Here is a 140177-nt window from a genome sequence, read left to right as displayed (position 1 = left end):
TATTTGCCAAGATGAACCAGACAGAATTGTGTCTTCGGGTACAGATGGAGCTAAATTGTGAGTAGTAATCTGGTATACAAAACGGGGCTGGGGGGATACCTGGGTGGCTCAGTCAGTTAAGCAGCTGCCTTCGGCTCAGGTCATGATCCCAGGGTCCTGGAATCGAGTCCCACATTGGGCTCCTTGCTCAGCAGGGAGCCTGCTTCTCTTTCTGCCTGCCACTCCCCTTGCTTGTATTCTCTCTCACTCTCTCTCTAGCAAATAAATAAATAAAATCTTTAAAAATTTTTTATTATGTTTATTTAGACACTGTAGAGTACATCATTAGTTTTTTATATAGTTCAATGATTTATTAGTTACATATAACACCCAGTGCTCATCACAACACATGCCCTCCTTAATACCCATCACTCTCTTACCCCCTCCCCCCATTCCCCTCCCCTCTGAAACCCTCAGTTTGTTTCCCAGAGTCTCTCACGGTTTGTCTCCCTCTCTGATTTCTTCCCATCCCTTTCCCTCCCTTCCCTATGATCCTCTGCACTATTCTTTATGTTGCACACCTGAGTGAAACCATATGATAATTGTCTTTCTCAGCTTGACTTACTTCACTCAGTGTAATCCCCTCCAGTCCCGTCCATGTTGATGCAAATGATGGGTATTCTTCCTTTCTGGTGGCTGAATAATATTCCATTTTATATATGCACCACATCTTCTTTATCCATTTGTCTGTTGAAAGGCATCTCTGTTCCTTCTACATTTGGCTATTATGGCCATGGCTGCCATGGCCACAATAAACAAAATCTTTTTTAAAAATGGGAAAGGGTTTGAGTATTAAAGAACTAAATACTTTACTGAGTACCCATACTGGCCACCTGAACAAGAAGGCAAATAGTGGAGTATGATGATGACTGACCCCCAAACCCAAAGACCATCACATTAGCATAGTTTTAAAAAACTTAACCAGATACTGCTTATCTGGTATGTGTATATACTCTATCTTCATTATTGATGGATTCCATGTTTGTGAATTTGCCTATTCACTGAAATTTATTTTAACTCCAAAATCAGTCATTGTGGCACTTTTATAGTCATTTATGGACATGTAGGTTGGAGAAAAATTGGACACTGATGGTCCCAGCTGCAGCTGAATAAAGCAGTGCTCTGCCTTCTGACCTGTGCCCTCATCCTGTAAATAAGTGTCCTTTCCACAGTCTATTTGGTGTCACTTATTTATGTTTCTGTGTATCTCATTGGTGTTTAACCTGTCCCCCAAGTGTGGCGGTGAAGGGATGTTCATGAATCAATAATACATATTGAATAAGATTTCTTTGAACAAAAACACACGTAGACCATGGTTATCCATTGAAGAGCCGAAATGTTGTAAGCAGAGGCTACAGGAATCTAACCCTGTATTCATGGGGGTGCAGTATTGGTTATTTGAATATTCACAGTAATTTTATAGAACTTAAATAGCCCAAGTAAGAGGAGTTAGTGACTATGTATGTGTGTACACACATGATTATTTTTATATACATCTAAATATGTACATACACAGACACATGCACACATATATGAGCACACTCATAGATTTTAAAGTGTGCATGTATGTCATACACACATATGCATGTATGTTTGTGTATATCATTCCCTCTGTGTTTGGATGACCTATCGGTTTATGTTATTGAATACTTCTTCAGTACATCCTAAAACAGCACCATTTTCTTACTTCCTAGCATCATGGTGGAGCCTAGGCCATTTTCTTCACCCTGGACTAAGGTGGTGAGAGAATGGGACTCTGGGATCCTAACCTGAAAGGGCCTGTTGCTTCCATGTGGCTTTCCCTATCTTGTCAGTCATTCCAGTGTGACAGTCTCCTTTCTTGTCTATTCCAGACATTCTACCCAACCTGGAGCTCGAGGACTTGAACCCAAGAGAAATGCCATTGAATTTGGAGGAAGGAGAATCTGGTATGTGCTGGCATTTTGACAAAGCCTGGAGGAAAATGGGCTTTGGGTTGGGGTAAGAAGCTCAGTTCCTGGGGAGAGACTGATAGTAAATTAGTATGTCAGTGTCTGTTCAATGAATCAGAATTTTAAGAAAAAAAAGAGTAGTTACAGACACACTTAACTCAGAAGTCCAGCCACTAGCCCAGCGGGAGGCATCGAACAATGTCAAGAGACATCACTTCTGTCTTTCTCCTGGCTCCCTCTTTTTCCGTGGGACTCAGCCTTGAGTGGTCCCTCCTATCACAGTGGCCATCTTGGCCACAGCTACCTCACCCATACATTGTGCCTGCTTACCACCATTGGCAGAAAGAGGAATATTTTCTCATTTCTCCAAGCACTCATCGCTGAACTGATTCAGCTGAATGAACTGAGGTCATGAGCTCAACAATGAATGAAATGATGAAGCGCCCTGGTTGGTTAAGACTGGCCCACATACTTCAGAGAGAGCTTGGTGGTAGAGCCACCCACAGCCCAACAGAACAGACCAAGAGTGTCAAGGGGTGGTTTTCCAAAGAACCACTGGAGTGCTATTGCCAGATGGGAACAGTTGGTAGGCAAAAAAACAAAAAAAACAAAAACAAACAAAAACAAACACAATAATAATAAATAAATAAAATAAATAAATTTTAAAAATACAGCAAATACCTTAAACCCTCCTCTTCTCCACTCCACCATCCTGAAGCATCAAAAGTTGGATTCTAGAAAGAATTATGTTCATGTGAATCAAGTTTGCACTTCCCAGTCAGGTTGTATGAACAGATGAGGTCAAAAGGAACTGAGGGCCCCAGGGCAACACTCTAATCTGTTAGGAAAGCACACGGAAAGTTGGGTATGGGATCCCCAGTCTAGCCATTCAACAAACACTAGAGGGCTGATGGTTCTGACACCACAGTCTGAGCCAGAGTTGTGAAGTCTACTTATTTTGGAGATGGCAGGCTTGAGGCTTAGAGCTTCTGTGATTTGCTTACCCTCATAAACCCAATAAGTAAGTAGACCTTGAACTTGCAGTAAGCTTCCTCCTATCTGTCAGCTGGAGGTGGAGGGAAGGAAGTCAGAGTCAGACATCATGTATAATTTGTAAAGTTTCCTGTTAATAGGAGGGGAGAGAGAATCACAGGTTGAGATAAAGGCTGTGACAGATCCTATTAACTCCCTACCCCACATCTCATGTGTTGACAGAATCCAATTTATTTAGGGATAAAGTGGACCCATCCCTAAGGGAAATACTTTTTCTCCAGGTTTCCTTAAAGTTGGGGTTATCCATCTGATGGCTCTAGGCCATGCGATACAAGTAGAAGCCTCCTGAGTGTTTCCGTTTGTACCGATGGAAGTATACATGAGCTGCGAACATGTCCCTTCTCCCCACGATTTCTGCTTTGAGTGCAAATATAACTCACGACATAATGATGACATAATTACAATAGCAATCCCCTCATCATGAGGCAAGAGGTGCAGAGGTCGTACTTACAGAAATGTGGTGTTACTTGGCCCTGAAGCTACAGAACCACCCTGCCCATTTCAACAGCTTTACACACAGATCCCCCTATTTCTTAAGGAAAAAGCAGTCCTTCTCCGTTTAAGCCACTACGAGTTGACTTTTCTGATTACTCATGGCTTCTTTATTGGTGCAGGGCTGTCAGGAAAAGAGCATGGTGTGTGCAGGTGTGTTATGGGGCTTGATGTAGATGTCAAGGTTAGCTTTCTTCTCGTTCAATTGGTTCTCGTACACAACTCTGACCCTGTACTCTGTCTCTCTCCCACCCTGCTAATCTAGATAAAATACAGGAGTACAAAGTGCACGTGACGAATGAGTATTCCATGATGCAGACGATGACCACCTGGTCTGGGAGCCATGCAGACTTCTTCTACCAAGACATAGAGAGACACGAGAGGTTCTTACCATGCCTTTTTCTTCCCAAAAGACCTCAAGCCAAACAGCCCAAGACTGTGGTCCTACAGGGAGTCGCCGGGGTTGGAAAAACAAGTTTGGCCAAAAAGGTGATGCTGGAGTGGGCAGAAAACAAGTTCTACCGCCACAAGTTCCGGTGTGCTTTCTACTTCCATTGCCAGGAAATGGCTCAGGTGGACGAGCAGAGCTTCGCAGAGCTGATTGCCCATAAGTGGCCTGGGTCACGGTCTCTCATGTCCAAGATTATGTCCAAACCAGACCAACTTCTGCTCCTCTTTGATGGCTTTGAGGAAGTGTCACTGACCCTCACGGATAGACCAGCTGACCTGAGTGATGACTGGATCCAGAAATTGCCCGGGCCTGTCCTCCTGGCTAGTCTGCTGAGCAAAAGAATGCTTCCTGAAGCCACCTTACTGATCACCTTCAGGTTCACATCTTGGAGGAAGCTCAAGCCCTTCCTGAAACACCCCTCTTTCATAACACTCATGGGGTTTAGTATGGCAGAGAGAGCCAAGTACTTCAGGACATATTTTGGAAACAAGAGGGATGCTGATGAAGCCTTGAGGTTTGTCACGGGAAACACAGTTCTCTTCTCCATGTGTCAGGTCCCTGCAGTTTGCTGGATGGTGTGTTCCTGTCTGAGACAGCAGATGCAGAGAGGAGCAGACCTTGCACAGGCATATCCAAATGCCACAGCTGTTTTTGTCCAGTATCTGTCTGGCTTCTTTGCCACCAAGCCTGGAAGCCCTCCCAGAAACACTCATCAGACACGACTGGCAGGTCTGTGTTATTTGGCCGCAGAGGGCATGTGGAACATGAGATGGGTGTTTGACACGAAAGACCTTGAGCAGGCCAAGCTGGATGAGACCGCTGTTGCTACTTTTCTCCGTATGAATATTTTTCAAAGGGTGGCAGGTGATGGAGACCGCTATGCATTTGCCATTCTAAGCTTCCAGGAGTTTTTTGCTGCCTTCTTGTACGTTCTGTGCTTCCCCCAACGACTCAGAAATTTCCGGGTGTTGGACCGTGTTCAGATCATACGCCTGATAGCATATCCCGGAAGAAAGAAAAACTACCTTGCTCAGATGGGGCTCTTCTTATTTGGCCTTTTAAATGAAAAGTGCGCTTCAGCTGCAGAGAAGTCATTTGGATGCAAGCTGTCCCTGGGCAACAAGAAGAAGTTGCTGAAAGTGGCAGCCCTGTTGCATGAATGTAGCCCACCCACACTGCACCACGGTGTCCCGCAGCTGTTCTACTGTCTGCATGAGATCCAGGAGGAGGCATTTGTGCGTCAGACCCTAAGCGATTGTCAGAATGCTACTTTGATCATCAGCAAGAAGAAAGACATGCAAGTGTCTGCCTTTTGTCTTAAGTACTGTCAACGTCTGCGGGCTCTAGAACTGACTATGACCCTGACTATCCCCCACGTGGGCACACTCAGCCTGGATCCCCTCCATTCTGCTGAGTGAGTGCTCTCATCTCTCCTTTGGCAGCTTGTGTTTCCCAGGGATCTTGCCTACCATTCCCCAGGCATTCAGGGCGACCAGCTGTCCTGAGGTCGTTCCTCACACACGGTGCTGCTAGGATGCAGATTTCCGTGCTAAAACTGGGAGAATCCTGGAAGCAAGATGATTTGTTCACTTTCCTTATCTCTATCCTGCCTGCCCTCCCCTCCCTTATATGTGGGGACCTTATTACACCTGTCATCCCCACTTCTGCATATCACCACCTTGCCAGTCCCTAGGGAAGTGCTGTCCAATGGGACTTTCTATCACGGTGGAAATCCACGAGCTATGTGACACCAGGAACAGTTGGACTACGGCTCTTGGGACTGAGGCAGTGCATTTCAAATCTTATTTAACTTCAATTAATTTAAATTTGAGCAGTCGCATGTAGCTAGTGGCTGCTGTATCAGGCAGTGCAGCTCCAAGGGAGATTTCCTTTCAATGCAAAAACATCACTTCCATTTTTAGATGGTGAAAAAAGAACTGAAAACCACTTGTCCTCATCAGGGGACTGTCACATCTCCCTTCTTATTTTCCTACCAAACACCTTGAAAACACCATTTCTAGTCACTGTTTCTTCCCTACTCCCCGCTGTGATTTGGAGTGGGTGTCCTGGCTTCCTGGGCAAGAGTTTGAGTTCTCCATTTCCTCCCAGAACTAACTGTGCGTCTTTGGACAAGTTCACTTAACTTTTCTGGGTCGCTGTTTCTTCATGAGTAAATGATTTTTTTTAAATGGTGCAAGGTGAAAAAATAATGAATACTGTTTTTCTGAAAATAAATTAATTAATTTTAAAAAAGGTAAAAAAAAATGGTACAAGGTTTTTTGAAGGTTAAGTGCATGCATGATATGCATGATACACCAAGCCTGTCCCAGCCTTTAGCTCCTACCAATAAAAACAAGATACAATTACTAATGTGATTTTTATTCCCACCATTCCACTGAAACTCTCACAGAAGATCTATATTTAAACAAGTATAGTGAATTTATTTTTTCTTAAAAAGCGACAGTTTGTACTGACCACTCATTTTTTCGTACAGTTCTCATACTGGTTCATATTTTTTTTAGCCATTGCTCTATACCAGACACAGTGCCAGGTATTTTTACTTTATGTGAATTATTCCTTTAAACGTTGCCAATGGGCACCATGAAGTAATGGAGGTCAGGTAGATTTGTAACTTGTCCAAGGTCACACAGCCATTCCCCAGGAAACTGAAATAAACTGAAATTGGACCTCTGATGGCTATGATGTAAAGCCAGAAAACTAGACTTAGGCTGGGGATTTGAGTCACAGGAGGGAGCACAATCCTTTTTGCTGCAAAATTAGAGTGCTTCTCTCATTCCCTAGTTGCTCTATGTAAAGAAGCCGTAGTCTCTTCCAGACACGTGGTTTTTTCCATGAAAGCCAGCATAACGTAAGTGTGTTGATGGGTTGTTGTCAGATTCTTTTTAAATATCCTCTAATAGTCTGATACATGGCTAGATAAATCACATGGACCTCTTCTGAAGTTAGGGGACATCTAGGTTCTGCTCTCTTCGTTGTCACGTCAAACGGTGCCCCATCTTCATCAGGTACATGTGAGTGCCCGGTAAGCAGAGGTAAGCAAATTAAGCCTGGTTGTTTTTATAAATAAATCTTAATTGGATGTCAGCCATGCTTGCCTATGACAGCTGTTCCAACTGCCACCACATGGCTATGCCAGAGTTGAGAGGCTTCCACAAATCGCTTGGGCTATGAAAGCCTAATATATTTGCTGGCACTTACAGAAGAAGTTTTCCGACCCCTGTGCTAGGGTATATATATTTTTAAAGATTTTATTTATTTATTTGACAGAGATCACAAGTAGGCAGAGAGGCAGGCAGAGAGAGAGAAAGGGAAGCAGGCTCTCCACCAAGCAGAGAACCCAATGTGGGGCTCAATCCCAGGACCCTGGGATCATGACCCGAGTCGAAGGCAGAGGCTTTAACCCACTGAGCCACTCAGGTGCCCCATAGGGTATATTTTTAGAAAAGGAATTGCCCAATCACAGATTGTACACATCACATCACATTAACTTTCTATCACAGATAGCCCCCAGTGGCTCTCCAGGGAGCCTTAGGGTCTCTTGCATGGGATGATCACATGGGAAAGACTACTCTGTGTCTTCTCACCACATCCATGAGCAGCTCCACAGCTCCCTGTTGCACATGGTTGGTCTTCCCAACAAAGACCTCCAAAGTCTAACCATAATGTCTTGAGATATGTCTGAATAATTTTAAAACCTAACATTGGCGGAACTCTTAAAAGGTGAGAAATTGGGGCACCTGGGTGGCTCAGTGGGTTAAGCCTCTGCCTTCGGCTCAGGTAATGTCCCAGGGTCCTGGGATTGAGCCCCACATTGGGCTCTCTGCTCAGCGGGGAGCCTGCTTCCTCCTCTGTCTCTCCTGCTTCTCTGCCTACTTGTGATCTCTCTGTCAAATAAATCTTTTTTTAAAAAAGGTGAGAAATTTCCTTCATGTTGGTCATCTGTTGATAACTTTTGGGACAGTTCTTGAAGAGGGTTTGTATACTTACCCCAGCTTTTTGGAGCTGTGATTGACATATAGCCTTGTGTACGTTTATGCATACAACATAGTGATTTTCTATATGTACACATCGCAAAAGGATTACCACAATAAGGTTACTTAATATATCCATCTCCTCACCTACTTACAATGTGTGTGTGTGTCTGATGAGAACTTTTATTCTCAAATGACTTTCAAATACACAATATGGTATCGTTCCTGATAGTCCCAGCTGATAGTCACCCCCTAGAATATATTCATCTTATAACCTATCTTATAACTGATATACCTTTGACCACCTGTATCCACTTCCTCACCCTCATACATGGAGTTCGTATTTTTTTAATATCAATTTTATTGATTTTACTTAAAAATTATCTTTCCATAATTATAAAAATTGTTAAAGTATGTGCAAAATACTTTGTATTGCTTTTATGTGTTTGCATTTAAAATGGGTGGGAAAGGCACATGGTTTTATTTTATGGGATTTCGTTCTGAACGAAGATGACATGCTAGTGTAAAAAGTTTTCTGAAATTTTCTTTTTTCATCTAATACATCTTAGAACTATTTTAATGTGTGTGTATACCTTCTTCAGTGAGGTGTCCTACAGTCTTCTGGGTGCACTGGAGACTATTAAAGCAGTTCCCCCCTCATTTGCAACTATCTAATACAAACAGCATGAAAGAAAAATCCTCACAGAGTCTCTTGGCCAGTCTCTCTGAAAAGACTGCACAGGGGAAAATGAAGGGGAAAATTAGCAGGTTCTTCCAGAGTCCAGCTACATCTCATATTGGTCTAGCCGTGGATTTTCCTTTCCTGCACTCACCATGCCAAAAGAAATTAATTTTTCCCTTATTCTGTTCCTACATAGACTTTTTTCTTTTTTAATAATTTTATAAGCAAAGAGTAAGACTATAAGATAAAGCTATAATTCAATCTCTGCCCCCATAGAAATCCTAAGTGATTAAAACAACTCTCTTTCTTCCTAAGTCATGGGGAAATCTAGATATTCTTATTTAAGACCACAAGTCTTCCTGGAATAAAATGAGAACTCTTGCAGTGGTATTCCTGGGCATTTTTTTTTTTTTAATGAGAGAGACTTACTGGAATTGGAAAGACTCTGTGATCACAACCAGGGCTGGGAACATCAGCCCTGGGTTTACAAGTAGATTTTCTCAAGTTTCACCTCTCACAATAATTTGTGTTCTCTTTCTTCCCTTGCACATAGACCAGAAAGCAGTGACCAGTGTTTTCTCTGGTGGCAAGAATTCTGCTCCGTGTTTAGGACACATGAGAATTTGGAAGTCCTGACTTTGACCAACACTTCTTTGGAGGCTGAGTCAGTGAAGGTTCTTTCTGCGGCTCTGAGACATCCTGGGTGTAAACTGCAAAAACTCATGTGCGTACAAACAGACCTTGGCTGGAAGGAATTCCACCGAAAGAGTCTGTTCCCCATCTGGTTTTTCTACCCCCTCTCTGCTCACCTAGACTTGCAGAAAGCATCCGTGTGTACTGTTTTCCCCTTCCAGTCTTACAGAGGCAGAACAGATGCACAACATTGAGGAAGTGTTCAGCTGTGCATCATAATGTCTTGATGTGCATGTATTGCAGATTGATCACCTTCGTAAGTTAATATTCATCACCTCCTAGAGCGGCCAAAGTTCCTTTTGGTGAGAAGGATCTTCTCTCTTGGCAACTCTCAAATACACCGCCCAGCCATGCTGACGGCAGTCCTCAGGCCCTACAGCACATTCCCAGTGTTTTTGCATCTGGTACCTACGAGCCTGTACCCTTTGACCGCCCTCACCCAATTCCTCAACCTCCTGCCTCTGACACCACCACCACCAACAATAACCCTGATCTCTTTTTCTGAGTTTTGGGTTTGTTTGCTTTTTGAGGTTCCACCCATTAATGAGATCATTTTTCCGAAAAGGACATACAAATGGAGTTGTTTTCCCCATTTCACAGATGAGCAAACTGGGGCACAAGGTGATACTGTTGATACATACCTAAAATATGGATTTTTAATTTTTTTTAATTTAAATTCAATTAACCAACATATAATACATCACTAATTTCTGATGTAACATTCAATGATTTGTTATTTGCATATAATGCCCAGTGCTCATCACATCACGTGCCCTCCTTCATGCCCGTCACCCAATTACCCCAGCCCCGACCCACCTCCCCCAACCTGGAAACAACCCAGTGTGTTTCCCGGAGTCAAGAATCTCATGCACATCTTGACTTGAGTCCATTCTCCTAGCCACTACAACATGCTCTCTCTCACTCTCTGCTTTTTAAGATCCAGAAACCCAATAACTCATCAGAATTCCTTGAAATAGCCCACCAGACATCACGTGGTCCCTAGCCAGTATTTGACCAATTTTGTCTCCTGTTATTATGATGACTATTAATAGCACCCACATACTGAGTGGGCACTGTACACCAAGCCCCGTGCAAAGCCAATTATGGGTATCGTGTACATTAGCTCTCACCTGCATCTTAAGGAGAAGGCATCAAGCACTCTCTAGTGGCCCTGATGCTGAAGCCTGGAAGGTACGTAACCCACATAAGGATCACCCAACCAGGGAGGCCACACTAAGCTGAGGACCCAGTGCAGACCTCACAGGAAAGCCCTCATGTACTCCTAGATGAATTGAATCTAGAACTGATGAGCAAATGGGCAGGTGTTGGTCAAAAGGTACAGAGCTCCAGGTAGAAGTCAAATAAATTCTGGGAATCTGATCATCAGCAATGTGGCAGCAGTCAGCAATATTGTACGGTATCCTGCAAAGGATTCTCATTACAAAAAAAAAAAAAAGAAGAAGAAGAAGAAGAAGAAGAAGAAATGATAATTTTGTGACAGGATGACGGTGTTACCCAATGCCAAGGCAGTCACCATTTTGCAGTATATTAATGGATCCAATCAACATGTCCTGCAGCTTAAGCTTACACATTATTATGTGTCAATCACACCTCAGTAAGGAGATGAAATCTGATTGTAACCAGGCACTGCTTCCCTCTCCAGCTTCAGACGTGTGCATCCCTCCATGCTGAATGAGGACTTAATCCAAGTTTTGACTGAAAACCAGTATCTGAGCTACTTGGAAATACAAGGCACGGAAGTGAGACGTGAGGCCATGGAGTTTCTGTGCACAGCCTTGAAATGTCCGCAGTGCTATCTGCAGTGTCTGAGGTAAGACGAGCCTGGGGTCTGGCGAGACCCTGGTGCCCAGACTGTTCTTTCCGAGGTGGGGTTACATGCGCAGTCTTCCTATCATCCTTCTTTTGATCTCGTTGTTAGTTTTATTTGGCTTTTTTTTCTGAGGTGTACAATGTGATGACTTGATACACACACACATTGTTCTTAGTTCACAGGCTGTACAAAACCAGGTGGCCAGGAGACCTGGCCAACAGCCAAAGTCGGCCAACAGCCAAAGTCAGCCAACTCCCAGCGTGTGTTCCTGAGGTTGTTGCGTTTGTGCAGTGGGGTGCTCCCACTGTGTGTTAACAACTCCATGTCGGTGAATCAGCCACTGTGGGAGCATCACACTAGACATCGGCAAACCCTGCACATCAGGGCTTTTTTCTCCAGAGTCAGTAAACACTTACCAGCATCCTCACCAGACTTTCTGTGTGTTCCATCATCCTAATAAAGCTTGGGCAACCTCTTGTTTCCACCAGCCAACTCTGGTCCTTCACACCTGTCAGAGCTGAGTGGAGATGGAGACTTAGGTGGCTAGACCCGGAGGTGGCTCAGCACAGTAGTCGGGTAAAGGTCGATGTCAGGTGGAAATCTTGCTTAACAAGATGGTAGCTGTGATCTCATGGGACTGAAATCTCAGTTCTTTGTCTTGAAGATTGTTTGACAGAGAAATGTAAAATTTGTCCTGTTTCATAGATAGAGCCCAGTTGTAAGCCTGTGCCTGTTGGTTATGGCCCCAAGTGTCTATTATTTGATACTTTGTGACTAAGATGCTGAATTTGATGCACACTTACCAGCTGGAGGAGATGAGCATCCTTCCTGGAGTTGCTCTTGCATGAAGAACAAAGATGTGGGATAGTAGACGGTATATATGCAGCTATGTGGGTACCATTTTCCCCAGGAGTTCAGGCTTGGCATTTTTATGTGGACTCCATAGGCTGGAAGACTGCTCAGTTACCCCTAAAAGTTGGATTGATCTTGCCAAGGATCTTGGAAGTAACAAATGCTAATGCTAAGAAGTACCTGCCTGAGCAACATCTTCCTGGAAACATCACCAGTGGCCAGGGAAGCAAGGGCAGAAAGGAACTACTGGGACTTCATCAAGATCAAAAGCTTTTGCACAGCACAGGAAGCAGCTGACAAAACCAAAAGGGAACTGACAGAATGGGAGAAGAGATTCGCAAAGAACATATCAGATCAAGGGCTAGTATCCAAAATCTATAAGGAACTTAGCAAACTCAACACCCAAAGAACAAATAATCCAATCAAGAAATGGGCAGAGGACATGAACAGACATTTCTGCAAAGAAGACATCCAGATGGCCAACAGACACATGCAAAAGTGCTCCATGTCACTCAGCATCAGGGAAATACAAATCAAAACCAAAATGAGATCCCACCTCACACCAGTCAGAATGGCTAAAATTAACAAATCAGGAAATGACAGATGCTTGCGAGGATGCGGAGAAAGGAGAATCCTCCTCCACTGTTGGTGGGAATGTAAGCTGGTGCAACTACTCTGGAAAATAGCATGGAGGTTCCTCCAAACGTTGAAAATAGATCTACCCTACGACCCAGCAATTGCACTACTGGGTATTTACCCTAAAGATACAAATGTAGTGATCCCAAGGGGCACATGCACCCCAATGTTCATAACAGCAATGTCCACCATAGCTAAACTATGGAAAGAACCTAGATGTCCATCAACAGATGAATGGATAAAGAAGATGTGGTACACACACACACACAGGAATACTATGCAGCTATCAAAAAGCATGAACTCTTCCCATTAGCAATGACATGGTTGGAACTAGAGTGTATTATGCTGAGTGAAATAAGTCAATCAGAGAAAGAATTTTCATATGATCTCCCTGATATGAGGAATTTGAGAGGCAGGGCAGAGGGGCTCGTGGTGGGTAGGGAAGGAAAAAGTGAAACAAGTTGGGATCGGGAGGGAGACAAACCATAAGAAACTCTTCATCTCACAAAACAAACTGAGGGTTGCTGGGGGGAGGAGGGAGGGAGAGGGTGGTGGTGTTATGGACATTGGGGAGGGTATGTGCTATGATGAGTGCTGTGAAGTGTGTAAACCTGGTGATTCACAGATCTGTACCCCTGGGGCAAATAATACAATATATGTTAATAAAAATAATTTTTAAAAAAAGAAGTATCTGCCTGGAGACATTTGGGACGTATTGCCTGCCAGTGGACCGACTAGAGAGGCTATCGTAACTCTTGTTGTCATGACTGTTGTTCATGAGTTTGGTGAGTTGAGTGCTTCTGGGACAAGAGCATTAGTTGGACTACAGAGCTACAGAGAGCCTGGTTTATCTGTCCTCCCGCTTATGACCTAGAACCTCTCCAGCAGTTTTCCTTCCTCACCATTTGTATTGATTCCGGCCCCACTCTTCACGATAGCCTCTTTCAGCTGGGCCGAGCAGGCCCCTCATGTGTATATTCTTTTTTATTAAGATTTTATTTATTTGTTTGTGAGAAAGAGAGAGGGAGAACACAGAGAGAGAGAGGGAAAAGCAGACTCTCTGTTAAGCAGAGAGCCCGACGTGGGGCTTGATCCCAGGAGCCTGGGATCCTGATCTGAGCTGAAGGCAGATGCCCAACTGACTGAGCCACCCAGGCCCCTCTCACACATGTACACACAGCACCACAGTTCCACATTGCTTTGAATTTCACACAAGTGGCCTCGGCTAGGACATGTTCTTTTTCTGATCCACGGACATTTTTGTGCTCAGCTGCTTCAGAACCCTGTTCCCGTCACAGAGGAATGGTAACAATTGTGTAAATATGCAACAGTGTAGATTTCTGTCCTACCTGCCACTGAGGTTTGGCTGTTTGCACACACGCATGCGTACACACTGTGATGCACACTCCAGCAGTGGGGTCTCCGTGTCCCGGAGAACATCCCTCCTCCATTTCACCAGCTCATGTCTGGCGTCTTTGCACCAGCTTATGGTCGCACCAGCAGCTGAATGCCCTGTCCTGTACCTCTGAGTCCCCATTCAGCCGTCATTTCCCTCTGTATTCCCCCTGCTGGCCTTGCCAGTCGGCTGAGCAGGAGATAGCATCTCATTGTTTTAACCTCTATTTCCTTCATTACTATGAAAATGTTTCCATGACCTCTACAGTGAATGCCTGCCCACCTTTAAAGCAACTTTTTAAAAGCATATACATGTTTGTTTGTTTGTTTGTTTGTTTAGTGAGCATTGATTTTTATTTTTTTTATTTTTTTTTAAGATTTTATTTATTTATTTATTTGACAGAGAGAAATCACAAGTAGACGGAGAGGCAGGCACACAGAGAGAGCAGGAAGCAGGCTCCCTGCTGAGCAGAGAGCCCGATGCGGGACTCGATCCCAGGACCCTGAGATCATGACCTGAGCCGAAGGCAGCGGCTTAACCCACTGAGCCACCCAGGCGCCCCGAGCATTGATTTTTAAAGCTTGCAAAAGTCTGTCTCTCACAGACTCCAGTGTCTGTGAGTCTGAATACTGCCCACCCACAGTACCCATTGCATAGTCTTTAACTGTCAGTGGTCTCCTTCCCATTCTTCCTATCCCTATAACCATTCTCCTGACCCACGTCCCCTCCACTCCCCTAGTCTCACAGGAAGGCTGCTATCCTCTTCTTCAGGACTTGTTAGCCCTAAGAGGGGAGTAACAGAGGTGTGATGAGGCTTTTCACACCGAAAAGGGGAGCCCAGATGGCAGTGTTCATCTCTCAGTGCCGGGCAAAGAAAATCTGGGCGGGCACATGAATTAAAGTGGATTCTGTCTGTGTGTTTCTGTCCCCCAGACTGGAGAACTGTGAGCTCGCACTGCTTACCTGTAAAACTCTTACCTCCTCCCTCAAGAGTAATGAGATGCTGACCCATCTGAGCTTGGCAGAAAATACCCTGAAGGACGAAGGAACGAAAGAGCTTTGCAACGCCCTACAGTGTTCTACGTGTCCTCTACAGAGGCTTGTGTGAGTCCCAGATAGCCTCTTCTTGAGGGTCCCTGCAGTAGAATTGGGTGATTGACGGAACTGGCTGTGTGTGTGCACATAATCTTGATCATGAATTCTTTTTTTTTTTTTTAAGATTTTTTTAAGTTTATTTGACAGAGAGCAAGATCACAAGTAGGCAGAGGGGCAAGCAGAGAGAGAGGGAGAAGCAGGTTCCCTGCCAAGCAAAGAGACTGATGTGGGACTCGAGCCCAGGACCCTGAGATCATGACCTGAGCCGAAGGCAGAGGCTAACCCACTGAGCCACCCAGGCACCCCTCAATCGTGAATTCTTTAAATGATTTCCCTTATGTGTCAGGATATGTGATATTGTGATTTATAACACAAGAAATGTGTATTTGGTCTTTGTCCCTGTTTCTGGCACAAAGCTCCCTAAACTCTTGGAGAGAGTGGTGAGAGCTATGTGGTGAGAGCTATGAAAGTATCTTTTATTATGTTAATGACGTGACTTTGGGAAAGCACCCAAGGATGGGGTGTTGCTGTCCTAAGAACCAGCCTTGTGATTAGAGGGTTAGAACTTTAAGTCCTTCCCCATGACCTCTGGGGAGGGGAGAGGGGCTGGAGATGGAACCAGCCACCCATAGCGGATGATTTAGTTAATCATGCCTGTGTAATGCAGCCACCATGGAAGCCCCAAAGGACGGGGTCTGAGAGCTTCTGGGTGCGATGCTGGGCGAATGGCCCACCTGGAGAGGACCCGGAAGCTCTGTGTCCTCTCCCCATGCCTCCTCCCACGTGTCTCTCCCATCTGCTCTTCCTGAGTTCCATCCTTTTGCAGTAAAATGGTAATGTGACGAGTAAATGGCTTTCCTGGTTCCATGAGCTGCTTCCACAAATTAACCAAATCCAAGAAGGGGTTGTGGAAACCTGACTGGTGACTGGCATCCTGGGATGGGGCTGGAACCTGCAGTGGAAGGAACCGCAGCCTGGGCTTCGGGCCGGTGTCCGGGGGGAGTGAGGTGGGAGAACCTTCCAGTAGGACTAAGCCTTTAGCCTGCGCAATCTGGCGATTTGCGCATAGTGTCAGAATTGAGTTAATTTCTCTGATCCTATGAGTGTCTGGGAACTGTTTCTTAGTGTGGGGAGCCCCCCCCCCATACTCGTTGAAATGGGACTCAGAACATTGATGTCGGGTGCTTTTGTCCATTATTAACAGAAAATAAACTCAGACGGTCTTAAACCATAAAGAAATGTGCTAGCTCGTAAAACCAGAAACGGAGAAAGTGGCACGAAATATCCCTGAGCCCATGACACTTTCAGCTTCCCGGAGAAGAGCTGGGAGCGGTGCGGGGCTTCTGGAAACCGTCCAGCAGCTCTTCACAAGGTTAAACGTAGACCCAACATGGGAGTCAGCGACTCCTCCGCAAGGTGCGGAGCAGAGCAGAGGTGCACAGCAGAAACGGGAACGTACGTTCCCACTGAAATGTGCCCAGATGTTCACAGCGGCATGTTTACGAGAGTCAGAAGGTGGAAACAACCGAAGCGTTGATCAGCTGAGGCGTGATTAGAGTGTGTGCTGCATCCGTGTGATGGAACTGATTCAACGGTAGAGAGGAACAGTGCATTGAAATATGCTACATATGGATGCATCTCAAATATATTACGGTCAGGGCGCCCGGGGAGCTCAGATAATGGTCTCAGGATCCTGGGATTGAGCCCCGCATCAGGCGCTCTGCTCAGCAGGGATCCTGCTTCCTCCTCTACCTACTGCTCCCCCTGCTTGTGTGCTCTCTCTCTTTCTCTAACAAGTAAGTAAAAATCTTTAGGAAAAAATTATGGTAAATGAAATAAGCAATTTTTTTAGATCTCGTTGAGATTTGGATTTCAGTTCGTTTGGATGACTATCCAGAACCAGATAGAGACTGCTGGGGTTGGGGGGTAGGCTGGGGGAAGAAATTAGGAATTGAAAGGGTACAGGGTTTTCCTTCTTGGGGTGATGAAAATGTCCTAAAATTGTGACAAATGTGCACCTCTGTAAATATACTAAAAGATGCTGATTTGTACAATCTAAATAAATGAATGATACTGGTGATATTAGTAATATCTTATTAATGCTGTTATACAAAAAAAAAAAAAAAAAAAAAAAAGAAAGGAGTAAAATCTAAAGGTGTTTTGGTTGGTTTTCTTGACACGTGTTTCTTTGCAGCCTGAGAAACTGTGCCCTGACCTCTGACTGCTGTCCGGACCTGGTCTCCACTCTGGATAAAAACAAAAATTTGAGAAGCTTAGACCTTGGTTTTAATAGCCTGAAGGATGATGGCGTTATCCTGCTCTTTGAGGCCCTCATGAAACCCCAGTCTGGCCTTCAGATTCTGGAGTGAGTTACCCAGTCTCCACTTTTGTGACAATGGTCTGTAAAATTCTCTGAGCAGAATACGGAAAGGGTTTTTGCATTTCTGGATTTTTTCCTCCATTTAGTTGGAGGACTGGGCAGCCTCAGTGCAGGGTTGGGAAAGGGATTCCCCAGACTGGGAACTTCTTCCCCTGGGGAGTTGTTAGAGATGCAAATCATTGCACTGTTATTTTCTCTGTCTGGCTTATTTCATTCAGCTCAATGCCCTCCAGGTGCATCTAATGGGATTTCCTTCTTTCTTAGGGCTGGATAGTATCCCATCGTGTATAAATACCACATTTTCTTTATCCATTCACCTGTTGATGGGCAAGGAGGCCGTCTCTGTGTGGTAGCTACCATGGGTCATGCTGTAGGGAATGAGATGCTGGTGTCTCTTGGAGACCCTGGTTCCAGGTCCTTAGATGGGGACACGGAGGTGGGGTTGCTGGGTCATGTGGAGCTCTGGGGGTGAGCCTGCTGAGCCCTTGACCTTCATGCCCAGGCAGCTCCCATGCATGGTGCACTTAGAGGACCCTTGTTCTAGGAAATGGTCTTCCATTCAGCAGAAATGTCTTTATTGGCTGTGGACCCATGCCTGACATGGCTGGTCTTCTGAAATCGACCTTTGTACTTAGGGATTCTCATATACATATAATTTTTTGTCTTCTTCTCCTAAATGGTCTCGGTGCTCACATGCACACCAGACAGCAATTTGATAAGATTCATCCTATTTTTAATTCGTATCATGGTTACATTAAGTATTTGGAAAAGATTTGGAAACAGCTCTTCTCTGGTGATCAGTGGATGAAACGGTTTTTGCCTCTTTTCTGCCCACATTTGCTGTTCCCTATTAGTGTAATCTGGGTTTGTAGACTAAATCATCACAATCATTGTTTTCTGTTACCTCTCTAGTTTCTTAGGTTCGTCCTGATAATGGATTTCATTTATTTATAATTAGCTAGTCTAAGGATATTCAGTGTTCACTGTAACTCGTGATTTTTTTTTTAAAGATTTTATTTATTTATTTGACAGAGATGACAAGCAGGCAGAGAGACAGGCAGAGAGAGAGGAGGAAGCAGGCTCCCTGCTGAGCAGAGAGCCCGATGCGGGGCTCGATCCCAGGACCCCGGGATCATGACCTGAGCTGAAGGCAGCGGCTTAACCCACTGAGCCACCCAGGCGCCCCGTGATTTTTTTTTTTTAATTTTATGACGCCTAGGTGGCTCAGTCAGTCATGCACCAGACTCTTGATTTTGGCTTAGGTCACGATCTCAGGGTCGTGAGATAGAGCCCCAGGTCGGGCTCTGCTCTCAGTATGATGCCTGCTGGAGATTCTCCTCCCTCTCCTTCTGCCCTTCCTCACACACTCTCTTATTGGCTGTGGACCCATGCCTGACATGGCTGGTCTTCTGAAATCGACCTTTGTACTTAGGGATTCTCATATACATATAATTTAAATTATATTACATATAATAAGAAAAATATTTTTCAAGATTTTTTTTTTAATTTTAAGTAATCTCTACACTCAACTTAGGGCTCAAACTCCCAACCCTGAGATTAAGAGTCCCATGTGCTACCAGCCAAGACGCCAGGCGGCCCAGGTCATGATTCCTTTTCTCCAGAAACTGAATCTTGGGTTTTAGACATTGATTTCTCTCTTAGATTGTGTGAAGTATATTTTCAAGAAGGAAACAAATTTCCAGATGAGCATTTATGTGGTGTCCTCTAAGCCTTTGATCATGTGAGATGACTTTTTTAATCTGTGTTCACTGATGAGCAGTGACTTGGCTGAGTATAAAATTCATGGATCGTCCCCCACCCCAAACTTCTTGATCTAAAAATCCCCTAGATTTCATTCTGTGGGATTCTGGTCTTGTAGAAAAGCCATCTACACTTTCCCCAAGAAGATCCCAGACTTCTGTTGCTTATTCTCCTCATTTAAAAAAAAAAAAAAAAAAAAAAAAAAGGCCCTCACACCCCTGCAGGTCTTACTCATGGTTAGAATTACTTTAGAATGACTCTCCCTCCTCCTTCTGTTGAAGTGATTTGCGTGACTGATCAAGATTAAGGAATGTTTCCCCTGGTGTGCAGAGGGAAAAGCAGGTGCCTCCCTGGGGGTCAGGGTCCAGGCCATTCCTCACTAATGAGAAGCTGGTGCGTGCCCTTTTGGCTTGGGCAGCTGTTTCCAGCTTGTCACTTCTCAGCTAGCAGAGGTTCACAGGGCGGGGGAGGCCACTGGAAAGAAAGCCAAGGATGCACACACAAAAGACGCAGGGACCCCCAGGGTCCCTCTGTCCTGTCTGCTTTACACTGCTTGTCATAGCCTTGCTCCGAGGGAGATTGTACTTTGTGTTCAAAAATGGGACCCGAGATGCCTGGATGGCTCAATGGGTTAAGCGTCTGCCTTCGGCCCAGGTCATGATCCCAGGGTCCCGGGACCGAGTCCCACATAGAGCTCCCTGCTCAGCGGGAAGCTTGCTTCTCCCCCTGCTTGTGTGCTCTCTCTATATATCTAACAAATAAATAAATAAATATAATATTTAAACAGAAACAAAAATGGAACCCCAAGTGCCCCCTTTCTGTACCTTTCGCTCAGCTACACACCACTTTGTCTTTTTTGCCCACTCTGGATTTCTGATAAGCGGTGCTCTCCTGTGGCCTGGCTCCTTTCTGGGCCGGCCTCTCCTGCTGAGCCGTGAGCACAGGGGGACCTGTCCACAGAGGAACCAGAACCCCTTGCACACTAGAATAGTTAAATCAACTATGTTCTTCGAATAGATTTATTTGGTGACCTGCCTCCTCGCCCCACCCCCAATCACATATGCATTCCGGGAAGCCGGGGATGTTTTCTTTACTGTGGCATCAACAACACCCAGGGCAGAGCCTGATACACAGGGACTTCTAAATAAATATTTTTTAAATGGACAAAATTAATGCACGGTGACAATTTTGGAAAGAGGTAATGTGGCTCAACTTCTTGGAGTTGGGGCTTAGAGGGTTGGGATGGGCTGAGCTCTCAGAGGTGGGGCACAGTGACTCGTCTACTGTCTGCTTCCCCCGCTAGGCTGGAGAAGTGTCTGCTCACCGCTGTGTGCTGCCAGGCTATGGCTTCCATGGTCCTGCACAACCAGAGCCTCAGATACCTGGACGTGAGCAAGAATGACATCGGGCTCAGGGGCAGAGAGCTCCTGCGGGAGGCCTTCCAGCAGCGCAAGGGGGAAAAGAAGGTTGTTCTGTAAGTCTCTGCTGGGCTCCCTGTGCAGAAACAGCCACCCAAGCAAAGCTCCTCAGAAAGAGGGAGACTCTGGACCCAAAAGGCTAGTGCAGAAGTTGCTAGTGTCCCTTGTCTCATTTCCTTGGGGTTTAGAGTCTCCTTTAGTGTCTGATCAAACCCCTAGCTCCTGCTTCTGCCTGATGGGAATATTGACCTGGATGCTCCCATTTGATTTTAAATTCTTCCTATCTTTCACTTTCTACCCTAGTCCTAACTGATTAATTACCACTCACCAGCCATAGGGCTCTGAACAGGTTCCTTTACCTTTCTGAGTCTGTTCCCGCATCTGTGAAATGGTCTGGCTGCTTCCTCAGTGGAGATGTGAGGATGGAAAGGAAGTGTGTCCATGAAGCCCTGTGCCTGAAACTGGGACCTTCTCAGTCAGCCGTGGATTCTGGGTGGGTGGAGGTTGTAATGATACCTGGTGTAGTCTTTGTCTGTTGCCCTGTGACAAAATACCTCAAAGTTTAGTCACTTGACACAACACATGATTTTCCTTACAAAATTTCTGAGGGTCGGAAATATGGAAGCAGTTGACTGGCTGGTTCTACCTTTGGTCTTCCCTGACGCCTCAGGTAAGGGCCTGACTGGAGTTTGATGGAGTCTAGTTTCCACGCTGACCCATATAGGGCTGCTCTTGACAGTGAACAAGGGGGGAGAAAGAGAGAGAGAGAGAGAACCCAAGAAAGACCCCGGTCTTTGATTACTTCATGTTGACCACTTCTACCTTATACTGCTGGTCACACAGACCAACCACAGCCCGGTAAGGGAGAAGACTCCACCAGAATGTGAGTAATGGAGCTGGTGGGGGCTGCTCACCACTCAGTAAGAGGCTGAACCTTGGACTCCATCCCTGACTCCCCAAGAGCAGCATGGTTGGTCTCAGTCTGCTGTGGGGGACCAGAGGGGTCTCCGGGGTGGTGACTGTCCTTGGGGTTCTGTGTGCTTCTCTAGGACCACAAAAGAAAACTGAATGTGAGGGAACAAAGCCCCATTCTTACCCTTCACAGGGAGATGAAACAGAATTATGCCCCAGACATGACGACAAGGCTGGAGGGCCCAGTTGTGAAGAACACAGTCCTGAGGATCATACAGGACTGGAGCGCGGACGGCTGGGATGAGGCAAGATGGACAGAGTGATGTGGTGGCTCCCTGGATATTTTCTTCCTTTGGAAATGTTGGCCTTATTCTGTCGGCCATTCTGAATCTGGAATGGCCCAATTGGTTCTAGAAAATGGTGTGAGGCATGACCTCCAAGCATCTCTAAGGGCCTATGTTAGACATGAATTAGTCACTGAATTGGGGGGCCTGCCCACCTCCCCCCTGCCCCTGCTCCCGTTTCTGAATCTGTCATGCTAACATTGTCTCTGGAAAATATCTGACTGGCCTTTAAGGATAATGGAAGAATTTAAATAAAATGTATACATGAATGTAGTTTGAAAAGTTTTCAAGTGTTACTTATTTAACAGTATATGAGACTGTTCAGAAGGAAGAAATCTCAGGGGCATTGGGCTGGTTCAGTGGGTAGAACATGCAACTCTTTATGTTGGGTTATGGGTTCGAGCCCCATGTTGGCTGTAGAGATTACTGAAAATCTTAAAAAAAGAAGAAGAAGAAATAGAATTCCTTGTCTGTAAAAAAGTGTCCAGGGGACATTTCCAAGGAAGATAATACAACAGTGGGATGGAAAAGGGAAATCACCTCATTTTTGGTTGTTTGGTTTTTTTTTTTTTTAAGATTTTATTTGTTTATTTGAGAGAGAGAGGGAACGTGAATAGGAAGGAAAGAATCTGTCAGTGCAGAGCCTGACATGGGGCTCAATCTCACCACCCCGAGATCACAACCTGAGCCAAAACCAACAAAGCCACCCAGGCACCCCTCACTTGGTGCTTATGGAACATTCTTAGGGTATTAAGGAGGGCACGTATTGCATGGAGCAATAAACAATATAAAACAAAACAAAATACAATATAAAATAATATAAAATATAAAATAAAATTTTCTTAAATGAAATAACTTTTTAAAATGGGTTTAGTCCATTAATACACTAGAACAAGTTAAAGGAGACGTTTCTTGGACACCCAGCAGACTGACCAAGAGCCTTGATCTAGAGAGTGGTCTGCTCTCTAGATGGTCTGTCTCGTGGTGGGCAGGATGTCCACTCCGACCCCATGGGAAGGGACTGTACATCACGGCACAGACTGAACTCTCAGGTCCAAACCCTGCTGTTCATGATTGAAGTATTAGGACAGCATTTGGAACTCAAAGATCTAGAAGCAGCCACAGGTACTACCTGTTTTGGTTTCTCTGCTCTCCAGAAGGGTTTCGTTACAAAAGTGAGAGCAGGTGGGATCCTCAGCCCATCCAAACCTCACACCATCCTTAAGGGGTAGAGAAGAACAAAAGTCCCTCAGAGTCAAAGTCTCATTTAATTTGTTCTCTAGAGCCCAGAATTTAATAGCTGGAGCTGATGGTGAGCCACCACCACCAGGATCCACAGCGAATGAGCCCCGGCTGCTCCAAAGGCCTTGTCTGGGGTCGGCAGGCTCAGAGATGGGCAACAAAAAGCCAGAGAATCCACCCACTGACATGTTCCCCGTAAGGCCCAGGAGACACCCCTTTGCAAAAGCATTAGGGGAATGCGCCTTGGGAAGAGCCAGGCTGGAAAGTGTGACAATGTCCCCAGGCTTTGTGGCACAATGTCTTATCTTGGGGGGCTTCAGACCTCCGGACTCAATTGGAACAGGGTGTGGCTCAGGCATTGAGGGTTTTACAAGCTCCCACCAGGTGATTCTAATCTGGGGAAAGTTAGGGAAACTGAAGTGGGCTCTGTCCTTTCCACAGCTGGTAATCATTTTGCAGTAATCAGCCTATCAAATCAACACCTCGCAAAGCTCAAACTTAAACAATGCTGTCATTTATATCTCAATAAAGCTGCGATGGCGAGGACAGGAAAACTCTGGGGAACCATCATTCACGTGGAGACTCACGACACAAAGGGACTGGTATTTCCATTACTCAGGATGGACACTGTAGATGGGGAGAATTCTGGAGAACTTTCTTCTGGCAACTAACAGGTCTGCTTACTGTGAGCTCACAGGGAATCCAAGGAAGAGTTTCACGGAGAGAGTGGATTGAACTGACAACAGCAACGGCATCAGACAGTGGTCAGTAAATACGGGTCGTGTAAGTAAGAACACACAAGCGATTATTGCTATGGGACTGCTCAGTGGAGGCTGCAGACGGCGGGCAGCGTCCTCACCAGTAGCGTGGGTACAGGTGGGAGGGCAGTTCACACAGGTGCCAAAAGCAGTTGCTCCGCATCTGTCCTGGGTCTGGCCATTCCGAGGCCAGGGCAGCCAATGGGAAGCAACAACGTCACTGGCCCAGGATTCCCCAAAGACCCTCACTGTGCGGCTCCCGTGGGCTGGGGAGCAAGCTCTGGTTTGGTAGGTGAGGAGGCAAGGAGGTGAGTCGGTATTTTATCCCATCTGGTTCCTAGTGCATTCCCCTCTCCTTTCTTTCTCTGTTACTGATTCAGGTCTATTCCTTGAGCTCTCCTCTGTGCCCTCAGGCTCTCCGTGTCCACTAGCCAGAGCCCAAGGACCAAAGACACCCTCTGAAAGAATGAAGTGCCCCATTTCCCCCATTTTAATAAAAGAGCATTTTCCACATTCACTTGGGTATGTTCCTCAATCCTTCCCAGCCTCTAGGTCTAAAATAAAGATCTTGACTCCAGGGAACAAACTGAGGGTTGCAGAAAGGGAGGTGCATGGGGGCATGGGGTCACTGGGGGGTGGGCATGGAGGGGGGCACGTGACGAGATGAGCACTGGGCGTTAGATGCAACTGAGAACTACATAAAAAAGGAAAACAAAAAGAAAAAGGACAGAGTCGGGGAGCCCGTGGTTCCAGGTTCAAGGTGAGCTGACGTCTGGACTTGTGGGAGTCTGGGGGTGTCGCTGGGTTAATTATGCTAATTATATGTTAATTATGGCTTACGGTTCTCCTGAGGCTGTTCTTTGTTAGTGAGGAAACTGAGTCACAAATGAGTAGACCAGCTTTGCCTGGGGTAGCAGGGGGTGAATCCATGCTCAGAACAGCATGTGACTGATGTCCCGCTCTGCAACCGTGACTGCTTCTATGGGATTATTCAAGGCCCCCAGGCAGAGAGCTGTTGCTGGTAGAGGCTACAGAGGATAGAGACCAAGGGAGAGCTTTGGTGTCCATGGTCATTCGTGTCCAGGAAATAACCTTAACCACCACTCTTGGTTTACGTTCTTCCAACCTACAGTCCTGCATCTACAGGAGTAACGTAACCTTCTCCTTAGTCCCATTGTGGTTTTACAGGGGACTGCATCCCTCTGCCTCTCCCAGGCCAGTCCTCCCACCTGGGCTCTCCTCTCTACTCCATTGGGTTTGGTTGACAGCTCCCTTGCTGGGATGTATTGGAAGATGGGGAGTACTTATAATCAGGTGTGAGTTAAAATGCTTTTGCCTAAAGCGCTTCATGGAGGCAACCATCTAGCTGAGACATCAAACGAAGTCCTCACCCCTCCCAAAAGAAGCTTTTGGCTTCTTTTTTTCTTTCTTTGGTTTTTCTGTGTTCTCTCTGTTTATTTTTTAAATATTTATTTAGCTATTTATTTATTTAAGATTTTATTTATTTATGTATTTGACAGAGATCACAAACAGGCAGAGAGGCAGGCAGAGAGAGAGGGGGAAGGAGGCTCCGTGCTGCGCAGACAGCCTGATGCGGGGCTCGATCCCAGGACCCTGAGATCATGACCTGAGCCTAAGGCAGAGGCTTAACCCACTGAGCCACCCAGGTGCCCCATACTTCTCATTTCTTTATCCAATTGCTTTGCTGCAGAATATATCAAACGGTAGTGGAGAGAGCAGGGAACGAGAAGCAACGCTCCATTTCCCTCCCTGGGCTCAGCAAACTGCCATCAAATGCAGCCCATCCCGTTTCACCGGAAACTGCTTTCCTGAGTCTCTGTTGTCAACAGCGCTAGCTGAGCTGAGTGGTTGGGACAGAGCACTAACGGCCCACAGAGCCAAAGGGAGCCAGACCTTGGCAGAAAGTCCGACTTCTGCTGCGACTTTTCTTTATTTCTTTTTTTTTTTTTTTTAAAGATTTTTATTTATTTATTTAAGAGAGAATGAGCGAGAGAGAGTATGAGAGAGAAGAAGGTCAGAGGGAGAAGCAGACTCCACAAATTGCTGGGAGCCTGATGCGGGACTCCATCCTGGAACTCTGGGATCATGACCTGAGCTGAAGGCAGTCGCCCAACCAACTGAGCCATCACCAGTGGCTCAGTGTTTGTTTTTGTTGTTTTTTTTTTTTTCTGGAGTTTTTACCAGCAGAAAATTCAGTCTGCTGTAGGATGCCTAGTTCTAGTTTGCAATGCTTGTCTCCATACCCTGTAAGCACTCACCAAGGCCATGTGATCTTGCTGCTTTGTTTTCCTGGAAATGTGGGGCTCAGGCTTTGTTGTGATACCAGCATCCCTCAGTTTCGTCAGGACCGTGCTCCGTTTCTCTGACTGCGTGGCTCTTTGGCTCTACTCTGCCTTAAATAGAATCCGTCTTCCGGTGTGTGTGTGTGTGCCTGGGTGTATTGTTTTTTAAGCCTTTTTCCAAATCTCATTCTCACCCACACCCACCCGCCTTTCTACTAGAGAATGAGAGTCTATTTCCCGAAACAAAAGAGTGCTTTTCTCATGCCGCAAAATATTGCTAAAAATTGATTACAGTGCAAAGAGAGGCTGCAAATACTTCAAATCTGAGGTCGTTTGTGTCTGTGAGGAGCAGCAGAAACACAAATGAGACCGCCTTCCGTAAAAATTGTAGGATGTGGAGCATCTTTTCACAGGTCTGTTGGCCATCCGTGTGTCTTCTTTGGAGAAATGTCTGTTCACATCCTCTGCCCATTTTTAATTGGATTAGTCAGGATTTTTTTGTGTTGAGTTGTATCGGTTCTTTGTAGATTTGGGATACTAACCCTTTATCTGATGTGTCGTTTGCGAATATCTCCTCCCATTCCATAGGTTGTCTTTTAGTTTTGCTGATTGTTTCCTTTACTGGGAAGAAGTCTTTTTGTTTTTAGCCATACTGAAATTAAAAATTTAAAAAACCAGAAAAGCAAAACTCTAGGGGCTTCTTCTAGGTTTGTGGAACAACTGAGATTTCTGTTCCAGACTGGGAGGGGGAGCGATCATTAGCCACTCTTGTAAATGCTTTAGTCATGCAAGTAGCCCCTCTCAGAGGCTGTTACTTTCCAGGGGACATTCTTGATTGTCATGGAAGCAGAAATCGAAGCGGGGCTGTCACTTCATCTGGGAGCCTGTGCTTCTAATCACAGAAGCATACACCCTCTCAACTTGCAATTACCAAAGTGGGCTCTTTTTATTTCCCATCTTTATTGAGGTATGATGTACTAATAAAAATTATATATATAAGGCGTTCAATGTAATGTTTTGATATGGTGTACATTACATAGTAATTACTGCCATCAAGCTAGTTAACCTACCCATTACCTGTATGTGGTTAGAGCCTACTTTAAATCAATAGAGTGACTAATTTTCCATAAATGGTGGTAGCTTTCTTGCCAGTTTCCATGAGTAGGACATATTAGCCAAGAGCATCACTGACAGGTGTTTCGAGGGGGTTTTGATTTTCTATTTTAATTCCAATATAGTTAAAATACGGTGTTACATTAGTTTCAGGTGGGCAGCATAGTGATTCAACACTTCCATACACCGCCCCGTGTTCATCAGCACAAATGCATGCCTTCCTCCGCATCAGTTGTCTCCCCCCACCCCGTTCCCACTCACCTCCCCTCTACTGACCATCACTTTTCTACAGTGAAGAGTCCATTGCATGGTTTGTCTTACTATCTCTCTTTTCATTTTCTCATTTGTTTTATTTCTTAAATACCATGTATAACTGAAATCATGTGGTATTTTTCTCAGTCTGACTTCTTTCACTTTGCATAAAGCCCTATAGGCCTATCCATGTTACTGTGAATTGCAAGATTTTACTCTTTTTTGGCGGAGTGATACTCCATTGTGCATATACCACGTCTTTTTTAGCCATTCTCTATCGATGGACAGTTGGGTTCTCTTCCATAATTTAGCTATTGTAAATAATGTTAGAATAAATGTAGAAGAGCACATGTACTTTCAAGTTAATGTTTTCATATTCTTCAAGTGTTTTTAATCTGACTCTATGCCAGGTGCTGTCTTGGGAATGAGGGATAAAGGCAGCAAAACATCCTGGAATTTATATTCTTATAACAAGATAAATAGATATAATGTCAAGTGATTTAAAGTCTATGAAGAATTGTTACCCATGAATTGGGCTTCTCTGTGTGTTTCACAAAACAAACAGAAAGTGTTGTTTCTAGTGACTTGATGAGGTTGGTTGTATGAACCCGAGGATTTGATCCAAGAGTCTCTTTTGAATCTTATGAATCTTCCACAGGTACCATTTCTCCATATTATTAAGGAATCCACTTTTCCAGCAAAATCTGAGCTCTCAGCCTTGCACGAAGATGAGAGAAGCCAAATTACCCTCCTTTTCCAACTATGCACTGCAATGGTGTTTCATGCAGCTGAGCAAGGAAGAGTTTCAGACGTTTAAGGGACTGCTCATGGAAAAAGCTTCCGAAGTGGCAGTGTGCTCCTTTCCATGGGTTGAGGTGAACAACGCCGACATGGAACATCTAGCCTCCCTCTTGCATGAGCATTATGAAGAATCTCTTCTCTGGAAAATATCCAATCACATCTTTGAAACGATGGGCCTGTCCACACTCTCTGAGAAGGCAAGGCAAGAGATGAAAAGTGAGTATGCCTTGGGGAAAATCTGGGGGTGGGAGAGAAAGGAGGTTACCTCGAGCTCCCATGGGAATGAAGAGGGCATCCTTGGTCACTAATTGGGTCCATCTCCACAGCGTGAGTCTGAACTGTGAGAAGTCCCTCATTAGTTGTCCTGCCTGGCTGGAAATTAGAGGAGTCCCCACCCTATGGAAAAAAGAAGAAACGAGTAGACAGACCCTCTACCCAGACAGAATTTAGTTGAAGTTTGTAGACAGGACTTGGAGTCCTAAGTTCTGAGCTTGAGCTCTGGACCTTCTATGTGTTCTAAGTTTGACTTAGGGCAAATTTCTTTTTATTCTGACCCTTGGACTCCACATCTTGGAACAGTAACTTGGATTCTTACCTGTGCTCTTGCAAAGACTCAATAATGTAATGTATGCAAAGTGGTTAACAAAGCTTCATTCACTTTTTGAGAACACTATGGTGGTTGTACAGTGGGAGTCTCCCATATTTCCTGCCTGAGACTAAAGCCAAGGAACTCATCTAAGGACTGATCTTGTCAGACTGTTGGTGTCGATATCATAGCAACATGCTCTGATCAAATTGTGTGATTGGCTCAGGGTATTTAGGAGAAAGGTAGTGGAAGAAAATAGTCCTCCTTTATCTGGAAGAATTCTTTTCTTCAACCATGGACAGAAAAATTCGAGTCCCGAGGGTGAACAGTCAGATTGACCCTAAAGACTACAGGTATGGCCATCTCTAGGTGTAACTCGGCATCTATAGCTACAAAGGACTTTAAGAGAAGCTATCCCTCCCGAGCTTCCAAAAAGACCCATGTGGAAAACATGTCGATATTATTCACAGGAAATGAAGGTATAAAATTAAAATGATGACTGATATTTACTGAGTCAGTACTCTAGGTGAGGCACTATGTTGAAACCGCCCTGCCATGGAGTCAAACCCACCTGATGAAATGAGTTCCCCATGGCAGAAGCTAAAACACGGGTTCTACCAAGTTCTACATGAGCTCATAGGTGACAAAGATGAGACTCATTATCTAACATGTCTTTAAATCTTCATGGGTTATGAGCCAGAGATTTATAGCTTCCAGTGCTGCAAGGAAGAGGGAAAGATGGGCGATCTTTTTTTAAAAGGTGTAGAGAAAGGAGAGGTTCCTATTCCAGACCAGAGAGAAATGAAGACTAGAATAACTTTACAGAAGAAGTGAAGTTAAAGCTGAAACACATATGAAGAAGAGGAGCTAGCCAAGCTAACTGGGGATGGTAGAGAAAACATGATGAGCAACAGAGATTGCATTATGAAACCTTTAACAAGGAGCTTGGCTAGACCATGGAGAACAGGAGGGAGCAAGGTAAGAGATTAATATGGGGAGGTAGACCACAAGTCCAACAACACAGTATCTTGAGGATAATTTTAACAGCAAAGCATAAGCAATTCATTTTGAAGGGGACAGGGGTAATAAATAATCCCATTGGCATTCCAGCATTGTTGCTGAAGTGTTGTGTGGTCCAGAAAGAGTCATGACTAGATGTGGGGAGACCAGGAGGAGGCCATTCTGGTACCCCATGGGAGAAATAGTGGTGTCTTGGGCCAGAGTGGCAGTGGCTGTTAAAGAAAGTAGAAATGCAATTGGAAGATGTTTCAAAAGCAGACACACTGGTTTTGTAGGACTTAATGGAGACAGAGGATATGCTTTAAGGATGACACCCTTGTTTCTGGCATGAGAAAGTGGGTGGGTGGGGTTCTTTTAAGATTTTTAAAAAATTCCTCTTGAGAAAGAGACAGCACAAGCAGGGGTAAGGGGCGGAGGGAGAGGGAGAAGCAGACTCACTGCTAAGCAGGGAGCCTGACATGGGGCCCAATCCCGGAATCATGACCTGATCCAAAGGCAGATGTTTAACTTACTGAGCCACCCAGGTGTCCTAATGGATGGGCTATTAGCTCATCCCAAGAAACACTGGAACAGATGTTTTAGAGCAAGTAGACTGGAGAAAGAGTGGCCAGTGTTAGCACTCGTAAGTTGGACACCAATATTTGGATAATTCACTACTCTAGTGAGTAGTCCACTAACTAGCTAACGTTCAAAAGAGGAGCTGAGGTAGACTCTTGAAGATAAACTCTTGAGAAATGTAACACTCTGCCTCATGTTGTGCATTACCCAAGGCCAGACAACAAAAGTGGGACTGGAGTTCACAAGTTCAATATCCAAGCACTCTTCATGACCAATCTCTGCTATGTCACTGGGCTGGTGTCACTGGAGGATCTGACTCCATTGTCTCCATTATCAGCTGGTCATGGGACAAACTGAGATCCAGAGGCTTTCTTGGTTCCCCTCAGTAATTTGGGCAGAGGATGCTCTCATCCCTAGTCTGGGTAATTGCTGTGACTTTACTAAGACAGTCGTGTCATCTTCTCTCTGTTGCAGAATATTCACTGGCTGAAATACAAGAAAATTCTACACAAATGAAGAAAGAGGAACCAAGCATGAAAGAAATGCCAGGTCAGTGTGGACATGCTGGGACAATGGGTACATCTAAAGCCACATGGCAGTTAGTTACTGGTACGCCCGGGACTCGAACCATGACTTCTGATGGTCCAGTGTTCTTTCTAGCCTGGCCCTGGGCCCTGAGGATCTAGTAATCATGGTCTGTCTTATTCAAAATCCAAGAGAACTCTGATCTTAAAGTTTTCTTATGACTCTTCGGGTTTCCATCTTCAGTTTTGGCAACTTCATGACCTTGCCAGGACAACATCCACCTGAGGGTCTGTTTTGGATGCTTTGGTGGAGAGCTCCAGATAGCATGAAATCAGACTCAATACAATTCCTGAAATATCTGTGTACTGGTGCCTGCCGGGCACTGCTCTGTGGAATTCTGTTACATCTGTGGACAAAGTACGTGCAAATCTCCTGTATTCATGTACCCCATACCTCAGTGAAGGAAAGGGAGACCAACAAAAGGGATCAAAGCAGTAAAGCCACAACATAGAGGGAAAGATGTAGGCTTTCATAGACAGCAAGCATTCCCCAATATTAACCACACTACCACTGGCACATCACCAGTCTTCCAGCAGTCAACACTGACTGCAAAGTCTAACACTTTGGAAGAATCAGGACCAACTTCCTGTTGATGCAGCTTTGTCCGGGCTGCGGCTAGGAAAACCCCCTTCAAAACCAAAGTCTGAGCAGTTGCTGAGTCAGAGTCTCAGAATCCCAGAGGTTATCAATTGTTCCAACTTTTTAAAAAAGATTTTTATTTATTCAACAGAGAGATAGAGATTACAAGTAGGCAGAGCAGCAGGCAGAGGGAGAGGGAGAAGCAGACTCTCTGCTAAGCAGAGAGCCTGATGCGGGGCTCGATCCCAGGACCTTGGGATCATGACCTGAGCTAAAGGCAGCTGCCTAACCAACTGAGCCACCCAGGTGCCCCTCAATCGTTCCAAATTTAATGTAAATGTCAGCTTAACCAGATGAGCCCTATATATTATCTTCCCATGGATAAAATTATATTATGCATTTATGGATTACTTAAGGATTTAGTGATGATGTGGAATGAAGACACTGTCTGACTAATCTTGGTAGTAGGAACAAAAAAGATGAAGCCTGGGGTCTTACCAGCCACATTAGGAAGCCCCTCTAAATTACTGTTGTCAGTCAGAACTACCACCTGTCAAGCATGGTGTCACGTCCTTTAATCTCACAAATCTCAACAGGATCCTGTGTGGTAGTCACTGTAATTCCAGCTGTCCAGATTCAGAGGCCAGATGGCTTGCCCAAACTCTGCATGTATAGGCAGGCAACTCCACAACAGAGGAACAGTTCTCCTCGCTTTACAGATTAACATACAGAAGCCTGTAAGCCCAGCGAGCTGACGAAGACCTCATAAGTAGGAAGTGACAGAATTCCCATTTACATCCTATGTCTGAGTAGAGACCCCCTTGGTTCCTATCCACCAAGTTTTATCCCTCATGCTAATGATTTGCTTAGAGGTCTCCAATGAGTTAAAAGCAGAAATGAAATCAGAACCTCATAGCTTCGGATTTTGAATCCAGTGCTCCTTTTATGTACAGTTAGTCTGTCTCACTGAGCCAGCGGCTGCCATTTTCAAACTGGTCCTGAGACGTGGGTCTGTGCCCTCTCTGATTCGAATACTTACATAAGAGGGGGGGAATTCATCCTTCCTCTCTTTTTTGCAGAAATTTCACAAGCTATAGAACAAGGTGGTGCCATATCAGCTGAGATCAAAGAACAAGGTAAAGAAAACTGATTGACTTTTTTCTTCCATCCTGGAATGGAGTTTGGGTGGTACTGTCCCTTCACTCAGCTGCACTCATCTCTGTACACTAGTCTCTTCCCCAAGAGCTCCTAGAATCATCACCAAGGACAGAGTCCTGTGTGTTCACTGTGATCATCTAAAGTCACAAAGAGAAATTCCAAAAACCTGTGATCCTGGTGAACTTGAGTGTCAAGCACAAGTTCGGTTGACAGGAGCTAAATATAGAGACAAGAGTAGGCAAGTTCTTTGTTCAAAATTACTTGGCTAGTGGTAATCCTTTTTTTCCCCTCAGCTCCTTCTGCCAACCTTTATTTTGGGAATACCTACCATTTGAAGAGATGTGACAGGAACATAGTAAAACATCTACACATGGCCATGTACAGTTATGTCAATCAAACCAAACACGAAATGAAGATGAGATCCCAGGTGCCGTGATTCTATGAATTTGTAGCTGACCCGTCAAGGAGGTGACAGCAGGCTCTCCTAAGTAATATTACTCGATTCTTTTTTTTTGGAAATTGATGTACCAAAAAGCTCATCCTTTTAAAAAAATTTTTTTAAAGATTTTATTTATTTATTTAAGAGAGAGAGAGAGAGAGATCACAAGTAGGCAGAGAGGCAAGCAGAGAGAGAGGGAGATGAAGGCTTCCCACTGAGCAGAGATCCCGATGTGGGACTCGATCCCAGGACCCTGGGATTATGACCTGAGCCAAAGGCAGAAGCTTAACCCACTGAGCCACCCAGGTGCCCTGCTTCCTGTGGTTTTAATACAGTCCCTGAATACCTGTCCCTGATACGGAATAATGAAGTTTAAGATGTAGAACTTCTCTGTAGAGACTTTATGTAGAGATAGTCATTGCCTTATACACCCGTACAGAGAGAGTCGTGCTGCCTTTTTTTTTTTTTTAGAAGATAATAGTATTACTGGCAAATGTAAAGACCCAGGATTGGAGGGATTTCCCTCGTGTTACTGAGTACCTAGCAGATGGCAGAGACCGTTGAAGAGGCCAGAAGTATGGAGATAAAGTTCTTTCACAGTCTAGGTGCTAGACAACAAGATGCATCAAAGTTGCCATTTAGGGAAAGTGCTGGGATAAAAATAAAACCAGATAATGTGAAGGAATTATGGTTTGTAATGACAGTAGTGGCCACTGGTCATTTTTGCCAAGCCCTGGACTAATAAATTTTTTGAAGGCACATTCTCTCTTAAATATTCACTGCAACACTTTAAGAGGATGTTAATCTCCTCTCAGAGATGGGGAAACTGAGGCTCAGAAACTGACAGCATACAGCAGAATGTAGAATTTCAAACAGGATCTGTCTCCCTTCAAGGGCCATGATTGACCTTTTGTGCAGAGCTGGACCCCCGCCTGGAGGGGTTTCTCCACGGGAGTCCAGAGCTGCTGGAGATGCACACCTGTCTCACAAGCCTCGAACTCAGGCCACGGCGCACACATCCTCCGCTCCCCAAGCCTCTCTGTCCTTCAGAGACCATGTAGGACTGTTGGGCAAAGCTCATTCCTTTAACATATACTTAGTGTCCACAGGGTGCCAGGCATCCTCATGAATAATGAAGATGCAACAGTAAATAATTAAGTCCCTGCACGGGGTCTACTGAGGGGACAAGGACAGGAAGCCAACAAAGACGTGATGTATCAGGTATTAAGTGCTGAAAAGAACAATCAAAGGGGACAGATAGAGCGAGTTTGTAGGATGTTCCTAAGCTTTGTGGAAGTGGTCTTGGAGGGACGGAGCTTGTCCTCAGTAGGAAGGAACACAAGAACCATGTCTCACTTAGGGCCACTGATTCTAGGTCCGGGGTTTGGAGGTTTGTTTTGGTTTTTCTTTTTCCCTAAATTCCAGACTTTCTTCAAATGTTGTTTCCTGTTTTTGTTCTCCCTTCCCCTGTCCAACTTGGGCTGTGGAGATAAGACAAGGGACTACAAGGGCTACGTGATGACAAAATTTGCTGCAAAGTCGGATGAATTCCATGGTTTTGAACACCTTGCCTCTGACTGTCCAGAAATGCAAATGTTGCTGGGAGCTTTCAATCCAGACCAGACGGGCTTCCAGCCCCGCACTGTGGTTTTGCACGGAAAATCAGGAATCGGGAAAACCGCTTTGGCCCAAAGGGTCCTGCAGTGCTGGGCGCAGGGTGAACTCTACCAGGTCAGGTTCTCCTACGTCTTCTTCCTCCGTGCCAGAGACATGCAGTGCATGAGGGAGGGCAGCTTTGCAGAGTTAATTTCTGGAGAGTGGCCAGACTCCCCAGTTCCAATGATGGAGATCATGTCCCAACCAGAAAGGCTCTTGTTTATCGTTGACGGTTTTGATGACCTGCACTTCGCCTTCCAAGATGACGACGCGAGTCTCTGTGAAGACTGGGCAGACAAGCGCCCCCCGTCTGTTCTAATGCATAGTCTGCTGAAGAAAGTGCTGCTCCCGGAGTCCTCGCTGATGATCACCGTCAGAGACACGGGCATAGAGAAGCTCAAATCCATGCTCACGTCGCCCCGTTACCTGCTCGTGGGGGGCATCTCCGTGGAGAAGAGGGTCCAGCTGCTCCTTCGGCACATGAAAAACAAGCATCAGAAAATGCAAGCCTTGCGTGCCGTGGCCAACAGCCGCTCGCTGCTGGACGCGTGCCAAGTCCCCGTCTTGGGGTCACTCATCTGTGAGGCTTTGAACCTGCAGGAGGCGTGTGGAGAATGCCTTTCCCCTCCCTGCCACACTCTCACAGGCTTGTACACCACGTTCGTGTTCCACCAGCTCGGCCCACGAGACGCCTCCTGGCGCCGTCTCAGCCAGGATGAGACTGCCGTCTTGAGGAGCCTGTGCCTCCTGGCTGTGCAAGGCGTGTGGCACAGGAAGTTTGTGTTCTATGCGGATGACCTCCGCGCCCATGGACTGCGGGAGTCTGAGCTCTCTGCTCTGCTTCACACAGACCTCCTCCTCCAGGACGGCCGCCGGGAGAGGTGCTGCTATTCCTTCCTGCACATCAGCCTGCAGGAGTTTTGTGCTGCCCTGCACTATGTTCTAGAAGGACTGGAGACAGGGAGTCATCCCTGCCCTGTGCTCAAGCAGGGGTTGGTGGCGCTCCGACCGGCGGGCTCCGACTCCCACCTGCACCAGATGAAGCGGTTCTTGTTCGGCCTCATGAGCAAAGAGGGGACGGGGGCTCTGGAGGTCCTGCTCGGGTGCTGTGTCCCCCGGGCACTGAAGCGGGGGCTTCTGAGCTGGATCTCTCTGCTGGGGCGACAGCCAGGCACCTGCACCCCGCCGGACTTGCTGGATGCCTTCCACTGCCTTTTTGAGACTCAGGACGAGGAGTTTGTCCGGTTGGCATTGGACAGCTTCCAGGAAGTTTGGCTTCCGATAGGGCACCGGACGGACATGCTGGTGTCCGCCTTCTGTCTGCAGCGGTGCCGGTATTTGCAGAGAATCCACATCGAAGTCCCACAGAGCCTCTCGAAGGATGAGTTCTCCGATGCACAGCCCCTCATTCCCCAAGGGTGAGTCTTTCATTTTATTCTTTTTTTTTTTTTTTTACCATTTAGTCTTTTTTTCTTCCTATCCTCATTGTTTTATTATGCTCAATCAGCCAACGTATAATACATCCTTGGTGTTTGATGTCATGTTCAACAACTCGTTAGTTGAGTAGAATACCCAGTGCCCACCACCACACATGCCCTCTTTTTTTTTTTTTAAGATTTTATTTATTAGGGAGGGCAATAAATTAGGGAAGGGGCAAAGGGAGAGGGAGAAGGAGACTCCCCACAGAGCAGGCTCAGTCCCAGGACCTCAGGATCATGACCTGAGCTGAAGGCAGATGCTTAACCAACTGAGCCGCCCAGGCACAGCCCTTCCTTCCCATCTTCATGGAGGTACAATTGACAAATGAAAATCGTACTTATTTAAGATGTACAATTTGGAAAATCATCACCATGATTAGGCTAATTACCATACCCACCACCTCACATAGTTACTCCTCATAGACCTCTGTCTCGTGTAACCGAAACTCCATAGTCTTCCACCAGTATCGCCCCCCACCCCCAGCCACAGGCAACCACCATCCTCTCTCTGCTTCCGAGAGTTTGGCTATTTTAAATGTTAACATTTGAGACCGGATGCGTCTGTCTGTTACTGGCTTATTTCACTTACCATAACGTACTCTAGGTTCATTCCTTCTCCTGCAATTTCCTTCTTTTTTAAAGCTGAGTACCATTCCCTGGTGTGTGTGTGGTGACATTTTCTTCACTCATCCGTCAGCTGTCAGCGGACATTCGTTTCCAAATCTCGGCTGTCGGGGATGATATACTGCACAGATCCTGATTTCAGTTCTTTCCTACAGATGTGATTCCTAGATCATAGGGTAGCTTTATTTTTGCTTTTTTGAGGCAGTTCCATACTGATTTCCACAGTGGCTGTGCCCTTTTCCATTCAAGGGGGTGCCAGAATCTAAGGGCAAACCCAGTTCAGAGGCTGGCAACTCCATGTTGTCTTCGTGTGTCCACCCCCCCCCCCAGGGTATTAAAATGTTCAAGGGGCAGGGTGGGTGTGAGAGCAGGTGATGAAAACACAAGGCGGCGCCACTAAGTTGACCTGAGCACCTCTGAAGCCATGCACGTCCTGCCGTCATACACTGGTTCTTCTCCTCTGACACCACTGGGGCGGTTGCTCGTGTTAAATCCCATCCTGTGGAAGCCAGTATCTATTTCTTTCTCTGTTGTAGGATGCCAGCCAAGACCCTTGCTGCTGAGTGCTGGGAAAGTCTCTGCATCGTGCTCAGTACCCACCCAAGCCTGCGGGAACTCGACCTGAGCGGCAGCGTCCTGAATGAACAGGCCATGAAGACCCTGTGCATCAAGCTGAGGCAGCCAACATGTAAAATACAGAATCTGATGTAAGGCTGCCTGGCACCCCCCACATGTCCATGTCCCTTGGTGTGGCTATGTCACTGCTCTCTTTTCCACCTACCAGAAAAGATCCATTTAAGAATGTAATCAGAGGAGATAGCTGTTGTGGAAGATACAGGAGCCAAGCTCCCAGAGGCACAAAATGGGGAGAAATTAAAGACCCTGTGAAGGGATTATGAAGGCAGGCTCATTCACTCTGGGTATTGAAGGATGAATAGGAGTTCATTAGTAGGGACAAAGGTATGGGGAGCTCCTTGTAGGCAAATGGCTGGAGCATGAGGCCACTGCAAGACCAAAGTACTTGACTTGAGGGAGGCTTTAAATCAGTTCTTAATGCTTTTATGTTCATTAATAAGGTAACAAATATTTGAACCCCTGGTAAGGTCCTGGGTCTGTGGTAGACCTCAGGGTACTCCCCAGGCTCCCGGAGTAGGAGATGAAGTGCTAGTTCTGCCACAGACAAAGGTTCTGCAGCGTTGCCCCTGGGAACCCCTGCTCTTAGCTCTTGCCAAGCAGTGATGAGCCCAAGTCTGTGTCATCCCTGTATCTGTAACACAGTAACCCATCATGTGTGTATTTGTAACTCAGCAGTAACCCATCACGTGTGGTAACAAGATTTGGATGTTACAGGGGTTTCCAGAAGAAGTCCTCTTCAACTTCCTACCTCCCTTATTAACAACTCATAAAATTCCCATGCAACTATATGTATATATTGGCAAATGACTTTTTTTAATCCAAATGGTGTCACAATATACACGCTCGTCTGATATTTGACCTTTCTCTTCAGCCTGAACTTGACCAAATCTGTTTATAGTTCTACTAGTCTCTCTTCTTTTTTTAAGATTTTATTTTTAAACAATCTCTATACCCAGCACGGGGCTTGAACTCACAACCCCAAGATCAAGATTTGCCTTTTCTTCTGACTGAGCCAACCAGACGCCCCTGGAGCTCCATTCTCAATGGACTGAGTGTATTTCACTCATCAGTGTAACTCTCTCCTTCAGCTCCTTGTTGAGATCTTGGGGTATCAGCATCCCTTGACACTGTTTCCAGAACCTGATGTCTCACACATGCTCATGAATTCATTGCTTTAAATTAAGTAAGCGTGGGTCACCTGGCCAGCTCAGTGGGTAGAGCGTGCAACTCTTGATCTGGGGATTGTGGGCTCGAGCCTCACACTGGGTGTAAGATCACTTACACAATTTTTAAAATCTTTAAGAATACATAAATGCAAATGGTGAGAGGAAAACTGGGACACGGCTGTCACCCGGATCTCGTGCATATTTTCCGCTTTCTCTTGAGTAGATTTAAAGATGCTCAGGTTCTCCTGGGCCTTCGTCATCTCTGGATGGTTCTCATTACCAACCATAACATGAAATACCTGAACTTGGAGAGCACTCACCTGAAGGAGGCTGACCTGATGATGGCGTGCCAAACGCTGAGACACCCGAGCTGCTTGCTGGAGTCGCTGAGGTATGCTCTGGGCGTGGCTGCTGCATTTTCAGTTTTGCCCTTGTTGGCTTTCCTTTCTAAATGTTCGCAGCAAGCTGCAAACCCGTGAGAGAGGAAGAGGGCGCCTGGAGAGGGTGGTGCTGGATGGCGTCCATGGGCGGACCTCACGTGCCCCTCTGTGCACCTATGGGCAAGGTGGTAAACTTCATTATGCATATTTAACTATGATGAAAAGGTAACTTTCAGTTACCTTTTAAGATTTTATTTAGGGCGCCTGGGTGGCTCAGTGGGTTAAGCTGCTGCCTTCGGCTCAGGTCATGATCTCAGGGTCCTGGGATCGAGTCCCGCATCGGGCTCTCTGCTCAGCAGGGAGCCTGCTTCCTCCTCTCTCTCTCTGCCTGCCTCTCTGCCTACTTGTAATCTCTCTCTGTCAAATAAATAAATAAAATCTTTTAAAAAAAAGATTTTATTTATTTCGGGGTGCCTGGGTGGCTCAGTGGGTTAAAGCCTCTGCATTTGGCTCGGGTCGTGATCTCAGGGTCCTGGGATCAAGCCCCACATCAGGCTCTCTGCTCAGCGGGGAACCTGCTTCCCCCTCTCTCTCTCTGCCTACTTGTGATCTCTCTGTGTCAAATAAATAAAGTAAGATTCCAACCTCTTTAGGAAAAAAAAAAGATTTTATTTATTTATTCATGAAAGAGAGAGAGAAGCAGAGGCAGACGGAGAAGCAAGGTCCTGCTGATCGAGGAGCCAGATATGGGACTTGATGCTAGAACCCCAGGATCATGACCTAAGCAGAAGGCATATGCTTAACCATCTGAGCCACCCAGATACTCTCAGTTACCTTTTAAAACAGATTAAAACTCTTCAGAGTACAGGGATAGAGGGAACATTCATCAACTTCATAAAATCCATCTATGAAAGACCCACAGTGAATATCTTCCTCAATGGAAAAAAGCTCACAGCCTTCCCGTTGAGATCAGGAACATGACAAGGATGCCCACTCACCACTGTTGTTCAACATAGTATTAGAAGTCCTAGCGACAGCAATCAGACAACAAAGAGAAATAAAAGATATCCATATTGGCAATGAAGAAGTCAAACTCCTTCTTCGCAGATGACATGATACTTTATATGGAAATCCCAAAAGACTCCACCCCCAAACTACTAGAACTCATACAGCTATTCAGTAACATGGCAGGATACAAAGTCAATGTACAGAAATCAGTGGCTTTCTTATACACTAATGATGAAAATACAGAAAGGGAAATTAGAGAATCGATTCCATTTACTGTAGCACCAAGAACCATAAGATACCTGGGAATAAACCTAACCAAAGAGGTAAAGGATCTATACTTGAGGAACTACAGAACACTCGTGAAAGAAATTGAAGAAGACACAAAAAGAGGGAAAACCATTCCATGCTCATGGATCAGAAGAATAAACATTGTTAAAATGTCTGTACTGCTTAGAGCAATCTACACAATCAAAATTCCACTGGCATTTTTCAAAGAGCTGGAGCAAACAATCCTAAAATTTGTATGGAATCAGAAGAGACCCCAAATCACTAAGGAAATGTTGAAAAAGAAAACCAAAACGGGAAGCATCACATTGCCTGATTTCAAGCTTTACTACAAAGCTGTGATCATCAGTGTTTCGTAAAGATAAGAAATGAGGTGATAGCAACCCTCCTGGCAGTTTCTCTTGGAGTTGTACCTTACGTAACTATGACACAACATCAAACTCAGGACACTGACCATCACATGGAGGTCCTTCTCTACCTGTTGGTCACAGGTGGGGACTTATAAAACCACACCATACCCAAGATCAGGGGTCATCACCCTCTTCCCTCTTCCAGCCACACCATCCCTAATCCCTGAAAATAACTGATGTTTACAATCTCCATAATTTTGGACATTTGGACAATGCTTTCTAAGTAGAATCCTATAGTATGTCACTGCCCCCTGATGGGCTTTTTTCTTTATATATATGTGTGTGTGTATATAGACACACATATATTTTTTTTCTTTATATATATATATATATATATATATATATATATATATATATATAATGTGTGTGTGTGTGTACACACAATATATATTTTTTCTTTATATGTGTGTATATATATACACACACACATATACATACATATATACACACATACACACACACATACACACACAAAAATTTTTTTAGAGCAAGAGCGGGGTTAGGGGAGGGAGAAGGAGAGAATCTTAAGCAGACTCCATGCTTAGTGTGGAGCCTGATGTGGGGCTCAATCTCATGACCCTGAGATCAGGATCTGAGCCAAAACCAAGAGTCAGATGTTTAACTGACCGAGCCGCCCAGGCACCTGCCCCCGAGACCGGCTCTTTTTCAATCAGCTGATGCCCCTCGGCTGCATCTGTCAGTGCATGCTCATTTTCAGGGCTGAGTACCACTCAGTAGGACGGATGCACCGCAGTTAGCACAGCCATTCACCTGTCCGGGGCCATTTTGGTCCTTTTCAGTTCAGAGCTGTTACCACAGATTTGTAGATCCTGGGCATGTTTTGCTGATTAAATTAACTTGGTCTAAAGACACTAGTACTGTATGCTTCTGCCGAGACCAAGAAACACAAGGTCTGTTTTGAGCTTTAATGGACCCAGAGCAACTATGGATGAGCGTCTGGCTTTACCCCATGTGTGTCTGGCTTTGCCCCACGTGTGTCTGCCATCCCAAGCCAGGGTCATCGAGACACCGTTCCAGAGAGGAAGACAAACCATAAACAAGCGCAAACAGTCCTGAGAAAGAAGGAAATCCTGCATTTAGCAACAACACGCAGAAACCTTGAGGACATCATGCAAACTGATAAAAGTCAGAGAAAGACAGACACCCTATGATTTCACGTATGGAATCTTAAATAAGCTGAACGCCTAAAAACAGAGTAAAATAGTGTTTATCAGCCACGGGGGGGGGGGGGGAGGGTAGAAAGTAGAAATATGTTGTTGAAAGATACAAACTTGCAACTAGTAGGTGAACAGGTCCTGGAGACCTAGAGCACAGTTTAACAGACAATGACATTGTATTATCAACATAAAACTTGCTAAGAGACTAGGTCTTAATTATTTCCACCACAAAAAGAATTACGTGGCCTGATGGAGGTACCCACTGTTGATACCACAGCAATCACACTGCAGTATATGAATGTTTCAAATCAACATGCTTATACCTTAAACTTATACAATGTTACATGTAAGATATACTTCAGTTTTTTTTTTAAGTGCAAACATTGTCAATCCTTGCTATGCATGAAGTAATGCTGGAGAGGGGGGTTTTGGGTGAGGTGGGGTGGGCCAGCACAGTTAAGTAAGGTTTGGAGACTGGCTGACTCAGTAGAGGTGACACTGAATGAAAAACCGAACCACATAAAGATGAGGGGTTGGGGATGAGGAGGGGCAGTTCAAACACGAGGAACAGCAGGTGCTTAGACCCTGAACCTAGAGCGAACAGTGTCCAGAAATCAGCAACATGGCCAGAGTAGCTGGCGCACAAGGAAATTTGCTTTGGGGTGAGAAATGAGAATGTTTTTCCCGTTGTTTATATCTGCAGGTTGGATCACTGTGGACTAACTCCCGCCTGTTGCCTGGTGATCTCCCAGATCCTTGTTACATCCATCAGCCTAAAATCTCTCAGCCTGGTAGGAAATAAGTTGGCGACCCAGGGTGTAAAGGCTCTCTGTGAGTCCTTGACAGCCTCGCAGTGTGCTCTGCAGAAGCTGATGTGAGTCGCGTTTCTTTCCGGCAGGGATCCTTTCTCTTAACTGACACGGCCCAGGTGGTGGGGTGGAAGGAGAGGAATTAGTGGGTGCCTAAGCCAAGGGTTACAATGGGAGTTCTGACCCCATGGGAGTGCCCTGATATTGAGGTATTTAAAAATTCAGTAAATAACATCTGTGTTTTTGCTACCAAACTCTGAACAATACAAAAGTCTAGGGCAGAAGCCAAAGGTGTGGAACCAGAGAGAAGAATGTTGGCTGCCAGGGGCTGGCAGTTGAGGGGAGAAACGGGGAGGAGTTGGTTAAAGGGTACAGATGTACTGTTAAAAGACACGTAAGATCTGGGATCTAACATACGGCATTGCACTCATAGTTAGTACTGCTGTGTTACATACTGGAAAGTTTCACCAGCACCAAAATCCCAGTCTTAGCCTGAGGTTGGAGTTGCCATCCATGAGGTCCTAGAACACCAGGCTGTGTGTTCAGTGTTCTCGTCCCATGAATGCCATCCTCACAGCCTGCTGGCTAGGAAGTATTTCCACCCCATTGGCTGATAAGGAAAATAGAATCCAGAAGAAGGGACATCTCTTGTCTAGGGTCACATAGGGAATAAAAAGCAAAACTATAACCCGAGCTCTGGTTTGACACCTAAGGCTAGGAAATCTCCCCTTGACCTACAGTCTGGGCGAAGTTGTTTCCCACACCTCTCCCAAAGCATGTCATGTCAATAACATCCTGCTTTCATGGGGAGTTTGAGTCTAAAGTCCTAGAAAAAATTAAAAACAAAATGATACCAATTACCTTATAAAGTCCTGAGGGGGAAAGGATCACCTTAGAAGCAACATATCTTCTCTCCCTCAGTCTGTAGGGGTTAGACGTTCCCTCTATCCTCTTACGCTCAGTGTCTGAGGCCTGCAAATTAAACTCATGACTGACAAGAGAAAGGGCACACATATTTTATTGGTACTACTTTTTTTTAATGGGCAAGGAGGCGTCACAGAAAAGATGTGAGAACCCCAAAGAAGTGGTTAGACTCAAGCTTCTATGTCATTTTACCAAAGTTACACTAAATTACAGAGAAGTGACTAGACAAAAGGTGTTTGGGGCTTCTAGGGGCTGATAAATTGTGGGTAGGTGACTAGTATATGAGAAGGAACTAATGGTAAGGATTATATGATGACCCTTCTCCATGTCCTGTCCATCTTTGGTGCAAGGGTTATTCTCTTGCTGGTACCAAAGAGGAGGGACACATGTACAAGAGAAACCCACGCCCTGTTTTAGGCAGATGGGGGAGAACACAGAGCCCTTCCTGTGTCTGCTTTTTCTCAGCTGCTCTCAGCTCAAGATCATCCTTATGCCAAAGTGACGTGTTTCAGGCCTACATAGCCTGACCCCCTTCTAATCCAAGCCAGCCAGTAGTTCTTCATCCAAATAAGCCGCTCTCGGTAATATGGAGTAAATGCTTGTTTTCACATGATTTTAAGCACTTTAGATGTGTTAGTTCATTTAACTTTGACACAATCCCATGAGAGAAGTACAACGAACTTCTCGTTTTTAAGTGTTATTGTGTACTGAGCTCTGAGACACAGATGACTGGGAAGGTCACCTTCTAAATAGGGGGTCCCTCTTCTCAGCAACACCTCATGGCACATGTGAAGAGCAAAGACACCTGGAGGGGGAGCAGGCTGACCTCGTCCATGTGTTTCCCGTTGTGGGTGATGGCAGATCTCGTCACCCAGGCCACCCAGAACATCAGGGTTGGGTTTGCAAGTTAAATCCAAGACACAGTGTGACATCATCATATGTCTTTGAGGGCATGGTCAGCCACGGGCTGGCATTTCTGTCCCTTCCTTGGGATGGAGGGAGGGAACCTTCAGAACAGACCTCATGCTCCCCACCCCCCCCACCCCCCCCCCACCCCTGGCTCTCTCCTTGCAGACTGGGGAACTGTGGCCTCACAGCTGCCGACTGCCGGGACCTGGCCTCCGCCCTCATCAGCAACCGGAGTTTGACGCACCTGTGCCTGTCAAGCAACAGCCTGGGGCGCGAAGGCGTGAATCTGTTGTGTTGCGCCATAAAGCTGCCCAGCTGCGGGCTACAGAGGCTGATGTGAGTCCAGCTCGCTTTCCTGGGGGGGACGGCATTGCTTTTTCACAAACAGCATGTCCCCCAGCCAAGCTCAGAGCCATGGGAGCATGGTTACACAGTGAAGGGGACAGATGAGGGCAGCGTCCCGTCCTGCCGATTCCCTCCGTGCATGGAGACGCCCACGTCTGCCTGTTTTCCTGCCATGGGAAGTCCTCGTTTATCCAAATCCAGGCGGTTCTCATTCTTTCCTGCAGTTCAGGTCTACTAAGTCACCAGCGCTCGCAGAGGAGCACAGGGCTAGGTTTCCTGAGAGCCTCCAGTCTCGTTTTCATCAATGAACCGGCGCCTAACCTTGCTTTGTGTGTTTCTGTTTGAAGACCCCTTATTGAATGCGTATCGCTGATTCGTTCTCGTGGCGCTCCGGGCATACAGCGCTGTAACTCCCGGTGGAACAAAGCTCCTCTACGAAGCACGTACTCCGGACACCAGCACAGCTGCGCAGGCGCGCGGGAATGCAGGGCTGGACTTCAGTCCAGCCGGTGAGCGCCACAACTTAAACAACCAAATCACCAACAAAAATCACAAAAACGCAAAAAACGTGGCACTAACTGGATCATGGAAAGGAGATCTGTTGACAACGAATTTGAAACGAGTTCACCCTCCGTGGTGAGCGTGTACATCGGGCGGCTTGAATATTGCTCTGCTGTGCACACACACGTGCGTCCGTGAAGGGCCACGGGGACGGATTCAGGCGGCAGTGAACAAATCTTAGCAAGCACACAAACGTGCAAATGCACATCCCATGAATAATGAGGACTAACACCATTAAGCACAGGAGACCAGCGAACATTCTCAGTTGTTGGTGTTGCGGGGAGGACCAGTGCGGTCCCTGGGTTCACAGAGCTTAGGTTCTGGGAGGGGAAGCTGATAACTGAGATTTTCAGATGATGGTATTGGTGACCCAGGGTCGGCAGCCACAGAGGTGGTGTCCCAGCACTCCAGACAGTACCACACGCACAGCTAGGGGAGGCCGTGTCCTCTAGGTAGTGGACAGCAAGCAGTCTCCTTAAATGCTTTAACAGCTGCCACCCGTGGCCAGGGTCCTCTTCCAGCCCACATCTTTGGTCCGCTGGTGAGAACAAGAGACCAGTGTCACACCTGTTCCACACGTCAGCTTGCCTTGCTGGGATCCCTTCCCTTTTTGCCATTTCACCCCCACTGACCAGTTAGCTCACCAATAACGCTGTAATTTAAAAAATCAACATAGGCTAATGGTCTATCTGTGGCCGTAAATTCTGTTAAAGAATATAACTTGAATGTGCTTGTCTACCTTGTGGGCTCCAAGGTTCCTCGGTGAGTAAGTTATGGAGAGATACTGAGGTTGGTAGACAGAAGAGTGACCCCCTACCCCAAAAAAGTCCATGTCCTGGTCCCTGTAAATATGTAAACTCACGTGGTAAAAGAAATTTTGCAGGTGTGATCAAATTAAGGGCTTTGAGATGAGAAATTATCTTGGATTATCTGAGTAGCCCTAATGTCCTCGAAGGGGTTGTTATGAGGGAAAGGAGAAGTGGAGAGGAGATACAGTAACAGGGGATGCTGACTGAAGACCAGGAACCAAAGATTTGAGCATCCCTATAAAAAGCCAGAAAAGGCAAGAAAACCAATTCTTTGGAGTCTCCAGAAGGAACACAGCCCTACTGATACCTTGATTTTTGCCTCAGTAAAAATCCACTAAACTCTAGAACTACAAGATGGGTGTGTGGTTTTTTTTTAATATTTTATTTATTTATTTGACAGAGATCACAAGTAGGCAGAGAGGCAGGCAGAGAGAGAGGAGGAAGCAGGCTTCCTGCTGAGCAGAGAGCCTGATGTGGGGCTCGATCCCAGGACCCTAGGATCATGACCTGAGCCGAAAGCAGAGGCTTTAACCCACTGAGCCACCCAGGTGCCCCCCAAGATGGATGTGTGTTTTAAGCCACTAAGTTCATGGTAATTCGTTACGGTGGTCATAGGAAAGTGACACGTCAAGTACGAAGGAAAATTAAAAAGAGGATCTTGAACATCTGGTGCGTGCATTTGGCCAGACTTTGCCAAGCACTGGACGGTCATCCTGTCACCCAAGCCGAAACCTCCTTAAGTGTGCTCCCTTACATAATTCCCTCTTAAAGGAGGAGGAAGCTGAGGCCAACAGAAGTGACTTACCCAAGGTGACGCCAAGTCATGGGTATGACCTTCCTCTTTCCCTTGTGTGTGTCCTACAGACTAAATGAGTGCAACCTGGATGTCGCCGGCTGTGGCTTTCTTGCGTTCGCCCTTATGGGCAACAAACGTCTGACACATCTGAGCCTCAGCATGAACCCTGTGGAAGATGATGGGATGAACCTTCTCTGTGAGGTCCTGATGGAACCATCTTGTCACCTCCAGGACCTGGAGTAAGTTTCAATAGTGGTTGGGGGGTCAGCTCTCCCATATTGGGGCCTGGGGTTCCTAGCAAGTCCAGAGACGTGAGTGGGAAGACTGGTACCAAAACTTAGTTCTTGGTAATTGGGTCTACTTGGGTCAACGGATGCTCCTGTTTTCCCAGGTCTGCCACAGTGAGTGTGGGAAGGACATGGGAAGGAGTCCGGACAGGAGCCCCATGATACCATTGTTGGAGCTTACATCACCCTCGATTTCCAAAACCCGCTCACCCCTCACAAGACCTCTGCTTGCCCTAAGTGACTCTTCAGCTGTTCATTCTGTATGTAGGGTAGAGAGGGAGGGCTCGCTCTCAACACCTTCTCCCTCCAGGGCTCAATTTCTTTACCTTTTATTAAAATGTTTCTCTTCAATAAGAGTACTCTGTCCTTAAACAGACTACAGGAAAGTTAAAAGTCCTTGATGAGCGGAAATACATCCCCAGGCTAACAACTGAGCAGTTAATGTTGTTAATACTTCGGCAAATTCCTCCTGGAGGCACAATCATTACAAAGAAAGGATCCCAGCGGTTACCGCTGAGAGGGTTCTTGCCACATGGCAGGCCCAGCGCTTTCAACATTTCACGTGTCTAGACTCACGTAGTCCCCCTACCAGCCATTTCTAGGGGAGACCAGAAGTCCCTTAGGAGCCAAAACCTGGCCTTCTGGTCTCACTTGAGGATCTGCAGACCATAATCCTAAACTAGGTAAGGTATGGAATTCCCCTTAATGATGCATCATAACTTTAAAAATCCCCCAAAGCTGGACACTGGGCTTCTGCCCAATGTTTTAGTCATGCGTGCCTTCTAAATCTTTGTGTCCTTGGTAGTATCGTCTTCTCAGTGACAAAGGTAAAATCAGCGAACCAAAAAGTAGGACCATTTTAATATCTCTCCTTCTCCGATAATAAACAAAAGAAAGAAACCGGATAGAGATCGTAGCCCACAGATCTGAGTGCTCCCCACCCAAGCGTCCATTCCTACGTTTGTGTTCACAAACCCGTCATCTCAAGCTCTACTCTGGCACGGTGTAGACACTAACGCTTAATCACTTGGAGGTGCCGCTTCTTTGGGGTCACAGTTACGTGCTGGGGGTCGTGTCCTCACTATCATCGCCGAACCTCGCTGGCATCTGAGGCTTGGCCACTCCACCTGGTGGGCAGGTGTGAGCCCTGGCAGCTGAGCTCCTGCTCACTCTCAGTGTGGACGCCTCGTGAAGCTGGGCGCTCTCATCCCCAGGGGATGGTTCTATTCTTAGATGAAGACAGGAGACCGAGGAGCTGTTTCCATCATCTACGCAGATGAGTCATCCGCTAGAGGCCTTCTCCGTCCTCATCTTCCCCATTCATCCTGGGAACAGAAGCACAAAACCCCTCTCCTTTCGGACCCCAACCCCATCTAGCATTTCGGTACCTTCTGTCATCTGTCCTGGTTTCTCACCCTCTCAGGGACTCTCCCAGCTTCTCCTCACTTGTGTTTTTCCCTGTCTCTTTCTCTCCATCCACCAGGGAGAATCTGTATCCCACCTGCAGGCGGGAAGCACCCTCTGGCAGGCTCTCTTCTTCTTCCAAAGATCCCTCCAGCCCCATCCCGTGAGCTCCCCGCCCGCCACTACCAGCCCTCCTCACCTGAGCCCCGGACGCTGCCCAGACTGAGCCACTCCCAGGGACGGACAGAAAGGTTCCCGGTGCGGAAGGAGTCGAGGAGAGCTCCGCCGAGGCTTCTGGGCACCACCCCCCTCTAGCACGCTCCTCAAAGGACACGGGTTCTCCTCTTGCAGGATGGTTAAGTGTCACCTCACGGCCACCTGCTGCAAGAAGCTGTCCTGCGTGATCACGAGGAACAAACACTTGAAAAGCCTGGATCTGGCTGTGAACGCCCTGGGAGATGACGGCATCATGGCGCTGTGCGAGGGGCTGAGGCACCGGAGGGCTTCTGTGTGCAGGCTGGGGTGAGTGCGGCCCGAGGTCCCAGGCCCCGGGTGTGAGGGCTGGGGAGGGGAAGGGGGAGCTGAGCACGCTGTTGCTGAACGAGGTGGTGTCCCCACTCTCACGATCCCATCGGAACCACCCGCGTTCTGCAGCTGCTCAAGAAACGAGCTCGACCCCTTTGCATCAACATAAAGCCATTTCCGGGGAAAGCCCTGGACGTTCCACCATGAAACCACTTGATATCTGTCCCCACGCTCCCTTCTTTCTGAAACAATGAGGGAAGGATCCCTACCGCTTTCAGCTTAACCTCACTCCCGTGGGGGATCCGTGCTGTGCCTTGTGCGCTCACGGAATTCCCTCCCCTTGCCTCTTTCCACAGTCTGCCTCGTAGAGACTTCCTGTTTTCACGGAGGTTTTGATAGTATTTTAGAAGCAAAACCAATAATAACAGTAAGCTTTATCCAAACCTACCTCACCATCCAACTATAGGCAGTTAAAACTATGCGAGCACACCCCACAACTTCTTACCCTATCAAGGAACATCCCAAACACACAAAGTCTAGGATGATTGGGACATTAAAAACCTGCTTGCTCACTGCCCAGTTTCAATGGTGGCCAGTGTTTCACTCCACCTGGTAAACCGTATCATAGCTTGTTGTCCCCCTCTGAGTACCTCGACACGCATCTCCAACACAGGAGAACACAGCTGCCATCCAGTTACTACATCTCACGAAGCTGTCCAGCCATTGGCGGCTCCTAGGATAAAATCCTAAATCCTTAATGGGACCTACAATGCCCAGCCTCCTCTCGCACAGGGAACCTCTGGCTCCCCTGTGGTTCACTGTCCGTGGCTCAGATGTGTCCCAGCCTCCCTCCTACAAGGGCCAGCAATTCCCCACCCCTATAACTACTTCTTGCCCCGTTCATCTGGCTTCCTTCTTGTCTCTCCAGTTCTGGGTGAAGTGCAGGTTCTCAGCAAGTCTTTCTCTGTGTTTCTTGTTTTGTTTCCTGGTTGCAAGCTCTCTCGCCTGACATTTTGCATTCTTTACACAACTGTCATTAAGTCACCCAGCGCCTCTTAACAGGAAAACCAGCAGCCGGGGTAGGTAGCATCATTGCCTGGGAATCGTCAGAAATGGAAATGTCCAGGTTCCTCCCCCAGAACTGCGGGACCAGAAACGCCAGGGGTAGAGCCCACCACCACCCCCATCTTAAACATTGTCTTGGAAGTCCAATGGGTTGAAGGGTCAGTCACTGAACTTTGGAGGCATTTCTTGGCATGTTGGCCCTGCAGGTTGGAAGCGTGTGGACTGACTTCTGGTTGCTGCAAGGCCCTCGCCACAGCCATCCTTGGCAGCCAGTGCCTGACCAGCTTGAATCTGATGCGGAACGATCTCAGCCCTGAAGGAATGACAACGCTGTGTCTGGCCCTTGTGCAGCCCACATGCAACCTACAGATAATCGGGTGAGTCCCTGGCAATTATCTTCCAAGACACACACCCCCTTCTGCTGCAGGTATGCTGGTCGGGGGAGGAACCCCTTATCCTGAGGCTCGACAACCAGATCCTTGTTCAACCAGTAAGCACCCACTGTGCTCCAGGCACCGTCCTGGGGATGCAGGGGTAGAGACAGAGGCAAGGTGCCTGATATCACGGGCCTTACTTCTGGAAGGTCTGAGGAAGAACAGAGAGACAACATGCAAATAAGATGTTTATCCTTCAGAAGTAGAATTTCTGTATGACCCAGCAATTCTGAGCGCACCCCCAACAGGACTGAAACCAGGATCTAGAAGAATTACTTGTTCACCCACGTTTACAACAGCATCATTCACAGACGTCCAGAGGTGGAAGGAACCCAGGTGTCTGCTGTCTGGCGAATGGGTGAATGAAGCGTGATCTGTCCACACAGTGGACTGTCTCTCAGCATTAAAACCAAAGGACATCCTGACACCTGTTGTAACAGGGACAAACCTCCCTGTTATTATGCTCAGTGAAGTAATCAGATGCAGGAAGAGGATAGTGCAGGGTCCTACTTGAGTGAGGTCCCCAGAGCAGGCAAAGTCATAGAGACCAATGGTCAGCGGTGGCACCAGGGGCTGGGGAAGGGGGGTAGGGAGTCGGTGTGTGATGGGCACAGAGTGTCAGCTGGGAATATGAAAAGTCATGAGGACAGATGGTGGAGATGGCCACCCAACCACCCACTGAAAAACGGTTAGGACGGACAGCCTGCGGAGGCTGGCTGATCTCTGTTGGTTTCAAGAGCAGACGGTGGTTGGGGTCCTACAGCGGTCAGTGTCAGTGTATGGACGTAACAGGGTGGTTGTAGTGGGGGATGTGAGGGCCAGGACGGACTGGAAGACAGAGCTCTGCAGACTCCGAGACCTCGGTGTGGGCAGGGGAACTCCCAGCGACATCTCAGCAAATAGGATGCAAAGGCAGGAGACTGGGCCGAAAGAGAGCATATTTGTATCAATGACTCACAAAGCAGTGTAGCTTTGGGTAAACTGAGCCCGTGATCATGGGACTCAGCAGTTGAAGAGTCAGACCTGGATTTTACTCAGGGACCATCTGGGAGCCAATTTCCCTGTCTGTAAGACGGAGACGACGCTGTGTACCTACTGAATACCTCCTTCTCCTGCCCACCACACGTGCTTCGCGAGGGCAGGCACTTAGCCTTACTCACCACCCTGCCTCCACACCTTGTCACAAGACCCGGCACAAAGCAGGTTCTCAGGAAGGAGTTCACGGATGGGTGAGTGACCGTGCCTGTCTCTGGGGACCGTGGTGAGAGGCTGATGCTTACAGAAGCTTGGTGCAGCACAAATACATCCCAGCACACCTGCACATGCAGGGATCTATTCTTCTATGGAGCGCCTCAAGAGTATGAGAAGAGGGGTGCCTGGGGGGCTCAGTGGGTTAAAGCCTCTACCTTCTGCTCAGGGTCCTGGGATGGAGCCCCGTATCGGGCTCTCTGCTCGGCCGGGAGCCTGCTTCCTCCTCTCTCCCTGCCTGCCTCTCTGCCTGCTTGTGATCTCTGTCTGTCAAATAAATCTTTAAAAAAACAAACAAACAAAAAAAGAGTACGAGAAGAGTCTTCAAATCCTTGGTGGGGTTTTCAGGACTTTTAAGGAAAGGAGAAGCAGTCAGAAGCAAATCCCCAGAGTAACGTGTCCCCTTTCTGCCTCCCCAGGTTGTGGAAATGGCAATATCCCACTCAAACAAGGAAGCTGCTAGAGGAGGTCCAACGACAAAAGCCACAGATGATAATTGGTGACCGCTGGTATTCTACTGATGAAGATGACCGGTACTGGTGGAAAAACTGAAAACAAGAACTGCCCCCCACCGACACGCACACACGCGCTCTGATGGAGGAACATAAAAGCAGTCTTCTGGGGCAAGCTGTACCCAGGAGCTCCCTCTCAGAAATGGAATACGAGTTCCGGTTCTCACGAAACCCTCACTGGTGACCATTCTCATATGTCCCATGTAATTCACTTATTGCATTTGCCTCCAACATAGGCTGTAATGTTCTGACCCTAGGATCTCAGTGTCTATGACATGTCTGTCCTACCTCAGGCATGTGAAGAAAACCAAATAAAATAAGCACTGGGCGCATTTAGGGAATAAGCACCTCATGACCTTGAGCAGTGGGGATATGATCCAGGGGAAGAGTGGGAGGACTTAGGTCCTAAGAGAGGCCCCCAGATGTGGCTGATACAAACCTGTTGGTGTTAGAAAAAATTAAAGCACAATCTGAAAGGCAAAGGGTGGTGTTAGCATCACTCTCTCGACATAAATGAATGAAATGCTTAGCGTCCTGCAGAACTGGTCTACCATGGTCTCAGAGAAGCACAGGCTGATCTTCCATAGGCTGGGGTTTGGGGGAAGCATGGAGTTCAGGGATGGGTGAGTCTCTGTGGGGAGTTGTGACCTGCAGTTCCTCGGGTAAGACTGCGTGGCATACACAGGTGTGCTCATCAGAGTGAACCCCTCCTGACCGGCTGAGTCCTCAGAAGCTGAGGGGAGTCCTTCGTTGGCCTGTCAAGAATGTTCCCTGGGGCAAGCTGTCTTGGACCCATTTAACGGGTTTACCCCTGGCTGGGTAGCTGCTTGTTACCATGGCTACAGAGCAGTCTCTTCCTAGGAAAGTGGGATATTCTTGTGTTCTCACCAGTGTGTCCTTTCCATCAGTCCTTCCGTTTATGGCTCTGGTCTATGACAATGGTAGCTAACACGGACCTTCCTGTGTGCCAGATTCTACACAATGAACAATCCACACATTAACTTATTGGTCTTAGAATTCATGATTTGTTTCCGCAAACCTGGAAACATTTAAGGCTGTTCCCTGTGGGCTCAGGTTACAAGGGCTCTGCCTGCTGCCTCTCAGCCCTGTGATGCGGCTGATGGAAATTCAGACCAAGCAGAGGAGAAAGGCCAGCCTCGAAGTTTCCTTGGGCTTCTGTTGCTAGTGTTATCTTCCATCTCTGATGTCTCTCCAGGAACAGTGTTTAAATGCGTGTTCTGGAAATATTCACATTACATAATGCTTGTGCCTTGGACCCACGGGGCCTGGTCTGTGTGATGGGAATGGGGGAGTGATGTCACAGTTATGCCTCCTAATTAGAGACGTCCCAGTCTTCAGAGCACCGGCTCTCCCACTCGGGACATGGGACCGGCTGGCCTACAGAGCCGGTGAGGCAGCCCCACTGATGTTGGGGTCAAATGCTAATAAAGCATACTGTTTCAGTCTTTTAAAAAGAAATACCACCTTGGGCGCCTGGGCAGCTCACTGGGTTAAAGCCTCTGCTTTCGGCTCAGTTCATGATCCCAGGGTCCTGGGATCGAGCTCTGCATCAGGCTCTCTGCTCAGCAGGGAGCCTGCTTCCCTTCCTCTCTCTCTGCCTGCCTCTCTGTCTACTTATAATCTCTGTCAAATTAAAGAAAAAAAATACCACCTTACATAGACCTAAAAATACCTATCGCCTGCCTTCTGTGTTTCATGGAGTCTCTTGACCACTGTCTGTTCCTCTCTCCCCTGGACGGTTCTTAGGTCCCACTTCAGAAAATCGCTGCCCGAAAAGGAAGATCCACGAGAGAAGGCAACGAGTTTTTAACTCAGACCTGTGTTGGCATCCTGGCTCTTCTAAATTATTCTGATGACCCGAGACAAATGCCAGTCACAGACTTAGCAGCTGGAAACACCTTACCTCACAGTGTCTGTGGGTCAGGAGTCTGAGCATGGATTAACTGGGTCCTCTGCCTCGGGATCTCACGAAGACATGATGAATGTGCTCGGTGGGGTCATGGTCTCATCAGAGATTCAACCGGGGAGGAGCTCTTCCAAATTCAGGTGGTTCCTGGAGGCATTCACTTCTTAGCAGGCGACCAGACAGAGGCTCTCGGTGTCAGGGGGCATTCCTGGCTACTTGTCACACTGCCCCCTGCTGTGGAAGATCCTTTCTTTGAAGCTAGAGAGTCTCCCTACAAGACAGACTAAAAATTTCCTGTTACCACGCAAGTGAGGTCCCACCAACTTTGCCGTATCCTGTTTGAATGTAAGTCATGAGTCATGCTCCCGCTGCAGGGGAAGAGGCCCCCGCAAGGGCATGAAGGGATGAAGAGATCATGGGGCCACCTTATCATCTTTCCAATTCTATACTCCAGGGGGAAGCCACTCTCAACTCACTTTTGCGGTTAATGTCTTGTTCCCCACCCTTCCCCCGCCCAGCCATCTTCAAGGGTAGAGAAGTTACCTTGTTGGCAAGGCCAAGAAGGAAGACACCAGGCCTATGTGGCATTGCCCCTCTGGGTATTCCTTCCAAGCAGCCTATCCTTCAAACACGTGCATTCTCTCCTCTTCCATGCAGCAAGCGTCCTTGGACTCTGATCGAGGAAAAGTGTTAGGAATCTGCAAATACAGGGGCGCTTGGGTGGTTCAGTCAGTGAAGGGTCTGCCTTGGGCTCAGGTCATGATCTCAGGGTCCTGCGATGGAGCCCCACATGGAGCAGGGAGCCTGTTTCTCCCTCTCCCTCTGCTCCTTTCCCCTGCTCTTGCTCTCTCTCTCTCTCTCTCTCAAATAAAATCTTTTTTAAAATGTGCAAATAGAGGCCATCAGACCAACGGAGAATAGAGGTGACATTTTGATTTATATCTAATTCTTGATTTCTCATTTGATTTCAAGTTCCAAAAGGAGGAGACGAGATGCTGATTCTTCTTAGAAATGCCCAGCGCCTGTGTGATGGTCGCTTGGCCAGGGCTGGCAATCCAGCTGCACATAAGACCAACAAGGTGTCCGCTCTCTGGGAGCTTACTGCACTCCTGTTACATGGGGAGGGGAGGTGGGTGGCAGGTACAGGGGGCAAACGTCCATCGGTACATCATACCATCAGTCCTGTTCGCAGGAGCATGGCGTGATGCTGACCTTGGAGCCTGAGAAGGCTGCATTTCCTCCACCTCATCTGTATTGTTTTAGGTTGGTTTTGGGGTATGATTTACATAGAGCAGCAATCTCCCTCTGGTGAGTGTCGTGCTCTGAGTTTTGAAAAGCAACTGGAGGGCCATCGCCAAAATATACAGAACAGTTCATCCTCCAAAAAACTCCTCGTGCCCACTTGTACCTGGCACTGACTCCCCACAGCCTCCCGGCATTGCAGAACTGAACCTGGGAACAGCCACCCACGGAGTCGTCCCTGAGGGTGGCCTGAAGCATCGATGCAAAGCGTCGACTCGGCCTGGCTTTGGGTGGGACACCCTCCCCGCCAGCCGTTCTGCGGCTCCGCAGTGCCCTCCACCCTCCGCCAATGTCCGCTAGATGGCGGCAGAGCTCCCCCGTCACCACTAGCGAGCCCGGCGGGAGAGACCGCCCACACCGCTAGAGGGCGGCAGAGCTTCCCCCTCACCGCTAGCGAGCTGGCGGGAGGGACCGCCCACACCGCTAGAGGGCGGCAGAGCTTCCCCCTCACCCCTAGTGAGCCGGGGGGTGGGGCCGCCCGCACCACGGTGCGCGGACCTCGGCATCCTCAGCACCGTCCGCCTCGCTGTGGGGGAGGCAGCGTCCCGGGCCCTCAAAGATGCTCAGCCGCGTCCCTGGCTTCTACCCACTCAGCCGCCAGGGCCACCGCCTGCCCCCGCCGCGACCACGAAAATGCCGCAGACACTCCCGACGCCGCTCTACCAGGACCACCGCGCGCGGCAGGGACCGCTCCCGAGGGGCACCCTCAGCGGCTCCCCTGTAGCCCCGCGGCCGGCCACCACGGCACCCCCGGCACAGGCTGTGAGCTTCTGGCTTCCTCTGCAGGCGACGGATGACACCAGGGGCGGGGCCTGCATTATCACATCGGCCAGAACCTCGGAAGCAGCCAATGTACCCCAAGGAGTGGGCGCCTGGGAGGGGGGGGTGAGCGCCTGGTGGGGGTGAGCTCCTCGGGGGTGGGCACCTCGGGGGGTTGAGCGCACAGGAGCACCGCCTTCCGTCCGCACAGCCGAGTGTCCGGGCACCGGTTGGCACAGAGCCGCCAGCAGGGGCAGGGAGGACACGCGGGCACGCCCTGCCTGGTGACGGCAGCAGGCCTGGAAGGTGCGCGCTGTGTGACTCCAACTGTGTGGCGTCTGGAACGTGAAACATGGAGACGTAGATGGTGGTCGGCTGTCGGGGGTGGGGCGGGACGAACAGGTGTGGTCTGGGCAGTGAGGCTACGCGGGGTGATGCCGGAGTGACAGATATGTCACATGTCCCTGCAGACCCGTGGAAGAGGCAACACCAAGAATGACCCGAATGTCACCCACAGGTCTGGACGGAGGTCCTTCCGCGGTAGGAGATGCCGCGCGCCGGCAGGGGGTGCTGAGAGCAGGAGAGGCCGTGAGTGGGTGGGTCCGGCGGGCAGCGGGGCATCTCTGCACCTTCCACAAATGCTGTGACCCAGAACTGCCCCCAAAATGGTCTATTCTTTTAAAGAATAAGAGAATCTGGCTGCAGAGGTCTTAAAGAACAAGGAGGAGGAGGAAGAAAGAAGGAAGGAGGAGGAGGAGGAAGAAGAAGGAAAGAGGAGGAGGAACGAAGAAGGAGGAGGAGGAACGAAGAAGGAGGAGGAGGAAGAAGGAGGAGGAAGAAGAAGGAAGAAGGAAGAAGAAAGAATCTTCCCTAACTGTTATGGACTGAATGTGCCCCCTCCCCCCAGATTCAGACGTTGAAACTCTACTCCCAATGGGATGGTATTAGTAGGTGGAGCCTTTGGGAGGTGATCATGTTTCGTGAGGTTATGATGACATTATTGATACTTTTTATAAAGTAAAATTAATATAGTTTAGGATATTTTGTTACTTGGTTAATTTTTTCATTTAACAATCTTACCAAGTTTTAGAAAAATGGTTGGTTTTGCATTATGTGCATTTTGCCTCAATAAACCAACAACACAAGGTCTAACTCAGACCGATGCATTGAAATGGTGTGACATAGGGGCTCCTGGGTGGCTCAGCCAATTAAGCTTCTGACTCTGGATTTCAACTCAGGTCATGATCTCAGGGTCACCACCACAGGGTCACCATCTCAAGGTCATGTTCACTGGGACGTGAGATGGAGTCCCACATAGGTTTCCACACTCCATGGAAAGTCTGCTTGACATTTTCTTTCTCCCTCTCCCTCTGCCTCCCTAACCCCAACTCACATTCTCTCTTACTCTAAATCTTTTTTTTTATATAATTTTATTTATTTATTTGACTGACAGATCACAAGTAGGCAGAGAGGCAGGCAGACAGAGAGAAGGAAGCAGGCTCCCGCCAAACAGCCTGATGCGGGGCTCGATCTCAGGACCCTGGGATCACGACCTGAGCAGAGGCTTTAACCCAGAGCCACCCAGGCACCCCACCCTAAATCTTTTTTTAACAATTAAAAAATAGGGGCTGCCTGCTCAGTGGGTTAAGCCTTTGCCTTCAGCTCAGGTTGTGATCTCGGGGGTCCTGGGATCAAGTCCCGCATGGGGCTCTCTGCTGGGCGGGGAGCCTGCTTCCTCCTCCCTCTCTCTCTCTCTCTCCCTCTCTGCCTACTTGTGATCTCTCTCTGTCAAATAAATAAAATCTTTAAAAAATTTTAAAAAATAAATGATGTGACATATGATATACTTGACTGCTCTTCATCCTGTAGACTGTTTCTTCATTATTTCACAGACACTACTGTTCCCAAGAATCCAGACAGTGGCAGCAGAGACCAGCATTTTCCTAGAGGACCCTAGGAAGCTGAGGGGAGGTGGGGATGGGAACATCTACCTTGCGGGGCTGCACTTCCGCACAGTAGAAAGCTACAGCTAAATCGTTCTGGGGGTGCCTAGGTGGCTCACTACGTTAAGAATTTATTCCTAGGGGCACCTGCGTGGCTCAGTGTGTTAAAGCCTCTGCCTTCGGCTCAGGTCATGATCCCAGGGTCCTGGGATCGAGCCCCACATCGGGCTCTCTGCTCTGCAGGGAGCCTGCTTCCTCCTCTCTCTCTCTCTCTCTCTCTCTGCCTGCCTCTCTGCCTACTTGTGATCTCTGTCAAATAAATAAATAAAATCTTTTTAAAAATGTGTTTAAAAAAAGAAGAATTCAACCCCTGATCTCAGTTCAGGTCATAATCTCATGGTGGGCTCGACCCCCCAACCCAGGCCAGGGCTCCAGGCTCAGCCAGAGTCTGTTTCAGATTCTCTCTCTCCCTCTGCCCATCCCCCACTGATCCTCCCCCCAACTTGGGTGGAGCTCTACCTAAAATAAATAACTAAAAATAAATAGTTCTGGATGTATTCACAGCAGTGAACGTGATATAGGAAAGACAGGGTTCGAAGCCGACGGCCAAGAAAAAATTCTTGAAACATCTTTGATGGTTTTCTTAAGGTGGTTTTCTTAAACCATGGACACAGAACCTGTGGGCAGAAAGAGCAGCTCTAGGGTCATGAGCAGTGGCCCATTATATACCTGCAAGTTGAAAGGGGGTTAGGACTAGCTTAAGTCTCTAAGGAATTTTGGAAACAAGGTTTCCAGGACCTTGAGGGGGCTAGCAGTTGTTGGGAAAAGGTCATTTTATTACCCTCTTAAAAAACCTGAGTCGTGAGACCCTCCAGATGTGTATCGGTGGGCCATACACTCAGGGGATGATTGCCAACACGTAGCTTGGAAGGTTTAGAGAGACAGGAAATTTCTAAAGGAATTTTTATGTGTCAAAGTAGACTTACAGGACCCTGGGGGCTGGGTTAAGGTTGCCTTTTGTCCTCAGCAAAGTGTTAACCCGGAGCCAGTTTCTAGAGGAATGTCACTCTGCCTATTTCAAGGCCTTGTCCATGAGCAGTAGATAGTAAGGAAAATTTTTTTTCCTTCTGCCTTTGTTTCCCACATCAAATGCAGCTAAGGAGGGGCGCCTGGGTGGCTCAGTCAGTGAAGGGTCTGCCTTCGGCTCAGGTCATAATCCTGGGGTCCTGGGATCAGTGGGGAGCCTACTTCTCCTTCTGCCTCTGCCTGCTGCGCCCCCTGCTTATGCACGCTCTCTCTATCAAATAAAATCTTAAAAACAAAAACAAATGCAGCTGAGGAGAGGGAGGAGCCTTGAGGCCCAGGACAAGGGGCTGGGCTGCAGTTATCTGCCACAGTGGACGGAGTTCCAGGCAGTATTTCCATCCCATGGGAAATGGTAATGAATCTACCAGATATTGGGCCAGTGGCTTCACTTATCAATAGCAAAATCTTGCTGGGCAGCATCCAGCAACTGACACGGGGGTTACCATGTCTCCTGGTAAATTTTAGGATATGTCACCTCCCCTCTTTGAGGCTGCTTCTCTGTGGGATGGAGAAAGGAGCCCCTGCCTCCTAGTGTTACTGCGAACACTGGCCAAGACGTTACCTGTGAAGCGCTGGGCACACCATGGGTGCATGTGAGACCGGATGTCCCAAGGTGAAGGCCAACTCAAAGCCTCCTGGCTCGTGTGCTCCCTTAATGAGGGAGCGGAAGGCCAATGAGGGCCAGGCGCACACTGACATACCACAACCCCCCTGCCCTGGGGTACGTGTGACATTCCTCAGGCACTCCTGCCTGCCCTAAAACTATGGGAAGGGAACACAAACAGACCAGACGGTGAATTGATAGAAATCAGAGTCTCCACCAGTTTACAAATGCCTCAGTGATTTACAAGGAAAAAGCCCTCTTATCACTAGCCTAACTGCCAGAGACCCACAGACTCCATTTCCTGAAGCCCTAGCACCACCCTCCCCTCCTTTGTGATGTGGGAAACAAAGGCAGAAGGGAATTTCCTCATAACCTGCAGCCCGCTGATAAATACTTGAGACTCACAGCAGATGAGCTCCTCCGGGAAACTCCCAGCTGTCTCCTCGCCTTTGAGAGGGAAAAACCACCTTAGTTTGACAATCGCCAGGCCCTGTCTATCTGGTGAGTCTTCTTTAGCATATCTAAGTCCTTTTGGACACCTCCCTTTTTCCTTACCTCCCCCAGCTCCCAAGTATCACCCCCCTCGCAGCTCTTTTCTGCCACCAGTCCTGTCCCCATGCTTTATTTTATTTTTTATTTATTTTATTTTTTTTTTAAAGATTTTATTTATTCATTTGACAGAGAGAGATCACAAGTAGGCATAGAGGCAGGTAGAGAGAGAGAGAGGAGGAAGCAGGCTCCCTGCTGAGCAGAGAGCCCGATGCGGGACTCAATCCCAGGACCCTGAGACCATGACCTGAGCCGAAGGCAGCGGCTTAACCCACTGAGCCACCCAGGCGCCCCAATGTCCCCATGCTTTAAATAAAACCACATTTTTTTTTTTTTTGGCACCAAAGATGTCTCAAGAATTCTTTCTTGGTGGTCTGCTCTGGACCCCAGCAGCACCCCAAATCACATCACCCTCACGGGGAGGGTAGGCAGCTCGAGTCACATCGTATGCTGTTGGGGACACCATCCATCAGTCTAACCTCTGGGAGAGGTCGTATCTGTCAGAACTCAAACACACGTTCCCCTCATGCAGCTCCTGGATGCCAGGAGAGGAGCAGGTGGTTTTGCTGGAGCGTTGTCATCACAGCAGAAGACAAGTCACAGTCTCACTGGGCTACTATGTAATAAAATGTTATGTCCACAACAAAATGTAAAAATACGGAAAGGAATGAGATTATGTGTATGAGCTTCTCTGAAATAATCCTGGTAGGCAGGTAGCTGGTTGTGGAGAGGTGACAGACACACGCATACACAGATCGACAGATACAAAGACACACATGACTGATGATAGAAACACAGACACACAGATCATTAGACAGATACAAGAGTAGATACACAGATACACAGACACCACATACACATACGCACATACACAGGCAAGTACCAGAACAGTACACCTGATGGGCTCCCATCTGATAAATTAGTTTTAAAAACATTTATTCATTGAGTATCTCAAAGAAAAACATAGGAAGAGAAATGAGGAATCTGGGCATTGGTATAAAAGAGACTTGGTAATTTCCCTCCAATTATCTATTCTTTTTAAGATCTTATTTGTGGGTGCCTGGGTGGCTCAGTGGGTTAAGTGTCTGCCTTCAGCTCAGGTCACAATCTCAGGGTCTTGGGGTCGAGCCCCGCACTGGGGTCTCTGCTCAGCAGGAAGTCTGCTTGCGTGCTTCTCCTCCCTGCTTGCGTGCTCTCTTGCTATCTCTCAAATAAATAAAATCTTTAAAAAAAGATCTTATTTGTGATCAAACACATCAGTTCCTGACCCAAATTTCTTAGGCATAGCCCCCCAGGGGCCAGAATGACCTTTTCCATCGAAATACATTTACTGTTATGCTAGCTGGGGACCACACAGATTTCACAGATGTGGCATGAAGTGTACAGCAATAGGAGCATGGGTACTTCACTATTAAGCTCTACCACTTACAAGCTGGGAGGGTCTGGGAGAAATCACCTCCCCTGATGCTCTCCTCATCTGAAACTGGGGAGGACACCTCCTCGTGAGCCAGCTGGGGAGCTCAGGAAGGGTATAGGAGGGTTCCGACACCCTCCACTCGGCAATGGGGCTCTGTCCATGGTGCTGAAGGCTCTGGCTGAGCCGGGCTTGTGGACAGACTGCGTCTATTAAGGCAGAGAGGAGGCAAAATCGATGGGGCCAGAAATAAGACCCTCTGTACCTCTAGCTTCCTTAGAAGGCAAGTGGAAGAGAACAATGAGCGCGTGTGTGACACACAGACATATAAACACACACACACACACACACACACTAGAGACACACAGACGCACAGACACACGTTTGTTCAGTGACAGACATGCAGAGATACAGACACAAGGACACACATGTGCACGTGGGTACACACCCATACACCTACACACAATGCTCCCCCCTCAAAGGATGGGCTGGAGCACACCAGCCCCCAAGATGCTCGGTCAGTGGAAGGTTTTGTGATCAAACATGTTCAGAAAACACTGTATATTAACAATGTGCCCTCCAGCCCCGCCTCTGCCATTAAAGGCTCCTGAAGGGAAACAGACAAAAATTTGTTTCCGGATTCATTCTGTGAACAAAATCTTGACATAGCTCCTCCTGTGTGCCCAGCACTGTGCTATGTTAGAAAATTCAAATATTGGGGCACCTGGGTGGCTCAGTCAGTTGAGCCAACACTTGGTTTTGCTCAGGTCATGATCTCAAGGTCCTGGGATCGAGACCCGTAGGATCTCTGCTCTTTGGAGAGTCTGCTTGACTCCCTCTCCCTCAGCCCCTACCCCATCTCTCTCTCTAAGATAGATAAATCTTAAAAAAAAAAAAAAAAAAAAAAAGGAAAAAACAAAGTTCAAATCCAACATTTTCCTAAATTCCATGAACACAGGATCCTGTCTTCTCCCAGCACCTTGTTAACGTTCCCTGGAACCCACCTTCCCCAGGGCACACTTTGGGAAGGGTGGTGTCCAGCCCTGAGCTAAGCTACTCCAGGACATTCTGCCTCGGCATCCCTTCTGTGTGCCTGCTGGCGGGTAGAAGTCTGCGCCAGACACCCGCCCCTCCCTGGAGCACATGGCCTGGAGTCAGAAGCAAAGGCAAGTTCCTGGTGACCCCCCCAACCACCCTATGAGCAAGTCTCCCCTGCCTCCCAGCACTTACATCCCTCACACACTCCTTAGTTAAGACCCCCGTGGGGCTCACCAAAACCCCACTCTTTTGGTTTGAAGTGGCCAGTCCAGCCCTGGCCTGGGAACTCCAGACCGCAATAACGGCATGTGTCCAGGTCCGGCCTCTGTCTGCACTCTGCCTTGACCTCCCTACGTGGCCGCTTGGGGCATGCGCTGCACTTCCTCTGGGACCCGTAAGTAGAAAACTTCTCTATTTCAGTTCTCATGTGGTCCGTTGTTGAACCACAGGTCACCATCTGTGCTCAACTTAATAACTGCGCATTTAACAGTCCGGTGTGGGCATACATGGGACCCAGGCTCCCAGATGGATCACATTCACAGTGGGAAGTGAGCCAGATGGAGTCACCCCGTGACTGTCTGACTTCACTCTTTGAGACCTCCCCTCCCCAGACGACCACCCACTCCTCCTCCCCACCCCAATCCTTGCCTGCCTGTTGCTCCCCACCCCCGCACACACAATGTGCTCAAGGGCCAGCACATTCAGCGGTGTGTCCCCAGCGCTTGCTTGGCAGGGCCCCAGACAAGTAGGACGCGCTCAGTAAACACGAGTAAGGAAGGAAGCGTCGACACAGTAGGACTGGGAAGTCTGGGGCTTTGGGTTTGGATCTCAGGTCCACTGCCTTACAGACCATGGGGAGGAATGAATGTTAACCCCACGGCCTCTGTGAGGATGAGCTGTGAGGGACAGGAGGTCAGCCTTGCCCCCAAGTGGGCACTAAATACATCATAGCAAGCGTGACTCTTACTACCACCACCACTCCAGGCTCCTGGGATTGGAAAGCAGCCCAAATTCACGTGCCAACTTCGTTGTCTTTGCCCTGGGTGAGCGGCTGCAGAACCTGTACCATGTGGAACGCACTCAAGATGCCCGAGAAGACAGGCCCCAGGCCCCCGCCTGACCGGCAGGGTCCCCTCCACATCCGCGTGTCCACCAACGCTCCAGGAGAGCAGACCCCAACACGAGCACGTATTCCTTCCCAGTGGAGACAGTCTGAGATGATTCTGGGGCAGAAAGCTTCCCCTCTCGGACATCCATCAGACTCACCAGAAAAGCTCAGGAAGCGGGGTCCCAGGCATCGTGGCCACCTCGGCCTCCCCCTGTGGCAATGTTGAGCCAGAGTCGAAACCTCTGACCTCCAGAACCAAGTCTATGAGCCCCAGAGGAAACCGAGACGTGTTGGGTCTGTACACTGTGAAGACCAGGCACGAGAGAGGGCCGTCCCCTGGGTGTGGGGTGTACAAAGGACCATCACGCCCCCCCCCCAACACACACACCCACACCCCCTGCCAACTAGTCTCTGTGCAGCACGAAGACCTGGGGTACCAGAACTCCCAGGAGGAGCCAGAAATCTGGGTGTTTGTATGTGGTATGTTCCAACTTAAAATTCTGGCTCAAGATCAAGGAGACAAAGGGTACTGACAGGGGACCCCAAAACCTTAATTCCCCCTTTAAAGAAATTTCTTGTTGCCAGCTTTGAGGGGAGACGTGACAAACGGTGAGATAGTTGAAGTGTGCACAGCCTCCACCTCTCACGGTTCCCTTCGCTTTGTTCAGGGGGTTGTTTTGTGTTTGGTGAGAACTTAATTCTCTTGAGTGGATGCTGAAGAGAGGACTGGGAACTGGAAGCCCAGTCACACTGCGTTTTGTTTTTTGCTTTTTTTTTTTTTTTTAATTAGCTGCTAACATTTAAAAAACTGAAGGGCTTCCCATTTTTAAAAAAATCCTAAATCTGATCTCTTCTGGAAAATCAGGGGAGGGAACATAGGGCTCGCGCGGGCTGGGGAATCCCTCGTTTCCACCCTGTCCACACCCGGCCCCAGGAATCTAAGCTTGCAGCTCGCAGGGGAACCTTTCAGGAAACCAGGCAGCACCGTGACCTGAAGCAAAGACGTCAAGCACGACAGGCAGGAGAGGCCGGGTCAGCGGCAGGAGAGAAGGGAATGTTTATTCCGTGAGAGGAAAAAGCTGCTGAGGACTGTGGGACCTCCCAGAGCCACAGGAGGCAGAGACATCTGGCAATGTCTGGATTCAACCAGATGCAGGGGCAGGGTGCTGCTGGCATTGGTTGGGTGGGATGCCGCTCAACACCCTATAATCCACGGGATGGACTCCTCCGCCAAGAAAGGGCCCAGCCCCAAATGTTGACAGTGCCGATGGCGAGAGGGCCTCACCGACTCTGTGCAGCCGTCAGCTCTCCACGGGCTTACCTCCATTGGGCTCACGCCTCAGGCGGAATGTGTGCGTGGAACAAAGAAATATGGTGACATAAGTGAGCAACACAGTCTCTTGGGATGGACAAACACAGAACAGGCATCTCGGATGGCAGGGCTAAGAAGGGTGCCGGGAGCACAGCAAACATGCCGAGGGAATAAATTAGGAGCCTGTGTCATCGGGACGTCGTGGGTCAGTAAGGTGTCCCTCCAGAGTCTGGGACTCGTCTTCCTGGAAAGCACCGGGAGGAGGACAGCGGTCATACTGGTGACTAAGGCACGTTTGTCTAAGTGCACGGGCTGCATGAAACAAAGCAAGCAGGGCCTTGGAGAAGAGAGAGTAGCACTCCCAGGCAGAGCCCGCACATGAACCTGGGCTCCCTGCCACCGCACTAAGCTCTCTGGGGAAGGGATGAACTGTCAGTGGGTCAGCCCAAGACACACACAGATTCCCCCAGGGAGCCCTTCCAGTGGGACAGGCAACCTATTTGCAGAGGAACCCGAGGGTCAGAGTTCACTTGTCCAGGGTCACACAGCCTACACGTGGCAGAGTGGAAACTGTGGCACAATTCATCTCATCCTAGGTGTCCGCTCCTGCCAGGCTGCCTGGGTTCGGGAGTAGAAGAGGCAGGCTGAGAGGGTAAGGTCCACCTGCTTCCTTCCACCTGCCGCTCTCGGGCTCCTGCAGCTCCTCACCCTTCCACTCCCGCCCCACCCCTGTCCAAGGTCAGTGCTTCACAGAGGGGGCCCAGGGGCATTAAGCAATGTTTTCTTTGCTTACATGTGCCCTCTCCCACCAACAAGAGCATCACCCCTTCCCCCTTTAAAAGCAATCTGAGATTTCACATGAAACTGAATCACATTAACCAACTTCCCAGCAAGGTAACACCACTTGAGACCATGCTTTTCCGACCTACAATCACAACCAGAGTCCAAAAGTTCCTCCCAGAAGTCAGGCTTCCACCCCCTAGGTGGCCATCCATGACCTTGGTTTTGAATCCCTCATCCTCCAGATGAGGACCCGAGGCCCCAGAGGAGCAGGGAGTGTGAGCTGCTCACGGACAGGGAACCACCAAGTGCCAGATTCCAGGCTCACACCAGAAATCTAACCTCTGCCCTCAACTCCCCAATGCCAGTAAACTCCTCCTCCCCCTAGAGGTAAAAGGAACATGGAGTCGGTCCAACCATGGCCATTCAAGCATGATGAAAAACCCCTGGGCAGGGCCCTTTCTTCCCTAGGACAGCCTGCTGCAGCCTCCCACAAACCCAGGGACATGGGTACCCAGACTCCAGCTGTAGGTCCCAGGAGACTGGAATCAGTATGAGGGCGGGCCCTATCCTGATGAACGACCCCCTGGCAGGTCTCGCCTCACAGGACAGCTGCAAGGGTTCTCTAGGGCTGTGTCCGTCAGGCACCAAGCACAGTGCCTGGCACACAGAAGTACCCCAAACCATCAATATCCGTGTCTTCACCCCCCCCCCCAGCCCCACTCAGACCCCTGTAGGGAGACAACTACCCACCAAAGCCCCTCTTCTGGAGAAGGGAGGGAAATCGGAGGGGGAGATGAACCATGAGAGACTGTGGACTCTGAGAAACAATCTGAGGGTTTTGGAGGGGCAGGGGGTGGGAAGTTGGGTGAGCCTGGTGGTGGGTATTAAGGGGGGCACGGATTGCAGGGAGCACTGGGTGTGGTGTATAAACAATGAATTCTGCAGGCAAATGCTCTACCCCTGAGCTATACTCCCTAAACAATGGATTCTGGTACACTGAAAAGAAATTTAAAAAATTAAGAAACTCAAACAAACAAACTACAACAACAACAAAACAAAGTCCCTCTTCCTCCTCCACAGTATAGCTCTGTCCCTGCATAGTGGCCTGGCCAGGGACGCTTCCAGCCCTCAGAGCAGTGAGTTGTGACACTGTGACTACCCCCCCAATGCACACACACTTTACCAGACGTGGTGAGCAGGGGAAGACCACGTTTTCCAAGCAGCTGGATGCAGGAAGGGGCTTCGGTGCGGGGGTAGGAAGCCACCGTCAGGAACATGGGCACATCTGCCTATAGAGAAAAGCTACCTGCCACAGCCTAACCTCCACTGAGGCCGTGGGGTCCTCCTGTAAGCTGCAGTGGGCAGGCCCAGTTCCTCCCCAGACTGATGAGCTCCCATCTGGAAAGCCCAAGGCCCACTGCAGGTGATGAAGTCGGGTCACTCTTCAGGAGGACAGACCAGTCTGCACCCCAGTCGGTTCCCTGGAGGGAACCAACTCCGCAGCTGCCCAGGCTGCTGCTCTCCACCCGCCCACTGGCGTACAAGGCCTCCATTCCCACTCTTGACCTTCTCCCTCCCAACTCAAGAACCACGCAGAGCAGGGACAATCGGATAGTGCCATTTATTGCCCAGCACCCCTCCTGCCGCCGTGTCCAGACGAGAGAACAGACCGGACCCCAGCTCCGCGGGGACGCGGGGACCAGGGGCTAGTCCCGCTCCAGCACTCCTCCCGGCCCAAACCCGGGGAGGGGAGGAAGGACAAGGGCCAAGAAAAACAACAGGACCCGCAGGGCAGAATCAAAATAACGGCAGGATGCAGTCAGGAGGCGGGTGTGATTAAAAGAAAACTCTAAAGGGAAAAGGACCCTCTTTCCCTTCCCCGCGCGTGGCCCTTCTGACCTGGAAGGCTCCTCACAAGCGCCCGGGGGCAGCCGGGCAAGGGAAAGAGGGGCGGGGCACCGGTCCTCCAGTGGCAGTCTCCGGCGTCCCTCTGTCTCCAGTTCTCACGCACGGTCCCTCCCGGGCTCGCGGAGAACCAGAGGGGCGGGCCAGGCCGGGGCAGGGTGCAGGGCGGGGGCGGGAGGGCCCTAGCACCCCGGGGCGCCCGTGGCTCCACGCGGACCGCAGGGGCGGAGACGGGGAGAGGAGACCCCGCAGCCGGTGGCGCCCCTCTGTCCGCCTCTCTCTGGTCTCCGGGTCCTGTGCCAGCGTCCCCGCCAAGCCCGAGGGGCCCTGCCCCCCCGGGCCTCCGCCCCTACCGGCCCTCCCCGCCACGGCACTCGCTGCAGCGCCCGCCAGCAGCCTCCTCGTCGTCGTCGTCGCCGTCCTCCCCGCCCGCCCGGTAGTAGCTCTGTCCGCAGCGGCTGCAGACCGACGGCGCGCCCACGGCGTGCACCTTCTTGTGTCTGCGCAGCGCTGCGCCCTGCACGAAGCCTTCGCCGCACTCCACGCAGATGTGCGCGGGCTCCTCGCCCCCCGCCGCCCCAAGCCCATCCCCGTGCTGGGCGCGCTGGTGGGCCATAAGCCCCGCCCCGTGCCCGAAGCCCTTCCCGCACTCCACGCACACATACGGCTTGGGGGCCGGGGCGCGCCGCGAGCGGGGCCCCGGCGCTTTGGCCCCCGCGCCCGCCATGGCTGCAGCAGCCGCGGCCCCCTCGCCCGGCGCGCCCACCACGATGATGCCCTCGCCGTCGCCCACCGGGATTGCGATCTCGCCGTCCGCCGCCGCCGCCTCCTCAGGCGCCTTGGCCCGGCGCACGCTGGCCGCCAGCACCTTGGCCGCCACGCCGGGGCCCGACAGCTCCGGGTGCAGCCGTAGGTGGCGCGCCAGGCTCTTGGGCTGGCTGAAGCCGCGGCCGCAGCGCGGGCACACGAAGGGCTTGAGGCCGCTGTGCGAGCGCCGGTGCTTGGCCAGGCTCTTGCTCTGCGTGAAGCTGCGGCCGCAGTCGGGGCAGGCGTAGGGCTTCTCGCCCGTATGGATGCGCTGGTGCTGCATGAGGTTGGAGCTCCAGCTGAAGCGCTTGCCGCACTCGGAGCAGGCGTATGGCTTCTCGCCCGTGTGGATGCGCCGGTGCTGCACCAGGTGCGAGCTCTGCGAGAAGGTCTTGCCGCAGTCGGCGCAGGCGTTGGGCCGCTCACCCGTGTGCGTGCGCTGGTGCCGCGTCAGCTTGGACCAGTGGCTGAAGCTCTTGCCGCACTCGTTACAGATGTAGGGCGCCGGTGGCCGCGGCCGGGGCGGGGGGCCGGCCGGGGGCGCGGACTGGGGCGGGGACAGCTTGGTCGGGGGCCAGCTGGGGACGTCATCGTCATCCATGATGAGGATGTCCACTATAAGGCAAGAGGGTGGGAGGGGAGTCAGAGAAGCCCCGGCTCGACACAGGGCTCGGTGTCGAGCCCGTCGGGGAGCGAAGGTGGAGAGCTAGGGTCAGGAGCGAGGGCCGGGGCTTCTGCCGGCTGTGCCACCTGCCGCGGAGCATGTGCAAAGCCTCGCAGCTCACTCACCTGCACGCCTTCTCGGGGTGCCCTGTGGCACAGGAAGGCAGCTAGGCCGGGTCACCTCGAAACCCACTGCACAAACCTGGCTCTCGGCAGATGCCCCGTCTCTCCACCCCCTCGCCCACCCTATTTTCCTCAGAGCATGGCTCGCTCCCCGGCATTTCACTGCACATTCATGTCTTCCATTATCCACCCTCAAGACTTTTCCTTCCCAGCTGCCTCCCCCACACCGGGAACAAGGCGTGGAACACTGCAGCGACTCCAGAAGTGGCTGGGAAATAAACTGTCCACAGGGATTCAACAAGGATGGAAGCCTAGGCAATGATACCTAAAGCCCAAAGTGCCAGGCAGGGACAAGGAGAGTCCAGGGAGAGCACCACTGGCAGGGGGAGGGTGCCCACACCCTGGCCCAGGAGCAAAGGCAAGCCCGGGAGTGAGGGCATCACACCTGGGCTCCAGGAAGACTATCCTGGTACAGGCGAAGAGGAAGAAGGAACAGGGCTGGTTCATGGGATCACAGGCTAGCACGAGATCCCACCTGCCCTGCCACCTGGGAATGTGGCCCCCACATACCAGAGCCCCTGTCTGACCCATGCAGTCGACAGAGGAGCCTGGGGCCCTGGTCTGGCCGGCTGTGTGGTGAGGACTCAAATCCTGTCCGACGTCTGCACCACACATGGCTTTGAGCAATGTCCCAGGGAAAATGAAAGCCGGATCTCACAGCTCAGAGACTGACCCCCGTGCACCTGCAGCAAGGGCTCTCGCTCCCCAATCCGGCAAGTGGGGCCCAGGCCTCAGCCGGGACTCCTCCACGAGTGCGCCCACAGCTTCCCTTCCAAGCATGCATCAGAAACACTGCTTCCCTGCTCCCTCCCTCCCAGACCCTGGGCTCCTCATGGCAGCCAGTCACACACCAGGCACAGGCTGGGCCCAGAGCAATCACACATGGACCTGGGGTAACACACACACATGCAAAGAGGCGCCACGATGTGCCGAGGTAGGCACTACCTCACCAGCTTCAAAGTGTCTACATCCGGTAAGGGCGGCACCACAGAGCTCAGGTCTTTACAGCACAAAATCGACCTGGAAAGCCTCGCTCCAGTTCCCCCACTTCTGCCCACTGCATGGGGTTCAGGGGGTGCCTCAGACCCCCTCCCTGCTGCCGGAGAGCAGCTGGGCCCGAAGGCAAGACCCTGCCCTTGCTCCAGGGCCATATGACAGTCCCAATGCCTCGTTCCGTGGTGCTCGGCACTAATGGCCGAGAGCTGCTCAGTGGCAGGGGCAGCTGAAGGCTTCCCACACAGGCTCCCCGTCCCCAAGGTCGGCTGCACGTGGCCATGGCAGTGTCCACGCTCGCTTCACCATGGGGTCTAGTTTCCGAGATAATGAACTGGTTCTCTATCATTCTCCAGCCTCCCCTTTCTGAGCATCGGGAAGAACGCTTGCATTTACACGGATTTTGGGGGGGGGGGGTCTCCAAGAAGCACAGCGTCCTTCAGGCAGGATCCTGGTGGGCCCTGGCAGCTTCCCTGTTCCCCAGCCCCGTGGGACACTCCTGGCGCAACCCCATGTCCTGTCTGCACCAGCAATCGCTGTTTCTCCAGGAGGCCCTGTTTCATCTGATGCAAAAGTACTTCCAGACTCACAGCTGGGAGCGGTCACTGCTTTTTTTTTTTTCTTACAGAAAAATTCCGCTGAGTTCATTCACACTGACTTCTTCCCAGACAAATCTGGACCTACAGGTTTTTCTTGAGTCTTTTCGCGGTGATGTCTGCATCCCCCTTCAAAAGGGAGAAGAGAATGCGAACAGCCTGTAATTATTCATTTGCTGACCCCAAGGTAGCGCTGAGATAACCACCTTAATACCACCGATGACAATTTCTTGAAAACAAAAACATAGCTTTGTGTGCGCTACTCCTGACCTAACAAACCTCCCACAGCTCTCCTGAGACCCAACCCCGCTCACTGCCTGCCTCTCTCCAGCCAGCAGCGATTCAGCTTGCCTGCTAAGATCCCTTGGAAGGGCCCAGGACGACTGCAGCTCCTGCTGTGCCCTTCCAACCTGTAGGTCAGTTTTGATGAGACCCCTGGCTCGCCTTTCCTTCTCCTGTGAATCAGAAATGTGGCCCCACTGTCTTCTGGCATAAAGCCCTGCCCCTAAATGCCCCCAAGATTTCCTTCTTTCCTCACCATCCAGTCACTTGGAAAGAACACGGCTTGTTCGTTTTGGTGACGTTCTTGGGATTTGTGATTTGCTCTTTCAAGACCTAACTTTTAAAATTCAGAAAGGTCCATTGGCTTGTTGTGTTCACTGTTTACTCTTTCTTTATTTTGGATTTCTGCAAGGACCTCCCCATCCACACGCTGGGGTTCTGACCTTTTTTTAACTCCATTTTAACCTTTCTTCATTTCTTTTTGATTTTTAAACATCCCTCCTTTTTACCTCCAACTTTTCTCAAGGAGTATGTTCTTTGAATTCCCTCTTGAGTTTTCTCCTTCAGTTTTCTGAAGGAATCAGACGCCTTCTGAAACAACTCTGCTCCTGTTTTCGGCTGAGCCCCACACCCTTGCTTCTGAGCTGTTCCGAGTATGCGCTTCTCCCATGGGCTCTCACCTCTCTGACCCAGCAGTGTGTCTCCAACTGACCCCCTATCTGGGGAGATGTTACCTGCTCCTTTTCTCTTTTATTCTGACAGCTCCGGGGTTGGGAGCACTTGTGTTAAGCTCAGTTTGTTCCTGTTGTTTGTTTCTGTGTGGAAGGGTTACCCGACTCCCAAGCGGTGAGGTTCCCCTACTCTGGGGGGACAAGGTTCCCCAACTCCCAAGGGGCGAGGTTCTCCAAGCTCCCTCCTCTGATGTTCTCACGTCGTAGCTAACAGTATGGGACACTGCTGCAGGTTCCTGGCTCTGCAGTCCCCATTTTCATCTGTACCTCCTCCTTCCTTCCCCCCTTTGGTCAAAGACAGGGTCCCACTTGGTCTTGAGTTCCCTCCCGGAAGGTTTTGCTGAGTGGGTCCTGCTGTGGGCAGAATGTTCTCCCTGACTGGCAGCAGAGCCCACGGGTGGGCCCCAGGTCACGCCAGCCCCAGACCTTCCTGTGGCTCTGCTCCCAGTCTGGACAGAACACGTCCAATCTCAGCTGCTGGCCTCAGGGGGACCACCTCCTAAGCTTTCCAGGGAGTCCCGGACGGAGGGCTACCTGGGGCTCCTCCTTGCTCTCCTTCCCTCCAGCACAGTGCCAACACCAGGCAGGCCTGTGGCCATTGGTCTGTCCCCAACCAACTGTATTTTGGGGTCACAAAGGCACCCACATACCTAAGGTGTGCTGTCATTAGCGTGGCCCAAGGGATCTGGGTTCTGCCACGTGGCTTTTCTGGGGAGGTTTGGGGGGGTTTAAGGGCTGCCATCATCCCGGGCTGGACAGAGCATTCCTGGTGAGCCCTCAGGAATGACTAAGGCATACTGGGACTGTGAGAGCCAGAACTCAAAAGAGGGAGGTCAGAACCCTGTCCCCCGCTACGGGACTGCCAGGACACCAGCTCACTTCTTCCGTGTTGGGGGAAGTTCCTGCCTCAGAATCACAGTGTCATTTCTATTTACGCAGTCATTTTGGACTGCTGCCCATTCCGAATACCTGCAGCCAAACCCCCAGGACAGGCCTGCATGGCTCTCCCACCCCAGCGCCGCACGGCCCCAGGCCTCTGACCACTTGCACCTGGACGGCCACGCCGGGCCGTCAAAGGGGCCCAGGCAGCAGGTGAGGAAGGGCTGCCCTCCCCAGGGGATAGTGCAGCAGATGCCCGCTGTCCGCCCCACCAGCTGCCCCCACCCCAGCTGTCTAGTCCCCCCACCCCCCACTCTGGGCAGGTGGCCCGGCCTCTCCACTCCAGCACTCTGGCTGGCAAAGCCAGCGGCTGGAGAGGAGCACGGGATGGACAGGCCATGCTTCTAAAGCAGCAGCCAACGTGAACAACAGCGTCCACGTCCGCTCAGTCTGCACACCACTCCCCAAAACACCCAAATCCAGGGATGAAAATGAGAAAATTCTTGGGGTTTCACAAATGCCCTGGGCAGGTACATGTTATATGGAAAGGAGACCCCTGGGCTCTTTTCAGTCTCATGTGCACGGAGCAGCGGGAGAGGCACCACCTAGGTGACCGGGTGTCTGCCCCCCGCAGCTGCAGGCTTCCAATGGGGTCACAGCCCAGCAGCAGGGGTCAGCTCGGGGAGGAGCAGGCCAGTGGCGACCCACACAGAACATGGTGGCAGGAGACACGAACACAGCACCGGGCGGCCGACGGGGAGGACTGATCCCAGACTTGCTGCCACCGCACGTGAACACACATGGGGCTAGGCCGAGGGCATGTGCAGAATGACTCAGGCCTTGACGACAGTCGGAAGATAGGCCGTGGGCCCCCCTCTGCCACATGTCTCAAGGTGCCTCCTTGTCACGGGGGGAGTCACCCAAGGCACCTGAGGCGGGAAGACACCAGGTGGAGAGGCTCTGACATGCGGGGACAGAGTGAGCTGGAACGACCTTAAGACAACAGGCCTTCTGGGGCCTGCCAAGCCCACCGCCCCCCCCACCCCCCACCCGGCATCCAAGGGGCCCTGAGGCCAAGCCTTCCCTAGGGAAGGGGCCTCAGGCCCACAACTGCCCCCAGCTACTGAGGGGCCGGCAGCCTGCAGACCGAGACACGCTGGCTTGGGGCTCGGGCCTCCTGAGCTCCCAAGGAATGCCGTTCTCCCTGGGGTGACAATGCTCAGTCCCTCTTTCTCACCGGAAAATCCCAAGCACAAGGCTGAGCTGGGATACGGCAGGCATACCGAACGTGAAGTCACCTCCTCCACCATGTGTCCCCGACGCGGCCAGTCAGGACCCACGCGGGGCTGCTGGGAAGAGAGGCCAGGGAGCCCCTCAGCATCTTCGGCAGGGGCCTCTGGGGACGCCAAGAGCCAGAGCTGAGGGACCGATGCAGGAGTGTGGGGCTGCCCGGCACAGCACACACAAGACCACCCAGAGCCTTCACCCAGCCTGGAACCAGCCTACTGTCCCGGTCCGCTCCGCACCCTTCCGGTTAGAACCGTGACCAGGACGGCTCTCATCTCATCTCGCTGCCGCACTCCATGCCTCAGTCTGCCCCCAGGGCCTTGGCCCCACAGTCCCCCGCAACCCCTGCAGCGGACAGCCCCTTGCTAGGTGAAGCCTCCCTGCCCACAACGAGATGAGCCCTCTGGTGAGGCAGTCTCCAAGGCAGTCCCTTCAGTAACCACCCCCAGCCTGTGGGCCCCACGGGGGAGGGACCTCAGCCTCAGGCACACTGTCCCCAGCCCCTCCCCTGCAAAAGCGAGGACACAGGGCACAGCTTGCCTCCACCCTGTGGACTCCAGGCAAGGTGAGCAACTCAGGGTGTGGGATCACTCCCAGCAAGCCAGGACACTGCGCCACCTCAAGAAGCTCAGGCTGAGGGGGCACCTGGGTGGCTCAGTGGGTTAAGGCCTCTGCCTTCGCCTCAGGTCATGATCCCAGGGTCCTGGGATCGAGCCCTACATTGGGCTCTCTCTGTGGGGAGCCTGCTTCCTCCTCTCTCTGTGTCTGCCTCTCTGCCTACTTGTGATCTTTGTCTGTCAAATAAATAAAATCTTTAAAAAAAAAAAAAGCAGCTCAGGCTGGGGGCTGCAGATAAGGGTAGACGCACAGACTGGTTGGAGGCCACCGCAGGGTGGCAATCCAGGTGCCAGGTGGTGGTGGCAGTGGCAGCTGGGACTGGGAGGGCTCCGTGGCCACATCCAGAATGTATATGTAGTGGATCCTCAATAGGCCAGAAGTCAGATCAGAAGGGCCCAGGGAGCTCCCAGGGTTGGCCAGGCCATGAGGCTGCAACTCGGGGCTCTAACAGCACCTTCCACCTGCCCCCTTCAGACCTGGGCAGGGGAGGAGCCCCCCCCCCCACCTTCTCCCAGCTCTGCCCCACCCTGCAAGTCAGACCCACCGCGGGCGTCAGGCCGGGGTCTCAGGGCAGGAGTCTGGCCCAGTCACCCCACAAGAGGCCCCAGACCCAGGTGGGCAGGACTCCCCAGGGCAGGCCCACAACCATGGGACGCACAGCCACTTAGAAGCATCCAGGCTCAAGGCCCAGGAGCTAAGCACGGGGGTCACGGTGGCTGGCCCTACAGCAGGGCATGCTGGAGCGGGGCGGCCGACAGGTTCCCGTGGGGGAGAACAGGCTTCGGATGGCCGCACGGGGGGGAGCAGAGAACCCACCAGACGTTGTGCAGGTCTCGTAAGGAGCACAAGCTAATCAGAGGATTAAACCTGACTTACTCCAAGGCAGAAGTTTGGAGAAAACTGGGGTTGTGACTCAGACTGGGTGTTTCGCTGGGTGAAGTAAGCACTTTGGAGCTGTGGTTTCATGTTTGCTCTTAAAGAGCTCGCACCTGCTCGAGGACCTATGGGTGCAAAGACAGGATCTGGGATGTTCTTTAAAATCTCCAGGGGGAGAAAAGGGCACAAATGGAGAAATGAGACTGGCCAGGACGTTGGTAACCCTGAAGCTGAGTGCAAACAGAGTCATGTGCGTGAGCTCCAATGCCCCCGTAACACGCGGGCTTTTAAAGTAATTCCGAAAGGGCTAGAAGGCCAAGGACGTATGTCAGGAGGCACAGCGAGGAAGGACAGGCATGGTCCTCCCCACGGAGGGCTGCTGGGTCAAAGTGAGCACGGAGACCCCGACTCTGCTTCCTCCTTGATAGCCAAGGCCACCAGGACCTGCCTACAGGGAGTTTCTCTTTATGCTCCTCTGGGTGATCTTATGATAACCCGTAGGGGGAGGCCCAGAGGCTTTAAAAACCCTACCCCCGACCACGGTCCAGGCCCCGTGGCCCATGTCGCAGATGACTGTGGGATGCTGGCACCAGGGCCGAGACCCAGTGCCCGTTGTGAATGTAAAGTCCTACCAGCACGTGGCCGTGTCCACTCACTTCTGTACTGGCTGCCTTCCCGCTGCAAGGGGCCCGGGCTCTGCAAAGCCAAAAATCTCTCCCCTCTGGCCTCTGTGTAAAAAACACACCTGCTGACGCCACGCCGGCATAACGGCCAGCACGAAAACACACCGACAGCAGCATGAAAGCCAAGCCCATGCTTTATTTCTCGGATGCCCTACAGGAAAACCCCTGGAAATCAGAAAGCAGAGTCTCAGCAAGCAAACCCCAGGCCCCGAGTGCTCAGAGATGAGTTTTATTCAACCCAAATAATGCTTTATTAAACACAACAGGATACCGATATTGAAAAAGTGGAAGATTTCCCCTAAAAACCCAGATACTCAGCTTCTCCCCCCAAACTGGCACACATCACGCCCTCCTCTGTGGTCCTGTCACCCCAGCCCCACAATGCCCACCATCCGTCTATAGCTTCTCGCTTGAGAGACCTGCAGACAACCTAGAAACAGGGCAGAGGGGCCAGGACACCGGGGAGCAAGGAGGCTGGGCCACGAGGGTGGAGAGGACGGGCAGAAGGAGAGAAGCGGTCCCCAAGGGTGCCTGTGACCCTCTGGAGGAAGGAGGCATCACTCCTGAGCCACGGGAGCAGGGGGAGAAGGAAGCCCGGGTCCAGGAGGGGTACTGAGAACTGCCCAAGGCCATCTCACCTGGGTTCTCGTGACTGGCCATCTGCTGGTCCTCGGAATCCAGCGGCCCCGGAGACCAGGCCTCTTCCCGCAGCTCCATGTCTGGGTCCCTGGAAGAATGGGAGGAGACAGAAGGGCAGAGATCAGAGGACGCCAGAGTAGGAAAGCAGGCGCCACATCGGCTCCAATCCGCACTTGAGCTCCAAGCACCCAGCTCGGCCCGGGCAGGCAGACAGCACACGCAGCTGGTACCTGAGGGACAATGGAAAAATGGCCCTCATCTCCCCACTGCGCAGGGGACCAGCCCAAGGCCACGCACCATCGGGGGGAGGAGGAAGCCTGGCACTGCAGCCACCCAGCCAGGCATGTGTCCTGGCTCCACCATCCACAAGCTGGAGCCTGGGGAGACCAGCTCCCTGCCTCAGCCTCCCTCCCCGCCACCGCCCTGCACCAGGACCGCCACCAACATGCCGACACGTCTCACGCACCTGAGGTTGAAACAAGACGGAGCCCGAAATGGCGAGGCCGACATGGGCACCTGACTGCTCTAGGGGTTCATGCGCTCAGGTCTCCCAGAAAGACTGTATGGGGGTCCTGTTGGAAGGCGCGAGCCTCTGGGCATCTACACTCAGAGGGGCGGCCAGACAATGCTGACCTCGGGGGAGGGAGTGGCGGCCTCCGTCTCTGAGGATTTGCCAGATCTGGAGGTTTTGGGAAACGGGATGCCATATCACTGGGTGTCCTGCGCCTTCTCTCACTCAGTGTAACGTTCGCAGGACTTGTCCGAATGTCCTTTTCACGGCTGGACGAGACTCCACCATACGGATGGACCACATTCCATGTTGTCTGTCCACTGGCCGATGCGGACAGCGTCTGGGCTGTTCCACCTCAGGGCTGAGGAGCAAAGCCGCTGGAGACGTCTGAGCGCACGTACCATGTGGACATGTCTTCATCTCTCCACTGCCCACCCCACACAGCAGGCCTTGCCGAGGAGAAATCGCTCCCCTCCTTCTTTACTGTCCTCGAGGGTCAGGTTCTCACCGCTCACCACCACCAGGGGCAATGGCGCCATGTGGCAGGGCCTGATTCCCAGGGCAGACAACCTAGGCCCCTCTGCTGGGCGAGGAGCTGGCCGGCAGCACCCGGAGGCCAGGGCAGGCCCCCAGCTCCAGGTGGTCTCGCCGTCCTGCACTGCAGCAGGCCTGGCATTTAGGGGTACCTGTCCCTTGCTGTGGCGCCACTCCCCGGCAGGAAGCCTGCAGGCAGGCAGGACTTCCGCTCAGAGGTCAAACGGCATCCCACACACCATGGATGGGGACCTGGTCCCCGAAGCTGAGTGCATGCAGCTCAGGGCAAACCCCGCCCCCCACACACAGGGACCTCTCCGCAGGGGTGTGGCTGCACACGAGCACCCGCCAACAGCAACCATCTGCCCCTAGCACACTATACCAGGCCCACTTCTCTTGAATCCCCCACTGACAGGGGGCTCACCACCATACAGGCACCAAAAGGAACCCATTCCACTACCAGCAGGCGCAAGCCTGTCCCCTCAGTAACCTCAGCTGATCTCTGAAAGAAGCTCTGAGAAACCACCTGTCCAGTTCATAGACACTCGCAGGCATCTCCCAGGTCCAGGCCCAGTTCTATGTGGGTTAGATGCCATTACCACACTCGGTCCTACCCGAGCCCTCTGAGAGGGCCACGCTGCCGCCCAGCACGCAGAGGAGGAAGCTGAGCCACAAGTGACCGAGACCTGGAGTCAGAGAGCCTGTGGAGAACCGTGAACCTGGGCTGTCAGGGCCAGGTCCTCACCAGACAAATGCTCACTCACACAGCGGCATCCCACCTGTCTCCCATGAGCCAAACCTGGACTCCGGGGTCCAATTTTCCGGCCACTGGCCCCAGCTCTGTGCCAACCTGCATTGCCGTGCTGTCAATGACTCCCTTCCCCACGTCACAGCAGAGGACGTGAGGTCACAGTGAGGTCATCGCTGAGCAGGGACAGGATGCCAACGGTGCCACTGCAGACTCCTTGGTCCCAACTGCTCTGCCGTCCTAAAACCCAGCCAACCGTCAACAAGGATTGAGAAGAGCACGGGACACAGGCGAAGACAAAGGCAAGCCCATCTCGGGGGCCAGGAGCCACACTGGGGACCCTGAGCAGGGGCTGGCAAGTGGCTGCCTCGGAGGCGCTACTGAAATGTGGACAGAAGGCAGGTGCCTGGCAGGAGGCCAGCAAGGGGTCCCTGGTCAGAACCCTCAGGCAAGGGCAAGGCCTCTTCACCACCGGCCCTGCCACTGACGAAAGGGAGCCACCACGCGGTCAGGCCAGGTCAGGGAGGAAACACACACAGGGGGTGCCCTGCTCAGGTTCTGGCTCCACGCAGCATCACAGCGCCCACCGTGACACGGGACAGCTGCCCGAGGACCACAGGACCCCCTCCCCGCAGGGCCCTCATCAGACGGGATCTTCCCATCGGCCTCATGGGAGAGAAGGCGGGAGCATCAGCAGTTCTGCGGGCGCTGGCGTCTTTCTGCCCCCCTGTCCCCATCACTCCCACCCTGGAGGTGCAGGGTCTCCCCATGGGCCAGGCGTTGCTCCGACACTGGACAACGTCCTGGTGAGCAGGCCACAGCCCCAGCCACATAAGAGGGCCCTGCCAGTGAGGAACAAGGATCTGAACATGAAAGGCGATTTCATCCAGTGAAGTTCCGAGAAGATATGCACTGAGGGGAGGGGCTGGGAGGGGAGGGATGGGCCGCTGCATCAGGAGGTTGGAGGAGGATCTCCCAGGAGGAGGAGCCCCAGGAGCGGCCCTGTAGGAGGAGCAGGGAGGAGGGATGCAGGGACAGCACGTGCAAAAGCCCTGAGGAGAGGATAGAGACACAGGGGTGGGAGGGCTCTCTTGCAGGGCTTCCGAGGCCACACAGAGCACTGAGGAGTGGGTGAAATGTGCGGACCCCTCTGAGGTCGGTGTCATTATGACCCATGCTTCACAGACGAGGACACTGGGGCTCACAGACGTAGGGGCCCGGGTGCTGGAGGTTGCCGGCAGCAACAGCAAACAGCATCTGGATGGCGGCAGCAGCGACAGTGGGCAGCTGGGATGCGCTGGCACAGCGCCGGGCTCGGAGCCACGGGACAGTCGCCACCCAACTGTGGAGCCGCACGTGGGCGCTGGGGGCCCCTGACCAGGCAACCCCCTGCTCCAGAAGCTGATCTAAGGGGAAACCCAGACCTCAGAAAATGCTTCTTGCAGACAAAAAATAGTTCCTCACAGCCAGATTTAGAGCAGGGAAAAACTGGAGAGAACCCGTCAGCGCCACATGGGAGAAAGCCCGAGAAAAATCCCAAAGATGCCACAGTCTCGGGAGCAGTGGCTGCCAGCCGTCTGCTGCCAGCAGCAAGAGTGCTTGTCCCTCTTTGCTTCTCAAGTTCATCTCAACTTTTTAATTCTTTAGAACGAGTGATTACTTCTGTAATAGGGGAAAAGACAAGACAGCTCTTTTCTGGAAGGCCGGGGGGCTGTGCATCGCGACAGGAAAAATCACTGGGTATGGAGGGGGCAACGCGGGGATGCCACTGCCCGGCCGTCAGGTCACACAGGGTGACCGTGACAGTGAGGCCGCACAAACCCCTGCACACGGCCCCTGGGTGTGCAGGTTGGGGCAGCGGTCTGACAGCTCCTTCCGCAATAAACAGACCTACTTTGGGAGCCGGCGACTCCACTCCCAGGTGCACACCTGAGACGTAAACCCCGTGTCTGGCCGCCCACATTCCAGGCAGTGCTATTCCCATGCAAACACCATGGGGGTGGGGGAAGCCAGTCTCCAAGGGCCACGGAGAGAGGATTCCACAGCCATCCAGGACAGACCCAGGGGCAGCTGGGTGCTGGGGGTGGGAGTGGGGCGGGACCCTCTGTAATGGGTCAGCTGTTTCAGTCAGAGCAATGAGAATAACCCAGGAGCCAGATGGTGGTGACAGTTGCACAATACCGTGAATGCATCAGAAACCACTAACTTGTACGCATGAAAAGGGAGGACTGCACAACATGCAAATTAGATCTCAATTAAAAAGTAAACAGACTTTAGGTTCCTGGGTGGCTCAGGCAGTTAAGCATCTGCCTTCAACTCAGGTCATGATCCCAGGGTCTTGGGATCGAGTCCCGCATCAGGCTCCCTGCTTGGCGGGGAGCCTGCTTCTCCTTCTGCTTCTCTCTCTCTCAGGAATAAATAAATAAAAATCGTTAGGAAAAAAAAGTAAACAGACTTTAAAAAATTGTATGGGGCTGTCTGATTACAAGGCCACAGTGAAAATGAGATAAGAAAGGAGCACCTCTCTACTTGTTAGACGAAACACCCCCATTCACGGACCACTTGACAGAGCCAGCTATATCTTTGAGGAAAACAAGGGGCGCCTGGGCAGCTCAGTCATTAAGTGTCCGACTTTAGCTCAGGTCACGATCTCAGGGTCCTAAGATCGAGCCCCACATTGGGCTGCTTTTCCCTCTGCCCAGTCCCACCTCATGTCCCACCCACCAATAAATAAAGCCTTTAAAAAAAAAAAAAAGAAAGAAAGAAAAAGAAAAACAAGGTTAAAATGAAAGACACAGTGAGCACTCACAGGGCTGTGGGCCGGCAGGGCTGAGGCAGTGGGCCGGGTGGCCTGCCCCTCTGCCCCTCTGCCCCCCGTGCGTGGGCTGCCTGCCCCTCTGCCCCTCTGCCCCCCTGCGTGTATGCAGACTAGACTCGCTTGCCCAGCGGGTGCCCCGTGCTTCCTCTGAACGAGCAGCACGTAAGTCACTGAAAGCAGGGACTTCCCAGACCCGAGTCTCCACCTCAGGCCTGTTTCCTGCAGCGACAAGGCCTCAGCCTTCGCTCCGTCCCCTCCCTGTCTCCCTGCTGCCCGCCACCCCCTACCCCCGCCCCACTGCAGGATTGCAGCGCAGGGACTGGTCTCCACCGGGGACATTCACCCAGAACAAGCCACCCTTCTTCCTGAAACTAGGAGATGGAAGCCACCCAGCACAGGGCCCTCCCTGTCCTTCCCTCCAGACTCCAGAGAAAGGAGCCCGGACACACAGACCTTTTCTCTGCCTGTGGGCCAGGGGCCGTGGTCTCTTCCCCACAGCCTCCACCCCTCGGCCCCACAACCCCGTGCAGAAGCACGTCTGTGGGTCCCATGTCTGTGGAAATACAATCCGTGGGCTTTTGTCCTGCTAATCTGTTTCAGTCAGTCCTGGCCAGAAACCCTAAGAGGCAGAGGAAAGTCTCCCCTCCCCTCTCTGGGGGACACACTGGAGCCCAGAGGGCTGTAAGCTGCCTGTGAGCTGCCCCTGCCAGGACGGACTTTCCCTGCGTGTTTACACAGTCCCGCTTTAGAAGATGTCTAAGTAGCTACACGAGGTCCTCCGTTTTGCCTCTTGGCCTATAAGGCCCCAAATGTTTACCTTCCGGCCCATTACAGAAAATGTTTGCTGACCCTGATGCAAGCAAATAAGGGCTGCCAAGACGTTAGGGGACACATCCCAGGCCAAACAGGAAAGGCCTGGACGTGCTGTGCCTCCAACGGGAGGGAGAGAGGGGCAGAAGGCAGGCCAGGTGGCTGCGGGGGCCACAGGAGGGACGCCCATCTGAGGTGGCTGGAGCTCGGGGGTCCCCATCTTGAAATCCCAGTAAGGCTACCTTGCGTCTGTGTTTTGTGCACAAAGTGTGATGGGACAAGGGAGCACGCCCCAGGGGCTTCCCCACTGCTCCCCACAAGACCCAGCAAGTACCCCCCGGGGGCCAGGAAAGGGTCAGGACAGCGCCCGAGCCAGGGACTAACCAGGGGTCCTACTGAAAAGTTGGGAAAGTTGTTCACTACACCTTACCCTTCCTCTCCCAGTCATTCATCACTCAAAAAGCTGCTGAGGCCGGTGGGCTGACCCTGGGCCTGTGGGTCCCATACCAGGATCTCAGGGTCATGGGGGAAGGGCTCTAGTCTCCTCCCCTCCACAGCACTGTACACGAAGAGAAGCACTGGGGCGTGACCGTGTCTGGCAACCAGGAGGCCCCCAGCCTGCTCTGGATGAAAGCTGACTATGCAATCTGACACCTTCGGAACCCCTGCCTTGCCCATCTTTCCTCCAGCTCCCCAGTTTCTGCCCCACTCTCTGTGACTTTGCCCAGCTCCGACCTCCACTCCCCAAGATGGACGGCCTCCCCCAAACCACCCCAGCCCACCCCAGCCAGGCCTTTGAGCGATTCAATTAACACAGGGGCTGACAGAGGCTGGCGGCTATTAAGCTTGAGACAAATTATTGTTATTATTGTTGTTATTAGATCCCGCCCACCTCCTCTGGATGCCAGCCCACCAATTAGCCCCTCTCTTTCTTCCGCTGCCAATCTCCCCGCCTCCCCTCCCCCCGTGCCAGCAACCAAACACCTGCAGAGCAAGGGCCCCTCCAGCACCTATGCCCCAGGCCCTTCCCTTCCCTTTCCCGGGACACACACACACCCATCCTCCACCCACACCCCGTCCTCCCCTCCCCTTCTCCCTCAGAGCTGAGCTGCGACTTCTACCTCCTCCTACCTCCCACCCATCTGCGACCTCCCCCTGCCCAGCCTCTTGGTCACCAAATCCAGTGGCTCTTTAACCCCTGTGCTGGCAGGGGGCAGAGTCCAGGACTCTCTCCCTTCCCCGTCCACCCTCCCCCGCCTCCCCATGCCTACCCCCTTCCAACGCCCCTTTCAAGTTCGCCCCCCCATATCACAGACCACTCATCCTCTTAAGTCACTCAATTCAAACAGTCCAGGTAAAGATGGGAGCAGGCTCTGCACAGACACTTCTCAGAAGAGAACATGAAGAGCTGATAGGCGCTAACAAGAGGCTCGACTTCCTCCGCCAACAGAGAAACAGACCTCAACCACAGGAGGTCCCAGGAAAACACAAAACACCCAGTGCTAGCGAGGCTGTGGAGAAACTGGAACCCCCGGCATTGCTGGCAGGAATGTGAAATGGGGGGCCAGAGGGTGGAGCACAGAAGGACCACGGGGTCCAGCAGCTCCACTCATGGCCGCAAACCCAAGACAAACAGAAACACGCTCACACAGAAATCCACACACACACGTTCAGAGGCATAAATCATGATCACCAAAACCTGGAGACGACACAACCGCCCAACAGCAGGTGAACCCCGACCACTGGAAAGAACGCTGTTCCGTCACACAGGGGTGAGGCACTGACATGCCGCACAGCACAAGCCCTGAATACATCTCACCGTGTGAGGGGCCAGACACAGAGACCGCGTCACGCATGAAAAACAGCAAACCCGCAGAGACAGGATAGAGGTGAGTGACTCCAGAGGGCAGGGGAAGGGGAGCGAGTACAGTCTCCCTCTGCGATGACAGTGTTCTGTGGGGATGGGGGCACCTACTCCCAAGGGGGGGTCATGTGCTAGGAGACTCACACCTCCATGAGCTGCTGGGGTTCACATCCCTGCCCCACCTGAACCCCGTGCTGCACCTGCCCAAATCCAAACCCAGCCCCCCAGCCCCACTGCCCACCTCCCACCTGCAGCCAGTCCTCAAGCTGCCCCGAGTCCTCTCCCCTCCCAAGGGCCACCCCCGCCCCCACCCCGCCCCGCATCCCAGGACTGAGTTTCCTTCCTCCCCAGCCCACACCGCCACCTGGAACCATCCACCCAGCCCACGCAACTCACTGAGGGGAAGCAGCCTGGCTGGCCCTGGTGTCCTTGACTGGCTGGGGGCCACTCAGACCGCAGACCCTCTTCAGCCTGGGTGGTGACACTCCACAGCCCCACTGGTGGTGCAGGCAGACCCCTACGCTCTCCTCTCCAGCTCCCACCCACTTCCCTTTTCTGTGGGTGGCTTCACCCTTAGCCTCAGGCCCAAATACCCGTCCATTCCCTCCTCTACCTCCCACCCAGGCCACCTCCCACACCCATAGCTGATGCTGCCAGGCTCCCACCTGTTCTTCCAATTCAGCAACACCATCAGAACCATAAGTACTTTTTTGGGGGGCAGACGGGGGCCTCTATCAACTTTCCCCATTTCCTCTACAATGACAGTCTGCTCAGACTTCTTCCATCTTCTCAGAGTCGGCTGGTAGGCCGTACTTCCCCAGAACGCAATCTGTGCCTTGTTCGGGTTTCCCAGCACACTGAAAGAGCTGACCAAAGCAGTCTCTTCTGATCCTGCTCCCTTGCCCCCCAAGCCCACTTTCTTCCTCTTTTCACTGACCGGCTGCCTCGCGGTAAGCCTACCTCATGGCTTGCTCTCTCCCATCTCACCCAGCCACACAGGCCTCACCCTTGCCGCTGTCCCCATATCCTCACGGGCACCAGCCGCCCCCCCCCAACACTGTGTGGCCCTCCCGGGGGTGCAGGCAGGCGGCAAACTCCAGAGGCCCTGGCCCCCATTCCCCGCTATCTCCAAGATAAACCAGTATCAAGAATTCCTAGAGCCTCCCTGTACAGTTAATGTGGGCAGGTGCGGCAGGAGCCCGGAGGCCACCTGCCACTGTCCAGGAACACCCAGCATCCAGGTCTTCAGACACGTCAGTCAATGCTCCTCATTCCTTAGTCTGGACAAGTAACTGAAAACTGCTTAAACAAACAAAAATATTCTCTAGGGGGAAAAAAGGATGGAACCACGCCTACAGGCCACATTCTGTCTGTTACCCCTCAATCAGGCCGGACCCCCATTCTTGGGGGGGGTGTTTACGTCCTTCCACTTTGCCCATTCTCTCCAGTGAAAGTAGCACCTCCCCCAGAAAACCTTCCCAGACTTCTCCCTTCCCTCAGCTCAAGTGTCCTCTCTTTTCAAAGCACAGACTACATGTCAGACCCTCATACCCACTGCAATGGGTTTACAGTCCCGAGCCCATAACCACCGTCAGAGAGGAGAGAACAAGCTCTCCGGGCAGGCTGCCAACTCAGCCCTGCCACCCCGCAGCCATGTGACCTTGGACAAGGTGCTCTGGCCTCTGTGCCTCCTGACCCTCCTGGCCCCACATCCAGATCAGACGTAACATGGGTGAAGCCCTCAGCCAGAAGCCAGGTGCCCAGGATGTGCCTGGCAACCCCTGACAAGAAACTGTTAAAGCTGGGGTTCACACAAGTTCACAGAGCCAGCCACCAAGTAGAGGCGCCAGACTCCAGCCAGGTCGGCCAGCCGCCAAGGTCATCGTTCCTTTCCTCCTCACCCTCAGGATCCTGGCACTGGCTCCCTTAACCGCCATCATTATAGTCGCGGCCTGTGGCCCCAGGTGGCCGGCGGGAGCAGCTCAGGGCCCCTGGCCACCCATCCAGACTCCTGTGGCTGGCTGCTCGATGGCTGTGAGGCCACAGCTCTCCATGCTACTACAACAAAGCCACTGATGCCACCAGCGTGAGTCATCCCCGAAATGAAAGGCTGGAGCTTAGGGTGCCCTGAACCAGCCAGTGATCCTTCATGCAACGCACTCCCTGCTACGCGATGATGGGACACTGAAAAGGCCTTGAGGATAGCCTCCATCTCCCCGAGACCCCAGCGGTGGCTGAAAGAAAGAAGTCATCAGAGTCCGTGGCATTACAGTGAAGGGCCGAGCTCTGGAATCATGTGCAGGCCAGTGCTCCCAGTGCAACCATGGGGCCCGGGGCTCCATCCCACGCCCCTGAACTGAGGGCAACCAACCCCATCCCAAGACCTCAGAGAGCTTGGGACAGCGAGGACCAGACACAGGACCAGGCGCCTGCCGAGTGCTCAGGAAGCAAGTGCCATTAAATTTAATCTGTCACCAAGAGGCCAAAGCCGCAGCTGGCTCCTGGAGGCGCCAGTACACGTGAGGCTTTGGGCAGCATGGAGGGCAAGCAAGCAAGGTCTGGAGGCTGACATGTCTCTGAGCACAGGTGCCCGGGGAGCTGTGTCCCCAGCACTGACTACTGCTCCCCTGACTGACTACTGCAGCCACAGGCCAGAGTGGCGAGTCCAGAGCTCACCATCACCTTCCCCCAAGCCCCAGGGTCCTCTTAGCCAATCCCTCCCTGTCTTTCAAGGCACAAGATACACCACCTCCCACGGGGACAAGCTTCCCTCTGGGCACCTACAGTTCCCGGAAGGGATGTTCTGGGAAATCCCCCAGCCCTCTCCCTGGTCCTCTGTATGTGTGTCCCCGACAGGCCTCCAAGCTGCTGCAGGACAGGAACTGCCACCCAGTGTCACCCAGCTCTGGGTCTGGCACAGGGGATCCTCAAGAAACGTGCACCGAGGAACCCTTCTCTCCCACCCCACAGTAGAGCACTGTGCCAGGACCACTGTGCCCATGGACCCAGCACAGGACCAGCCTTATCCAGAAAATGCTGGACTGTGCTCTCTACCACAGGGAATGGGGAAAGAGGAAAGTGACAGGTCCATGGTCACCATGCTGGAAGAGACAGGAGGCAAGGCCTGGCCTACGAGGAATGCTTGGCTCCAGAGCCTTTCTCACATAGCTTCCGCTCAGCTCTCTGGAGGGGACATGCATTAACAGCTTCCCTACCAAGTCAAAGCTATTACCACCATTCCTCTTCATCCAGGCAGAAACTGAGATGTGAGAGTCATTTACGCTGTAAGGTCACAAAGCACCAGGTATGGAGCTGGGATCTGAACTCGGTTCTGTCTGACCCCAGCACTTCTAAGGCCACACGGTTGCTCATGGGTCAGGCATGCTGATAAGCCCTTGGGGTTCTCCCATTCCTCAGCTCAGCGGGTGTGCGGGTGGGGGTTAGATCTGGAAAACCTCCAGGGGAAAAAGCTAAGACAAGAGAGAACAATGTGGGGATCTGATCCCAATGCTCTCAGGGCTGAGGCAGGACCACAAGGAACCGCAGCAAAAGCAGGCAGATGGATGCCACCTGCATTTAGCCCAAGAGGCTTACGTCTTAGGGGATAAGCGGGGATCAACAGCGACTGTGCTTCCCCAGAGCAGAGGCCGGCTGACTCCCAACTGTGTCCTCAGCACTGCCCAATACAGCCAGGCAGCAGGCAGCCACACACCAAGTGACCTCTTCCTGAACGCCTCTGGACGGGGCTCTGCCGGGAGACCTTCCCACAATTGCTCTGGGGGAGGAGGTACTCCGTGTCCAGGTCCCCGTCTCTGCCCGTCCGCTCGGGGACCTTGTTCTTGACCCTGTCCCGGTGCCCAGCATGGGGCCGGGCACTGGGAGAGCCTCTGGGTCACTTTTCCGTCGTGGGACGCCACCATCCTGTGGCCGCCCAACCCCCGTCTCCACGAACTGGGGTGTCCCTTCTTGAGGTCGGGTTTGGGAGTGGTGAGGGGGATCCAGCAGCACAGCTTGGCGCCCGGGAGCCCTCGGGGTGGCCTTGGGGCCCGGCCCCCGTCCGCCCCGGTCCAGCGGGCCACGCGGTGCCTGACCTTGGCCCAGTCATTTCCCCTCCGGCGCACGCGCTTCCTGCCTGCCGCCCGCGCCCGGGCGAATGAATGAGCCTCCCGCGGGGACCCAGGCCGTAATCACCGGCGGATCAAAGGCCTCACGCAGCCCGCCCGCGGCGGCAGCGGAACCCGGGCTTCTCGGGAAGCGAGAAGGAGCGGCAAAGGAGGGGGAACAAGCCGGGGACCCAGACGTGCCCCCCGGACCGCCGTTTCCGGTCAGGCCTGGCCGGCCCGCGCGTCCCCTTCCCCCACCGGGGCCTCAACTTCCCCCGGGAATCACCACCACTTCCGGCCACGACCTGCCGGGGAGCCTGCGGCGTCCCCACCCCCGAGCCCCCGGCCCGATCCCCGGCGCTGCGCAGGCGCGCTCCCTCCCCAGCGCGGCCCCGGCGCGGCCCCGGCGCGCCCGCGCGCTCCCCGCGGCTCCGCCTGGCGCGCCCTCGCCCGCCCGCGTCACCGGCCGCGCGCCCACTCACGCCCCCCCAGCACGCGCACGCGCACTCGCCCGCCCAGTCGCACTCGCCCGCCCAGTCGCGCTCGCCCGCCCGCCCCCCGCCCGCAGTGGGGCTCCCAGAGGCGCGCGCCCACCCCGGCCCCGGGTTCACGCCCCCCATGTCTCCGCGCCCTCCCCTCACCTCCTCGGTCCCGGGGCCGCCGCGCCGCACTCCTCCTCGCTCCTCCCTCGCGGATGGTGGCAGCGGCGGCAGCGGCGACTCAGACCCTGGGGTCAGGGGGACGGGCGCCCAGGCCGGAAGTGACCTTCCCGGCCGCTTCCGCCCGCGCTGCTCCCCCTCCTTTCCCACCCCCCCCGCCGGCCTCCACCCCGTCCTCGCCGCTCTAGGAAGGCGAGCCCGGAGACCCCCTAGCCGCCACCCCCCTCAGCTCTATGGTGCGGAGCGGGCGCCCCTGGGAGCCACTTCCGGACGGTCTAGGACAAGGGTCCTCCGTCCCCGCTCTATGGCGCCGCGCGCCGAGGGGCTCCGGGCCCCGCCCCCTTCCAGGACAGGAGGCGCGAGCCCGGCCCGTTAGGCGGAGACTTCCGGGTGTCTCGGGAGGTTCCCCCCACCCCGAGCCCGGCGATCGCCGCTCGCGCCTGCGCGGTCGGCGCCCCGCGCGAGCCTGGGACGGAAAGGTGTGGGGGAGAGTGGCGTCGAGGGCCGCTCATGCCACCCCGGGTCCTCCGGTCGTCTCTATCATCGTAACCCCTTCCGTGCCGGGGTTCGTGGCGGGTGCGGCGTCCGCTCACAGGGACAGCTCCGGGGCACAGCCCTGACGAGCCCTGCCCGGTCCCGGGCTGAACTTCTAGGACGGGGATCCTGCTGGCCCCGAGGCAAGCCCCACAAGTGCCCTCGCTTCCTGCACCTGCCGCCTGCCACTCCGAGCGGCCAGCCTCTTCCTTCCCCGGTCCCCTTTTCTCTGGGTCGGAGACGGGAGCTGGGCTCTGGTTTCGTCTGGGAAGGTCCCCGGGGCTCGGAGCCACCCCTGGAGCTGCCAGAGCTCCAGGGCCAGAGCAAGCCTTGCCTGTCTCTTGGCCTCAGTGCCCTCCTTTTTCACATTGGGCGCCTGCGAGGGCTTTGCATGCTTTAGGTCCCATTAATAACCTGTTCCCACTTTGCAGATAACAAGGGACACCGAGCTCAGGCACCTGCCGAAAGCCACACGCCCGGAATGCAAAGCCTGGGCTCCAGAAGTGCTTACACATACCGCCTCCCGTAGTAGACCACTGGCCCCAGCGGCGGGGGCCTCGCCTGCTTCCCTAATGGGAGGCCAGCACTTAGGAACCCCCCCACCGACTATTGGCTCTCATTTCGGGGTCCTCACACAAAGTCGCTACTTTAATATAACTGTTTACACCACTGTGTCCTCATAGGTTAAGCCCCTCTGGCTCTCACTTAAGGATGACTTACCAGGGTTACTGTAACCCTTTTATGATCGTCCTCATGGAAACAGTCATATCTGTTTCGACCTTCTGTCTGATTGAAACCATCGATACTTCTTTTAATTTCGTTATATAAATAACGAAATTAAAAGAAACAGTCACCATGCTTGGGAGTCAGGAGGATGGGGACGTCCGAATCCCTTGTTGAATGACACCTCTCACAGACTCAATTTAGTGAAATAATCTGTGCAAGTGTGCTCAGCCCAGGACCTGCCTCATAGCCAAGTCTCGGAGAAAATGGTAGTGATCAGTAAGACTTACTAGTGTTGTTACTTCCGCTCTGTCCACTGTCTGGGTCACGTCTCAGTCTGCATCAATAGTAAGGTGTGCATTGTTGATCTAATAACATCCCTTCAGAAAAAAAATACTGTACTAAATGTATACATAAAAGGTCAGATATGACTGTCTCATCTTCAGAAGTACCACAAAAGTAAATTTTTAAAAACTAATTACTATTATTTTATTTATTTATTTATTTATTATTTTATTTTATTATTATTATTTACATCATGAGAGCTGAGACACATCTGTGTCCTCTGACTCAGATCATTCGTGTGCCTGCAGTGGCCGGATGAGGGCCAAGCGGGGGGCACAGCTTCCTCCCTCTTCCCTTTCCCTCTTCCCAGTTGACCAGACTGGCGAGACCTGGAGCAGCTATTTTGGACAGAAGCTGTGTGTTGAGGATGGTGGAGTAGTAAGCTAGGAGGTTCTAGACAGACACTTGTTGGAGTAGTGAAAAACAGGTTCTGTGCCTCCGTGAGCAAAACGACCTTCTGTCTGATTGAAACCATCGATACTTCTGAGTCTCTCTTAAGACTGCCCAACTGGGACGCCTGGGTGGCTCAGTTGGTCAAGCAGCTGCCTTCAGCTCAGGTCATGATCCCAGCCTCCTGGGATCGAGTCCCACATTGGGCTCCTTGCTCAGCAGGGAGCCTGCTTCTCCCTCTGCCTCTGCCTGTCACTCTATCTGCCTGTGCTCACTCTCTCTGTCAAATAAATAAATAAAATCTTAAAAAAAAAAAAAAAAGACTGCCCAACCAATAACAGGATATGTCCAAAGCATAGGATGGGGATGAAGTAGCAATGGGTGAGTGGTCAGAGAAACCTGCCCTTCCCTTCCAAAGTATAGAGCCACCCCTGGAGTGCGTCTTCCCTTCCAGGGACTGCAGGTACCAGTCTTGGCATCTGAGTGTGGCCTCATGATCATACTTGTCACTAAGATGGGGGCAGAGGGACACAGACCATTTCCAAGCCTCGGCTCTGAAAAACAAGCATGCTTGCTCCATGCCTTCTTCCCTGGATACAGAAAATACCCAGGTCCTAGGGCATGGTAGAGCCCAGAAAAGATGGGGTCCCTCCACAACCATCTCTCCCAGTGCCCAATGCTCACCCAACATTGTTAAATCATCAAGAAATAAACATCTAATTTGTACATGCATGTTTATAGCAGCATGAATCGCAAAAGATGGAAACAAGTGGCTGTTGAGGCATAAGAAAATGTGGTTCATATGTTATCCAGCCTTAAAAAGGAAGGAAACTGCAACACACAGTGCAGTCTGGTTGAACCTTGAGGGTGTGATGCGAAGTGAAAGAAGACAGAAAGACAAAGGCTATATGATTCCACGAGGTGCCTAGAGGAGTCAAGTTCATAGAGAAGGGGTGATTTCCAGGGTCTTGGAGCAAGGTGGGAGGGAGGGTTTCACAAGTCTGGAGATTGAGTTTTGCAAGATGCAAAGACTTCTGGAGACAGATTGTGATGATTGCACAACAATGTGAACTAAAAGGTGGTTAAACAGTAAATTGTGGGGCGCCTGGGTGGCTCAGTGGGTTAAAGCCTCTGCCTTCGGCTCAGGTCATGATCCCAGGGTCCTGGGATCGAGCCCGCATCGGGCTCTCTACTCAGAGGGGAGCCTGCTTCCTCCTCTCTCTCTGCCTGCCTCTCTGCCTACTTGTGATCTCTATCAAATAAATAAATAAAATCTTAAGAAAAAATACCCTTTATCTATTAAAAAAACAGTAAATTTTATGCTCTATCTATTTTATCACACTTAAAAATTTTCTAAGTAAGAAAGTGAATAATATGACATGCCATGATAATGCATATCGCTGATATATAATGTATATTGGTGGTCTGAATGTTTATGTCCCTCAGAACTCGTGGTGAGATGTAACCTCCCAAAGTGATACCACATATCAATATTAGGATATTAAGAGATGGGGACCTTTGGGAGGTGATTAGGTCACAAGGACGGAGCCCTCATGAACAGGACTGATTCCCTTATAAAAGGGACTCCAGAGAAATCTCTAGCCTTCCACCAGTGAGGGTGTAGGGAGAGGCCAACTCTGAGCCTGGATAGGGCCTCCACCAGAAGGTGATGGTGCTGGCACCTTGATCTTGGACTTCCCAGCCTCCAGAACTATGAGCAATACATTTCTGATGTTCATAAGCCCCCCAGCCACAGTATTTATTACAGACTAAATCACATGAGTTTCTTTCTTCTGGAAGGTTCCTCTACCCTAACTAGTGCGGGGTTTCCAGATGTGAGGCAGTGAACGCAATGGCCGTGCTCCCCTTCAGGGGCCCCTCAGCACCTAGATGGAATTGAAAGCCACGGGACTGAATAAGTTGGTGCAGGAGGGGAGAGAGGGAGAGAGAGAATGGAGCGTGCCTATCGAGAAGGAAGCAGACAGCGACTATCTGACCCGAGCCAGGCCAATCCGTGCCCTTCCTTGGGAGTTTTCTCTCTGGGATGGAGAAGCTTTGCTTCTGCACCCTGTGGAGGAAGCCAGTTTGCAGGAGGAGAAAATGTCCACCTCTGAGATATGAGAGGTGAGGACTGAGCACAGGTGTCCCCAGCATCCCCTGGCCCCCCTGAGGTTTGGTCATTGGGCTCTCACTTCCACGATGTGAGTCCCTCCCGACTCCTTCCAGGAAATCCCCATTTTGGCGTTTGTGTCGCTGTGACCAAAGCACGGTGCACCCACAAACCTCATTTGGGTCAACGTGAGTGAACAAAGATGGGCTGGGCAAAGTGGCAGGTGAGCCCCCAGCACTGCTCTGCTCACAGAAACGTAGGGGTCCCGGGGCTCAAGCCCCAGGTGCCAGCCCTTTCGTGTCCCCCCTGATGAAACCTCCCTGGCCACTGAGCGGCCAGAACAGCTGCAGGGTGGATGGAGACTTTGCAGCTTCTGTACCATCACTGAGAAGTGTCCTGAGTCAGGGAGAAGGACACACGCACCCAGATCATTGTGATAATGAGCAACCTGAGCAACTGGCTTGAGTCCTCATCCTGGGCTGGGCGCAGGGCTGTGCGCTTTGTTCTAGGCTTCCTCGCCATCTTACCCCGGTGAGGTCCTGCAGATCCGTCCTCAAGGTGTGAGCCTCCCGCCTGCCGCCTGCCACACCGCATCCCAGGGACCCTGTGAGAAATGCAGAGTCCCACCCCCCTCCCCCCACTCAACGAGTCAGAATGGGAACTTTAACCCCGTGCATAAGCGAGTCTGGCCCACGAGAAAGTTTGCAAAGACTTAGCATCAAACAAACTACAGGACGCCCAGTCAAATTTGAATTCCAGGGAAACGATGAGTTATTTTTTAGGATGAAAATGTGCCGATATTTACCCACAAAAAATTGTGGTTTAATGCAAATGGAACTGTGTGTCTTGTATTCTTCTTTGCTGTATCTGGCGACCCTGCGTAGAGGACCCGGTGGGCGCTTTTAGGACACCAGACACCCTCCCTGCCATGGGCTTCCCCAGATTTCCACACTTCCTCCTTGCATTTCAGGCGCAGGGGTGGGGGTGCATGGGACTGAAGGGGACAGTTCCACCCCTGGGCTTTGGGAAGTAAGAGGAATACCTGCCATAGGTCCAAGCTAATCAAAGCAGAATCACGTCCTGTGGCCTCTGTCTCTGGGTAAGATGTAGCCCCATTCGTGCGAGCGGGATAAAGAGGTGTTTTCAGTGGGGTGTGGACAGGTAAGTTTGTCCTGGCTCTCTTCCCAGAGGGCAGAATACAGGATGCGATGCTTGGGGTGGGGGTGAGTCATTTTGCCACCGTGAGGGTGGCTGAGAGATCGAAGCAGAGAAATGTTCACCTCTAGCCCGGAAGGCTGACCTATCGCCTTCATAGTCCCGATAAAGATGAAATACATGCTCGCTACTGCATTCTTTTTTTTTTTTTTTAAGATTTTATTTATTTATTTGACAGAGAGAGATTACAAGTAGGCAGAGAGGCAGGCAGAGAGAGAGTAAGGGAAGCAGGCTCCCCGCTGAGCAGAGAGCCTGATGCTGGGATCATGACCTGAGCCAAAGGCAGAGGCCTTAACTCACTGAGCCACCCAGGTGGCCCTCGCTACTGCATTCTTAATGGGTCTCATAACTGTCCGCACATCTCACCCACAGTTAATACCGAACTGAATGGCAAGGACCAGAGAAATCTGGTGAAAGTAGTTTCACGGGTAGGAATTCGAATGAGAAGTCTACAATCACCTCCTCCCTGCGCATCCCCTCCTCCTGGAGCACCAGCTTCCTGCAGCCAATGCACTGCGCTTTCTGCTCACAGGTCCTGTCCCTGTACTGCCATAAAAACACCTGTGCGCCAAGAACATCTCACGAATTTCTTCTTGGACATTAGCTTGTGGCCCCAGGTCAAGGGATACCAGTTTGAGGACAGATCCACACCACAGGCAGCAGAAAAGATGCATTTATTAATTTATTTCGGGGGGGCACATGCGCAAGCATGGGGGGCATGGGGAGGGGCCAGAGGGAGAAGCAGCTCCCCACTGAGCAGAGAGCCCAATGCGGGGCTTGATCCCAGGACCCTGGGATCATGACCTGAGCCTCGAGGGCAGATGCTTAACCAACTGATTGACCCAGATGTCCCCTTGCCCCACCCCAGCGCCCTGTGACATCTTTAAGTCTTTAAGTACCTTTAAATCAAAGGGACTCTGGAGCTGGTCCCTTTTTCAGGACTTCCCTGCCGGCTGATTAACCCTTCCTTAAGCTTAAGTAAATTGGAACCAAGCTTTCAGGACTGGTAACTGAATGCATCTCAACGACTACAGATAGAAACTCTCGCTGCTTCTATTTCACGCAGGAGAAAACTGGTGACAGAGGAGGGGAGCATGTGTGCCCCAGGCCAGCCTGCTGCCTAAGTCTAGTTTCGTTCGACACCCAAGGCCACACTGGTAGTCATTTCTCTCCTCGCTCAGTCTGGGGCAGCTCTGTGCTCATGGGGCCGCTCAAAACTTTCATGTGTTCAAAGACGTTCATCTTCACACTCTCCATGGGGCTGGAAGGGGGCAGGAGATGCTCAGACCCAGAGAAGCTGAGACGCTGATACGTCACATAGTATGGTCAAGAGGGCAGCAAGTGGGAACGGGGATCTGAGAGCTGCTACTGAGCCCTCTGCCACTCCTAGGCCTCTGCCCCAGACTCTGTCCTACCCTCCCAGCCTCCACCTCTCCCCAGACCTGCTGAGCTGGGACTGGCTTTACACTGTGCTTTATTTCCGAACACTCTTGACACCCAGAGAGGAAAAAGATTACCAAAAACAAAACAAAACACACACACCAAAACCAACCAACCAACCAAAATAAAACAAATAAAAAATAATAATAAATAAACAAATAAATAAAAACATAAAGACCCCTGTAAAGCCAAAAAGCTTTTAATGAACTTGATTTAAATATATGCAATGACTTTATTGTTTAATAAGAAACACATATTCTGACTCCCTGGGTTTCATCCATTTCAAGTAAAACCTGCTGGAAGAGTACATTAACAAGAAGGGGTGAGCGGTTGTTGGTATGAACAAACTCTAGAGCCTGCTCACTTTCCTCTTCCGGCAGCGAATTGTTCTCAGAGCCATAAAAGCTCATCATAAATGCCAAGTGGGTGTAAGGTTCTGAGAAACACTCCCTGTTGCTGCAGGACTCGTGTTTTCAACGACAGTGTATTTACCGCGGGCAGTTTTTCCTGGTATTATCGCAGGACATCAGATGTTTCTCGAGTGGCTGGTCCCACTTCTGGGGCCAGAGGAGGGTGGGACCCAGTCTCGGAGAACTCGAGGGGCACTGCCCCCGACTCAGGATGCCCCCGCCCTAGTCCTCGGCCCTCCTCCTTGAGGATGTCCACCGTGGAGGAGAGACGTCAAACCTCGGCAGGCGTCTGTAGCATGGCACAAAACGGCACACGAGGTCCTCAGGATCCCCGGACAAGGGGCACTGGGGAAAGGCCACATCACACAGCAACCTGTATTCCATATTTATACAAGAAAATTATTTTCTTATTTATTTATGTATGTATTTATTTATTTTTAAAATTTTTTTTTTTTAGGATCTTATTTATTTGTCAGAGAAAGTGATCGTGCACACAGAAGGAGGCGCGGCCGGAAGAGGGGGAAGCAGGCTCCCCGCTGAGCAAGGAGTCCCATGCAGGACTCAGTCCCAGAACCGTGGGATCCTGACATGAGCTGATGGCACATGCCCAACCGATGGAGCCACCCAGGGGTCCCAAGAGTGTTATTTTCAAGCTTGGTTGGAATTCTTTCTTGAAAAATGAAACTAAAAATTATTTTAAAAAAAGAAAAGAAAAGAAAAGAAAGATGGATCCCATACCAGAGAATTGGCCTTCTTGCTAAGAGTGGTTAGTGCTTGTGCGAAACCAACTTTGCTGACACCCTGATCTTGGGTTTCTGGCCAAACTGGGAGGGAATAACTGTGCTGTTGAAGCCCCGAGGCCTGGGATGGCGCCCGCGGACTCACACACCACAACTGCAGAAATCACGAACAGCCCCAGCGCATGAGTGACCCTCTTCCTTTATCATGCTTCCTCAGCCCCTGGCCACCCTGTGCTGCACTCACCTTCCAGCCCTCCTGAGGTGCCCTGGGACCAGTCCTCCAGAACCTTCAATCAGCAGGTGTTCTGGTTCCAATTCTTCGCCCAGTGCAGCTCACTGACTTCACCCCCAGAACCCTCTAGCCTCCTGAGACAAGACACGGGGGATGAAAGCTGAGAGAACCGCCCACAGCTGTGGCCTCCAAGGCTGCGTTTGCTCTGGGCAGATGTGTGGAAACGGAGCTGGGCAGAACTTCCCAGGGAATTCTCTGGGTTGGCAGGTGAGGTCTGCTTGGCTCCCTTGAGCTGGCGGCCTGCTCACCATCTGCCTGTCCAGGCTCTCCCGGCCAGTGGAAGACCTGCCACCTGGGCTATGCAAGGGCCACAGGGCGGGAAGAGTGGGCTTGCCGCACCCGCTGCTGGTTGTGCCTCTCTCAGTCTGTCTCCTAGGGCAACCTCGATTGTCCAAGCTGTAAAATGGGCTGATGCTTTGATCTGCTCTGCAGCTCCAGAGAGAGCGTAGGGCGGAATAACATAATAGGCAGTGTGTGCCCCTCATTAAGCAATTCATTCATAATTTAACTGTTCATTCCTGAGGGTTTCCTGGGGCCTGGCGAAGGTGACTCAGACTCACAATCCAGCCCCCAGGAGCTGGGGTGCAGACTGGCTGGCTGGCTCCGTACTCACTCATCCATCACCCGCTTATCCAATAAACATCACCTGAGCCTCCGGGTGCCAGGGGCTGGACTCCAGGCATGAACCAAATTCCCTCCCCACCCTAGAGGATCTTCCTACTTTAAAGCACCATACAAAAGAGAAAACGTTAATTACTATTTTGAGTAATAATTATAGCGGTGCTACAAAGCAGCCCAGGAGCTTTGGTAGGATAAAGGCCAGATCTGCTGCCAAAAGAATTTTTGCCCTCAGGCCTGGGAAGTAAGGTTAAGAACCACTTTCCTTAGGGACGCCTGGGTGGCTCAGTGGGTTAAACCTCTGCCTTGGGAAGGTCAAATAAATAAAGAAAGAAAGAACCACTTTCCTTCAATCCTTATTCACTCACCCAGGCAGGCCCCAAGCTGGGAGCTCTGACGACTGCGTCTCTGTGATTGAGGTGCTCGCCAGATGATAAGTAGGGCATATACAAAACTAGTCCAAGCGCAAGATGGAGAGGAAAAGGGGTACTGTGGAAGCTCAGATGAGGAGCTTCATCCAGATTTATTGGGGTGGGAGTTATACAGGAAGGCTTCCTGGAGGAGGCAGCATCTAAATGGATTGCTGAGGAATGTATGATGTTACCAGGTGAAAAAGCGGAAGAAGAACATCCAGGGGGTCATTCCTTTTTTCCATTCCTCACCAGTATTTATGGTGCACTCAGGTGTTGGAGGAACAGGGCTATGTGCCGACACTACACTGGTTATCGAGGTGGTGTGATATGAATGGCTACTTAATCTGTGAGGCCCAGTGCAGGATGAAGATGCAGAGCTCCACATTTAAAAGGGCTTGGGGCGCCTGGGTGGCTCAGTCAGTTAAATATGGGACTCTTGATTTCATCTCAGGGACTTAAGACCAAGACCTGCACTGGGCTCTGAGTTCAGCAGAGTCGGCTTGAGATTTTCAGTCTCCCTCTACCCCTCCCCCTGCTCACACATACATTCTCTCTAAAATAGTAAATAACTAAATAGAATTTAATTTTGTGAGATTTTTTTCATTCATTTGGCAGAGAGAGAGTACAGGCAGGGGGACAGCGAGGATCAGCAGGAGCCTGAGGAGGAGCTAATTCCAGGACCCCGGGACCACGACCTGAGCAGAAAGCAGATGTCTAACTGCCTGAGCCACCCAGGCAACCCTAAATAAATAAAATCTTAAAAAAAAAAAAAAAGGTGACCTGTACACATGAATTATGCAAGACATGAGTAGACTACGTTCTGTGGGAAAGTAAGCTGTTTTTATTATATGGAGTGGGAGGCATGGGGGCTGGGCTTGCATTTATCAGTTACATTAACTGAAGATGAAGTTTAAAAAAAAAAGTGGTGTTTATCAACTCCTTCCTCTCCACCCAGAAGGATGTAAGGGCTTTGCATGTAATCTACCCATGCAGCTGCACAAGGACCCTGTGAGGGGTGCCAATTCTGACCTATTGCCTCTGGAGGGCTTGTTAAAACAAAGTGCAGGGCCCACCCCCAGTGTTTCTGAATCGGTGGGTCTGAGGTGGGGGCCGAGAGTTTGCATTTCCAAGCAGCCCCCAGGTGATGCTGTGTGGCTGGTCTGGGACCTGACTCAGAACCCTTGGGCCACTGTGGTGGAGAACCACGATCATGCCTGAAGGAACGTGGTACTGTGGTGAAGCCGAGGTGAACCTGCTCCCTACAAGTGGCTGCTATCTGGGAGAAGTTGCTGCATCCCGCCCTCCATCTCCCTGCCAGGCCCATGCCCTGGCTCGGGCCCACTCGGGCGCAGTCCTTCTGAGGGCACCCTCTTCGGATGTGCACCAAGGCACCACATAAACTAGAGGAATACCGAATCTTGCAGGCCAGGGTCAAGAGTCTGCACTGAAGGGTTTTGTTTGTTTGTTTGTTTGTTTGTTTGTTTTGACAGACAGAGATCACAAGCAGGCAGAGAGAGAGAAGGAAGCAGGCTCCATGCCGAGCAGAGAGCCCGATGTGGGGCTCCATCCCAGGACCCTGAGATCACGACCCCAGCCGAAGGGAGAGGCTTAAACCACTGAGCCATCCAGGCACCTCTGCACTGAAGGGTTTTAAGCAAGGGTGACATGTTCCTGTAAGATTTAAGAGCCCTGTGATGGATGGAAAACCAGAATGCGATATCCATACACGTAACGAATTATTAACCAGTTTAAAAAGGAAGGTGATTCGGACACGCACCACGTCACAGGTGAACGCAGAGAACATTGTGCTACATGCAGTCAGTCCGTCCCAAGAAGACATACAGCCTAATGCCACCCATACGGGGTACCGCGGGGCTGGGGCAGAGGGTGGGAGGGAGAACCGGGCAGACTTTCAGATCTGCGAGAGGAAGGGAGTTCTGGAGATGCTGTGAGCGGGAACGGATCAGCGGTGCTCCTGGAGCAGAAAGGAGGCCGGAGAGCTGGCACTCACGAAGGACAGGAGCGAGGGGCAGACCGGTGGGCCCGGCGGGAAGCTCGCATTCGGCCACCGACCGCAGGTAAACCTGGGGGGAAATCACCGTTCGTTCAAGCAATGGGAGGTAGGACGACGTCCAGCGCTGCCCCCGGCCCACGCGGCTCGTGGGAGCTTCGGCCCATCTCCTCGCGTTTCTTCCCGCCCTACCGTTTCCGAGGTGCGGAAACTGAGGCAGGGCCCTGTCCGATGGGGGCACGCCAACGACGTGTGGCCGGCAGCACCCTCTCCCGATTCACGCAGGAGCGGACCCCGAGGCCAGACGCTGTGCGCCGGGCTCCCGCCGGGGAAGCCGAACCAGGGCGCGCAGGTAGGCCCCAGCCAGGCGCGATCCGCTGCGCGCCGGCCTCGGACTTTGGTAGCGCCGCCCAGGCAGACCTGTTCTCAAGGAGACGCACCCAACAGGCCTGAGGGGCGCCGAACTCTGGCGAGGCCCCTCCTCCTCGCCTGCCTGCCCTATGGACCGGGGATTTCATTTCCAGAGCACCCGCCGGCGTCCAACCTCCACCTGTTTCGGGACGATGCGGCCACGACAACTCCTCCTCCCCACCTCGGCCTCCCCGTCGGCAAGTCTGCGCATGCCTGCGCGCGAGCCAATGGGGGGGGGAGAAACCCTGCAGCCATTCTGGGAAATGTAGTTCCAAGCCTGGCGCGCTGAGAGGCCCTGTTTGCTTGGGCTAGTAGGCCGCGGGCCATCCTCGACACCCCTTGGAAAGCGTAGTTCAGAGCTATCTGGAGACCGGCGTGCGAAGTTCGTCACGGCGAGTTGCTAAAGGGACGCGTCCTTTTGCCGCGATGCTTCCTGGGAAACGTAGTTCCGGGTGAGGCCGGTGCGGGGCGGAGAAGGAACGGAAGGCTAGGTGTCTGAGTGTTGGGGGGAAGGGGACGGATGAGTTTGGCGCAAAGCCTGCCGGGGCATGGAGTCCCGGTGAGCTTTGTGCGCATGTGCGACGAGTGAGGGGGCTTGGGGGGCCTCGTCTGGGAGACTGAGGTGAGCGAGGGGGGCAGGGAGGGTTAGGGGGGCGGTTGGACGCGCTTTGGGGAGAGGGGGGCTGGAGGCCGGAGGACCGAGGGGTGGAGAAGCGGGGGGAGGGGAGTAGAGGGGGGCTGAGCGAAGCGGGAGGTGGGGGGGATGGGAGCGGGAACGGGAGGGGGAGGGGCCAGGGGAGGGTCGGGAAGTGGGAGAGGGCTGCGGCCCCGCGGGATGGGGAACGCTGGCGGGAGTGGAGAAGCGGGGGCGGGGTGCGGGGGAGGGCCCCGAAGGGGGAGGGGTGGGGTGCGGGGCGTCGGATGCTGAGGCCGCCCGCCGCGCTCTTCTCTCGGGTGCTGGGCGCCCGCGTCGGGTCCGGGTGCGCGGGAGGCTGTTGGCCCGCGGCTCGCCCGGGCTCCAGGCTGGGCTCCTCTGTGGGAGCTGCTCCCGGCCGACTCCCGTCACCCTGCGGGCCCCCTCCTCTGAGGCTGGCGAGGTGTGGGTGCCGGCGCCTGGGGCTCCCTGTGCTCGAGCCCTTGCTGGCGCGGCCGCTGCGCTCCGCATCTGTTTTCCTCGCCCCTCGCCCTCACGCGGCGGGTTTTCCGGCCCATTTTACAGCCCGGGTGATGGGGACCCCGTGTAACAGGTGCTCGTGTACCGTGTGTGAGCACGGACCGCTGGGCGGCTGCAGAGCTGGGGCTTGCCCCAGAGCCCTTGCGCCCCGAGTATGTCCCGTGGGCCGGTGGCTCTCAGCCCCGGGGCTGGGAGCCCGTGTTCTGCTTCTCTGGGGAGACACAGCGGTATCTGGAAACCTGTGTGGCGGTCACAGCTGGGGTTTGGGGAAACGGCCGCTGGTTTCGGAGATGCTGACAGACATTTCGCGTGGCATGGGACGGCGGCCACATCACAGAAGCATCGGGCCCCATGTGGGACTGGTACTGAGGTTTGGAAACCCTGCAGTGGACATTCAAGTCTTCCCTGAGCGCTTACTGGATCTTGGACCACTTCTCGGTCATGATCTTGGCAACCCCGTGCGGGGAAGGAGCTGTTATCAGTCCTGGTTTCCAGGTGGAGAAATTCAGTCCACAGAGGGCAAGTCAGGGGTCCAGGGTCAGGCACTGGATAAATGGCCGAGCTGGAAATGGAAGCAGCCAAGGCCCGGAGCCCACTTCATAACCCTTTGATTAACCCAGCGGGCTGTGCAGAGGTGCTGGGTGCGACAAGCATGGGCTCTGGGATCCCACAGTTCCAGGTTTGAATCCTGTCTCTGAGTGATCTTGTGGGCTTCTGATTGTGGTGCCCAACCTGCAGGGCTGTTGGGGTGCTTGGGTGGGGCATTGTGAGGCCGAGCCTGCTCAGCAGCTGTCTCCTGAGGCTTCCAGGGTAGCGCACAGCACTCTGGCCGCGGCAGGAGGCACTGGACCGCAGTGGAGGGTAAGGATTGGTTCACCTGGTGGAACGAACTTCCTTACTGCTTCCTGGGTGGTGACCCCCGGACCCAGAGAAAGGTCCAGCTGGCCCTGCTCTCCACTCACTGTGGACAGCTGGTGGCTAACCCGTGAGCCCCCTCCCCCCAAGACTGCAGGACCCTTCAGCGTGATGCCTGAGCCCTGGCTCTCTCGGGTCAGATTCCAGTCCAATCCAGGGGGATCTGTCTCATAGCAAGCAGGCTTCTCTGTGTCTTTGGAGTCTCAGCTCTGGCCTGGGTCTTCTGGGAAGCCTTCCCTGCCACCCCAGGCTCACCAGCCCTTGAATGGAGAGATGGATGGGCGGGAGGTGATGTTGCAGGCTGGCTGTGGACCAGGCAGACAGGGGTGTGAGTTTAGGCTCTGTGACTTATTAGCTGAGTGACTTTAGGCAAGTGTCTTTATCTTCTCCATTGGCAAAATGGAGGCAATAATACTAAAATCCCATAGCACTGATCATCCCATAAATTTTCTTTGAGTGCCAGCCAGCACGCTGGGCTCTGTGGATGTGGTCTCTTGCTCTCCTAAAGCGTCAGTTCTCACGAAGGAGGATAGCACACAAAGAAAGCCCTTGTCTTGTTAAACACTAAAGGAAGTTAGTAAAGGTGATGGGATAGTAACTGCAGGGTAGGGTGTGTGGATGCTGTGTTAATCAGACAGCTTGAGGAGGCTCTCTGAGTAGGGGAAATTGCATGGAGGCCTCAAAAAAGAAAAGGAGTCAGCTGAGTAAAGGGGGGAAGAGCAGGTACAAAGGCCCTGGGGTAGAACTAGCGTTGAGTCTGAGAATATAATCCAGAAGCTGGTGTGGCTGGAGTAGAGAGAGCCAGGGATAAAACAGTGAGAGATAAGAAAGGTAGGCAGATGGGAGACCTTCTGTAGCAAGGAAGCAGCCAGGGGGTTTTGAGTGGGGAAGTGACATAATGTGATTTGTGTTGAGGGAAAAAAACTGCTTCTGATTGTTGTGGGATGATTTGCATCTAGGGTGGCAGGTTCAGGAGCAGGGAGATGATGTGGGAGGGTGTGGTGGCTGGCCCAACAGTGAGATGATGTCCATGGTCAGTGCATAATACTTAAGAGCCAGGGCTTTGGACTTGGGCTACCCTGGGGACCTTTCAGCCCAGCCACACAGAGCCTGTGTCCCAGAGCCAAGGATTCCTGTCTTGACCTCCTTTGCTGAAAAATGAGGATGGCCACAGGAGTTTCTCATATCATGAGGAAAGTTGTTCAAATGCAGACCTTCTCTTGACTCTCACTGGTCAGAGCCCTCATCTGCCTCCTGCCTTGGGTCGTGAGAGCTGTTCTGTAGTCCTGATCAGGAGCAAGCTACTGCAGCAACGAGGTCCTGAAACACAGTGGCTCAAGCCCAGTAGAAAAACTGGTTTCCTGACAGTGCAGGGTGTTACGATGTGGGTCAGTGCCGATACCCACGGGGCCATCCAGGATGCCTTCTGTGTTGGTCTCCCACCATCAGGAGTTGGCAAACTTTTTCTGGAAGAGCCAGACAGTAGATAGCTTTAGCCACGTGTCAGCTTTGCAGCTCTAAAGTCTGCCAGATGTCCGTAGCTCTGTCTTCCGAGCTCAGAAGCAGCCAGGGATGGTGCCCGAGCAAGTAGGCTTGGCCGTGTACCAATAAAACTTTATGGAAAAAAAAAAAAAGCGGTGCTTGGATGGCTCAGTCAGTTAAGGGTCTCCCTTTGGCTCAGGTTGTGAACCCGGGGTCCTGGGATAGAGCCCCATTTTTTGGCTCCCTGCTCAGCGGAGCCTGCTTCTCTCTCTCCCCCTTGCTTCCTGCTTTTTCTCTTGCTACCTCTCTCTCTCTCAAATAAATCAATAAGAAATCTTCTAAAAATTTTTAAAAAAGAAAGAGGCAACTGGCTGGCCCACTTGGTAGAGCATGCGACTCTTGATCTTGGGGTTGTAGGTTCAAGCCCCACAACCAAAAGATAAAATCTTAAAAAACAAAACAAAAGGAAAGATGGACTGCAGGCCAGATCTGGCCCACAGGCGGCTGTTTGCTGACCCAGTCCTAGTGGTTCTCAAGTGTCGTGATCTCGGGGCCCCTTTACATTCTTAAAAGTTACTGGAGATCCCGAACTATCTTTACCAGTAGCAGTTGTGTTTGTGGGTATGTATCCTATTAAAGCAAAGGCCAAAGAAATTTCAAAGTATTTACTAATAATGCCTATAAGAATAGAAGTAATCAACATTTCATATGTTGACATAAATAACCTTTTTTTTAATGGAAAATAACTGTGTTTTCCAAAACAAAAAATTGGAAACATGGCCTTGTTTTTCTGCAAATATCTCCAATTCTTGACTTGAAAGAAGATGGCTTCTCCATTCGGCCTGTGTGTGTGCAGCCTGTGGAAGACCCCGGCGCACCCTCAGATACCATCTTACCATCATGATGGAACAGTTCTGACCTTGCTATACCCTGGGGGTCCCTGGACCACAGGATGATCTCTCTTCTAGCCCGGAGTCTTTCAGTCTTAGTGCTGTTGACATTCGGGGCTGGACCATTCTGTGCCATGGGGCTGCCCTGTGGGCCTTAGGACCGCCAGCTGTCTCCCCACTGCTGGACACCCACAGCCCCATTCCCCTACCCCCCATCCAGCAGTCAAAAGTCTCCAGACATTCCCAGCTGTCTCCCGGTGGAGACGCTGCCGTGTCTGGGTCCCCTCCTTTGGGAACAGGGAAGAGGAAGTGGAGGGCACACGGCTTCCTTGGAGGGTGGGGTATTGCACATAGGAGGAAGGGGAGAGTGGATGTGGGCCAAGTCCCAGAGTCCGCCTCTTTTCCCAATCCCCGGACATGACTGGGGGCCCATCCATGTGTCGGATGGCGTGGGCAGCCATGGGAATACTGAATGGGCGCCTCAGCAACAGACACTGATTTCTCTCAGTTCTGGAGCTGGAGTCCAAGGTCGGGTGCAGGCAGATTTGTGTCCGGGCTGCGGGGGCAGCTTGCTTGTCTCCTCATGTGGCAGAGCACGTCCAGGGATGTCTGTTCCTCTAGCGGCACTGATCCCCTCGTATTCGGACCCCAGCCTCATGGCTTCTCTTCATCTCTTTCTCCGTTTTTACTGAGACGTCATCGACATAGAGTGTTGTGTTCAGTTACCCCGGGACCATCTGACGTGGGTACGTTGTGACGCGGTCGCCATGGTGAGTGCGGTTCACATCTGTCAACTCACGTCGTCAGGCTTGTCCTTGCTGTGGTGAGAACGTGTAAGCTTGTTCCCAGCAGTTCCGAGCGGACAGCGCCATCTCGGGAGCCCCAGCTGCCACGCCGCCCGTTAGAGCCCCCGTGTCTTCTAACAGAAGCTTGTGCCAGCTTCATCCAAACCCACCTCCGGACACCGGGGTGCTGGGTTAGAGCTCGGTGTGGGTTTGGGGATGTGAATAAGGAAGCGGTGGGGGGGGGGGGTGGTTTTGGAGCGGGCATGCTAGAGCCCGTGCTGCAGGGGGCGCAGGGTCTGTGTGTCATCTGGCAAGCAGTCACGGTGGCGATGGTGCTGGCGAGAGCTGCGGGCTTTCTGAGCCCGGCCGGGCCGTGCTGTTCCCGGCTGTCTGTGTGTTCGCTCCTCACACAAAGCCGAGGGAGGAGACTGAGGGGCAGTGGGGCCTGCGGTCACCTGCAGGGAAGGGGCAGAGACAGGGCCAGAGCCCGTGCTGTCCCTGGACAGGGTCCCATCTCCCCTCCTCCGCACCTTCCTTCTCAGGCACTCACCCTCAGCCTTGGAGGGGAAACTGAGGCGCAGAGAGGCACCACCACTTACTCCAGGTCCCTCGGCTCCCACCTGGGTGTGCTTGGGGTGCAGCCGGCGGGAGGCGGTGGTTTCCTGCATCACTGAGTTGGGTTCTGACTGTGCTGACTCCCCTCCCCACAGGCGCTGCTGTCCCCACAGGACTCACAGACCCCCATGGAGGTCCTGTCTCCCCAGCCCGTGAAGCAGGAAGGCCAGACGGCTGAGGGCCTGACCCTGGACTCGCCGTGGCACCGCTTTCGCCACTTCCACCTGGGCGATGCGCCGGGCCCCCGCGAGGCGCTGGGGCTGCTGCGCACCTTGTGCCGAGACTGGCTGCGGCCCGAGCTGCACACCAAGGAGCAGATGCTGGAGCTGCTGGTGCTGGAGCAGTTCCTGAGCGCACTGCCCGCCGACGTCCAGGCCTGGGTGTGCAGCCGGCGGCCCCAGAGCGGGGAGGAGGCCGTGGCCCTGCTGGAGGAGCTCTGGGTGAGCGCGGGGCTGGCGGGGGCGGGGGGGGGGGAGTGGGGTGGGGTGGGAGGACCAGCTTTCCCCTCACCTGACTGGAGATCGGCCTCCCCCTCTTTGCCCGGCCTCGGGGCACAAGGGGCACAAGGGAGAGCGGGAGGCTTTGGGGCAGGTGTGTGCTTGCAGAGGGGTCCCCAAGACTGCCCTCCCTCTGACTCTCACGGCAACTTTGGGGGTCTCCGGGACTGCTCTCCAGTTGCATTCAGGGAAAGGATTCAGAGCCACCCAAAAGCCGTCTCCTCCCTCACACTGGGGTTTGTCATGGCCGAGGGGCACAGATTGGGTCGGCGGAGGAAGGAGCTGCAGGGCCCCAGCCCTGGCCCAGAGCCTCCGGCTGCCCTCTCACAGGGGTGCATGGACAGCCTGAAGTCCTCCCGGCCATGGTGTGTGACTTGTGCCTGCAGTGTCACCAGCTGGGGTGGCTCCCTGAGCCTCGGTGCCCGGAGTTTGCTGGGCCCCAGTGTGCGGGCCTGATCCTTGTCCCCTCCAGCCCCTGTGGAGGCTGGGCAGACCCTGGGTGTCTGGAAGTCTCTGATACAAACTGTACTGTGGGACTGTCCAGTGTGGCCCAAGGCCACCAGGCACACAGACGCTTGTGTCAGGCAGGGTGCCCCCAGGCCTTACAGGTCACCACCTGGTGGCTGAGAGCAGACGCCAGCCCTCTCTTTGGGGAGACCAGATGCTTTACTGAGATGGGGTCATCCGACCGGAGCCTATGGACCAGGCTTGCCCCCTGCCCTCTAGCTTTGTGGAGAGGGGCACAGCCAGGCCTATCTGTCCACACGATTCCTGTGGCTCTTCTGCCACAAGGCCTGAGCGGGGCAGTGCAGACACAGACCGATGGCCCGTAAAAAGCTGGAAACCCTTACTCCTGGTCCATCACAGGAACAGCCTGCAGACCCCCGGTTTAGAGCCACGCTGTCCGGGGAGCAGTAGTCCGTGAGCTTGAATGTAGTCCTGAACCATCCAGTAGCATAATAGAAAGAGTGGAAAGGAACAGAGGATTTAATTATTGAACTCAGTGTGTCCAAGCTCTTAGTGTCTTGGCAGTGGTGTGCAAGGCGGCTGAGCTGGCATCCCGGGGTGTGTGCAGCACGGGGTCCCAGGCTGGGGTCACCACCCGCTCGGCCAGGCAGGGATTTCCCTCGGCCCCCGGGGATCCCAGCAGCTAAGAACAGTCCTCAGAACCACAGAGGCCCGCACGCTGCCAGTGGCCATGCCAAGTGGCCATCAGAACCACTTGGAGCCCAGGGAGGGCTCCATCCCTGGGCCTCGCTCAGCCTCCGCTTCCAAGGCCATGTCCTTTCCTTACCCCGACTCTTCCCGTGATGCTGGGGCTGTCCCCACACGTCAGCATCCCAAGCCCGGGGAGCAGGGTCCGTTGTGTCCGCCGCGGACGCAGGTGGGTGCCTGAGGAGTCGGAAAGGGTGTGGAAAGGGTTTCAGAGTCTCGTCGAGCCGTGGTTCCCGGGGATGCTCTGACAGCTTCCCTGTCTGCCGGGGCGTCCTTCTCCTCCTCTGGTAAGAGAACAGCCTCGGGCGGGGAGCCAGGCAGAGCATCTCTGGACGGGGTGATGCTGTTCCGTGGGGTCACGCCGCACCATCCCTGGCCCCTGGATGCTGCTTCCCCATTGCTGTGGGACGGACAGTGTTTAAAGCAAAGGCATGAAGAGCGATGGTTGCCTGGCATCAGGCCTTTGCCCTCAGACTGTGGCAGAGGGATCCAGAAAGCTGGAGTCTGGGAAATGTGTCTGGGACGAGGGTGTCTATGGGGCCGGGGTCGTCCGTGTGCGGGCAGAGCCTTCCCTGGTGCGGCCCCAGACCCGGCTGCCAGGGCCCCCAGGAGCTCCAAAGAGCCCTGCTCCCGGGCCTCCCTCAGGCGCGGAGCTTGCTGTTACCGGCTGCAGGTGCCACCGCCTCCGTGGGCTGCTTTTGTTTAAGATTTTATTTAGGAAAGAGGGCCTGTAAGTGAGGGAGGGGCAGAGGGAGTGGGAGAAGCAGGCTCCCCGCTGAGCAGGGAGCCTGATGGACAGATGGATGGACAGAGGGACGGAAGCGGAGGGATTCTATCCCAGAAGCCTGGGATCGTGACCTGAGCAGACGCTCAGCTGTTGAGCCAGCCAGGTGCTTGGCTTCCATGTACTTTTAACTTTGGGGGGGTGGGGATGGGGTACAGTTCCCTGCCGGGAGTCAGGACAGGGACCTGTGCTGGCACTGCAGGGCCCCACGGGCCGCCAACGTGCGGTGCGTCACCTGGGGAAACCCAGAGAGGAGCTCCGTGTGCGAGCTGTGGCTTCGCTCCGCACCATGCCTTTGAGGCTGACGCATGCGGTCGTGTGGGTTGGTGGGTGGTTCCTTTCTCGCTCTGTGGTGGGGACACGCCAGCTTCTCTGTCCCTCCCCTACTCAAGGACCCAGAAGTGGTCTCCAGTGCTGGGTGGTTTTGAGTGCAGCTGCCATAAGGACCGAGCTGTGTTTGTCCGTGTGGGCACAAGTGCTCTTTGTCCGGAGGGGTGGCTGGAGTGCAAGGGCTGGGTTTCGCGGAGGTTGTGTTTGATTCTAGAAGAAGCCTCCCAGCTACTTCTTGAGGTGGCGGTGGCACTTGGCATGGCCACCGGCAGCGTTTGGGCCTCTGTGGTTCTGAGGACTTTTCTTGGCTGCTGGGATCCCCAGGAGCCGAGGGAAATTCCTGCCTGGCCGAGCCAGCCTCGTGGAAATCCCTTGGTGCTGTGACGCATGTGGCAGTGACTAGAGCGTGGGTCCTTGAGCGCAGGGGCCATGTCTGCCCCGTTCACGGCTGTGTCCTTGGTGCCTTCAGTTCTGTACGCGGTGGGTGCTCGGAAAGGGGCTTGCCGGGGAGCGGAGGGTGACCCCCCAGGCCGCCTCCGTTGGTGCAGTGGGCAGTGCGTAGTGCGGGTCACATCTGTGGAGCGAGAGCCTGGTCCATGCCACAGGTGAGGGGAGACGGCCGGGCGGGACTGAACTGGCCACGCCCAGCCCCCCCAGTCCCCCACCCCCCCCTGCTTCCGGTGGCAGGCACACAATAGCCAGGGGTCCACCCCAGCCAGCCCAGGAAACCCAAAGGAAAGCCGGTGGGCGGGAGGCGGGGAGAGCCCGGGTTGCAGTCAGTCACAACAGGAAACGCCCGCTGGCCTGGGCCTCCTGGTCAGCGCTCAGGGAGTTCTGGGACCGAGGAGGAAGAGAACAGGGACAGCCGGCAGGGGAGAGGCTGTCAGGGCCCGCGTGTAGGAGGGCAGGCCAGCTGCGGCCCCAAGAGTTGAAGGCGGGCCACAGGGCTTGCTGAGCCTGTGCATCTTGGGCCAGAGGGTGAAGCTACGGGAGAAAGACACCCCCCGCCCCGGCAGTGGCCTGCGGGACCCTTCAGGACCCTGTGGTCGGGCCTCCTGCCTTTGCTCCCTGCGCCCCCCACCTGGTGGACCTGCAGGGTAGGAAGTGCAGACTTGAACCCAAGTGTCCTTGCTGCCGCAGGCGAGCAGTGCTGGCCACTGGGCAGCTCCGTGTGCGGTGCTCAGGGCTTCCCCGAGGACCCCTTGCCCTGATACCACCTGCAGGTTCAGGGCTCCCCAGGGCCAACTTGGGTTCAGTAATTCCTGAGAAGGACTCAGGACTTGACGAGAGCTGGGGTGCTCCCGGTTCTGACTTGTTTCAATGAAAAGACAAGAGACCCTCAGGGCTGGGTCCAGGAAAGCTGCTGTCCCAGGGGTGCCGTGGGGACAGCACTGTGCTGACGAGGGAGGCTCCCAAGCTTGGTGTCCAGGTTTTTTACTGGAGGTCAGCTGTACAGCCACAAGGCGGACGCTGCTCTCCAGCCCCCTGGAGGCTAAGAGGCCCCCATGAAACCCGCTGTTAGCTTAGCCTGCCTGTCTCCACCCAACCCTGAGGGGTCAGTACCTCAACAGTGTTACCCTGTCTCCCTGGTGATGGCACGCATCCCAGAGAAGTCAGCAACTGGCCGGAGGTCACGGGGCTAGTTAGGGGACAGTGGGAGGAGTGGAACCCACAGGCCCTGGCTCTAGATTCTGCTTCTAAGCTTGCTGTACCCCAGGGACGGGGCCCCCAGTGCTTGCTCCAGCACCCAAGCCTCATCCCCACAGCTCTTCTGCCTGGGTGTCTTGCTCTGTGCACAGTCTAGCATCCCATGCCTGGGACCCCAAACCAGAGAGCCCTAGGCCATCCAGAGGACGTGTGTGCCCTCCTGGGCTGTGTTCGAGGGCGGGCGGGCTGACGCAGCTGCAGCAGAGGCCGGCGGGGCAGGCATCTGGCCCATATCCCGCTCCCGGGCGGCTGTGCCATGCCAGTCCAGGTCAGGACCTGGGGTGAGACAGAGCGCCACTTCAGCCCCTCCGCCCTGACCCCAGGGTGGGAGGTAACATGCTCAGGGTCCCACAGGCAGGTCTGTGGCTGGAGGCACCTAGGGACTTAGTGAGCCTCATGCTGGACCCTGACTCCACACCTTGGTACCCACTTAACTTTACCCTGTTCTTTAGGAACCGTTTCTTCATCAGAGCAGAGGCAGACAGTTTGACCCTTACCCTTTCCCCCACCCATCGCTCACTTGCTTGGCGCCTACTGAGAAGAGGCACCGGGAGTCGGAGCCCAGCCCTCTTCCATGGTGGCGGGAATGTGCCCCGGGACAGGTCTGGCAGTGCCTGTGAAGGTTAAACAACAGCCACCCTGTGAGCCCATAGTCCCCACCTGGCATACGAGCCTACAAACATCTGTCCCTGATGCGAGTGATGTGGCAGCCGGGCGGCAGGCTCTGTAATAGGCAAACAGTGGAAGTGCCCCAGGTGCCCGCTGGGATGGAGAAGCAGCACAGTCCAGCCTCGCAAGCGGACGCTGCTCAGCCACCCACGCCAGCTGGAGTGACTGTCCGAGATGTGATGCGGAAGGGGGAGGGAGCCTGTGAGAAGGGGCTGTAGACCGCAAGATTCCATTAATGTAGCTTCCAGAACAGGCAGACCCAGAGACACAAGCCTGCGGGTTCCCTGGGGCTGGGGCAGGGAACCTGAGCAACTGCTACTAGGTCTGTGGTTTAGTTTGTGGGAGATGAAAATATCCTAGAACTGGGGGTGGTCGTATGCCTGTGAGTGTGCTAAAGCCCACGGGATTGTATTCTCAGTAGGTGAATTCTGCAGGTGAGTCATGCCTTGCGACAGTTATTAAAAGGACTGGCACCAGGATACACAGAAGGCAGGTGGGCCAGGCCCTCCCCTCCTGAAGCGCACACTCTGTGGGAGCAGATGGGCAGCAGAGGCATAGAAATGCCGGTGGCAGTTCAGGTGGCTGTCGGGAGGTCTCCTGAACATATCAGGACTAGGTGATACCAGCTCCAGACAAACTTTTTAAAAATTGAAGAAGGTATACTTCCCAGCTCCTTCTGCGGGCCAAACCAAGGATGCTGCGAGAAAGAGAACTGTTGGCCAGCATCCTCAATCTCCAAATAATGGTACCACATGAAAGACTACCCCCCCCCCCGCCCCGCCAAGAACAAGGGTACCTGTGTACTTTGTGGTTCTACGTATGAAGTTTCTAGAACATAAAAGCAGCTCTGGAGTGACGGGAAGCGTGCATCAGGGTTTGCTGATTAGTGCTGCGGAGAGGCACGAGGAAACTTTCAGGGGCTGATATGCTTACCATCTCGGCGCTGATGGCAGTTGCGGGAGCGTGTACGTGTTGAAATTCACTGGGTCGTGTACTTTAAGTATATGCATTCTTTTAATCTTTTATTTTTTTTAAGTTTTTATTTATTTGATAGAAACACAGTGAGAGAGGGAACACAACCAGAGGGAATGGGAGAAGGAGAAGCAGGCTTCCCACCAAGCAGGCAGCCCAATGTGGGACTCAATCCCAGGACCCTGGGATCATGACTTGAGCCAAAGGCAGACTCTTAATGACTGAGCCACCCAGGCACCCCTAAATATATGCATTTGTAATGTGCATCCATATAACCTCCATGTTGAATAGTATAGTGTGACAGGTAGCAGGATAGGGACCGTTCTTAAGTAACAGAGGCTGATAAACGTTTGTGTGGTAGCAGCGATGGGGGCTCAGTCAAGTCTGGAAGGACATGTTGGAGGCAGACAGGGAGAGGGAGAAGAGTATGCCGAAGAGTGGAGGTTTGAGAGAACCTGGCATGCTCGGGGCATCATTAGCTTTCTACTGTGGACTTTCGGAACGGGACCTGGCTGGAGGTGGGGCTGGAGGAGGAGGTGGCAGGGCACGCTGGCCTGTGGGCCACAGCAGAAGCAAGTAGCGAGTCAGCACCTGTGGTACCATAACAGCCTGAGCCACGCGAGTGGTCAGGAATCCGCTTACAGCCTGCTGGAGCAAAGAGGTGACCACACAAAGTATTCATCCTGCAGCCACCAGACAACGTGGGCATTCACAGGTCCCAGACAATGCACGTTTGGGAAAAGCTCCAGAAGCTCCCTGCAGAGTCATCTTGCTAGCTGATAGAAATTTAGGCATCACTGACTAACACCCTAAGCGTTGCATTTAAAAGAAGTAAATATGAGAAGGAAGTTGGGTGTGTGGAACTCAGGAGTCAGCTCTCCTTTGTTGGCACCAAGATTCTGATCTGTTCTTTGGGGACAAGGGCTTAAGAACAATGACAATAGCGTGAAGAATATGAACATAAAATATGTCTGAAACATAGAATAGTCTAAAACATTTTCAGTAACCTTTCGTGTTCCTGACTGACACTGTCTGCTCAGAAGTGATCTACCATTTGATCAGGGAAAAGTTCCATTCCTGAGCTTTATTTTTTTTCCTGAGTTAGAGATAGCTTATGTGTTTTTCTTGTGTATTTTGTCAAGGAGTTTGGTTTGCACTTTATCCAGAGGGCAGGAATTGTGAAGCTAAGGTAGGATTTAAAGCTGTTGTGTCAGTTGTCCTTTGCAAGTCACCCCAGACTTAGAGGCTTTTCACAACGAATGCTTGTTGTCTCACAGTTTCTGTGGGTCAGGAATTTGGGGCAGATCTGACTCAGGGACTCATGAGGGGGTTAGCTGGGGGCTGGGGGATCTGGTCCCCAGATGGTCCCTCACCTGGTAACCAGCCAGAGGCCTGGTGGCCAGCTTCTCCCAGAGCACGTGGTAGGGCTTGATGACAACGTAGTGGGGTTTGCAGGGGAGAAAAAGTAGAGCCTGTTACTGTGGTTTCTCATTTCTGAGTGTGGTATCTCTCATTCCAGGGACCAGCAGTGAGGGCACCTCAGGATGTGACAGAAGGCTCTGGAGTGAGCACTGGAAAGGATGATGTTGGGATGATGCCCTTAGGTGAGTAGCTCACCCCTCCCCCACCCTGAGGGGGTCCCCCTCCTCATCATTCATTTTCTCAGTGAACATTCCTGGTGACCCTGCCATGTGCCAGGCCCTGAGCTGGGCACCGGGGCTGGAAATGGGTCAGACACGCCCTCACAGAGGGCACGGCGATAGCGTGTGCCTGACGGTATAGCCGGTGCCTAACCATGTGTCCCAGCTGGGCGTGTGTGCCGGGCACCGTTCTGCCAGCTCTCTTGCTACCTGTGTTGCCACGCGGGACTCTCACCCAGTATATCAGCAGACTAGTCCTCAAGAAAAGTCCACAGTTTGGGTTTTTATGACATGCCTGATTTTCACACATTTTTCACATTTTTAAGCACATTGCAGTGCACCAAGCCGACCCCACCTCTGGCTGGCCTGCTGGGTACACGCTGCCCTCTGGGAGCCGACGCCCAGCAGACTGGAAACCCAAGGTCCAAGGAGCTCAAGCAGCTTGCCTGAGGCCACATAGCAAGTCAGGGCCAGAGCCAGGGTGGGGACGGTGGCCTCTGCCCCTGACGGGAGGTTTCTTTGCACCCGGGAAAGACGGCCAGGACACCGGGCATAGGAGCTGGTGGCTGGTGTGGAGGAAGCGTGTGGATGGGAGCAGGAGCTTTATACTTTGCAGTTACACTGGGGTCATTCTTGTAAATTGGATCATGAGCTGGAGCTTTTCCCCCCAGAACTCCATAGGGCAGTTTAAAAACCTGGAGAAAGGAAATGTGAGGTTCACCTGTCCCCCGACTTATCCGCCCATCCGTTTCCCCAGATCCCCACTCACGCCACGCATCACACATCGTGTGGCCAGCCTGCCTGCTCTTTCACGCCTCTGTCTCCCTACTGTCCCCTCTCCTCCATCCACCCCCACCCCCCCACCTGCTGTCCATCCGTCCCTCTCTCCATTGTCCATCTGTTATTTTATTTCTCAAGATTTTTTTTTTTTTTTAATTTGACAGGCAGAGTAGGCAGAAAGGCAGGCAGAGAGAGAGGAGGAAGCAGGCTCCCTGCTGAGCCGAGAGCCCAATGCAGGGCTCCATCCCAGGACCCTGGGATCATGACCTGAGCCGAAGGCAGAGGCTTTAACCCACTGAGCCACCCAGGCGCCCCTCCATCTGTTACTTTAAACCAGGAACTTAAAAAAAAATTTTTTTAGAAAGATTTTATTTAGGGAAAGGGATAGGGAGATAGGGAAAGAGGGGAGTGGGAGAGGGAGAAGCAGACTCCCCGCTGAGCAGGGAGCCTGATGCAGAGCTGGATCTCATGACCCTAGGAATCATGACCTGAGCTGAAGGCAGACACCTGGTGACTGAGCCATCCAGGTACCCCAGGAATCTTTTATAAAAAGGTTTTAGTGAAAGAGAGAGCATGGCGGGGGGTGGCGGAGCAGACTCCCGGCTGAGCAGGGACCCCGCCCCCAAAGGGGGGCTCAGTCCTAGGATATGAGGTCATGACCCAAGGGGAAGGCGGATGCTTAAAGGATTGAGCCACCCTGGCGACCCACTGTCCATCTGTCTGCCCGCCCCGCCCCCGCCCCTCCCCCTCGCCCCTCCCCCCTCGCCCCTCGCCAGCTCCTGCACCATCCACCCACTGACGCTCCCGGACACGCGGATCATCTGCATCCGCATTCCCTTTCCCGCTCAGCCGTGCCCGCACGGCGCCTCCATTTGTTGGGCACTGACTGCACTGTGCGGCGTCCCTGCGACTCATCAGCCCTACCCCCTACCCTTAATGCCATGGTTTCCTGGCATTAAGCTTTGCCCGGGCAGGGCCCTTCCTGGTACAGGCCTGACCCCTACCCCACCCCCCCACCCCCTGGCCTGCCCCCGCCCCCTGTGCCCTGCACCACCCCGCCCTCACTCTGCCTTTGTCCGGCAGGAGATGCGGCCCCCAGGGTGGAGATGCTGGCGACGGGGGACGCCCAGGCCACGCGCCCCTACAAGCAGGAGCCAGGCAGCCCTCCACCGGCCCCCGCGGCGCCGCCTGCGCCCGGCCTGCCCCCCTTCCTGGCGGCGGCGGCGGCCGCCCCGGGCACCACCTCCTGCCCCGAGTGCGGCAAGGTCGCCCTGAAACCCGCGCACCTGCTGCGCCACCGGCAGAGCCACTCGGCCGAGAAGCCGCACGCCTGCCCTGAGTGCGGCAAGGCCTTTCGGCGCAAGGAGCACCTGCGGCGCCACCGCGGAACGCACCCCGGCGGCCCCGGGCCGGCACTGCGCCCGCTGCCTGCGCGCGAGAAGCCGCACGCCTGCTGCGAGTGCGGCAAGACCTTCTACTGGCGCGAGCACCTGGTGCGCCACCGCAAGACGCACTCGGGGGCGCGGCCGTTCGCCTGCTGGCAGTGCGGCAAGGGTTTCGGGCGCCGCGAGCACGTGCTGCGCCACCAGCGCATCCACGGCCGTGCGGCAGGCGGCGCGGGCGCGGCGGCGGGCCCTGGCGGCGGGGGCCCCTTCCCGGCCTGGCCACTGGGGTAGCAGCCGCCGCGCCTGCCGCCCAGCCCCTCCCGGCCTGCAGCCCCCTGCTCCTGCGCCGGCTCCAGTCGGAACCTGTTTCCTCGACTCCTGTCCCGGGCCACACGGCCCTATCGGGTTGTCACGGCCTGCCAGGCTGTCCCACTCCGTGCAGGTGTGCCTGCGAGCCCCTCCGCCCCCCTCCCCGTCCTCTCCACCTGCCGTGTGGGGGCCCAGCGAGGCTGGCCTGAGCCCAAGAGAGGAGCGCGGGCCCCTGATCCAGAGGAGGCTGGAGGAAGGAGACCCCTCCCCACGGGGCGAGGGTGGGAGGGGGAAGGGGTGATGGTTCTGACAGGATGGACTGGGCTCTGCTCGTGGGCTCCTTGGGCTCGCCCCTCTCTGCGGCTGGGAGGGTGCGTGATGGACAGCGATGCCTGCTCCAGGGAAGCACCGCGGAGACCACAGTTCACCATTTGGAGAGTAATAAAGTTACTGATGAGAGGTGCCCAGGCAGTCCCGGGTTCTGTGAAGGTGGGCCTCACCTCCAAAGCCCGTGTTCTGGGGGGACCTTGGGCATCAGTTCCTCGTCCTTGAGCCTGGAGAGGAGCCTCTCAGAGATGGGTTTCATCCAGCTCCCTGGGGGCCCAGGAGCAGGTGTCTCCACTGCCGTCCTTAGAGCCAGAACGATGCTCAATGGAGGGACTGGCTTGGCGACAGACCCACTTGGGTTCTAATCTCGGCCTGTGGCTTCCTGGCTGCTCAGCTTTCATACCCACTGTGGGTTTCGGTGTCCACATCTGTAAACAGCAGTGGTTCCTACGTTCATTGCCAGAGTCTTCCTTGGGGGAGGCACCCATTCATGGGGGACACCCAAATACCAGATCAGTAAGTCTTGGGAAACCGATTTTGTCAAGAGAGGGATCCAGTATTCACTGAGGATGGGGCATGAAGTTGGGGGCCACCGGTCCGGGACCTTGCAGGGGGGGGTTCCCGGGAGTGGCTTACTGTGGAGTGCGGACCCTGGCCTGCCTCATCAGCTCCTGCGACCCCCACCCTCCTTGTGCTCTGTTAAGCACAATCCTGGAGTTCAAGCCCAGCTGTTTTGTCTTTAGGAAGGTGCTGCTGCACCTGACCGGTAAGACCCCGGCCACAGTCCAGGCCCTGGCCGCAAGGGAGTCTGGGAGGGCACGAGCTAGACCGTCCGGCATCTGCAGCTGGAGGCTGGCTCCCCCTTCCAGCAGCCATGAGGCAGGACAGTGCCCAGACCCTGAGGGAGGCTGGGATGGCATGTATCTGCCAGGGTGCCCTGGAGCAGCCCTGAGGTCACAACACCCGCCGTGTGTGACAGGTGGGAAGGGCGGATCGGAGGTGCTGTGGGGCAGGGAACGCAGACTCCCGGCTTGCCCTGCGTGAGGCCCCACACACGCCCTGGTCACAACGCCGTGTCCTGTGCCCACCAGCCGGCAGAGGAAACTGGCTTGAGAAGCCGCGTCTGCTGCAGCTGCAGGACCTCGGGGGGCTGGGGTGGGGGGTTGTCTGAGGATGGGGTTCCGTGACAACAGGACTAGGCGCTCCTAGCTATGGGTCAGGCCCTTGGTCAGGTGCAGAAATCCTCCATCTGGTTTATTGCCATAGTGCAGCGAGGCTGTACCCAGCACACAGTTGGGGAAAACGAAGCACGGGAAGGGTGAGTGGCTGCAGCCCGGCTGGCCCGGCGCGGGCGCATCATGCAGGGATCACGGGACTCGGGCTCCTGCCTCACTTGGGGCTTCCCGCCTCTGCCACCCGCGTGAGCCCGGCTTTGGCTGGGGAGGTTCCGTCCCTTCCAACAAGCTCCCCGGAGCCTGATTTCCCTGAGGAAGCCCCTTGACGCACGCTGCCTCCGTCAGTGTGGACTGCTGCTGTCCCTCAGTCGGGACGCAGAGTCGTGCGCCTGTCTTGTGGCTCCGGTGGCAGAGCCCAGACACAGCTGGGGAGATGCCGGCATCAGCACTTAGGCACTCGTCCACCAGGGGGCACACCCCGCCGGCCAGCATCTACTGCCATGAAGGGCCAAGACCCCCTCGGAGACTGCAGAAAGACCTCCCCAGGCCAGTAGGAAGCTTGGTGCCAGCTGGTGGGGGGTGCGGAGTGCTGCTGACAGAACCCCCCCAACGCCCCCCCCCGCCCACCCCCAGACTCACGGGGGCCACGGGTGTCTGTCTCCGTGTTGCTTGTGTGGCAGCGGGTCGGGGTGACCTAAATGTCCATCCAGAGAGTAGGGAAGGGGGGGTTGCACCGATACTGCCCGGGAGACACCCCGAACTCAGAAATAAGAACATCCAATAGAGCCTCCTTAGAAATCACGCAGGGTATTAGAGTCGTGTCTGAGGGTCGTCTTGTAAATGAAGCTGTGTTTGGGCCACAGCCCTCTCGCCAAGTTCAAGGTTACCGTACCCAGAGCTGGATCGTGTGACTAGTTTTGGTTACTCTGATGGACGGGACAGCCCCAGGAGTTAGGGTTCACTGTCCTGCGGGTCATTAGCCAGTGTGGGCACAGCGGCCACACTCCCACTGGCCGCTGGTCCTCGCACTCCTCTTCCCAGCGAGGTCTGGCCTTCTGCTGGCGGCCACCGTTGAGCTAAACAAAACGGCTCTGCACAGACCAGCAATAATGGGGAGGCAGGGAGGGAAAGGCGGTCACCGACTCCGCATGTGAGAAGAAGCAAGCGGGTAAAACCTGTGCCACTGTGATGAGGCCGGTGACCTCAGAGTCCCCCGTGACAAGCCCCCTCTGCAGTCCTGTCTCCATCCACCAGCACCACTGACCAGGAGGTCTGGGTTGTGCTTCTGGAGGCTGGGCCTCGACTTCCCTGCTTCCTTCTTTAGCGACAAGGAGTGAGGCTGTGGCCTGTTGTGGTCCGTGTGGGAACTTGCTGGTGGCCAGAGGCTCTGGGCAGCCACATGCGGGTTTCCCTCCTGCTTCATTCATCTCTTGGGGTCCTGGCACAGCAGCTCTGTGGGGAACCCAGCAGGGGTGAGTCGGTTTCTCCCAGGGCTCCCCCTGGCTGCTGCCTCCTCGCCCCTCCCTTGTCCCCAGTTAAAGGGAGTCAGCCATCCGGGTGAACCCCAAGTCTGTACTTGCTTGTGAGGAGGGGAACCACAGGAGTGCCAGGTCACACCCCGAGGCTGCTCCCTCATCTTCCTCACCCCCCACTTCAAACCTTCATGGCTCCCGGGGACAGCAGGAATGGCAGTGAGCTCTCTGTAAGCAAAACCAACGCAGGACGAGGGGCCCGTTCCCAGACGGGCCTGGGCCTTACCGCACGGCAATGCCGGGGTTCTGAGAGTGAGCCCGCAGAGCAGAGTTGGGCAGGACTGTGTGGGGCGCAGGCTCGAGGCCAGCACCGCTTCCTTCTGCCATGTTTTCTTAGCGAGCAAGCTACAAAGCGGGCCCACATCCCAGGGTGGGAGAAAGCCCCTATGTCCAGCTGATTTCGTCCTAGAGTCCCATGGCCAACAGTTTGGATGTGGGAAGAGGTGGGGCCCCTCAGGGCAACCCCTCCTGTAAGTAACCCTCCTTTGCTCAGGAATCTTTAAGGAACACCCGCTGTGGCCAGGCCGGTACGGAGTGGCCCTTGGAAAGAGCAGTGAACCAGAATGGGTCCCTGTCCAGCCGAGCAGACACTAATGGTCCCAGACAAGTTTGGGGGCAGACAGTGGAGACTGGAGAGTCAGGAAGGTCCGAAGAAGGGCTTGGGTGAGGCCTGGGGAAGACCGGACAGGAGAGGGAACAGCCAGTTGTGAGGCCATGGGGCAGAGTGGGCCTGGTGCTGGGAGGAGCCGGTGCTACTGGATGGAGGAAGGAGGGGAAGAGTCATGAACGTCTGGGCGGAAGTGAGAGGTTAGTTATATTTTCAGCATGCTGGGAAGCCCCTGGAAGGTTTGGGGCATGCACTGCATTATCCCATTTGTATTTTAAATGCAACGTTTGGGCTGTCCTGTGGAGAACAGGTGGAGGAGGGGGAAGAGGATGAAAGCAGGCGATGCTCAGCGTAGATAACATGCAGGTGAGGGTGAATCCCTTCTGGGAAAAGAACAAAGTGTCTTTCACGGCCTCACGGGTGACCTTGGATCCAACCATATTCCCTCTTGGCCAGTCCTGCAAAGGGGAAGATCAGTAGTACTTCGGGGCATGGCTGCATGGTGGTTAGGCAGATAGGTGCCAGAATGCAAATGCCTGGGTTTGGTTCTAATTATTTACTCTCTGTGCAATCTTGGGGAAGTTACTCAACCTCTCTGAGCCTGTGTTTGTCTTTGGTTCAGTGGGGGTCATTTCTACCCCACAGGGTTATCGGGGATTCCCTGAGGTCAGGGGCACCATGTTTTTCGCACATCACTTGGAACCCAGTTAGTATCGACGATTACTAGAAGTAGGATTATAATATCTGATGAAAGCACCTTTCCACAATGGGTCACTTCCCAGTCTGCTTTATACGCAGTCTCGATACTTCAACAACTCCCTGAAGGTACTATTTTTATTTTTTTTAAAATCATCTCTAAAGATGAGGAAGTCGACAGCTACTTAGAAGTGGCAAAGCTGGAATTCAACCCCAGGCACATCTGACTCTGAAGTTCTCTTTCCATGTCCCTTTCTTGTTCGGAATAACAGAGCAGCCTGGGGAGTGAGAGATGCCAGGACACTGAGGCACTGGGAAGTGCTGAATCCTGGGGTGGGGAGCCAGTTAAACCCCCTGCACATGCCCCCTTCCCGTCACAGAGCCCAAGGGAAAGTCTCAGATTCCTCTCTTAATCTTGAGCATCAGTGGGCTTCTAGGGCAGGGAGTTCCAAATGGCATAACGGGGGCCAAAGAGGTTGCAGAAGCCAGTGAAGGAACTGGGGGTACACACTAGGGACTGGTGAGGTCTGTGGTGAGCCAGAAAGAACACGCTCTGTCAAAAGCTGCTCTTCGGCCCTGGCTGGTGGCTGCCAGTGGACCCAGTGTTTACAGACCAACATCCTGAGAGAAGCCAGAGAACCAGATCTTTATGTGAAATTTCTGAATTCTACACATCAGTGACTCAGCCTGCAATTCTTTAAAAACACTGCAGAGGAACCAAACCAGATGGAAAAAAACAAAACAAAACAAAACCAGAAGCTGATGCACTGAAAGCATGCCCGAGGGTCTGATCGGGGCTACCTCTTTGTCGCATGTGATATGATTCCTCAGTTTACCAGTGAAGCAGTGGAGTGTCTCTCCCACAACTGCATGGCTGGGCAGTGCGATATGAGGATGTGGGAAGAAGTCAGGGTTCTTTCGGGGATTTGGGGTGTGGATGAAGTGGTGGACACAGGAATGGAAAACCTGGAGGTGTTGAAACACTGATCTTTGGGTTATGAGCAGGAAAGGGAGTGGGGTCTTAATCCTAACCCACGTTCCCAACCCCATGGGGCACCGGTGTAACTCAGTCGGTTGGGCATCTCTCGGTTTCAGCTCAGGTCATGATTTTAGGGTTGTGCACCTGAACCCCAAGTTAGGCTCTGTGCTCAGTGAGAAATCTGCTTCCCCTCTCCTTCTGCCCCTCCCCCTGCTCACATGTGCTCTCTCTTTCTCTCAAATAAATAAAAATAAAATCTTTTTTAAAAAAAGTTCCTGGGGCACCTGGGTGGCTCAGTGGGTTAAGTGTCTGCCTTCAGCTCAGATCATGATCTCAGGGACCTGGGATTGAGCCCCGAATCGGGCTCTCTGCTTGGCAGGGAGCCTGCTTCCCCCTCTCTCTCTGCCTGCCTCTCTGCCTACTTGTGATCTCTCTCTGTCAAATAAATAAAATCTTTTAAAAGAAATTAAAAAGTTCCCAACCACAAGTGATAGCATGCCTGTGTCCTTTAGAAGATTAATTGTAATCCCTTAATTCCTTAATTTTTGTCCATGAATGAACTGGTTGAGAGGCACTGAATATTCAGCACAATGGACAGAGGTGATTGCTTGAAGCTGAGCTCCAGGAGGGAAGAGGTATTCAACCTGACTCCCCCAAGCCCATTTTTACCTATGTGAAGGGATTTCTTTGGTAATATTGAAAAGACAAACATGGGTCTCAATTAGACCTCAGGAGAGTTTCGTGAATGCCAAATTGCTGGACGACGTTGGAGGTGAGCATGGATTTGTAGAGCCTGCTTAGCTTAAAAGGGGTAAAATTTGAAGACATTCACATGTATGTTTAGAAAGAAACCCTTTTCTCCGTAATAACATGTAACAGTCCCCTCCTGCTACATCTAAAACCATCGTGGTAACGAGTCAATAACAAGAAAGACACATCCCGCCATGACTGTGTCAAGGTCTTGCCCCATCTTCTTTATCATCTTTTAGCTTATTTTATTTTATTTACCCTATTTTTTCAGTCTATTCTGTCACAGACTCTGAAGGAAGAATGCAGGAGCATTCACCCAACAGCAGCTCTCTCTGTGTCCACTTTCTTTTTTTTTTTTTTAAGATTTTATTTATTTATTTGACAGAGAGAGATCCCAAGTAAGCAGAGAGGCAGGCAGAGGGTGGGGGGGAAGCAGGTTCCCCGCTGAGCAGAGAGCTCAATGTGGGACTCGATCCCAGCACCCTGAGATCATGACCTGAGCTAAAGGCAGTGCCCTAACCCACTGAGCCACCCCTCTGTGTCCATTTTCAATCCCACTAATACTATCCATGCCCCTACAAGGAAAGCAGAAACTAGAGAGATACAACCAACCCCACTAACATGAAGGAGCCCGTCCTCTCCCACACACCTTCCAGTTCACAAACAGAGGAAGCTGACCCATATTTTGCACTCCTAAAATTTTCACAACTTGATATCTACTCACATGCTTTTCCACCTTTCCCCTTCCCTGCCTTTGTTGGTCACCTCTGGTGACTCTGCCCATGAGTCAACCATGCCACCCGAGTCTGTGCCTGTGTAGGCATTGGTGGCGGCTTTTGCCTGCTGCCCTTGAAAAACCATGATGATCACTGGCCCCATGCCATTCTGTTCCCCCTCAGCTTTGCACAGAAACATTCTTAGGGGAGTCAGCTCCAAAACTCCCCTTCCTGATCACAGATTCCTGTCCTGTCATTTCAGTGTCTTGATCTTGTGGTATCATGATTCCAGCCCTCACCAGCCCAGCCCTCTTTGAAAATCAGACCATTCAGTGAATCCTGGGTCAGTGATTCAGATGGGTCTTTCTCCTGAAACACCAGTGGTTTGTGCTGCCCAAAGCTCTCAGGACCCTCCCCCCCACCCCCATTTACGTCTCTGATGAGATGGGTACGCTCCGTGGTGCTGGTGGGACCACAGACTCGTGCTCTCTCGCTGAAAAACAACTTCAAAACATGTATAACTTTTGACTGAGTTACCTTCCTTCTAGGATTTGAGACTAAAGAATGAGTCAGACATGGAGTGCCTGGGTGGTTCGGTCAGTTGAGCGTCCAACTCTTGATTTCGGCTCAGGTCATGATCGCAGGGTCGTGGGATTGAACCCCTCATCAGGCTCTGCATTCAGCATGGAGTCTGCTTGAGATTCTCTCCCTCTGCCCCTCCCCCCTGCTTGTGCTCGCTCACTCTCTTTCTCTCTAAAATGAATTTAGAAAAGGATTAATCAGCTATGTGTAGGAATATTTATGTTCTGCAAAGCTCATTGCCTGCTTCCTAGGATTGAAGGCATGATAGTGGGGTGGTAAGGGGTGCCAGGCAAAGACCCAGCCAGTGTGTGGTAGAAGCTTCCCCTGGTGACCTGGGACATGTGTGATTCCAGGGCATGTTACTTCAACTCTCAGAACCTACATTTCCCCTCTAAAATGAGATCCTGTCGTACCCATTTTATAGGGCCGTTTCTCAGATTAAATGATCCATATAAAGATAGCAGCAGCACAGTCCCTGGCATGGAGCGAAAGTCGGATGCAGAAGCTGTCCCTTTTATCATCCACTCAGCATCGCTCTGCAGACGTTCGTTCCGTTCCCTGAACTCTGAGGAGTATGAATCTGATCTTAGATGCAAATATCCTCTCTGGCCCTCTGTGTCTCTGTCTGCCTTATCTGTCCATCCATCCATCCACCCCTGTAGGTATCTAACTATGTAGCTACCTAGCCATAGCTCCCGTGTCTGAGTGTTCCCTAAGTAGCAGGCGCTGTTCTAAAGACTTCAAATATATTTTTTGAAGATTTTATGTATTTATTTGACAGACATAGATTACAAGTAGGCAGAGAGAGGGGGAAGCAGGCTCCCTGCTGAACAGAGAGCCCGATGAGGGGCTTGATCCCAGGACCCTGAGATCATGACCTGAACAGAAAGCAGAGGCTTAACCCACTGAGCCACCCAGACACCCCCTAAGGACTGTAATATTAAGGCACTTAATCTTCACAAAACTCTGTGAGGCAGTTACACTTAAGGCCCTGTATTGTTACTTAGCTAGATAACTTTCAATTATCTTTCATATCTATCTTTCTACCTACCTATACCTATCTTTCTATTATATCTATCAATTATCTCTATCATCTGTCAATCATCTTCCATCCATCCTTCTATCTATTATACTTATCTATCAATTAGCTCTACTATCTATCATTTCCAATTTTCTATTTTTTCTCAACTCTGTCTCTCAGTTTACAGCCTCATCCTTTAGACACAAATAGGTTATTAGTTGGAGGCAGGCTGAATCGTCCTCCCTCATTTCTTCAAGTACTTGGTGGGAAACAGATGGGGTGGGCAAATGTTTCCTTTGGATGCTAATGGGTGTTCCCAGCAGAAGCAGAATGAGTGTGGAGAGTACGGGTGGGGAAAACCACTCCCTGCATTTGCTCTCTTTCAAGTGCCTGCAGCTTGTCCTCACCAAAGCCCGCGTTCTTCCCCCCTTCAGATGAGAGCACGGGGGGACAAGCTGCCTTTGGCACCTAACCCACGCGGTGACAACTGGGGACAGAAGGGCGGAGGAGGGAGGTGTGGTCTCTCAGGAAACGGTCGGTGCAAGTTCTAGAAATTGGCTCACCTAGCCTCATTCAAGACACTTTCTGATTTCTCTTTCAATTTCTTCTCTGCCCCGTTGGCTGCTGTCTCATTTCCACGTGTTGGCGAAATCTCCATTTCATCTAGTTCTACATGCTTGCGGTTGGGGAAGACACCGGGTTGTGCCGGATCCTGTGTTCTGCAGACCTGCTGTACCACAGCCTTGCCCCGTCAGGACTCGTTAAGGGGACAGATGCCATGTCACGTGTTCTTACACACACACACACACCCATACAAAAGGACCCAGGAGACTCTGGGAGGTGCTGGGTAATTCTGTTACCTGGAATTTGGTGATGGCACTACGGGCGATTGCCTGCGTTCCAACTCATCTGAACACGCAGACCTTTGTACATCTGGTACACCTCCACGGAGCTGTTCTTTTACCCTCCAGCGCAAGGTGGTTTAGTGACAGTCTGCTTAGTAGGAGAAGATAGTTGGAAGTGTGGGAACAGGGTGAGCTTTCAGATCTGTACGACTCCATGGCTCAGGGTTACCCTGTCTTCCCATCTTGCTTTCTGTGCTTCAGTGTCGGTCCTGCGTTTCGCTCCCTCTCCCGGTGGCGTGGCAGTGGCGTGGCGACAATGCATGTCTATCCAGAGATGCGCTTCCAGAAACTCAAAAGATTGAAGGAACTACACCTACATCGTCTCAAAGTATCTCCCCAAAGACATCAATAACAGAGGGACAAAATTAACTTTGCTGTGTGGACATCTGGCCAATGCCCCCTTAATCAGGCAGTAAGTTGACCCCATGGAGAGCAGGAAGAGCTGATGTGCTGAGTCCCTGGGATGGGACGCACGGAGGACAAGGATGGAATTTATACGCCACCACGCTGATCACTTCTATGGCTTTCCTGCCCAACGCCTTTAGCATTAAGAAAGTCTCAGACAGACCCAGAAGGAGAAGCGTGCCACAGAGCAGCTCACTGGTCCTCTCATAAAAATGCCAAGGAAAACGTCGAGGTTGCAAAAGAGAAGATAGAGACAATCTTCTAGTTGTAAAGGACACTGAAGAGGCATCGAGTGGGGGTGTTTCTTTGGGGGTTTTGTTTTGTTTCGCTATAAAAGGACAATTGCTATTGGGACAGTGGGTGAAATTTTAAGGTCTGTGGTTTATGAGGATGGTCTCCATGTTACACTGGTGATAATCTTAACTGTGCTCACATTAAAGACCGCCCTCGGTTTTAGGAAGAATTTAGGGGCGAGGGGGTGTAAAGTTTGCAACTTACTCTGGAACAGTTCAGAATGTTTGTATATATGTCTGTGCAGAGGAGAGAGGTGGGTGTGGGATCAGGACATCCAGTGCAGAAAATGTAAACGTTGAGAGAATCTGAGTACTGGGGAACTATTTGGACAAATTTCCTTTAAGTCTAAAATGACAGCAAGATAAAAAGTTTTAAAAGGAAGAACTTTTTTTGCCCCAGAAGCCCCAACAAATATCTTTCCTGCTCTCAGTGACCAGAATAATTGGGTCTTCAGCGCACTGGCTTGTGGACAGCATGTTCAGGCTCTCGAAACCTACCTTTGGAAGGAGGAAGGGTGAACTTTCTCAGTCTCTTGCCATCCCCGCTGGGGCAGGAGTGGATGAGTATCCCCATGACACTGAAACACATACAAGAACTCTGGCTGAAACGTGGCAAAAACCCAGCAGACTCTTCACCATAGGACCAAGTAAACATGGGACGGGAACTGCAGTGTGCACTAGGGAAGGGGTCTTCATGTCCATGCTCCAAACTACAAAGAGCCACGCGGGCTCAAGACAGACAATGGGCTCAGCCACAGAAATGCAAAGAAAGAGGCATTTCTTGCACACATTTTGGTGGGAGGGCATGTGGTTGGGTTCTCTTCATTTACTTTTCCAGAACGGGTTAAGTAAGAAAGCGAGGGCTGGTGATGCTCTCTGCTCTGACTCTTCAGCGGTCTCCAGGTAACCACCTCTGGGCTTCCAGCCTGCCTGTCCCTCCATCCCCTCAAGCACCACCCCTCATCCTTCACAATCTTTCCCAGCAAAGCCATTTACATCTTCCTGTCACTTTCCGTCTCCCTTCTCCTCCAGAGGAGAAATGACGGATGCCCGGAAATGAAGGTGGGAGCAGGCAAGGATATTCGTGGTCCCGTGTCTTGCTCTCACTCGACCCCTGTCCCAGGGCTTTTGTTCTATAATTGAGATGAGACAGCTCCCTTCCGCGGGGGTGGGGGAAAGATGTGGCGATGGCATGAAGGTATAGTGAGCCCCGGGCTCTGCCTGGTAGAGATGGGGACACCCCCCCTCTGCCTGGCGAGGACCAGGACTTTTTAGGAAGCAAAGTGCAGGCATACAAGCCCCTCCTTGATTCTGGGGTTCCTTCCTCTGGAAAACTGCTCATCCCCGGGGCCAAGAGGGAGAGAAACAAAGACACAGATCAATTAAAAACCAGAAACAGTGGGAGATCACACACACACACACACACACGCAGGTTTTTGTCCACCCCATAGATCCTGACTGAGTGCGAGGCGCCGTTCCAGGCACTCTGGCACGGTTTTCCAGCCTCAGGGCTCTGGACGTCTGGAGCTGGACTGTTCTTTGGGGGCAACGTCCCTGACCTCCTCCCCCAGGAGGCCAGAAGCGCTCCCAAGTTGTGATGCGCCAAGACGTCTTCGGGCGTGGCCACATGTCCCCAGAGGAGCAGAGCCGCTCTGGGTAAGCACCTCTGGGCTCATGAGGATCAAGCACCTCTGGGCTCATGAGGATCGAGAACCCTTGCTGAGCCCGTTCCGGGGAGGGGGAGATGCCTGGAGAACTAGGAAACACCCGAGCAGGTGCGTCGTGCAGGACGGAAGCAAGGGACGCAGCAAGAGCCCTGAAGGTGCGCAGAGACCAGAGAACCCAGCACTGCAGGGCCAGACAGGAAGGGGCATGGACGGAAGCAGGGTACGCAGACTTGGGCTGGGTCCTGAAGAGGAGGCGCGGAAAGGCAGGAGGAAGGGCAACTGGTGCATCTCAGAGCTAAGCACCTGCAGGGGAAACGGAGGTGAAACAGAGAAACCTTTCCCGTCCGGCAGCGTCCTCGTCCTGACCCCATAGGCCAGCTCACAAAAGCCCTTCCGTGCACAAAGTCTCAGGAGCACCTCCACCCTTGGCACGCTCTCCCATCGCCCCCCTGATTGCGCACACCCTCCCTCCCTCCGCGCTTCCTGCCTCGCCTCCTTCCTCCTCGGGAGGCATAAAAGCCACAGTCAGGCGCTGAGCCTCCAGAAAGCCCAGGAAAGCAGCGGACTCCAGTGAGGTGAGAGCAGGGCAGAGTGGGGAGGGCGAGCAAGGGGGAGGGGGGCACCCGGAGAATCGGGACATGCTGATGGGGAAGGCAGGGCAGGCATGGGCCAAAGGACAGCGAGGGGCAAATGTACCTGCGAACCTTGAGCCTGCGTCTCCGGTGCGCCCGGGTTTCTGGGGGGCCGTGTTTTGCCTGTGCGGTGTCCTGTCGCTTACCCACTTCCTTCATGGCTGTCCGTCAACCAGCGCTGTCGCTTTGCTTAGATAGACATGTTCCAGAGTGGAGCGCCACAAAATCGGCCATGAACTCACAAGTGTCTGTTTTACTTTTCCACCACGTATTTGAGGCAGGAGGACCCAGGCGTTAGTCTCTGTTCTGCACTAGAATATGGTGTACGTTACAGTTTGTTACAGGTCGGACAGAGGAAGACGGATCCTGCATGATCTCACTCCGGGGTGGAATCTGGAAACAGCAGCCACTCAGGGAACGAGATCAGAGGGGCAGTTGAGCAGAGGCAGGGCTGGCCCAGCACCCGGCTGTGAGATGCTGGTGTGCTGGGGACGCTAGGGATGGCCTGGTGGCCACAGGGGACACTGCCATGTGTCTTTACAAGCTGCCTAGGAAGAGTAGATCCTACAAGTCCTCAGTGCGATGAGAAAGGAGCTTTCGTCGTAACTAGACGAGGTGACCAATGCTACCCCGACTTACCGAGGAGACCCTTTCCCTATATCCATGGTACGGTAAGTCATTGTGCCCAGACAGTCGCAAGGAGATGTTTGCCGGTTGCGGCTATGCTTATGGCTGTGTCGACGGCGTGGGACTCTGGGCTGCGCGCGTGTGTCTGGATTTGTCCCGAGTGTGTGTTCACTGCTTCCTGTTCCTCTGTAGAGCAGTTACACCTAATGACACTAAAAACACATGAACACCCTCGCCACCCTCTCTTGGCAGCATCCCGTAGCAACTAGCGCCTACCCTGCCGGCCCTCCGATGGCTCCCCCTGTCCGTCTGGTCCTGCTTCTTGCCATCCTGCTCAGCCTAGTGGAGACTCCCGCCTCTGTGCCTGTCCGCCAGGTGAGACCTCCTGGCTTCCTCCCCACCTGCAGCGTGCCCAGTCCCTGCCCTCCTAGAAGAGCTTCCTGATGGTCCTGGCTGAGCTAGGAGTCATGGGCTGTGGGGCGCCGTGGCCCCAGGTCAGGGTACGGGCAGGCATGGGGTGGGACACCAGACATGGGGGTCAGGATGCAAAAATGCCCAAAGGATAAGATCAGCGTTGCCTGCCACGGTACAAAAAGATGCCTTTGGTGAGCTCCTGGTCATTCTGCGCTGTTTGGTCACCAAGGACTGGGCCGTGCCCCTAGGGTTTCTGCCAAGCCCTGGTTGATGCCGCTGGCCGCAGGCCCACATTCAGGGAGCCCCGGCTGGGAGCGTGGGCTGTGGAGACCCGGCCGAATTTGGTTCCGTTACTTTTTAGCTGCATGACTCCTGGCAAGTTGCCCAATTAATCTCTCTGTCCCTCCAAGTTCTTTGTAAAATCACAGCGCCACAAGGGTTAACTGAGTTGTCCCGGGCCAGGTGCGTTAGCTGGCCCATTACCAGACCCTGAACATCCGGGCTGGGCACTCAGGCCGCCCCAGGTTTGGGTCCAGCTACCTGCCTTGGTGCCAGGGTTCTCTGCAGGCCCTGTAAGTTTCTTAGAGCTTGTCGGGACCAGAGCAGGGACTGGGCTGTCCCCCAGGCCAGGACCTGACCCCCCTGCAGGGTCGCATGCCCAGAAGGCATCCCCTCTAGGTTTTGCGGTCTACTGTTGCCGTCTTGAAAACTTTCGTCGTGCTTGAGATGAGACCTTTCATCAAAGTCCTGCTTGGAAGGGGACGCTGGCATGTGGAAAACCCACGGTGCTTATTAGTGGCTGTGATGGTCAAGGGAACACAGCCATTTGTCTGAAGACGTCCGGCGCTATGGCTGGGTTTGCACCGTGTGTGTGTGTGTGTGTGTGTGTGTGTGTGTGTGTGTGTGTGTGTGAGAGAGAGAGAGAGAGAGAGAGAGGTCTGCAACCACGTGTAAGCGGTTTTTAAAGCTCCCTCTTCATGCCAAGCTGCTACATTTCAGAAAGACTTCACTTTCCTCACTGGTGAAATGTGCATTAAGTGAACCCACTTGTCAGGCCCGTGGGAAAGTGGCAGCTGGCCCCGTGACCCCAGGCCCATGGGGTGCTCACCGCCCTTCCCACCTGCCTGAGTCTCCATCTCTGGATCTCTGTCCAGGGACGAGGAGGCTGGACCCTCAACAGCGTGGGCTACCTGCTGGGTCCCGGTGAGTGTGCCCGCTCCCAGTGCCAATGACTCCCCCTGCGGCACAGGGAGGTCAGAACAACTCCTGGTGGAGGGGGACCAGGTGACACTCAGCCGTCACTTCCTCCTCTTCTGGGCCCCTCTGTCCAGGGCTCCCCGTTTCCCCGAGGGCGTTTTCACTGTGTGCTACCAAGGGACCATTAAAGCCCTACATCCCCGTGATGCTCAGGGTGGGGACCACTGATGGTCCAAGGAAACCCAGGCCCCGGGGACCACGTGGCCAAGCAACGAGGACCTGGGGTTCATGCCCAGACATAGGCGGGTTCGGCTTAGCAGTGGGTGATGCTGGGCGACAGATGCGAATCTCAGAGCCACAGCCTTCTCACCGGCCAGCTCGGAAGGCTGGCGGTCCTGCAGGTCTGGCAGCCATGCTCCGTGAGGGGAACAGTGTGTGCGGGTTGCTGGATTCCCTGTGTTACTGCTGTCATGTCCCAGACCATAGGCCCAGCTCTTCCCTCCCTTCTCCTGCCCAGTGCTCCACCTTCCCCAGAGCGCGGACCACGGCAGGAAGGAGAAGACAGCCCTGGAGGTCCTAGACTTGTGGAAGGCCCTTGGTGAGTGAGTGTGGGCTTCCTCTCCGCTTGCCACTGCTGCTCCGGGGACTTGGGGAAAGGCAATTCCTGGCCACAGGACACGTCTGAGACTCCCCCTCCTTCCCGTCCACATCTCGAGGGAAAGAATCGCGCAGAGGTGCAGATAGCAACCACCAGTGGTGCGCCAGGAATGCAGCCTTGGTCCTGACCCGAATCTTCCCACTCTTGCCACCTACCAGGCCACTGATCACGTCCAGGGTGGTGTGTCCCCTGGGCACTCACGGGTGCCCATCTCTCTGCTGTGGGCCATCCCCGTGCGGGATGATTAGCTGTTCCCTGGCCTCCACCCACTAGGTGACCTTAGCATCTTCGAGTTGTGACAATGACAGATGTCCCTGCATGTCACCAGATATCAGGGGAGGAGGACAGAATGACCCAGGATGAGAACCCCTAGGTGCCACAAATGCCAAGGGAACAAGGGAACTATGGCCATGGTGCATGGTACAAAGCACCGACCTTGTCATTCGGCTTCGTTCCCAGATGGGCTCCCCCATCCCCGCCCTCGGCGGGCCTCCAAGAGGAGCCTGAGGGAGAACTCTGCCAAACCAGAGACTGCAGGTGAGCACGGGAAATGTGGAGGACACAGACAGGAGCCGGGGACAGGAGTGTCCTCGCCCTCAAGAGCTGACTCAACGCCCATGCTGGCCTTGACGGCTCCTTTGCGCTCTACCCCTCCATCTTGCCCCCACCTCTGGGCCCAACACATGCTTCCCAGCCATTTCCAGACGATTCCCCACAACCTGGCACTGATGTGATGACCCCACTCCCAGACCTTAACTTACCGACTATCAGCCCCTCCAGCTTTAGCTGCAACACTGACCGCAGAGCCTCACTCCCAACTCCGACCTCCGTCTTTATTTGCAGCCTTGGAACTCTCTTGGACTCTGTGCCCGTCTCGACTCATGCTCAAGCACATTCTTCTACTCCCGTCCTCAATTCTGGCTTTCTTAGAACACCGGGTCCCCTCCACTCAGCTGATGCCTTAGTCTAGAACGTTCTGTTTCTAGAGCTTTGCACGGCGAGATCCTTCGCATCATCCAGAAATCATTTAGCCGGCTCCTGCACTGCTACCCCTGACCATTTCCCTGACACGAACCTCCTGTTTCTCTGTTTTTGTCATCCTGTCTGATTCTCGTCCTGACGTCTGTCCGCAAGTGTGTCTTCTCTGCATCCTGTGCTCCGCTCGTTGTCTGTCTGCTCCAGAGAATCCAAGCTCCACATGTTAGGGACCTTCGACGCCTGGCTCCCTGCCTACACACAAGGAATGATGCATAGTAGGTGCGTGGAAAACATACTGAAGGCACGAATCGAACTATCCAAGGCAGGCTTCCCACCCAGCCATGACCTCAGTCCGTTTAGCTCGCCTTCCTCTGGCTGCATCTTTACCCCAATTCCCTGTCCTTCAGTTTAACCCTGGTTTTGGAAACGAACACCAGGCTTTCATTCCAGCACCACTAACCCATCTGGAAAGCACAGACTGGCCATCAGCCAGTGTTGGATGTGACACACACCAACCTTAGCTACCCTCCCAGCTCTTGAAAATGCCCATCTCCACCACATGCCTAAATGGGATGGAAAAGGGAAATGTGTGGGTAGATGAAAAGGAAGGGAGGGAGAGCGAGAAGGAAAGAGAGAGAGAGAACGGGAAATGGAATTGAACATTGGACGAACCAAAGCTGTCTTCCTCTCCGGTTTCGTTCCCAGCCTGGGCTGGTTTGGATGATGGCGGCGAGTTTAACCATTCCAGATTCGCTTTTCTCTCCCACAGATCTGGGCCAGTTCAGCGAGAAAGCCCCCAGGGAGGGCGATGCCCAGCGGTCCTAGAGATCTCCAGACCTCTGCTCCGTGTCCTTCTGTCCACCTCCTCGTGAACCCCTCCCTGTCTCGCTTCCTCCACTGAGACTAAGATCCTGAAATTAAGTCCCTGAGTCTCACGCAGGAAATTTGGGGAGCGTTGGGAGACTTCTTAAAAGTCACCAGACCGTGGCAGGTTTCACTGATTTATCCTTGAATAAGTAGAAAGTGTTGTTAACAAACCCAAGAATGAAATCTGGGGCCATTTAGGAGAGTTGGGATAACGAGGGAATATTTCTGCCATTCGTGCGAAGTAACTGCCTTCTTTCAGAACCATAACACGAGCGGACTAATATGGTATGAATGTCCCATTTGCGTCTAAGCCTCTACGATGTCTGCTCAGAAAGATTCTGCCAAGTAGCGGGCTTGCCTTCCCTCGTTCCCCCACCCCCGCTGGGCATCCTCCAGCTCGAAAGGGGGAGGGGTACCCTGGAGCAGAGTGGAGAGAATAAAACATTTCTTTGCAAATGGTCCATGATTTCTTGTGTCAGCACGGGAATTGGTGGCAGCGGCCAAGTTGCGGCTGAGAGCATCAGCTGTGGGGTTTGGAGACTCTCTTCTGTTGGAGGTGGTGAACCTCGGATTCTCTCACGAGAAAGCCTCATGCAATTCCGGTTTCTGCCCTCTGTCCACCTCTGGGTACCTGACCTACTCTCTGTTCATTAGTTCATTCGTTTTCAAACTTTTACATATTTTGAAGCTATGTTTTGTCCTCATATAAGTTTATACATTTTGCAAATTTCTGGAGGGATCTTTTTATCATCAAGTGATGCATTCCTTGGTCCCTGTTGATGCCTTTTGTATTTGGGCCAATCTAGGGGGTCACATGTCTGGTGCCTTGATGACCGTGGGTAGGAGGCTGAGGTCAACTGGGATGGTTGACCCAGAACCTGCATGGTAGTCAGGGCTCTGGCCTTATTATCTGGAACATTCATCACAGCCAAGCTGCTGTGACAGGGATCCCCCACCATGGAGCAGCTCAAATGAGAACCATTATCCTGTGTTCACAGAATGGTCTAAAGAGGCGGCATGGGGCTGGCAGGAGGGCTCTGCCATCTTGGGCCATGAAGCTTCATCTCTGGGTCAGGAAGGCAAGCCTCATCACCTCTGTGCGTGGGATTCTGACATTCCTGGATCTCCGGCCGTAGGCAATCTAATTAGAAATCACATTTTAACCCCTTAGCAGCTTTATTTTTTTTCCCCAAAGATTTTATTTGTTTATTTGTCAGAGAGAGAGAGAGAGAGAGATCACAAGCAGGGGGAGTGGCAGGCAGAGAGAGAAGCAGGCTCCCCGCTGAGCAAGCCGCCCCCCTCGCCCCCCTGCCCCGATTCGGGACTTAATTCCAGAACCCTGGGATCATGACCTCAGCCAAAGGCAGCCACCTAACTGACTGAACCACCCAGGGACCCTGCCATTAGCAACTTTAAATCACAGAATGAGAGGACAGAGGCAGCATAGAGACTCAGGGATAAAAAAAAAGATCCAGGTCTGCCTTTGAGGATCTCACGAAGGGAGAAACCAGACAAATGCATTGGCAGGTGCAGGGTGGGGACAAGGTTTGAGAGCAGCGGCACAGGGACCAGCCCTCTGCAGGGCTCCTAGCCCCCATCAGTAGGGGTGAATTTCCAGCATGTGGACAGAACCAGGGATGAGGGCAAGGAGTCTCCAACCAGCTTTGGGAGGACAGGGACCACTTGGGATGCTATAATCCCAGATGGTGGTGAGAACCATTCACATTCTGGATGTAGTTCAAGGCAGAGCTGATAGGACTCCCCAGCAGACTTGGTGTGCGATTTGAGAAAGCAGTCGAGGCTGAATCCCTACTTTTTGGTCTATGCAATGGAGGGAGGGGGTCGCCCTTGAAGGTTATGGGAAGCGTGCAGGGGGCAGGTAGGAGTTCGATCTGAGACCCGGTGAGCGTGAGATAACTACTGGTTATGCAGCTGGGGGTGGGGCGTGGAGTTGGATGTGCAGATCTGGAGCTCGGAGGAGAGAGGCAGACTGGGTGTATAATTTGGAGCACTGTCAGTACTTAGATGATGAGAAGAGGAGAGAAGGGGTCTAAGGGCAGAGCTCTGGAGACTCAATAGATTGCTGGTCCCAGTGACACTCAGAGACAAGGGAGAGAACAGGAAGTGAGGTGGGGTTAAAGATGGCGGAGGCACTTGGTCGTTGGGGTGACAAATTCACGGGTATGTGTTCACGCAGTGTGTGGCAGAGGGTTGAGAGAATGTCATGGGGCCAAGAGCAGGGGGCATGGAAATATCCCAGAACTACAGTAATGGTAACATCAGAGGCAGGAGCTCAGCCCTCCAGGGAGGGAGGGTGAATGCCTGAAGGACATTCAGAGGAGGCTGAGAGTGAGATAATTTTCCTGGGAGAAGACATTTCAGGAGCTGGGAGGCAAGGGGGTATTGCCATAGGGGAGAGCCAGAGTCAGGTTATGCCTGGGGCCTGGGGGCTGAGGTGTGGCTGGGGGTGGGGAACTAGCCTTCTTTTGGAAATGGACAAAAACATAAGTAAAGGATATATTGAGGCCAGCCCTTGTGGCCCCAGGACAGATGATAAGTCTGAGAGCACGGAGGTGAGGGAGAAAGGATGGGGTCCTGTCCACGTGCTGGAAATTTGCCCCTGCAGAGGGCTGGTCCTAATGCCTACTACGCTGGGCTCATATCGCAATATATTCATACCACGAGATTCCCCATCATTCATCTTCAATCCAAATGTCCTTGTATATCCCGATGTAAGCCAGGACAGCTTCCTTCCTGGAGCACCATTGGTACCCAATGGTCCGACGGTCCAGGATGCCGCTCACTCCCCAGAGCGACTGTGGCGTCAAGAGTCCCGTCGCTAGACGTCACTGCTTACTCCATCTCCCGGCTTGTGAAGGAGAGGGCTGATGCTGGAGGAGACTGTGCTCTGCCCAGGCTCTGAGCACAGCTCAGTTGCCTCCTCCCTCCCCCCACTGCACAGCTAGGGCCACCAAGGGCCTCTCCCTGCTCTGGTCTTTGCTTTGTAGGCTGTAGGCTGTGTGCAGAGTGAGGGGGAGGCTGTACCAGAGTCCTAGAGCTGCCCCCACACCTCCCCTGCAGGAGGCTGGGCAAGCGGGGTGGGTCCTTGGAAAAAGAGAGGGATTTCCTTCCAGGAGCAAATCACCCTCCACACGTGCTGGCGAATGACTGAACCCTAATGAGTGGAGACAGTTGCCTGCCCAGAGATCAGAGGAGGGACCCACGTGAGTAATGAGAGGGGCTGTGGTCGCTCCTTAATCAAGTTTCCCTGAAGCATGTGACTCTTGATTGATCTCAGGGTTGTGAGTTTGAGCCTCACGTTGGACGTAGAGATTACTTAAAAATAAAATCTCAAAAAAATTTTATTAAAAGAAACCTTTAAATTGTGACAAATACATGTAACATGAAATTTACCAATTTTTTTTGAGGTTTATTCACTTATTTTAGAGAGAGGGCGCCGGTAGAGGGAGGGTCAGAGGGAGAGGGAGAAGCAGACCTGCGCTGATTGCTGAGCCTGACTTGGGGCTCGATCCCAGGACCCTGAGGTCAGGACCTGAGCAGAGACCAAGAATCAGATGCCATAGCCAACCGAGCCACCCAGACAGATGCCCCTGAAATGTACCATCGAAACCACGTTTCAGTGTCCAGTTCATTTACGCTGTGCAACCATCCCCACCAACGCGAGAGGGCTTTCCTTCATGAAATCTGAAACTCTGCCTGTGTTAAAGGACCACTCCGCAGGACCCCACCGCAGTCCCCTTCCTGTCTTCAGTCACTACATCTGCCCCTTTGTGCCTAGATTATCTCACATAGCATAACGGCCTCAAGCTTCTGCCCCATCCTGAGAGGTGACAGGATTCTCTTCCTTTTAAGGCTGAATAATATTCCATATCTCCTGGTGCTAAAAAATCCTGGCGAAGCCCCACCCTAACCCAAGTAATTCAGACCAAATGACCTGAGGGTGGGGCAAAGCCCTGGGGGGTTTATTTGCTCTCACTTTTTCCCCGTGAGTGCTGGCTGAGATCCTCAGGGGTCGCAAGGGCTTCCTTTTACTCTGGTGTCCACCGGGGGGCTTAAATTTAGGGCCAGATCTGAGGTTTTACTTGGTAGGATTTTACCAAAGGGGGTGAGATTTGGATTAATCTGTCACTGAGGGCACTGGGGCTGGAAAAGTTCGGTCTCTGGCTTACAGGGCTTCGCCAGCTGGTCCGCTAGAGTCAATACCCCTCTTCTGGCGTTCAGCCTCGGCACTGCAGATGTTTCGGTTGGGATCATTACTATGTGGGGCGTTAAGGGTGTTGAACAGTTCCCTGGTCTCTACGTACAGGACAGCAGGAGCAGCCTCTCCCCAGCTGAGATGAGCAAACACGTCTCTGCATATCGCTGAGGTGCTGCAGAATCACCAGAACTGAAAAGCTCTCCTGTCGTTCAGGATACTAACTCATGGGGCCAAACAAGGACACAGCTAATGTGTTTATTTAGTTTTTAAAGACTTTATTTATTTATTTTGACAGAGAGAGATCACAAGTAGGCAGAGAGGCAGGCAGAGAGAGAGGAGGAAGCAGGCTCCCCGCTGAGTAGAGAGCCCGATGCGATGTGATGCGGGGCTCGATCCCAGGACCCTGAGATCATGACCTGAGCCTAAGGCAGAGGCTTAACTCACTGAGCCAGCCAGGCATCCCATGACACAGCCAATGTAAAAAGTCAACAAAGAATATAAAAGCTAGATTACAGCTACCTTCAGAAATGGGGTGTTAGAACTGGCGTCCAAAGGAATAGAATAGAAATAAACACAAATCAGCAGCATGAAATAAGAAGGTAAAACAATTTTGAATTCAACGAATATTAGTTAAGAAAAACATGCAGGAGCTGAACGAACATGGCAGGTGGGAATACAGCAGAGTGGACACAACAGAGAAATTAGAGAGGAGGAACAAAGCATCAGAGATGCTTCCAGAAGCGAGAAAGTACTAAGAGGCCAGGCCCTACTTGAGGGGAGCACGATAAGGGGGAGGAAGAAATATTAGTAAGAAATCAGGAAGATAACTTTCACACATTTACAGATGAAAGAGCTCTTGGACCCGTGGTGTTCTTCAGGCTGAACAGGAAAAATCTACAGCCGGTCACAAAAGAATGAATTTCAGAAAAGCCTGAAGAGAGAGAGACACCCAGACCACTTCTGCAGGAAGGCTCACATGGCTCTCCAGGGCGACATAGTGTGGACGACGGAGCAGCAAAGACCTTCCAGGAATTGAAGGAAAACAAGGTAAATCTATCATTTTCTATCCCGGCAAATGTTCATCCTCATGAAAAGCACATTCTCGGTTATACGAGGTCATTTACAGTCACAGAAAAAATGAGATCTTAAGAAAGTGCAGAATCCTGGACATGTCATCTGTTTGTGAACGATCTGTCTGTCTGTGTGTCTAATCTGTTTATCAGTATTTACAGAGCATTTGCGGGGCCAAAGCTGTTAACAGCCCTGTAGGGGCAGACCGAGCATTCCAGACCATGGAGCATGACCGAGGGGTCA

The 140177-nt window shown here is 52.5% G+C and overlaps 5 protein-coding genes and 2 long non-coding RNA genes across 16 annotated transcripts in view; 4 read left to right on the top strand and 3 right to left on the bottom strand.

Annotated features, from left to right (window-relative positions):
* Positions 1-20762, top strand: part of LOC309853293 (NACHT, LRR and PYD domains-containing protein 8-like) — a gene marked incomplete at both ends in the record, with an annotated part of 20928 nt that extends 166 nt beyond the window's left edge. The window contains 7 exons of the mRNA XM_082711132.1: positions 1-57; positions 1893-1967; positions 3781-5380; positions 9194-9304; positions 14982-15152; positions 17338-17508; positions 20588-20762. The exon at positions 1-57 is cut by the window's left edge and continues 166 nt beyond it. Of these exons, the coding sequence (XP_082567258.1) occupies positions 1-57; positions 1893-1967; positions 3781-5380; positions 9194-9304; positions 14982-15152; positions 17338-17508; positions 20588-20762 (2360 nt within the window). The remainder of the gene's footprint in view (positions 58-1892; positions 1968-3780; positions 5381-9193; positions 9305-14981; positions 15153-17337; positions 17509-20587) is intronic.
* A 14108-nt stretch (positions 20763-34870) lies between these two features.
* Positions 34871-54586, top strand: LOC309853292 (NACHT, LRR and PYD domains-containing protein 5-like; the record flags this gene model as incomplete). Its single annotated transcript, XM_082711131.1, has 9 exons — positions 34871-36426; positions 37647-37817; positions 39136-39303; positions 42877-43047; positions 44981-45151; positions 47395-47565; positions 49369-49539; positions 50814-50984; positions 52709-54586. The coding sequence occupies 9 exons, from the start codon at positions 34871-34873 to the stop codon at positions 52839-52841; spliced, it is 2883 nt and encodes a 960-aa protein (XP_082567257.1). The 3' UTR covers positions 52842-54586.
* A 13642-nt stretch (positions 54587-68228) lies between these two features.
* Positions 68229-89960, bottom strand: ZNF787 (zinc finger protein 787). Of its 2 annotated transcripts, none has more exons than XM_082709670.1 (3): positions 89798-89960; positions 77768-77856; positions 68229-69953 (listed from the first exon to the last, which is right to left on the bottom strand). In XM_082709670.1, the coding sequence occupies exons 2-3, from the start codon at positions 77844-77846 to the stop codon at positions 68881-68883; spliced, it is 1152 nt and encodes a 383-aa protein (XP_082565796.1). In that variant the 5' UTR covers positions 77847-77856; positions 89798-89960; the 3' UTR covers positions 68229-68880. The 2 variants fall into 2 exon arrangements, with proteins under 2 accessions (XP_082565796.1, XP_082565795.1); XM_082709669.1 differs by lacking the exon at positions 89798-89960 and adding an exon at positions 85719-85878.
* On the bottom strand, positions 72530-77761 carry LOC309852668. Of its 2 annotated transcripts, none has more exons than XR_014305330.1 (3): positions 77079-77761; positions 76447-76571; positions 72530-75014 (listed from the first exon to the last, which is right to left on the bottom strand). It is a non-coding gene; the product is annotated as an uncharacterized lncRNA (long non-coding RNA). The 2 variants fall into 2 exon arrangements; XR_014305331.1 differs by having other exon boundaries at positions 77103-77761.
* A 6795-nt stretch (positions 89961-96755) lies between the features above and the next one.
* Positions 96756-101914, bottom strand: LOC309852651. Its single transcript, XR_014305301.1, has 2 exons — positions 101546-101914; positions 96756-97355 (listed from the first exon to the last, which is right to left on the bottom strand). It is a non-coding gene; the product is annotated as an uncharacterized lncRNA (long non-coding RNA).
* A 37-nt stretch (positions 101915-101951) lies between these two features.
* ZNF444 (zinc finger protein 444) lies at positions 101952-118079 on the top strand. Of its 6 annotated transcripts, none has more exons than XM_082709682.1 (5): positions 101952-102089; positions 106651-106698; positions 107424-107768; positions 115022-115106; positions 117006-118079. In XM_082709682.1, exons 2-5 carry the CDS (start codon positions 106696-106698, stop codon positions 117596-117598), a joined length of 1026 nt encoding a protein of 341 aa, XP_082565808.1. In that variant the 5' UTR covers positions 101952-102089; positions 106651-106695; the 3' UTR covers positions 117599-118079. The 6 variants fall into 6 exon arrangements, with proteins under 6 accessions (XP_082565808.1, XP_082565807.1, XP_082565806.1 ...); XM_082709681.1 differs by having other exon boundaries at positions 106550-106698; XM_082709680.1 differs by having other exon boundaries at positions 106521-106698.
* Positions 118080-126764: 8685 nt separating this feature from the next.
* GALP (galanin like peptide) lies at positions 126765-135102 on the top strand. 3 transcript variants are annotated; one of them, XM_082709711.1, is made up of 6 exons: positions 126765-129846; positions 130783-130905; positions 132099-132147; positions 132659-132739; positions 133259-133336; positions 134547-135102. In XM_082709711.1, exons 2-6 carry the CDS (start codon positions 130822-130824, stop codon positions 134600-134602), a joined length of 348 nt encoding a protein of 115 aa, XP_082565837.1. In that variant the 5' UTR covers positions 126765-129846; positions 130783-130821; the 3' UTR covers positions 134603-135102. The 3 variants fall into 3 exon arrangements, with proteins under 3 accessions (XP_082565837.1, XP_082565836.1, XP_082565838.1); XM_082709710.1 differs by lacking the exon at positions 126765-129846 and having other exon boundaries at positions 129861-130905; XM_082709712.1 differs by lacking the exons at positions 126765-129846; positions 133259-133336 and having other exon boundaries at positions 129861-130905; positions 134547-135071.
* The last annotated feature ends 5075 nt before the right edge of the window (positions 135103-140177 follow it).

This window comes from Mustela nivalis (assembly GCF_964662115.1).
Source record: "Mustela nivalis genome assembly, chromosome: 18".
In the NCBI taxonomy this organism is placed as follows: Eukaryota; Metazoa; Chordata; class Mammalia; order Carnivora; family Mustelidae; genus Mustela; species Mustela nivalis.
This window is presented reverse-complemented; position numbering and strand designations above follow the sequence as displayed.

Excerpts from the sequence above, each read along its gene's own strand:
- ZNF787 (XM_082709669.1), bottom strand. The coding sequence starts at position 85,801 with ATGGGGAAAGTTGATAGAGGCCCCCGTCTGCCCCCCAAAAAAGTACTT. Across the intron at positions 77,857-85,718 it reads TTGCTGAATTGGAAGAACAG|GGACCCAGACATGGAGCTGC; the intron begins GTGGGAGCCTGG and ends CCATTCTTCCAG. Across the intron at positions 69,954-77,767 it reads GGCCAGTCACGAGAACCCAG|TGGACATCCTCATCATGGAT; the intron begins GTGAGATGGCCT and ends CTTGCCTTATAG.
- ZNF444 (XM_082709682.1), top strand. Across the intron at positions 107,769-115,021 it reads CCCTGCTGGAGGAGCTCTGG|GGACCAGCAGTGAGGGCACC; the intron begins GTGAGCGCGGGG and ends CTCTCATTCCAG. Across the intron at positions 115,107-117,005 it reads TGTTGGGATGATGCCCTTAG|GAGATGCGGCCCCCAGGGTG; the intron begins GTGAGTAGCTCA and ends TTTGTCCGGCAG.
- GALP (XM_082709710.1), top strand. The coding sequence starts at position 130,753 with ATGAACACCCTCGCCACCCTCTCTTGGCAGCATCCCGTAGCAACTAGC. Across the intron at positions 130,906-132,098 it reads CCTCTGTGCCTGTCCGCCAG|GGACGAGGAGGCTGGACCCT; the intron begins GTGAGACCTCCT and ends ATCTCTGTCCAG. Across the intron at positions 133,337-134,546 it reads TGCCAAACCAGAGACTGCAG|ATCTGGGCCAGTTCAGCGAG; the intron begins GTGAGCACGGGA and ends TCTCTCCCACAG.